The sequence below is a fragment of the Vulpes lagopus genome, chromosome 12, assembly GCF_018345385.1.
Source record: "Vulpes lagopus strain Blue_001 chromosome 12, ASM1834538v1, whole genome shotgun sequence".
NCBI classification, from domain to species: Eukaryota; Metazoa; Chordata; class Mammalia; order Carnivora; family Canidae; genus Vulpes; species Vulpes lagopus.
Window position 1 is genome coordinate 44,809,152 of NC_054835.1, and position 144,179 is coordinate 44,953,330.

A 144,179-nucleotide genomic window follows, 5' to 3' on the forward strand; every position below is an offset into this window, starting at 1 on the left:
ACAAGGGACCCAGGAGGAGTCTCACTCCTCACTCACCAATCCAATTGGTAAGAGAAAGACAACCACCCAACAAGGCTGCAGAACCAACAGTCAGCAAAACCGCCTACACCTCTCTCATTGCTGTCAGGCAAAGATCAGGTGAGTGCTGATCCAGGCATGAGAACTTGCAGAAATCCAGCCTTCCTGAAGGGAGACTCCAGCACACCATCAGAGAAAAAGAAAGAGAGAAAAGAAAAATATGAGTTTGGCCACAGTGGAGGCAGTAATTATCTCAAGGAGAGATATATTGGCCACCATGACCTCTCCCGCAAAGGAAAGGAAAGCAGTGAGTGAGTGCCTGGCTACCCACCCCAGCACATCAGGACCAGCTGGAAAACCCTATTCCTCTCCACCAGCATCCGGAGCATTAAGGTGGTTGCTCTCTGACTGGGAAAGAGGCAGAGAGACAAATTTCAACTGGCTTTAAAGAGATTGTGCTCAGCAGGAAGTCGACCCATGGGCCTTTGGGAGTACCACTCCTTGGGATCTCCCTGTAGTTGTCTAGCATCTCCAATGGCCAAGTGCTAAACCCACACCTCCCATTCTGCTGCTAGGTCACAAGTGCAACCTCTAGAGTGAGCTACAGTAGTAAGGACGCTCAGCAAACAAGCTATCAGAAGTCACAAGGAAGAAACCATAAACTTAAGCTATATCGCCACCTAGTGGAAAACAAGTTTTCAGTAGCCAACCTGGTGAATTCTAAGAACCAGAAAAAAATACAAAGGCTTAAAATTTGGCCTCAAAGGCAGTCTGACAGTATAAGGTAACATCTCACTGTGGTTCTGATTTACATTTCCCTGAGATATTACCTTATACCTGTCAGAATGGCTAGAATCAAAAAGACAAGAAATAACAAGTGTTGACAAGGACATGCAGAAAATGGAACCCTCATGCACTATTAGTGGGAATGTAAATGATGCAGCCATGGTGGAAAACGTATGGAAGTTCCTCAAAAAGTTAAAAGGAGAAATACCATATGATCCAGTAATTCCACCACTGGATATTTACCCAAAGAAATACAAACACTAATTTGAAAAGATATGTGTACCCCTGTTTATCGCAGCATTATTTACAATAACCCAGATATAGAAACAGCCCAAGTGTCCATCAATAGATGAATGGATAAAGATGTGATATACACACACACACACACACACACACACACAATGGAATATTACTCAGCTATTAAAAATGAGATCTTTCCATTTGTTTTTGTTTTTGTTTTTGTTTTTATTTATGATAGTCACAGAGAGAGAGAGAGGCAGAGACACAGGCAGAGGGAGAAGCAGGCTCCATGCACCGGGAGCCCGACGTGGGATTCGATCCCGGGTCTCCAGGATCGCACCCTGGGCCAAAGGCAAGCGCCAAACCGCTGCACCACCCAGGGATCCCCCAGATCTTTCCATTTGTTTGGGGTTTTTTTTATTTTTATTTATTTATCAATGAGAGACACAGAGAGAGGCAGAGACACAGGCAGAGGGAGAAGCAGGCTCCATGCAGGGAGCCCAACGTGGGACTCAATCCTGGGTCTCCAGGATCACACCCTGGGCTGAAGGCGGTGCAAAACCACTGAGCCACCCAGGCTACCCATATCTTTGCATTTGTAATAACATGGATGGGCCTAGAGGGTATTATGCTAAGTGAAATAAGTCAGACAGAGAAGCAAATACCATTTGATTTCACTCATATGTGAATCTAAAAAGAAAATATTAAACAAATAAACAAAAAGCAGAATCAGACCTATAAATACAGAGAATACATGGTTGCCAGAGGTGGGGAAAGTGGGAGATGGGCAAACTGGATGAGGAGGAGATAACTGGAGATGCAGGCATCCAGTTATGAAATGAACTGTAACTGGAGATACAGGCATCCAGTTATGAAGTGAATGAGTCATAAGTACAGCACAGAGAATTTAGTCAGTGGTATTGTAATAGTGTTGCATGGTGACAGATGGTAGCTACACTGTAGTGAGAATATCATAAAGTATAGAATTATTTGAATCACTATGTTATATACCAGAAACTAATGTAACATGTATCAACTATGCTCAAATTAAAAAATAAAAATAAGATAAATATTGGGAAAGTTAAAATTAAATTTAGCTACAAAATAAACAAGAAGAGTGAAGGAAGCATACCTTCACAAAGACAAAGGAAAAATTCATAATAACAGCACCATAGAATATAACACTCCATCTGAAAGCACTAGGCAAAAAGTTAAGTTACCTACTTAACTTCAAATGCAATAGAAGCGAGGCATCTGGGTGGCTCAGTGAGTTAAGCAGCCAGTTCTGGATTTCAGCTCAGGTCATGATGTCAGGGTCCTGGGACTGAGGCCCACATGGGGCTCTGTACTCAGTAGAGAGTATGCCAGAGAATTCTTTCTCCTTCTTCTTCTGCCCCGTCCCCTGCTCTCTCTCTCTCTCTCTCTGAAATAAATAGATAAACCTTTAAAAAAAATGCAAAAGCACCAACACATAACTACAAGGATTATTTAAAATCAAAGAAATATGACATCACCAAAAGAAAATTATAATTCTCCAACTGAGCTCAAAGGCATGGATATTAAGATCTAATGGATAAAGAATTCAAAATAATTGTTTTGAAGAAACTCAGTGAGCTACAAGAAAACTCAGAAAGAAAATTCAGGGACGCCTGGATGGCTCAGCAGTTGAGCGCCTGCCTTCAGCCCGGGGCGTGGTCCTGGAGTCCCAGGTTCGAGTCCCATGTCAGGCTCCTTGCATGGAGCCTGCTTCTCCCTCTGCCTGTGTCTCTGCCTCTCTCTCTCTCTCTCTGTGTCTCTCATGAATAAATAAATAAAATTTAAAAAAAAAAGAAAGATGGGATCCCTGGGTGGCGCAGTGGTTTAGTGCCTGCCTTTGCCCCAGAGCGCGATCCTGGAGACCCAGGATCGAGTCCCACGTCGGGCTCCCGGTGCATGGAGCCTGCTTCTCCCTCTGCCTATGTCTCTGCCTCTCTCTCTGTGTGTGTGTGACTATCATAAATAAATAAATAAAAATTTAAAAAATAAATAAATAAAAAAATAAAAAAAGAAAGAAAATTCAATGACATCAGGAATAAAATGTATGAACAAAATGAGTTCTTTACCAAAGAAATTGAAATTATGAAAAAGAACCAAACAGTAATTCTGGAGCTGAAAAATTCAGTGAGTGAGATGAAGAATGCAATTGAATGCATCAGTAGCAGGGCATACAAGATGCAAGAAAGAATACATTATCTAGAGAATAGAAATTTTGAAATAATACAGAAGAAAATAAATAAATTTTAAAAGCAGAGAAAGCCTATTTGAGCTACAGAATTCTAATCAAAAGACAAACATTAGAATAATCAGTCTCCGGAAGGAGGAAAAAAAAAGGGAAAAGGGGACAGAGAATTTATTTAATAGCTGAGGGTACTTAGGTAACTTGGTTGGTTAAATGTCACACTCTTGATTTGGTCTCTGGTCATGATCTCAGTCGTGAGATCAAGCCCTGAATCGGGTTCTGCCTGGAATCTGCTTAAGATTCTCTTCCTCGAGGGGGGAGGGGCAAGATGGCGGAAGAGTAGGGTCTCCAAGTCACCTGTCCTCAACAAATTACCTAGAAAACCTTCCAATCATCCTGAAAACCTACGAATTCGGCCTGAGATTTAAAGAGAGACCAGCTGGAATGCTCCAGTGAGAAGAGTTCGCGCTTCTATCAAGGTAGGAAGACGGGGAAAAAGAAATAAAGGAACAAAAGGCCTCCAAGGGGGAGGGGCCCGCGAGGAGCCGGGCTGAGGCCGGGGCGAGTGTCCCCAGGACAGGAGAGCCCCGTCCCGGAGGAGCAGGAGCTGCACCAACCTTCCCCGCGGAAAGGCCTCCCAGGGAATTGGAGCAGGATCCCCAGAAAGGCGGGGACGCCCTCGGGCTCCCTGGGCCAGTAACAGAGGAACTGCGCCCCGGGGAGATGCGCCGAGCTCCCTAAGGGCTGCAGCGCGCACGGCGGGACCGGGAGCAACTCGGAGGGGCTCGGGGGCGGCTCCGCGGAGGGGGCTGCGGGGCTCCGGGAGCAGCTCAGCGGCGGCGGCTCGGGCGGAGGAAGGAGCTCCGCGCGGAGGGGGCGGCGCAGCTCCGGGAACAGCTCGGAGGGGCTCGGGCGGCGGCTCCGCGGAGGGGGCTGCGGGGCGGGAGCGCGAATCGAACAGCGCAGGCCCCGGAGCACAGGGCGCCGGGACACAGCCCAGGATCCGGCCTCCCCCGGGACAGGCAGAGGCCGGGAGGGCCCAGGACAGCAAGGACGCTCCTGCCCGGAGCTGAGCAGATCAGCGGCCCCGCCCGGGAGCCCCCAGGCCCTGCAGACGGAGAGCCCCGGAGTTACTGCGGGAGCTGACTCCAGGGTCCCAGAGCTGCCGCCTCCCGCCACTGTGGCTTCCTCCCGGGGCCTCACGGGGTGAACAACCCCACTGAGCCCTGCACCAGGCAGGGGCAGAGCAGCTCCCGCAAGTGCTAACACCTGAGAATCAGCACAGCAGGCCCCTCCCCCAGAAGACCAGCGAGACGGACCAGGTCCAGGGGAAGTCAAGGGACTTAAAGTATACAGAATCGGAAGATACTCCCCCGTGTTTTTTTGTTGTTGTTGTTTTGTTTTGTGCTTTTTTTTTCTTTCTTCTTGATTTCTGATTGCTTCCCCCAACACACACACCCCTTTTTTTTTCCTTTTTTCTCCTTTCTTTTTCTTTCTCTTTTTCTTCTCTTTTCCCCCCTTTTTTTCTTCCTTCTCTTTTTTCTTTTTCTCTTTTCTTTCCTTCTCTCTCTTTTTCTCCTTTTCCCAATACAACTTGTTTTTGGCCACTCTGCACTGAGCAAAATGACTAGAAGGAAAACCTTACCTCAAAAAAAAGAATCAGAAACAGCCCTCTCTCCCACAGAGTTACAAAATATGGAATACAATTCAATGTCAGAAAGCCAATTTAGAAGCACTATTATACAGCTACTGGTGGCTCTAGGAAAAAACCATAAAGGACTCAAGAGACTTCATGACTGCAGAATTTAGATCCAATCAGGCAGAAATTAAAAATCAATTCAATGAGATGCAATCCAAGCTAGAAGTCCTAACGACAAGGCTTAACGAGGTGGAAGAACGAGTGAATGACATAGAAGACAAGTTGATGGCAAAGAGGGAAACTGAGGAAAAAAGAGACAGGCAATTAAAAGACCATGAGGATAGATTAAGGGAAATAAACAACAGCCTGAGGAAGAAAAACCTATGTTTAATTGGGGTTCCTGAGGGCGCCGAAATGGACAGAGGGCCAGAATATGTATTTGAACAAATCCTAGCTGAAAACTTTCCGAATCTGGGAAGGGAAACAGGCATTCAGATCCAGGAAATAGAGAGATCGCCCCCTAAAATCAACAAAAACCGTTCAACACCTTGACATTTAATAGTGAAGCTTGCAAATTCCAAAGATAAAGAGAAGATCCTTAAAGCAGCAAGAGAAAAAAAACCCTGACTTTTATGGGGAGGAATATTAGGGTAACAGCAGACCTCTCCACAGAGACCTGGCAGGCCAGAAAGGGCTGGCAGGATATATTCAGGGTCCTAAATGAAAAGAACATGCAACCAAGAATACTTTACCCAGCAAGGCTTTCATTCAAAATGGAAGGAGAGATAAAGAGCTTCCAAGACAGGCAGGAACTGAAAGAATATGTAACCTCCAAACCAGCTCTGCAAGAAATTTTAAAGGGGACTCTTAAAATTCCCCTTTAAGAAGAAGTTCAGTGGAACAATCCATAAAAACAAGGACTGAATAGATATGATGACACTAAACTCATATCTCTCAATAGTAATTCTGAACGTGAACGGGCTTAATGACCCCATCAGAAGGCGCAGGGTTTCAGACTGGATAAAAAAGCAGGACCCATCTATTTGCTGTCTACAAGAGACTCATTTTAGACAGAAGGACACCTACAACCTGAAAATAAAAGGTTGGAGAACCATTTACCATTCAAATGGTCCTCAAAAGAAAGCAGGGGTAGCCATCCTTCTATCAGATAAATTAAAATTTACCCCGAAGACTATAGTGAGAGATGAAGAGGGACACTATCTCATACTCAAAGGATCTATCCAACAAGAGGACTTAACAATCCTCAATATATATGCCCCGAATGTGGGAGCTGCCAAATATTTAAACCAATTAATAACCAAACTGAAGAAATACTTTGATAATAATACACTTATACTTGGTGACTTCAATCTAGCTCTCTCTATACTAGATAGGTCTTCTAAGCACAACATATCCAAAGAAACGAGAGCTTTAAATGATACACTGGACCAGATGGATTTCACAGATATCTACAGAACTTTACATCCAAACTCAACTGAATACACATTCTTCTCAAATGCACATGGAACTTTCTCCAGAATAGACCACATACTGGGTCACAAATCGGGTCTGAACTGATACCAAAAGATCGGGATAATCCCCTGTATATTCTCAGACCATAATGCCTTGAAATTAGAACTTAATCACAACAAGAAGTTTGGAAGGACCTCAAACAAGTGGAGGTTAAGGAGCATCCTGCTAAAAAATGAAAAGGTCAACCAGGAAATTAAGGAAGAATTAAAAAGATTCATGGAAACTAATGAGAATGAAGATACAACCATTCAAAATCTTTGGGATGCAGCAAAAGCAGTCCTGAGGGGGAAATCGCAATACAAGCATCCATTCAAAAACTGGAAAGAACTCAAATACAAAAGCTCACCTTACACATAAAGGAACTAGAGAAAAAGCAACAAATAGACCCCACCCCCAGCAGAAGAAGACAGTTAATTAAAATTCGAGCAGAACTAAATGATATCGAGACTAAAGAACTGTGGAACAGATCAACAGAACCAGGAGTTGGTTCTTTGAAAGAATTAATAAGATAGATAAACCATTAGCCAACCTTATTCAAAAGAGGAGAGAGAAGACTCAAATTAATAAAATCATGAATGAAAAAAAATAAAAAAATAAAAAAAATAAAATCATGAATGAGAAAGGAGAGATCACTACCAACACCAAGGAAATACAAACGATTTTAAAAACATATTATGAACAGCTATACGCCAATAAATTAGGCAATCTAGAAGAAATGGACGCATTCCTGGAAAGCCACAAACTACCAAAACTGGGGCAGGAAGAAATAGAAAACCTGAACAGGCCAATAACCAGTGAGGAAATTGAAGCAGTCATCAAAAACCTCCCAAGACACAAGAGTCCAGGGCCAGATGGCTTCCCAGGGGAATTCTATCAAACGTTTAAAGAAGAAATCATACCTATTCTACTAAAGCTGTTTGGAAAGATAGAAAGAGATGGAATACTTCCAAATTCGTTCTATGAGGCCAGCATCACCTTAATTCCGAAACCAGACAAAGACCCCACCAAAAAGGAGAATTACAGACCAATATCCCTGATGAACATGGATGCAAAAATTCTCAACAAGATACTAGCCAATAGGATCCAACAACACATTAAGAAAATTATTCACCATGACCAAGTAGGATTTATCCCCGGGACACAAGGCTGGTTCAACACTCGTAAAACCATCAATGTGATTCATCATATCAGCAAGAGAAAAACCAAGAACCATATGATCCTCTCATTAGATGCAGAGAAAGCATTTGACAAAATACAGCATCCATTCCTGATCAAAACCCTTCAGAGTGTTGGGATAGAGGGAACTTTCCTCGACATCTTAAAAGCCATTTACGAAAAGCCCACAGCAAATATCATTCTCAATGGGGAAGTACTGGGAGCCTTTCCCCTAAGTTCAGGAACAAGACAGGGATGTCCACTCTCACCACTGCTGTTCAACATAGTTCTGGAAGTCCTCGCCTCAGCAATCAGACAACAAAAAGACATTAAAGGCATTCAAATTGGCAAAGAAGAAGTCAAACTCTCCCTCTTCGCCGATGACATGATACTCTACATAGAAAACCCAAAAGCCTCCACCCCAAGATTGCTAGAACTCATACAGCAATTTGGTAGCGTGGCAGGATACAAAATCAATGCCCAGAAATCAATGGCATTTCTATACACTAACAATGAGACTGAAGAAAGAGAAATTAAGGAGTCAATCCCATTTACAATTGCACCCAAAAGCATAAGATACCTAGGAATAAACCTAACCAAAGAGGTAAAAGATCTATACCCTAAAAACTATAGAACGCTTCTGAAAGAAATTGAGGAAGACACAAAGAGATGGAAAAATATTCCATGCTCATGGATTGGCAGAATTAATATTGTAAAAATGTCAGTGTTACCCAGGGCAATTTACACGTTTAATGCTATCCCTATCAAAATACCATGGACTTTCTTCAGAGAGTTAGAACAAATTATTTTAAGATTTGTGTGGAATCAGAAAAGACCCCGAATAGCCAGGGGAATTTTAAAAAAGAAAACCATAGCTGGGGGCATCACAATGCCAGATTTCAGGTTGTACTACAAAGCTGTGGTCATCAAGACAGTGTGGTACTGGCACAAAAAAAGACACATAGATCAATGGAACAGAATAGAGAACCCAAAAGTGGACCCTGAACTTTATGGTCAACTAATATTCGATAAAGGAGGAAAGACTATCCATTGGAAGAAAGACAGTCTCTTCAATAAATGGTGTTGGGAAAATTGGACATCCACATGCAGAAGAATGAAACTGGACCACTCTCTTTCACCATACACAAAGATAAACTCAAAATGGATGAGAGATCTAAATGTGAGACAAGAGTCCATCAAAATCATAGAAGAGAACACAGGCAACACCCTTTTTGAACTCGGCCACAGTAACTTCTTGCAAGATACATCCACAAAGACAAAAGAAACAAAAGCAAAAATGAACTGTTGGGACTTCATCAAGATAAGAAGCTTTTGCACAGCAAAAGAAGCTTTTGCACAGTCAACAAAACTAAAAGACAACCTACAGAATGGGAGAAGATATTTGCAAATGACATATCAGATAAAGGGCTAGTTTCCAAAATCTATAAAGAACTTATTAAACTCAACACCAAAGAAACAAACAATCCAATCATGAAATGGGCAAAAAACATGAAGAGAAATCTCACAGAGGAAGACATGGACATGGCCGACATGCACATGAGAAAATGCTCTGCATCACTTGCCATCAGGGAAATACAAATCAAAACCACAATGAGATACCACCTCACACCGGTGAGAATAGGGAAAATTAACAAGGCAGGAACCCACAAATGTTGGAGAGGATGCGGAGAAAAGGGAACCCTCTTACACTGTTGGTGGGAATGTGAACTGGTGCAGCCACTCTGGAAAACTGTGTGGAGGTTCCTCAAAGAGTTAAAAATAGACCTGCCCTACGACCTAGCAATTGCACTGTTGGGGATTTACCCCAAAGATTCAGATGCAATGAAACGTCGGGACACCTGCACCCCGATGTTTCTATCAGCAATGGCCACAATAGCCAAACTGTGGAAGGAGCCTCGGTGTCCATCGAAAGATGAATGGATAAAGAAGATGTGGTTTATGTATACAATGGAATATGACTCAGCAATTAGAAACGACAAATACCCACCATTTGCTTCAACGTGGATGGAACTGGAGGGTATTATGCTGAGTGAAATAAGTCAATCGGAGAAGGACAAACAGTGTATGTTCTCATTCATTTGGGGAATATAAATAATAGTGAAAGGGAATATAAAGGAAGGGAAAAGAAATGTTGGGAAATATCAGGAAGGGAGACAGAACATAAAGACTCCTAACTCTGGGAAACGAACTAGGGGTGGTGGAAGGGGAGGAGGGCGGGTGTTGGAGGGGAATGGGTGACGGGCACTGAGGTGGACACTTGACGGGATGAGCACTGGGTGTTTTTCTGTATGTTGGTAAATTGAACACCAATAAAAATTAAAAAAAAAAAAAGATTCTCTTCCTCCTGGGGATCCTTGGGTGGCTCAGGGGTTGAGCACCTGCCTTTGGCCTCAGGCATGATCCTGGAGACCTGGGATCAAGTCTCCTGTCGGGCTCCCTGCATGGAGTCTGCTTCTCCCTCTGCCTGTGTCTCTGCCTCTCTCTCTCTCTCTCTCTCTCTCTCTCTCTCTTTTTCTCATAAATAAATAAATAAAATCTTTAAAAGAAAGTTTCTCTTCCTCCTCTCCTGCTGCCCCTCCCCCCAACTTGCACTGTTCTCGCTAAATAAATAAATAAATATTTTAAATCTTTAAAAAGAAAGGAAGGAAGGAAGAGCTGAGAACTTCCCAAACCTGGAGAAAGAGCTCGATGTAAAAGTCCACAAAGCTAATAGATCACCCTATTATCTCAATGGAAAAAGAGTTTCTCCAAGACACCTTATTTTGAAACTGTCAAAAATCAATAATATTAACTAGACTTAACTGTGATCACTGTGCAATATATACAAATATAAAATTATTATGTTGTAAACCTGAAACTACTATGTTATATGTCAATTATATCTCAATTTTAAAAATTAATGATAAAAAATCCTAAAGAAAAGAGGAAAAAGCAAATGTAACCTAGAAAGGAACCCCTACTATATACTATCAACAAATTTCTCAGCAGAAACTCCGCAGAGTTTAATCACAGATTCAAAGCATTGAAAGATAAAACTTGCCAGCCAAGAATACTTTATCCAGCAAAGTTATCCTTTACATATGAAAAAGGAATACAGGCTTTCCCAAACAAAAGCTGAGGGAGTTCACCAATAATAGACCTGTCTTGCAAGAAATACTTAAAGGGGTTATTAAGCTTAAATGAAAAGACACTAACCAGTAACATGAAAACATACAAAGGTATACAACATACTGGTAAAGGCGGAAAATATGTTCGACTTAGAAAACTTTAATTCTACAATAGGATGGTATGTTAATCACTCAACTATAGCATAAAGGTTAAAAGAAAAGTAGTAAAAATAACTAGAGCTACTATAAATTGTTAACAAATATGCATATTAAAAATAGGTAAATTGTGGCATCAGTGATGTGAAAGGGAGAAGTATAACGGTGAAGCCTTTGTAGGTGATTGAAGTAAGTTGCTATAAGCCTAGAGTGAACTATTTTATCTATAAGATATTTTCTGTAAACCTGTGGTGTCGTAACAAAGCAAAAATCTAAATTAAACTTAGATTAATTTAAAAGATAAAAAGAAGGGAATCAGAGGACAGCACCACCGAAACTTACCAATTTACAAAGGTAGGCAGAAACAGAGGTGAAAAGAAACAATGAATAAGCCAGAAAGCAATGAATAAGATGGCATTAGTAAGTCCTTGCATACCAATAATTACTCTAAATGTGAATGGATTGAAATCACCGATCAAAAGTAATTGGATGTTTAAAAACAAGATCCAGGGATCCCTGGGTGGCGCAGCGGTTTGGCACCTGCCTTTGGCCCAGGGCGCGATCCTGGAGACCCGGGATTGAATCCCACATCAGGCTCCCAGTGCATGGAGCCTGCTTCTCCCTCTGCCTGTGTCTCTGCCTCTCTCTCTCTCTCTCTGTATGACTATCATAAATAAATAATAAAAAAAAAAAATTTATAAAAAAAAGACTTCGTTTAAAAAAAAAATAAAAATAAAAATAAAAATAAAAACAAGATCCAACTATATGCTGCCTATAAGAGACTCACTTCAGCTTTAAAGAAACACATAGACTCAAAGTGAAGAGATGGAAAAAGGCATTTCATGTGAGTAGAAACCAAAAGAAAGTGGGGATAACTATGATTATATCAGACAAACTAGATTTTAAACCAAAAATGGTAATAAGAGACAAAGTCATTATATAATGATAAGGTGGTAAAATCATTAAGAATATATAATAGTCATAAATATATACAAGCTCACCATCAGAGTATCCAAATATAGTAAGTAAATACTAACAGATCTGAAGGGAGAAATAGACAATACAATAATAGTAGGGAACTTCAGTGCCCTGCTTTCAATAGTGAAATAAGTTCATTATCCAAAGACAATGGTATGAAACTAGAAATCAACATGAGGAAAACTGGAAAATCTACAAATATGTGGAAACTAAACAACATACTCTTGGTGAACCAATGGGTCAAAGAAATCAAAGGGAAATCAAAGAATACCTTGAAACAAATGAAAATGGAAATACAGCATACCAAAATCTATGGGATGCCTTAAAAGCAGTTCTGTTAGAGAAGTTTAAAGTGATGAATAGGGCAGGCCCCACTGGCTCAGCAGCTTAGCAACACCTTCAGCCCAGGGCCTGATCCTAGAGACCTAGGATTGAGTCCTGTGTCAGGCTCCCTGCATGGAGCCTCCTTCTCCCTCTGTCTGTGTCTCTGCCTCTGTGAGTATGTGTATGTCTCTCATGAATAAATAAATAAAATCTTTCCCAAAAAAAGTACTTAAAATTTTTTTTAAAAATAAAGTGATAAATATGTCAGAAAATTAGATCACAAATAAACTATCTTAGTTTATCCCTAAAGAAACTAGAAAAAAAAGAATAATTAAGCTTGAATTTAGCAGAAGGAAGAAATAACAAAAATCAGAGTGCAAAGAGTGGAAGTTTGACTTCTTTGCCAGCCTATATGCCTTTTATTTCTTTTTGTTGACTGATTGCTGAGACTAGGACTACCAGTACTATGTTGAACAACAGTGAAGAGAGTGGACGTCCCTATCATGTTCCTGACCTTAGGGGGAAAGCTCTGTTTTTCCCCATTGAGGATGATATTCGCTGTGGGTCTTTCACATATGGCCTTTATGATGTTGAAAAATGTTCCTTCTATCCCTACTTTCTTTAGGGTTTTTATCAAGAAAGGATGCTGTATTTTGTCAAATGCTTTTTCTGCATCTATTGAGAGGATCATATGGTTCTTATCCTTTCTTTTGTTAATGCAGTATATCACATTGATTCATTTGTGGATGTTGAACCACCTCTGCAGCCCAGGAGTAAATCCCACTTGGTCATGGTGAATAATCCTTTTAATGTACTGTTGGATCCAATTAGCTAGTATCTTGAGAATTTTTGCATTCATGTTCAAAAAGGGATATTGGTCTATTATCCTCCTTTTTAGTGGGGTGTTTGGTTTGGGATCAGGGTAATGCTGGCCTCATAGAATGAGTTTGGAAGTTTGCAGAAGAATGAAACTGGACCACTTTATTACACCATACACAAAAATAAACTCAAAGTGAGACAGTAATCCATCAAAATCCTAAAGGAGAACAAAGGCAACAATCTCTTTGACCTAATCCACAGCAGCTTCCTACTAGACATGTCTCCAAAGGCTAGGGAAACAAAAGCAAAAATGAACTATTGGGACTTCATCAAGATTAAATGCTTCTACCTAGCAAATGAAACAATAAACAAAAATAACAGCCAACCTATGGAATCAGAGAAGATATTTGCAAATAATATATCAGATAAAGGGCTAGTATCCAAAATCTATAAAGAACTTATCAAACTTGGGGATCCCTGGGTGGCTCAGCAGTTTAGCGCCCTGCCTTTGGCCCAGGGCATGGTCCTGGAGTCCCGAGATGGAGTCCCCCACAGGCTCCCTGCATGGGGCCGGCTTCTCACTCTGCCTGTCTCTCTCTCTCTCTCTCTCTCTCTCTCTCTCTCTGTCGTGAATAAATAAATAAAATCTTTTTTAAAAATTAAGATAAAAGTAAATGTAGAAAGAGCCACTTCTGACATAAAATATTCTGTGCTTACCATTTAAGTCTTAATTTGAGAGTAATGTTCTCTCTGGGATATTCCTGTTATGGATAAACATTTTTAAATGTTGGATCCAGCATCTACAGCAAGTCTAAAGCTAAAGATACGGAAAAGGTGATAAAACAGTTGTAGAAAGGAAAGAAGGGACACTTTAGAAAAAGAAAAAAGAAAAGAAAAGAAAAAATCTGTTTCAATATGTTGGAGTTCCACCAATAGTATATCTGATGCCAGAGAATGGATAGTTACCTTGAGAATCTTAGTCATTCCTTTGCTGCCTTCTTCGGATTATAACATAATAACTTATAAAATCTACAAATATCTAAATATTACTATCTTTCTCAATTTCCACTTCTTGGTAAACTAAATTAACTTTTATGTTACAGATCATATAAAAGTGTATAAAAATAGATTGATGGATGGAGTGAAGACATACAGAGGTGAGTGAGAAGCATGCTGGGAAAGAGAAAACATCTTCATTTCAGCTTTTGCATTTACTATTCTCAAATCTTATTTCTCAATTATTAGATAGCTAATTGTGTTACTCTTCTTTGTAATAAGCTAGCATTCTCAGTTGTATACAATCATATTTGGGAAAATTGCCTATGCTATTTGTCATTGTAGCAAATTTGAAGTCTTATTTATTGGTAAGAAATTTGTGTATTGGTTGTCTCTTTGGCTATAACTCATCTGTCTTGCCTGGTTTTCTCTTTCTTCTGGGTAAACTCACCCTAGAAACTGCTGTGGTTGTGTTTTCTGGAAAATTGATAGGGAGAACTTTTCCACTCCTAATCCTTAACTAATATTTTGATCATTCCAAGAGCTTTATGGTGACATTGCTTTTTACTTCCTGTTTCTGTTGGTCAATTTATATGACCAAACATTTTTTCCCTCTTTGGCATAAATACAAATTTATTTTATTCTTATGTCTTTCTTTCTTAAAGAGGAAAGGTTAATGTCAATAAACTAGATGATACTCTTGAAAACATGGGTTTCTCACTTGAAGAGGAAGAAATGGAGGAATTATGCAGTCACCTGTCAATTGATGGTGAGCATTTCAAATACACAGTGAAAGGAAGTTTTTATTTTTTTGTGGAAACCTCTCAAACATATTGATTTCATGGGAAAAACCAGAAGTTTATATAGATCCAATGCTAAAGAGTGGAGATATATTGTCTCAATATTAATCTTAGATAAAACATCAGTAATTGCTCATGTTGCTGCTTACAGAGTTCATATGCCAGAGAATATTAAAATGAGATGACAGTCAGTGCTGGGATCAAGTAAATATTAAAAAATAAAACAGAAAATTATATTTGAGGGGTGGAAGAGAAATTTATAAAGGAATTCAGAGGGCAACAAAAAGAAATGGGGTAGAAGAGTGCTGGAAACTATTAAATGCTATTTGTACTGTTGCAAAATATATATAACATATATCTAACAATTGCATTAAGTAAACTCATAGGTATCGAATTTTAAATTACACAGATATTACCCACTTCCTCAAGACTATGATCAAGTAGCCCATGAATCTTAATTTTAAATAAGCAATCCCCCCTACAGTTAGCTTGCTGAAATAGCTAACCTTTATGATATAAAGAAATACATATTTTAGTAAATTTATGTGAGATTAGTACTTTTTGGCATGATTATTAGCAACATCATCTGATCAAAGCACTCTATAAAACTCTTAGTGTCTTGAACATCTTAACATCATTAGCTTCTTGAAATGATTCTGTAGACTGATTAGTAGTTTGATAAGCACCTTAGAAGTGTTGGTTTACCTAAGCTTACCTAATATGATCTGATGAATGCTTGAAATCAAGACTTTCTGCTTGTCAAAAAAGTAATCTCCTATTTTTTTTCGAATTCTAACCCTTTTTCACAACTCTGTCTGTAATATATGAGCCAAGCAAGATTATATAAAACTCCTATTGGAATTGGAATATGGCCCCAGCTGAATGTCTCAAAATAAATATTATTGCTTCTGCTCAGTAAAGGTACCAAGAACTGAGTTTTAAATATATAACCAAAGAAACAAAGATACAGTAATAAACCAAAGAGATCCAAGGAACAGAGAGACAGTAAAAGCACTTTAAACAAATTTCTGCTCTAATGCAATGCTCTATTGTTTGATCTGAAGTTATTCATAAACCACTGGTTGCTTTGACATTAGCAATTGCTGCCACAGAAGCAGAGACTTTGTATTATTTGCTTTGTATTGCCAGCACTGAAAATAGGGCCTGGCATATAAGTAGGCATCCAGCAAATAGTTGATGAGTTAAAAATGAAAAAAATCAGCCTACATCTAGGTGTTGACTGAGATCCTCCATTTTGGGATGCTGACAAGAATTGGCACACCCTCAACTACTGTAGCTGCTGAAAACAAAGAAGGCAGCTTAGATAATCACAAAGGTTTGAGACAATAAGGAGCTCAGACTAAGCTGAACAATAAGGTTTATCTCCTACATGAGACCACTCTGTAAGACATTGATGAATGGATAAAGAAGATGTGGTATACATATATCGATCCCAGCACCTGGGGATATATATATATATTATATATATAACATATATATAATATATATATATCAAATAAATAAATAAATAAATTATTTTAAAAGAGTTTTCCAGACAAGCAGAAGCTGAAGGAGTCCATCACTACTAGAGTAGCCTTGCAAGAAATGCTAAAGAAACTTCTTCACAAAATAAAAAGAAACTTCTTTAAACTGAAACAAAAGGATGCTAATTAGTAATAAAAAAACATATGAAAATATAAATTTCACTAGTAAAGGAAAATATATACTTAATTTCAGAATATTCTAATATAATAGTAGGGTATAATTCACTAATCTAATGTAAACATTAAAAAAGTATTGAAAATTATAACTACATTAATTTGTTAGTGGACACACAGGTAAAAGATGTAAGTTGTAATAAAAACTTTATAAAAGAGTGGGAAAGTAAAAATGTATACCTTTGATATGCATTCTTGGTTAAGTTCTTATAAGCTTAAAATAGACTGTTATAAATATGTTTTGTGTAAGCCTCATGGTAACCACAAAGCAAAAACCTATAATGGATGCACAAAAGATAAAGAGAACAGAATCTAAGCATACCACTAAGAAAATAATCAAATTACAAATGAAGACCCCCGAGAGAAAAAAGGATCAAAGAAACTGTGAAACAGCTAGAAAGCAATTATTAACAAAATGGCAATAGGGCATAAACTCTTTACTAGAAGATGAGTAAGGTCAGAGGACCTAATGTAAAGCATGGTTGATAACACTATATTTATCATTGAAATTTGCTAAGAGTAGAAAATGTAAATATTCTCACACACACACCAAAAGACAAATTTGTGAGGTGATAGATGTGTTATCTAGATGGGGGATTCCTTTCATGTGTAGGTATATCAAATCACCATGATGGACACTTTAAATATATTACAATTTTATTGGCTGATTATACTTCAATAAAGCTAATATAAAAGACAAAAAATGAAAATAATTTCTCTTCTTCCATTCTGACGAACGAGGAACACACAAAAAAATTGAATAGATGTATCTACCATATTTAGTTTTTTTCTTTTTTCAACCTTATGCTTATATAGTGTGAAAATAATTAGAAAAAAAAGACTTTAGGCAACTAGTAAGTCCTTATACTTTATTCTACAGTTTAAGAATTTTATGTAGGGGACCTGTATTAGTTCACTCAGGCAGCCATAACAAAACACTGTAGTCTGTGTGACTCACACAACAGAAATATATTTTCTCACAGTTCTGGATACAGGGAAATCCAAGATCAAGATACCAGCTGATTCAGTTTCTGATGGGGATTCTCTTCCATGATTGCAGAGCCTGTCTTCTCACTGTGTCTTCTCATGACATGGAGATAGAAAAGATGGAGAAAACAGAGAGAGACACAGGGGGAGAAATACAGACAGAGAGAGAAAGAGGTATCTTACAATCCTGTCAGATTAGGGCCTCACCCTTATGACCTCACAACCTTAGTTACCTCTTAAAGACCTTATCTCCAAATAGTCATATCAGAAGTTAGGGCTTCAAAATATGAATTTGAGGGGACACAGTTCCATAGTAGGACTATATCTAAATTTTGTCTTATCTTGCAGAAGAGAGAAGAGTTAAACTGGATGAACTTCTGGATGAAGTACATGAACTTTTAGGTGAGTGAGAAGAAATGATGATGATGCATAATAAAAATAATCTCAATATTTAAGAAAATTTATATTTAAGTATTTTCTGTTATTCTATGCATGACACATTAATCCTGTCATTATATATCTTTCAACTGGTAATGTATATATAACTAAAGAAACAGCCTTATAAATTAAATGTTATTATTATAATCAATTGTTACCTCCATCTTATTCAAAAGGCCACAGTGTAATACCTAAATAATAACCCCTATCTTCTTTGGAGTTTTTCAGTGATATAATTTTATTTTCTACTGTTTGAATAACAAAATGCCAAGGCAAATTACACATACAGGTAATATAACCATCTGAACAAGCTCATAATTTAGGTAAAAATAAAACAATAGTGCAAATACTACATGCTGGCAGAATTATTTACACCAGTTAATTTAGTGGGATGTTAAAACACCAACTTTCTGCATGCTGTATTAGTTCCTTGTTCCCAACATTAAGGAACTCCTTTTTAACAGAAAGAAGTTCCATTTCTGAAAAAAAAAGTTCCATTTCTGAATCTCCTGTCTAATTTTATGTAATTAGCAACACTTAATATTTCCATTGCTTTTTATCATATACTTGAGAATGATACGACACAGAAATAGTTGATATGATGATGGTGATGATGATTTAAAGCTTCAAATTTGACTTTTTACTATTGTTTTCTTTTTTAAGGGGAAGAAATTAACTATGAAGACCTGGAAAATATTCTGAAAAACATAGGGTTAAGACTCAAACTGAAGGAGAACTCTGTGTTGATGAAAAGTTTGCCACTTGATGCTGAGTATTTAATTTACCAATGAGGTATTCGTCCACCCAGTAAAAGTTAATTGGTTGCCATTGTACTAGACATAATACTAGGCTCTGAGTTACAAAGATGCATGAGACAAAGTCCAGTTTCTAAAAACACTCAGTGTAGAGATGGACAGCACATACAAAATGAAAACAGAAACAAATGCTATCCACTATCTATACTGCTATAAAAGTGTAAAGAAGTTGTTGACCAACTATGCCTGGAGTTTCTAAGGCTTCACAGAGTGGTTATTACTTCAAATAGGCCTGAAAGGTTTGATGGTAAGAGGTGCCAAGAACTAAAAATAAAAGCATTGAAAAAGGCATAGACATACCTGACCATGGCAGGTATGCAGAACTATGTATAATTTCATGTTGATCTAATATAGAGTACACATTCACATTATGTGAAGATATACTTTATTAACTTGAATCAATCTGATCAATAATTTAGATATAATCTGTCTGTGAAATAGGATAATAACAATGCCCAGCTATGGTGATGGTGAAGATAAATAAAATGATAGGTATGGAAATCTGAGAAATTTATAAATTTTTTGAAATACAAAATAAAGATATTAGTTATTAGATTTTCTATTTCAAAAACCCAGTAATGTTTATTAAATAATTTCTATATTCAAGTCATTTTTCTAGATTCAGGAGCTATGAAGATATATGCCAGAATCTTACTATTCAAAATAACAATTTCTGCTTTTAAAAAGTTCATAATCTAGGGATCCCTGGGTGGTGCAGCGGTTTGGCACCTGCCTTTGGCCCAGGGCGCGATCCTGGAGACCCGGGATCGAGTCCCACATCGGGCTCCCGGTGCATGGAGCCTGCTTCTCCCTCTGCCTGTGTCTCTGCCTCTCTCTCTCTCACTGTGTGCCTATCATAAATAAATTAAAAAAAAAAAAAAAACGTTTAAAAAAATAAAATAAAATAAAAAATAAAAAGTTCATAATCTAGTTGAGTAGATAAGACAGAAATAGATATTTTAAGCTTCTGGATAAACAGCACTTTTTTCAATATATGCATTAGCTTTACTTCTTCCTAAAATACTAAAAAGGCGCAAAAGAAATTAAAAAGGCATAATCCACAAAGACTAAGAGAAGAGAACATTATAGCAGATAAGAGATATCAGTTAAATTTCAAAAAACAGAAAGTGGATGAAAGACCATAAAGATGAAAACTGAGCCTGAAAGGGGAAACAAACAGAAGGCCACTGCAAGGGCACTTGGTTGACTCAGTCAGTAGAGACTGTGACTTCTGATCTCAGGATTGTGAGTTCAAACTCCATGTTGGATGTAGAGATTACTTAAAAATAAAATATTTTTTAAAGGCAGCCATTTCACATCACAGAACCATAAATGGGGAGATCCCTGGGTGGCTCAGTGGTTTATCACCTGCCTTCAGCCCAGAGCGTGATCCTGGAGTCCCAGGATTGAGTCCCACATCAGGCTCCCTGCAAGGAGCCTGCATCTTCCTCTGCCTGTGTCTCTGCCTCTCTCTCTCTCTCTCTGTCTCTCATGAATAAATAAATAAAATCTTTTTAAAATATTTTAAAAACAAAACAAAAACAAAACTATAAATGGCTCAGGAAGTGGAGTCACCAATTACCTCCAAAGTCAGGAATATGAGTATGGTTGAAAGTAGAAGAACTGATAGAAAATCTTTTAAAAGAGCAATGTGAGGTAGCGGGGGGTGGGGGGCTCTCAATCAGTTGCGCATCTGCCTTTGGCTCAGGTCATGATCTCAAGGTCCTGGATCAGCCCTGCATCGGGCTCCCTGCTCAGTGGGGAGTCTGCTTCTCCCTCTGTCCTTTCCCTCTGCTTGTGATTTCTCTCACCCTCACTCTCTCTCTCTCTCAAAAAAAAAAAATTTAACTGTAACAATAGGCATAGATCATTATATAATGATAAAAGTCAGTTAATCAAGAGGATATAACAATTATAAACGCATATGCACCCAATATCAGAGCACCTAAATATAGTTAGCAACTACAACAGATCTGAAGGGAGAAGTAGAAAACATACAATAATAGTAGGGGACTTCAATATCCCACTTTGAACATTAAATATATCATCTAGACAAAAAAAAATCAATAAGGAAATAGTGGGCTTGAACTGTACCTTATACCAAATAGAACTAATAGACTTATACAGAACATTCTATCCAACATCAAGCAAAATACACATTCTTCTCAAATGCACAAACAACATTTCCCAGAAGAGGTTATACGTTAGGTGACAAAAAAAAAAAAAAAAAGTCTTAGCAAATTAAAGGTTAAAATCATAGTAAATGGAGCACCTGGGTAGCTCAGTGGTTGAACCTTTTGGTCAGGTCATGATCTTGGAGTCCTATGATCGAGTCCCACATTAGGCTCCCCACATGGAGACTGCTTTTCCCTCTGTCTATGTCTCTGCCTCTCTGTGTGTGTTTCTCATGAATAAATAAATAAAATCTTTTTTAAAAATCATACTATATTTTTTCACTGCAATGATATGAAACTAGAAATCAGGAAATCCCCTACTATTACTGTACATTTTTCTATTTAAGATTTACTCCCTTAGCAAATTTCAAGCATACAATGCAGTATTGTTAACTATAGTCACCATGCTGTGTATCTCCAGAATTTATTCCTTTTATAACTGGCATTTCTACCTTTGACCAACATGTTCTCATTACCACCTTGCTCCCTGGCTTGTGGTAATCCCCTGCTACTCTCTGCTTCTATCAGCTTGACTTTTTTAGAGTCCACATATAATTGAGATCATCTAATATTTGCCTTTCTGTTTTTGTCTTATTTTACTTAGCATAGTGTCCTCTAGGTTTATCTGTATTGTCAAAAATGACAGATTCATACATATTTATAGTGAAAATATCTTTTGTTCTATTGATCCTCTTACAGATCCTTCTGTCCCTTATGATACATATTTTGCCTTAAATCGTATTTTGTCAGGTATAGTACTGTTACCCCAGCTGCCTTTTGGTTCATATCCATGCTTTTGTTTTCAAACTTTTGTATCTTTTTGTTCTAAGTGTGTCACTTGTAGACAATATATTCTTTGATTTTGTCTTTTAATATCATCTGATAGCTTATATTTTGTAGTTGAGTTAAATGCATTTATAATTGTCATAATTATTGTTATATAGGACATAATTCTGCTATCATATTTCAGTTTCCGTTTATACTGTTCTTCTTTTGTTACTTTTTTTCTGCCTTTATATTTCCCTTTAGATTCATTCAGCAGGTTGAAAAATTACAGTGGTTGTCCTTAAGACCCATATTCATGGCCACTTTCCTTATTGACTTCTTAAATTTACCAATCTGTATCATCCCCCAGATAAGCCAAGGATTTTATTACACTCTCACATCCTATTTGTCACCCCTACCTTGCCTACTATCCCAACACATTGGTATTTATCTAGGATTTAAGTTTGGGTTACAATGGATAAGATGCCTTCTCTTCTTTTTCTTGATTTTTTTAAATCAATATACTTCACCAGATATTTGATCATTTTTTCTTTCCATACTTCTTGTAACATCCCCTAGATGTGTTTAACTTATTGAGTACTCTTTTTTTAAAAAGTATTCAGTATGGGTCTCTGTGTGATAAATCATAAACCTTGAATCCCTGAGAATTTTGATTATTATTTTGATTATGCCTTCATGCTTAAATAACAGTTTGTATTTAAGTTCAAGGCCCTTTTAATATTTCAGATAATTTTACTCCATTGCCTTTAAACATCTAGAATGATTGTTGAGAAATCTGATGTCAATCTGGTTTTTCTTCTTTTATAGATGTCCTCCTTTTCTCTCTGAAGAATTTTAGAAATTTTTTATTTGATATTGTTAAAATCACTATAATGTATATCTAGGTTAGGATTTTCCCTCTTTTATTTAGATTTATATGAGCTGTTTTAATATAAAGTCTTTCATGTTTCTTTAATCCTGGAAATTTTAAATGATAATTTTGTCCAGTAGTTTCTCTTCACAATTTTTTTTCTCTCTTTTGGAATGCCTATTACCCAGAGATTAACACTGCTGCCTCTATACTCATCACTTATAATTTTCCTTTTTCCACCTCTTTGGCCCTTTTCTGCTGCCCTCTGAGAGAATTCTTCAATTGGATCAGACTACCCACTAATTAATTTTTCAGCTGTTTCCATTGTATTCTTTCTCAATGAAAACATCTAAAAAAATATCCATTTTCTGTCATGTGAAAAGCATGTAGAAATATTACTACTAATACTCAAAGATGTCCTGTCATGTTCATCAGGTTGGTAAGCTCAGAAATCATCCATCTCTTCGCTGATGAATCCTACTATATCTATTGTTACCCTCAGGAGCATTAATATGTGCAATCTTATGCAAAAGAGTAGAAAATGAGAAATAGATGAAAAGAGAAATATAAGAAAAGTATAGCAAGGCACCAATAATCGTTTCAATCGCCAAATCAAAAAGTGGGTAGGTTTTCTTGAGAGCTTTCTCCCATTGGTCTAACTCTTAAGTTGGGATATAAACAGAAAAAAATGAATAAAATTATAAGAATTGTCCTTTCTGAAATTGCTAGATTTTGAATTATTACAACAGGTCCCCTTACCAGTTACTGAATTGTGTCCTATCTTACAGCTGCTGGAAAGCTGTATAAGCATAGGTTGCTGGATGGCATAAGGTCTCTCAAAGGTGAGTGAGCAATCAGGTAAAATTGAGACTCTGTAATATGTTTTGTATTTACATTTTAAAACCCACATTTATTTTTGATGATGACAAATTTGTCAATCTAACCTGTTTTTGTCTCATCATTTACTCCATTTAACATAACCACCTTAGAATGAATTATTTTTGTCTTTATTACTTCATTTCAATTTCTATTTTTGAGTAGAATTATAAAGGCAATGTTTTGGGACACCTTGGTGGCTCAGTGGTTGAGCATCTGCCTTCCGCTCAGGGCATGATCCCGGAGTCCTGGGATCAAGTCCTACACTGAGCTCCCTGTGGGGAGCCTGCTTCTCCCTCTGCCTATGTCTCTGCCTCTCTCTGTGTGTCTCTCATGAATAAATAAAATCTTTAAAAATAAAAAAAAAATAAAGGCAATGTTTTACCAAATTGCCTAATCCTTTAGTTTTCTCCTTATAAATGTCTCATGAGAGCATAGTCAAATCCTCTGAACAAAAATGAAGAGCAGATTCTTTTTTTTTTTAAAGATTTTATTTATTTATTCATGAGAGACAGAAAGAGAGAGAGAGAGAGAGAAAGGCAGAGGGAGAAGCAGGCTCTATGCAAGAAGCCTGACGTGGGACTCAGTCCTGGGTCTCCACGATCAGGCCCTGGGCTGAATGAAGGTGGCACTAAACCACTGAGCTACCTGGGCTGCCCTGAAGAGCAGATTCTGTTCTTGACTTCCATGATAGCTCTTTTCATTTAAACAAACTTAACTGTTCCTTTGATTGTCCTCCCTCTAATTAATTCACAGACATGCCCAGCATTTTTTACTTTATCATTATTGTTTGGTTTCCTCACTCCCATCCTTTTTTTCACTAAGGAGTGGAGCTTGATATTAATAACTTAGGACCCTTCGTGGAAAATATGGACTTTGACCTGAAAAAGAGGAATTTCATGACCTGCTCAGCAACCTGCCTGCTGATGGTAAGCTGCTCCTATAGTGAAACTTTGCATTCATTTATGAGAACTTCTGAGAGTATATTTAGAGCATGCAAAAACATTGAAAAACAGAAAGATAAGGAAGGACCAGTCCTCAAGAACTCATCAATCCTGCAGTGGACTTTACTGAGTGCCTAATATACATTGCTCTTAGGAGCATGAAAATGAAAATGACAGGTTCTCTGTCCTATAGGAGTTCACAGTCTAGTAAGGAAGCTTACATGCTGACAGGTCATCATAACACTATGTGGTTGTTCTATAATACTAAAAATGCATTTAGTAAGATCCTAAGGGATTGAAAGCTAAGTTGGCCAGGTAGAGAATTGGAGACAGACTTGTCAGAAGATATATAGAAATTCTCCAGTAAAATAAGACATTCTTTGGGAATTAAGGAGTATACTTGTCACGGTGAGCACTGCAAAATGTGTAGAATTGTTGAATCACTATATTGTACACCTGAAACTAATATAATACTGTATGTTAACTATACTGGAATTAAAAGTTTTTAAAAAGCTGAGACAACCCCTAGAAAACAATCACCCACAAGAAACTCCAGCAGGCTACATGTATGAAGTACATATCCATATGTATGTATACATGCCTATACTTGCCTATACTTTCCTATACTTGCAAGTGCTTACTTACATGGGGAACCTCAAGGATAGGGGGGAAAGGCATTCCAGATGAGGAAAGCAATGCATACAAAAGCATAAAATCATGCAAAATCATGAATGTTAAGAGAGCAGCAAGTATTTCTTTGTGACTAGGCTATAAACTTCATGTTACAAAGTAGCAGGAAACAAGGCTGGAAAGGTATCCTGGTGAGACCAAAAAGACCTTACACCAGGCTGTGGAGTTGAACCTTCATCATCTTGAGGTAGTTCACAGAATTCCTTTATAATTCTTTTAGTTAATGTAGAGTTGATGGTGATCTTATCACTCCTGATTTTGATCCGTGTCTTTTCTCTTTGTATTTGGTTACCCTAGCTAAAGGTTTGTCAATTTTGATCTTTTCAAAGAACCAATATCAATTTTCCCTAGTGATTTTCTGCTTTCCTTTTTATTGATTTCAGCTCTAATCTCTATTATTTCCTTCTTTCAGCTTACATTGGGTTTAGTTTGCTCTTCTTTTTCTCTATTCTTAAAATGAAAATCTAGGTTATTAATTGGTGATTTTTCTTCTTTTCTAATTTGGTGTTTATTTATAACTATAAGTTTCCTCAAAACACTCTAGTGCATTCCAAAAATGTTGATATGTTGTATTTTCATCTAATTAGAAATACTTTCTAATTTTCAATATGATTTCTTCTTTGATCCATGGTTACTTAGAAATGTGTTTTTTAACTTCCAAATATTTGTGAATTTCCCAAATTTCCATCTGCTGTTGATTTTTAATTAATTCCTCTCTAGTTAGAGAACATAGTTTCTATGATTTTAGTCCTTTTAAACTGAATGAGACTTGTTTTATGACCTAGTATATAGTCTATCCTGGAGAATGTTTCATGGTTGGTAATATTGTTCAAATCTCCTTTATCTTACTGATTTTTCTGTTTAGTTATTCTATCCTTTATTGAAAGTGGGATATTAAAGTCCCCAACTATTGTTCTTGAATTGCCTGTTTCCCTCCTGGATCTCAGACTTTAACCTACTGGCAGTGATATATCTAGAGTATTCCTCATTTAGAAATCAATACTGATGACAATGCAGGGGCATTATTGAAAGCAAAGGCTCAAATTTAGAAGATATCGCTATGCTCCAAAAAAAGATGATGAGGGCTTGAGCAAGAGAAGTACACTTAATAACAGATAAGAGGTTAATTTGGGATACATTTTAGAATTAAATGAATAGAATTTGATGACTGATCACATGCGAGTTAGGAAAAACAAGAAAATTTTTAAGAAAACAAAGACCCTTTGGTGGCTAAGTCATCAGTTATATTATCATCCAATTAAAGAATTTAGGGAGACATTCAGGTTACAATGTCAAGAGAATAGTTTTAGTTTTAGACAGGTTTACTTTAAGAGACCTACATTCATCTAGAAATATGGATGAATATGGTTGGAAATGAATACTCTAATAATTCAACTTTACTTAGGAAGTTAGCAACCCACAGATTCAACAAAGCTTAGCAACATATCAGAGGGCTAATGAGATTATTAGCAGACCAAAAGAAGCAGTGAAAAAAATCAATGAATGAAGGAAATATTTGATAAGAAAAGTTTGAAAGTAAGCAAATCATATAAGGAGGAAATGGTATTAAGAGAAAGACAGAAAAACATTTACCTAGAGTAGATTCAGAACTAAGTTCAGAACAAATTCGAGACGGAGAATAATTTTCGAAGTAATATACATTTATATCAATCACATCTAGCATATGTTATCATGACCTAATAGTGAGAGCAACAAGTACCGACTAGGAAAGTTTCCAAGATAACAGTTCTCATGGGAAAAACAGCAAAAACCTGCGATTAATCTCACCAATTCCTCTGATTATATGCCATTGTGGAAAAAATTTAGGAATTGGAATAAGATGCCAATTTAAACCTCAGTTCTGAAAATTCCTGACTGTGCAAGATTGGTCAAATTAACCCCTCTGAGTCTTAGTTTCCTTTTGTTAAAAATAAATTAATGGCTACCTTTCATAAACAGAAGTTCCTAGTGTAGAGCTTTTATACTAGTAATAATAACCAGTGTGCATTCATCTCAACACAATGCCACTTAATTATGCCTTTGCCCTGGCCAGAGAAAGTAAATTTTCCACAGGATAGTTATTTATTACTGGAAATATATAATTTCCCGATATTTTTGATCTGCCTGTGAAAGGATGTAGATATTTTTCTTATCACATTTTCCAGGTATCTTGAAAGTTTACTGAAATGCCACAACTGTGATTTTAGTGGTGAAAGGATAAGCCATCTCCCTGAATACTACTTTTCAGGTCAATAAGCCCACAGGAAATAGCATTAGAGACCTGCTTCAGACTATTATAAGTCTTCTGTGGGACTAATTGAAATACATGAAAATGGATGAGACATTTTCATGTGAGGCACTGACCACCTATCAGGCTGTTCCTTCTAAATACCCCCATTTAAAAGGAAAATACAAAATAAAGATTTAAAAAATAAAATTTTTTTAAAAATTGTTATTCAAGCCCAATTAGATTGATCAAAGCTTTTTCAAATATATATTGAGTGTGGATAGTAGAGGAAGACAGCTAAGTGTTGCCTGTCATTTGAGTATTGAAATAGGCATTATCAATGTTCCAAGTCAGATTTTCCTACTGTACTATTTGCCCCTTTTAAGATGCATATCAGCCTCATAATCAGTAAAATGTAGGTCTTCCAGATCTGAAAACAGAAAAGGCTACTCTTTAAATGTCAGTCCAGTGCTCTGCTATGTAGAGCTTATCTTAAAAGAATAAAAACTGAGGTTAGAAGTGTGAAATTAAGTATTTTTTTATAATCAGACCTTTATCTTTCCACATTTTCCATTTGATAAGAACATAGGATAAAATTCCAGAGCAAATAATTAAAATTTGCTGAATTTTGCGTTGTACTTCAATGTATGACTTTTATTATGTCTTCTTTTTTTTTTTTGACTTTTATGTCTTCTATTTCTCTCTATTACTGTTTCATGCATAAAATTCTGTCTTACAGATGAGAGGAAAATTGAAGTAAATGTGGTAATGGACGAAGGAAAACTTTTTACAGGTGGGTTAGATCTTTATTACCTCATTATTCAACATCTATATATCCCAAGTGTGGATCTACAAAAACCAACCTTCCAAGAGCTCATTTAGCTAGAGCAAGAAAAAAAACATGTAAATAAATGCAATAAAATGTTATCAGTGCTATGTTAAAAACTATACAAAGTAAAGAATGGCCACTTGCGCCTGAGGAAGAGAAATTGGGAAACGCTTTAATAGAATGGGCAACACATGAGGTGATCTTTAAACTATAAGTCAGGCTTACCAGGAAGAGTAGGATGGGCATACCTGATAGAGAAAAAAATAATAATAAAGGCACCAAAATGAGAAACCATATGATGCTTTAAGGAACTAGAAAAAATCTGGAGTAGCTAAAGCATAAATGCTATCAGGAGTTTGGCAAAGAATAAACTTAGAGAGTATGATGTAGGATGTGGTGGGCTGAGTAATGGCTCCCAAAGATATCCAGGTCCTAATCTCCAGAACTTGAGGAATGTTACCTTATATAGGCAAAGGGACCATGGTGATGTGACTAAGGATCTTGAGATGGGGAAGTTATCCTTGATTATACAGTTCGGCCCTAAATATAATCACAAGTATCCTTAGGAAAGCAAGGTGACTGTTGATAACAGAAAAAGTAGAGGGCAGTGCAACAGCAGAAGCAAGATGCTGCATTGCTGACTTTGAAGATGGAAGAAGGGGAGTAAGTTAAGGAGTGTAAGTGGTCTCTAGAAGTAGAACATGGAACCATCCCACCTAATACATTGACTTTAGCAGAGTGAAACTAATTTTGGGCTTCTAATCTCCAGAAGTATAAAAGAAACTGTATTGTTTTAGGCCACCATGTTTTTGGTAATTTGTTACAGTAATAGGAAACAAATATAAGAGACAAATCACAAATGGCCTTGAATATCTAGTAAAGGAGTATTAATTTCATCCTGCACAGAGTGGGGAGTCATTCTAGGATTTTAAGCAGGGGATCATGTGATTAAATTTACAAATTAGAAAATATTGCTCTAGCAGCAATTATATAAGGGATGGATGGAGGTGTGTGTACAAGAATAGAGTAAAGGAAAGTATCTAGAAAACATATTGTAACTGTCCAGGCAAAAGAAAATAAAGGGCAGAAGTAAATAATTCTCTATGAGACTTGAGAGGAAGGGACATATAGAAGAGATGTTACAGATATAGAACCTATAGAATTTGGTTACTGATCAGGTATAGAGATAGTGCAAAAGGATTGAATGAAGGATGATGCCTCAGTTTCTGAGCTGGGTAGTTGGATGGGTGACAGTGACATTGACCAAAATAAGGAATTCAGTAAAATAAATTTAGAAATAAAGATATAGTTTTCATTTTGTTCATATCGAGTTTGAGGTTCCCGTAAGACATCTAAGGGAGATTGAACCCAGGCAGTTAAATATGTAAGAATCTGAGGCCACCTTTTTTTCTGAGACAAGCAGACTTCAAGTCAGGAAGGATACAGATACAGAGAATCTACATACATATGGGAGTAAAATTCAGAGGACTTTACCTAAAAGCTTCAAGTTTCCCAATATAGTAGGAAACAATCATCTACTAAAAGAAAGGGCCCAGTGGTGGGGTAGAGGACTTTAAGGAAAGTGTTGATGATTTTGGATAACTCTGACAGAGAATAGGAACTAAAGTTGGTGAGGAATATATGACAGCCTTGCTGAGAAGTGCCAAGAGTCTAACCAAAGTCAGATATTATAAATAAGTAATGGCAACTTTTCACATGATTATGATATTCTTCAGTTGGACCAAAGTAGGAGATTATGAAAGCAGATGTGCTGAAAGAGTAAAAGCATAGAGACATTAAAAGTATAGTCAAGAGAGTGGTTAAGTAGTCTAGAGTGGATAACAGAGGAATGATGGAAATTATGAACTTGGAGAAAAGTGAGAGAGGAGGGAATGAAAGTCTCTATAGAAACACTATAATGGGTATGGTAGGAGTAAGGAAGTAAAAGATTAGTATGAGGTTCTGGCCAAAAAGTAATAAGTATGTTAGAATTTAAGATTTTAGAGGCAAAACATCTCCAGGTGATGACAAAGTTCAGGATATCCATGACGGCTAACTAGTACAGAATTTAGGAGACAATCACTGAGAATAAAGAGCTCAAGAAATTTGGAAGCCATATTGTGGAGTTAGCTATCCAGATAAAGACTGGAATTCCCTATAATGATGCCAGGAATTTGGGTGCAAGAAGTCTATAAGTAATAGGACAAGTTCCTGAAGTGACCAAAAAGTCAGTGACAATAAACAGAAAGCCAAATACCATAATTCTAACAAGAGAAGAGGTTTGAGTATGGCCAGAAAGCAGCAATCTGGATCTAGGAGATTGCAAGCCCTAAGGCAAATGAGATATAGAAAAAAGAGAAGTTTTCTCTCAGACGAGAGAAAAGGAAAAAGAAAAATCTATCAGGAACAGGCAGTGTTCAGTTGGGGAAGAAGAGTCTGTAAAGAGACTAAAGATATAGAGAAATTCATATTCAATGAAATAATGAGTCCAAGAAGGCACTTTGGGAAGAGTGAAAAAAAATCCTAACAATGGAAAGAAAAATCAAAGTGGTAAAACACAGAATAGATTTGAGAGGACATAAAATTTTGCAGACTTACATTTTGAAGAATGGGGATGATACAGATAAAAGGTGTGATTAGACTGATAATCTTGAAGCAAAGGGCCCATGTATGTCAAAACATGATCAAGTTGGTAGACTAGGAAATTGCTCTGTTTTGTCTGAAGAGTTATTCCCTTGGCTGGTTACAGGGGGATAGTAGAAGTTCCAATAGTCCAAGGTGTCACATAAGAGGTCTGAAGCAGTTAGGGGAAAACAACTCTTGTGTACACTTCCTACCAGGCACTTATGCAGAAGACTGGCTAACTCCCTAGATATTATCCTCCCAATGGAAGCACTGCAGTATGGTTCCAGAGGACTACAAGCAAGAGTTTTCTTTTTCTGGAATTGGAAATGATTAGAAGGTCCAAACTGTCTACCTAAATGGCATCTTCCCCCCCCCACACACACACACACATACACACGGGCTTTATTGAGATATAATTGATATATAACATTGTATAAGTTTAAGGTACACAATGAGATGATTTGATATACATATGTATTTCAGAATGTTTACCACAATATGGTTAACACATTCTTCACCTCACATAATTACCATTTTGTTGTTTTTGTTGCTAAACTGCATCTTCAAGCTAGAGGGAAGAGCCATCATGAAGGGAAGTTTCACATAACCATCTTACAAGTGGATTGGGAAATGGCTAAGGGGGGCAGAGCTAAGTGGTAATTACCACCCTTCTAGCCAGGAACTAAAACCAAGTCCATTACCAAACAAAACTTGTTAGCTTTGTGTGTTGTCCATTTTTAGGACAGTCTGGTATTCCCTTGTCTGTCTCCCTTTGGCACTTTACATTAAAGCCCTAAGAATAAAAATATCCATGTGCTAGTTTTTCTGGGACACTCAAAAGAAGGTAGCTTAGAAGACTACATCTAATTTCCCAGCAACACTTACTGGAAGTCCAAAAAGTATACTGGGCGATAGTAGCTGCCAAGAAGAGAAGAAACCAAGCCCACCAAATCCCTGAGGCATGACAGAGAGCCAGTCTGGGTTAAGAAAGTAGCCCCTGAGAAAAGCTCTGTGTGGTTCCATGTTATATAATTAAGAAGACTCTGCAAGGGACACGTGGGTGGCCCAGTGGTTGAGCATCTACCTTCGGCTCAAGGTCCGATCCCAGGGTTCTGGGATCAGGTCCCACATCAGGCTTCCTGTGAGGAGTCTGCTTCTCCTTCTTCCTATATCTCTGCCTCTCTTTCTGTGTGTTTCTCTTGAATAAATAAAATAAACCTTAAAAAAAGACTCTGCAAAACCAAGATTTTAATGTTTACACAAAATTATACTTCAATAGCATTGTTTTCCTTATTGATTATTCTCTCGCTCTACCTATATATATTTACATCTACTGACTCCTAGCCTAAATTTGATCGTCACTGTTTTAGCCAGAAAGCTCTAGGAATATGTCTTTGCTAGCATTCTTGTCAGCTTTACATCATTGTTTAATCAACAAATGCCATATCGGCATTTTTTTATAATATAGGATCATCATTCCTCAATTTTCAACCATTACCACCTTTTACTTTTTAAAGGTGAGAAGGTTGATATGAGTAACCTGAAAACCTTTCTAGGAAATATGGGGATAATGTTCACAGAAGATAAAGGCCTGAAACTACAGAATAAGCTTCCAGTTGATGGTAAGCACTAAAAATATCACAGTGGGAGGAAAAACAAATTACAGTGGCCTTCAAGGAAAGTTGAGTGTGTGAACTTTTGTAACTAATACTCTCTACTTAAGGAATGTTTCATCCCCCCAAGCCCCATCTCTAAAATGATTTCACCAAACTGAGAACTGTTTCCACCCTTAAGTTTTATTCCTGGAAGTGAAATAATATGAATTTTTAGAATAAAACACTTAAAAGTCTGTGTTTCTGAATTTATGCATGTTTTACTTAAATTCATTTAAATATCAACAGTACTGCCTGAAACTGAATTTTTCCCCTTCTTGCAGCCAAGGGAAAGGTGTATGTGAACAGATTGATGAAAGAGTTAAGGTTTCTTGAAGGTGAGTAAGAAGCATGATGCAAGGGCAAGTAAAACTGGTCATCAAGCTTTGCTTTTATTTTCAAAAACTCTTACTATTTTACAATTTTCAGATTATTAATCCCACCTACCCCAGCCGTTTAAGTCAGTGTTTATTCTTTATATACTTTAAGCACACTATAGTCACCAAAATGTTTTAAATATAGTAACCCAAAAGCAGTGGTTCCCAAATAAAATTGTACATCAGAATCATAAGGGGGAAAATACAGCATTCAAAACACTAGGCCCCTTTCTAGTCATATTGACCTTGAATTTCCAGAGATAGTATCTAGAAACATATGTCTTCAAAAAGTTTCCCAGAGGATTGTGATACAGTAAATCCATGGATTGCTGTCTATCTGGCTCAACAGATGGCTGGTTGAATGGGTGGATGGATGGATGGATGAATGGATGGATTTATAGTTAATCCATTGATTTAGCAAGTTTTGAATTCTGTGCAAACACACGTATAAAGGCTGATTTTTAGTCTTTGCCTTGACTTACAAATACCCTTAACTCCTTACTTTTTTCTCTTAGATATTTTCCTAAAAGTCCTAACAGAATCTCACAGATCAGGATTTAAGAATTTCTGACTTACATACCAAAACCACATTTACTGGGATAGTTTAACTGTTCTTTGCTCTTCATTGTATATGTAGTACTGATATCTAAGAATGACCTAGAATAACCCACTCTTTACATTACAAATATTTTTCATATCCCATCCCTTTCTCTCCTAAGAGGTGAAGGTATCTCCAAGTAAGGTAGACATTTTCTTGAAAAACATGGGAATTGATCTTAAGGAGAAAGAAATCAAGGAACTGAAGGATCGCCTACCAGTTGATGGTGAGAGTTTTGAGTGTCAATATATCCCTTAGCCAAACTTTGGACTTGAGGCTAGTCTCAGGCCTGGAATGACTGAAGATAGGATGTATATGAAAAGAAGAAAAACAAAGAGTGAGGAGGCCTTTATCATAGCTATCAAACTGGGCCCAATGGCTATCACTAGGGAAGGATCACCAAGAATCCTACCCCATATAGATGGCAAGTGTCACTCTTCACAGGAAATGCCAGGATCTAACAGAATACTAAAGATTTTAATCTTTGAGTCCCTATTGCTAATCCAGCATTAAATAGAAATGGCCAACACTACAGTCCTGACACATTCAAGGTACTGTTTTAAGCATTTTACATATATTGTCTTATTAGATCTTGCAAAAAACTCTACAAGTCAGGTTCTATTTTTACCCACATTTTACATATAAGGAAACTAAGGCACAGAGAAGTCAAGTAGTGTGCCTACTGGAATTTAATTATTTAGTAAACATTTATGGAGCATCAATCTTGTGCAGACCTTTAAACTAATGCTGAGATAATTGGAATACAAATGATTCTTGGTATCTCACCCTTAGGGGAATTTACAATCTTAGGATTATTATTACACATAAAACAAGAGTGTGAACACATTTGAGTAGTGATGGATTACCACCTTGACCAAGTCATAAGTGGAGAAAGAGCATGTCTCATAGGCAGCTTTAAGGTTCCAAACTAAATCTTGCCTATTAGAGCAATAACATCTTTTAAGTACTATCTTAACATTTCAATCCAGTCTTTCTCAAACTTGCAGGTTTTACAAACTACTAAAACTGTATCCATTGACTTCTAGTAACTTCAGATTTTGAGAAACAGACTAAAGGAACTAAAACTAAGTACATCAATTATGAAAAAGTCTTTCAACTAAGGATAGGTATTACAAAACAAAAGCTTTGTCATCATACTTAGGAACTTAACTGAATATATCAACATGATGATTATCATGTTGGCAACCTAAGACAGCCAGACAAGCATACAGCATTCTGTCCTTTAAGGGGATCACTTGATGCCAAAGTGATCATAAGCCCAGAGGTAAAATCAGCACTGACAAAATGGAAACATAATTTTTAAATAAAATCTTTTAACTCTTTGTTTTTCCTTCTCATTTATAATTTTAATGAAGAAGAATTTTCCTTCTCATTTATTCATTTTTTCCTTCTCATTTATTCATTTTTTCTTACCTCTTTCTTATAAGCACCAAATTTTAATATCTAGGTCAATTTTTGGGGGAAAGAAACACACGTCAAAGAACTTCCCTCCAGAATAAAACAATGATGCTCATTCCTCCAAACAACCGAATTTGAAGTCTACTGAAACAAAACAAAAAAGCACCCCCCTCCACACACACACACACAGAAAAGTAACAAAAATCACATTCTAGGAGTTCAGTGCATTTAGCAGCTTTCGCTGTGCTGTCTAATCATCCTTCAGCTGACTTTTTTTTAAATTGGAGTTCAATTTGCCAACATATATCATAACACCCAGTGCTCATCCCAACAAGTGCCCCCCTCAGTGCCTGTCACCCAGTCACCCCCACCCACCCCCGCCTACCTCCCTTTCCACCACCAGCTGACTTTCAAAAAAATTAACACCCTAACGCATCAAAATATACATTTTCCATTTGCTTTGTTTAAATTAAAAATAATAATTAAAAAAAAGAAAACTTGAAGGAATTCACAATCAATTGCCTGACTCATTTCTATGTCATGTATAGCCTATGAAGGTCAGGAAGGCTATTTGCAGCACACATGATTAGAAGAGATTGGTCTTCAAGGTTTAGCTTTCTTCCAAACAGTGTAAAATACCCACAATTCCAAGTATGAGGGAACCACAGATGATCTCCTTTGAGAATTCCACAGGACAATACAAGTGCCCAAGCTGTTCTTCATAGAGCAACAAGGCTTCTGTCAAATTCACACAGTTACCCTGTGTAAAATATTTCCCATCTTGTTTCAGTACTTTCATTAAGAGGTCAATAATCAGTCTGAGAAACCCCCATGTGGAATCTTCTTCTGGAGATGTGGAGATTGGAACAGCTGTCAAATCATTAATCACATAATCAAACTCTCTCCCTTCTTTGGCGTACCTCTTCAGTACTGGAATACAGTCTTCTATTAGAACCTGATAGCAGTCTCCTTTAAGATTGTTTAAGATGTCACCACATGTTTTCTGCATGTATTTCTTATATTCATCAATCACCATTTGGTCAATCTCTACCATAGTGACCATCTTTGGTTTCAGTTTGACTATTTCACATAATATGCCCCATCTCCACCCCTGAGAATCAGTACATCTTTGCCACTGTAGTCTTCTTTTCCACTGCCCATGATGGCCTGGGTATACGCCAAATCACTCTCCGCCAGATTAACATCCCCACTAAGGATGAGAATATATCCAAACTGCTTCGAGTATAGAATTTTAGTGTTCTGATAAGGTGAATCTTCATCATTCACTACTTCATCTATGTCATACTAACCAGGCGACCATGAGCAGTGGGCCAGTATCTGTCAATGGCCCCTCCTCAAAGTATGGGTGGTAATTGCTTCACCTGCCCAGTACTGTCCTGACTCAGTCTTTCATTCTTTCTTCTACTTTGTTCAAAAGACTGTTAACTTCTTGGCCTTGCAAATCGCCATCATAACTCTGAAGATCCAACAACACGAATCCATGTGGGTAAATTATCAAATTGGCAAAGCTGCCATTTTTGTTTATGTAGGTTGAAAGATAACCATGGTCTTGCCAGGTGTGCACCAACTCCGTCATCCCTTGCTCCTGGAAAACGAACTGGAGGCCTTTTAGAATGGTCTCGCCATCAGCTCTGGCACCGAGCTTGAAGTCGAGCATGCTGTGCCGTGCTGCAGCCATAGTGAGGCGAGGCCCTGGGCCATGCCTGGGGCAGGCGGCAGTGGGAGACGGAGAGGGGGCGGGGGGGGGGGGGGGGGGGCCAGGGGGGGGGTGTGGCACATTGGGATGCGGCGGGCAGGGAGTGGGGCGCGCAGGGTGGCCAGGCGAGGAGGAAATAAAATTTTTTAACTCTTAAGACATTTCAGACCCATGCCTGAAAAAGAGTAGCCTAATAAATAATAGATTGTCTTGAAGGAAAAGAGAGTGCTTTAAACCTTGCTAATGTGTTGTGCTGTATGGATTTTGATAGTGTAAAATACAGGAGCCATATTAATTTAAATTGATGACATGAAAAATAATAAACTTCTAGCAAAAATTTTTAAATGGTTGAATTTGGAGTTTCTATTTCACAATTTTTCTAAAAATCTTTTTGATGCTTTTTTGCCTTAAAGATAATGGGAATATTGACTTAAATGTGTTGATGGATGAAGTTAAAAATATTACAGGTGAGCAAGATGTTACAGTGATGATTATATTATGTGGTCTTAAGGTTTTATATGGAACTATATTTTTAACACAATAGTGTTTTATCCCTCCATTTATTCACTTAAGAACTGTTTGCTCAGCACTTACTACATGCCAAGCATTGTTCTAGACACTTAGGATTCATCAGCAAACACAGCAAAGATCATTGCTCCCCTGGAGCTTAAATATTAGCAGGGAAACAAGCAATAAACAATTGACATTATAAGTCATTATAAAATATGTTAGAAAGTGATAGATGCTATAGAAAACAATGAAAAGTAGACTGAAGGAGATTGGAAGGGCAAGGCATATTGGGGAAAGAGTCACTTGTGGCTTTAAACAGCTAATCAGGCCTCCTTAAGAAGGTGACATTTGAGCAAATACTTGAAGGAGGTTAGGGTTTTGTCCATGTAGAGACTTCTAGAAAAGGAATTTTAGGAAGAAGGGGCAGGGACTAAGACCCAAAGGCAAGAACAGGTCTGGACTATTCAAGGAACAGCAAGAAGACCAATGTAGCTGAAGCTGAATAAGGAAGGAAAAAAATAATAAGAGATGAGGAGAGGCAGGTGATGAAAGCAAGATTAGTCAGGACTCTGAAAGCTCTGCCAGGATTTAGGCTTTCTTCTGAGAGAAATGGAAAGCCACTGTAGGTTTTAGACCAGAGGCATGATATGATCTGATCTATGCTTTCATCAGCATCTTCCTGGATTCTGTGTGGAGAACAGACTCAAGGAGTGGGGGAGGAGTAGTGAGTAGAGCCCTAAAAGGGCTCTTAAAGTAATGTTAGAAATTATGGTGATTCATACCAGCGTAGAAATCAATGAAAATGATAAAAAGTGGCTGGATTCTGAATATATTTTAAAAGGAGTTATTGTGATGATGGATTTTAACTAGACTTCTTGTGGTGGTCATTTCATAATTTATTCCAATATCAAACCATTATGTTGTACACCTGAAACTAAAATAATGATATATGTCAATTATATCTCAATTAAAAAAAATAAAAAGAGTCAACAGGATTTCCTCATGGAAACTAGATAGAGGGAGAAGTCAGGGATGACTCTTAAGATTTTTGTCCTGAATAACTGACTGGACAGACTTGCCCTTGGAGTCTGGAGAAAGTTGCCAGAAATACAAGTTTAGTTGGAAAAAAACTAGGAGTTCAGTTTGAGACATTTTAAGATTCCTATTAGACTCCGAAATAGAGATATCAGGTAAAAGTTACCAGACAGTCACAAGTTCAAGAGATATCTTAGCTGAAAATATAGAATTGAAAGCCATAGGCATATAGATGGTATTTAAAGCCATGAGATTGAATGAATTCACCCAAGGAGTGAATATATATGGAGAAGGAAAGAGAACTAAAGAGTAATGCTAGAGCACTTCAACATTAAATGTTAAAGCAAAAGAAACCAAGAAGTGACCAGTAAAGTAGGTAGAAAACCAAGAGAATATGGTGTTCTGAAATCCAAATAAGTATATTAGGTCGGGTATCCCCAGACACAAACCCTGAGACAAGGATCATGTATACAGGTAGTTTACATGGGAGGTGAGCCCAGAAAACACAGGACTCTGAAAACTTCAGCAAACTTCAAACTTCAGCAAAGAGAAGTTTCAGGTAGTGAAGAGAGTTTAAGAGAAAATGGTAAGGTAAATATAAATCACAGGGGAGTAGAGAAGTGAAACGTGAATGAAGGCAGCAAATAAAATATGGGTTTATCAGGCAAGTTACCAAGAAGGTAACTGGAACTTGATTCCACTGGAGAATATCTGGGAAATTCTAGGTTACTTTTACACAAACCCCTCTCAGTCATTGGTTGAGAAATGCTCAAGGAGAAGGAGGCAATATTGCTCCACTGGCATTTCTAGCAGTAGAGCATAAGCAGAGTGAGCTCTGGCAACTGAAGAAATCCCTCAGACAAAGAGACACCAGCAATTGAAACTTGGACTAGCATGCATTAACTGGTAAGTGTTGAAGAGAAATGATCCAGGCATCTATAGCATCTGCTACAGGTATCAGCCAGGAAGACAAATCAACAGTCAAACAGATCAATAGGTCAAGTAAGATAAGACCTGAAAAGTGGCCATCGCATGTGGCCACGTTAGTGATCTCAATCACAAAATACCAAAAATATCATAAAATCAGTGATACCAAAAAGAGAAGTTTCAGGTAGTGAGGGTGGAAAGAAGCCTGACTGAAGAGAGTTTAAGAGAAAATGGTAAGGTAAATATAAATCAAAACCACCATGACATACCAACTCACATCAGTTAGAATGGCTAAAATGAACAACTAGGGAAACAACAAATGTTGGTGAAGATACAGAGAAAGGGGAACCCTCTTCGACTGTAAGTGGGAATGCAAACTGGTACAGCCACTCTGGAAAATACTATGGAGGTTCCTCAAAAATCTGAAAATAGAGCTACCCCACAATTGCACTACTAGGTATTTATCCAAAAGATATAAACATAGTGATTCAAAGGGGCATATGCACTCCAGTGTATATAACAGCAATATTGACAATAGCCAAAATAAGGAAAGAGCCCAAATGTCCATCAACAGATGTATGGAGATGATAGATAGATAGATAGATAGATAGATAGATAGATAGATAGATACACACACTAGAATATTACTCAGCCAACAAAAAGAATGAAATCTTGCCATTTGCAATGATGTGGGTGGAACTAGAGGGTATTATGCTAAACGAAATAAGTCAGTTGGAGAAAGACAAATACCATAGGATTTCTTTTGTTTTTTAAAGATTTTATTTATTCATGAGAGAGAGAGAGAGAGGCAGAGACATAGGCAGAGAGAGAAGCAGGTTCCTGTGGAGATCCTGATGCGGGATTCAATTCCAGGACCCTGGGATCACAACCAGAGCCAAAGACAGAGGCTCAACCACTGAGCCACCCAGGCGTCCCAATACCATATGATTTCACCAACAATGTAGAATTTAAGAAATAAAACAGATGAACATAGGGGAACGGAAGGAAAAATAAAATAAGATAAAAACAGAGAGGGAGACAAACCATAAGAGACTTTTAACTATAAGAAATAAACTGAGGGTGGCTGGAGGAGAGGTGCCTGGGGGTATGGGGTAACAGGGTGATGGGCATTAAGGAGGGCACTTGATGTAATGAGCACTAGGTGTTAAATGCAACTGATGAATCACTAAATTCTACCCTTGAAACCAATAATACAGTATATGTTAACTAAATTGAATTCAAGCTAAATTTAAAAAAAAAGAAAATGGGAAGACAGGATTTAGAAAAGGTGTAAATATCTGAGAAATTTTGCTGCAATGGGAGCAAAGAAGTGGAACAAAGAGGCAAGTAAGTTGAAAGTGGTGTCAAGAGAAGGCTTTTTTTTTTTAATTAAAGAGATAAAAGAATTTATGATCAAATGGAAGAGGAGGAAGTGGTGGTTTGAAAAGAAAAAAAAGTGATATAGTCAGCAAGAAGAGCAGGATAGATAATACACTAGCAAAGTGTAATGTGGTCATCCAGAAGAATTAAGGACTCACCTGAGGTTCATGATCCATTTAAAATGAGAACAGTCAGCACAGTTCACTTCAACTCTAATTCAGCTGCCTGGCTGCAGCACAGAGTAAGCACAAACTTGTATTTAAACAGGATTGAGCTTTTGCCAAGTGGATATATTGAAAGCAAGGGCAGAGCAATTTCAATCCAGTCTTTCAAAAAACTTAAATACACTTAGCACTTTCTTTGCTCACCATTGCTTTTTACTTCTGTTCTTTTTTGGGTTCAGTTTCATTCTTCCTGAAGTACATCCGTCTTAGTCATTTCAACAAGAGTTAGTCTTTGAAAATATCTTTATTTTACACTCAGCCTTGAGTCATGCATGCTTTGACTATGTCAAAGACTCCTAGATTATCATTCTACCTAGAACCCTGAAGTGTGCTGCTAGTATCTCTGAAAAGTGTAATGATACTGGTTCCACAAAGTTGAAACTGGATTCATCTATTGCTACAGGGAAGGAACTTCTGACAGCTTTTCAGACTCTCTCTCTCTCTCTCTCTCTCCCCCTCTCTCTCTCTTTCCCTCCCTCCCCTGTCCCACCACCCATACATTGGCAGAATTTAATATAGAACCAGCCAGTGAAAGAGAAATGTGATCTAGAGTCCCAGCCTCAGCATCCCAAAGCAGAGGTTAGAAGGGTAGGATTGGAGCTAAGAGATAATAATTAAACAGCTGAAATAGCCTACGCTTTGGGCTACTCAGCTATGCACCCTTCTACACATATTTGAACTCAACTTCCATATAACAACAAAATAACTCTGCATTTCCAAGTTGTAAGAGGCAACTGTCCTTTATACAAATGAAGAGGTCTTCATTCACTCCCCAGAATGCGGAGAAACAAAGTTCTAACAGTCTCTGAGAGAGAGTCACGCTATCTCTGGGCTATGTTAATTCTCAAATTTAGTTACAGTCCCATCTGAATATTTAACCTAAAGACCAACCTGTAAAGTCAACCTATAATAAATGTGTATTCAAATTTAAAAGGGGGAAAAAAGGGAGAAAGAAGAAAATATACACAATATATGTAGATGATGGACTGTTTTCTGGCCTCTCTTTTTGCTGCTAAAAGTCAGCTGTAAGTCTTCATTGTTTGTTTAGAGTTAATCTCTTTTTCTCTTGTAACTCTTAAGATTATCTCTATCTTTGAAATTCTCATTATCATGTGGCCAAGTGTGGACTTCTTTTCATTTTTCCTACTTGGAACTTATGATTCCTGAAACTGAACATTTATGCCTCTCATCAAGTTTTAGAATCTCTCAGACCTCATGTTTCACATATTGCCTCTCTTTTGGAAACTCCTAGTACATGTTTGTTGAACCTTCTCATTCTGCTCTTCATGTCTTTCTTTCCATATTTTCCCTATTTTTATGTTTTTGGCTTTTCTTAAACCTCTCTTCCAGTTTGCTGTCTCTACAACTGTGCAATAAGTATATTTTTATTTCTAAATATTGTTTTAGTTCTTTTCCAAATTGGCCCATTCTTTTCCCTGACTTCTTGTTCTTATGGTTTCTATGCTTTCTTTTCTCTTCGGTGGATTTTTAGATATGTGATTTCAAATATATCCCCAATCTGATATGCCCAGCTTACAGTGTAATCATGTAAATATAATTTTTTTTACATTTACATGAAAATTTTTACAGAGAACCAGGTTTTATTGTCATTTTTAAAACTAGTCCCATTATCCAGGTAAAAGAAGACGAGGAAGGGGAAGGGAAAAGGCACAGGGAGGCTTAGAGGAGGGGAAGGAGAAGAGGGAAAAGAGAGAAAATACAGATATTACATTAGTGATTGAATAGTTATTCATCAAACACATCTAAATCCCTGTTTTATTGATTATATATGAAATTGTCTTACATTGAGGATATCCTCTTAGGTTAAAAAAAATTCTGACTCCTGGGGCACCTGGGTGGCTCAGTGGTTGAGCATCTGCCTTTGGCTCAGGTCATGATCCCGGGGTCCTGGGATCAAGTCTCGCATCAGGCTCCCTCAAGGGAGCCTGCTTCTCCCTCTGCTTATGTCTCTGCCTCTCTGTGTGCATCTCTCATAAATAAATAAATAAATAAATAAATAAATAAATAAATAAATAAAATATTTTTAAAAAAGATTTTCTAACTCCCTTCTTGATTCTGAATAGCTAAACAAGGCTTCATTATGCCTAGCTCTTCCCCTGTACCTGAGAAGGATGTTTCATTTATGTATATGTATTTCTTACCAAAGGAGAGAAGATTCCTACTGAGGACCTGAAAAATGCTCTAAAAGACATGGGAATAGAGATTACAAACAAGGAACATAAAAAGCTTCTGAAAACTCTGCCAGTTTCTGGTAAGCATTGAAGTTCTACTTCACTGATACCTAAAAACTTACTCATTAAAAAAAAAAAAACTTACTCATTTGACAAATATTTATTGAAAATCTGTTCTGGGGATCCCTGGGTGGCGCAGCGGTTTGGCGCCTGCCTTTGGCCCAGGGCGCGATCCTGGAGACCCGGGATCGAATCCCACATCAGGCTCCCGGTGCATGGAGCCTGCTTCTCCCTCCGCCTGTGTCTCTGCCTCTCTCTCTCTCTCTGTGACTATCATAAATAAATAAAAAATTAAAAAAAAAAAAAAGAAAATCTGTTCTGTGCATGGCACTATCCTAAACTCTGGGAGAACAGGGACCATGTTTGCAATGACCATGTATCCTCATGGAAGGTTTCTTTTAAGGTTTCATATTAGAAATTTTACTATTTGGTGGCTCAGTCAGTTAAGCGGCTGACTCTTGGTTTCAGCTCAAGTCATGACCTCGGGCCCTGGGACTGAGCCCTAAGTCAGGCTCCACACTCAGCAGGGAGTCAGCTTGAGGGTTCTCTCTCTCCCTCCCCCTCTGCCCATCCTCCCACTCATGTGCTCTCTCTTGCTTTCTCTGTCTCTCTAAAATAAGTAAATAAATCTCTTTTTTTAAAAAAAAAAAGAAAGAATTCTACTGTTTGAAACATTTTATGTCAATTAAAAACATTTTTTTAAAAGGCTCAATCCTAGCATTTAAAAAAATTCTGTTCTTATTATTTAAAGAACTGGGACCTCTTCAGTCAGAGGTCCTATCATAAGACAAACGTATTCTTTTGTTCCTTTTGGGGAAATCTAAGGTCTAAGCCTGAAGAAGATGAAAGGGCAGGAAAGCTGAACAAAGAAAAGGTGAAGTCAAACTGGGGAAGAGAAAATGAGAAAGAAAAAGCTGTGTGTATTCAGCAAACTAGCTACGAACAATAGCCTTGTATACTTTGCATTTCATTGAAAATGAATTGTGATAAATTTCTAAATTTTCCCTTTCTGAAAGTAAAGACTTTAATTTCTATAATCATCAAAAACTCAGTAATGTTTTATCTTATAGCTGATAAAAAGGTGTTTGAGAAAGAATTACTGGAGGGTGTGAAATCTTTCAAAGGTAAGTGAGGAAAAGGATAAGGACAATAAAATCAAATTGTCGTAACTATTTTTTCTGATAAACATTTTACTCAACAAATATCCAAGTCTCTACTGTGTGTTAGGTACTTGAGAAAAATCTGGAATATATAAAGTAGCATACAGGAAAAAAAATGCAATTACCCATAATCCCAGGTAATAGTACCTTTTTTATTATAGCTCTCTCTATTCTTTTCTTCTGTGTATATGTATGTATAGATAATTAAACTCCTACTGTATATTTTATGTAACCTACACTTAATCCTAAAATTTGAGTGTAAGAATTCCACCATGTCAATAACTTCTTTAGAGGGAATCCCTGGGTGGCTCAGCAGTTTAGCGCCTGCCTTTGGCCCAGGGCATGATCCTGGAGTCCCGGGATTGAGTCCCACATCAGGCTCCCTGCATGGAGCCTGCTTCTCCCTCTGCCTGTGTCTCTGCCTCTCTCTCTCTGTGTCTTTCATAAATAAATAAATAAAATCTTAAAAAAAAAGAAGAAACTGATTTTTTAAAAAAAACTTCTTTATAAACACCATTTTTTAAAAAGTTTTTTTTTTAATTTATTCATGAGAGACACAGAGAGAGAGGCAGAGACACAGGCAGAGGGAGAAGCAGGCTCCATGCAGGAAGCCTGATGTAGGACTCGATCCCAGGACCCCGGGGCCTGAGCCAAAGGCAGACGCTCAACCTCTGAGCCACTCAGGCGTCCCAATACAAACACTATTTTTAATGACTCTATCATCAGGTTGTATTTATGATTAATCATTCCTTTCTTTTAAACACTTAGGTAGTCTCCAGTGTTTTGCTCTTATATATCTGTGATCTTTGTCCAACTTTAAGCCATTTTCTTTGCATAGATTCTTCTGGTAGATCCTGTAAATCTTACCATGTTTAAGGCTGTGATATATACAAATGGATAAAAATACTGGTTCCCATTATGCCCTGGCCACAATAAGTTATTTTCACATTTTTTGATCCTTGCCAATTTGAAAAATGAAAAATGGAATCTAATTAATGTTTAGATTTTTTGTTATCAATGAAGTTAAAAACTGCTTTTATATCATTGTCTTTCAGTCTTTTATTATTCGTTCCTGCCTTTTGCCCATTATCCTATTAGAATATGAGCTTTTTCCTATTAATTTGAGTGTCCTCTTTATAAATTAAAGATATTAGCACAATTGTCATAGCTACAGAAAATATTTTCACAGTTGGTTATTTGTACTTATACTTTATTATGTTGTATTTTTTACAACAATTTATTGAAATGTATTTTACATACCATGCAATTCACCCATTTAAAGTGTATAATTTGGGGCAGCCTGGGTGGCTCAGTGGTTTAGTGTCACCTTCGGCTCGGGGCATGATCCTGGAGACCCAGGATCGAGTCCCACGTCGGGCTCCCTGCATGGAGCCTGCTTCTCCCTCTGCCTGTGACTCTGCCTCTCTCTATGAATCTCTCTGTGTCTCTCATGGATAAATGAATAAAAATCTTTAAAAATAAATAAAGTGTATAATTCAGTGGTTTTTAGTATATTAACAATTGCATGACCATCAGCACTATCAATTTAGAACATTTTCATCACCCTAAAAAGATACTATATCCATTAGCCATCACTCCTCATTCCCCACAGCCCTCCCAGACTAAAAAACCACAAATCTACTCTCTGTCCATTATATTGTATTTTGATATACATTTTTAATTTTTGTGTATTTAATTATGTCAGTCATTCCTTCTATGATTTCTTCTTTTTCATATTTAGAAAGTCCCTCACTATCTAGATAGCATATAAAACTTATGTATATTTTATCTTTGATTTCCTAAGATTTTACTTTCTTCATTTATTATTTAACTCATCTGAAATTGACTCTGTAAGTCCTCCTATTTTATAGTGATTTGATCAAAACTACACCAGTAGTTTTCAGTCATTTTGCCTCATTAACTCGAATTTTTCTTTACGTATATATTCTGAAGGCAATTTGTTGTTACTGTAGGGAGTTTCAAATCTTACTTTTTGGCCAGAATAACATGATATGGTTGTGTCTTTGCCTAATTTACCAGTAGCCAAACTTGTTCTTTACTTTATTTCTCTCTTGTATAAACTTCTCTCAAAAGTTTAGTTATGGTATCATGTGCTCTTCCTGACTCCCACACAACTTAATGTGAAGAGCTTCTTTTGCTTTCATTTCTAGATAAGGTTGATGGCCTGCGTTTTTCATTTTGTGACATCCTTATCTACTTTTTCTTTCCTGATTCTAGGTAGGAAATGTTCTACAAAATACTGGGTTCAGACTTGAGAAAACGAAATCCAGGACCTGCAGAGTCACCTACTACCAGTTATTGGTGAGCATTTTAAGATTCCTTGGTCTGGGGCACCTGGTTGGCATAGTCAATAGAACATGAAACTCTTAATCTCAGAGACATGAGTTCAAGCCCCATGTTTGTTGTGGAGCCAGATAGATAGATACATACATACATACATACATACATACATACATACCTTTATCCTGTAGATAATGACTAGTCTACCTCTCTCCAGCAGAGAGAGAAAAAACAGGGGCAGAGAGGCTGCTGCCAAGGTCCAGATGATAAGGGTCTTTATTAAGGAACTGCACTGGTGATAGAAGGGGAGGGCTGATGGGACGTGGTAGGTTAAAGGGAGAGGGACACTAGAAGTGTGAAGCAGAAGTTCATAGCTTATATGATTGGCATAAACACACACACACACAGGCAGGGTGGAGGAGAAACAGAAAAAGGAGCAAAATGAAAATGAATGAATGAATGAGCAAAAAGTTTAGAATAGAGGTGCCTGGGTGACTCAGTCAGTTAAGCGTCTTAACTCTTGGTTTCAGCTCAGGTCTTGATCTCAGGGTTCTGTGATCAAGCTCCAAAACAGACTCCTTGCTCAGCAGGAAGACTGCTTCTTTCTCTCCCTCTGACCCTCCCTCCCCTGCTCAAGCTCTTGCTTTCTCTCATTTTCTCTCTCTCAAATGAATAAATTTCTTAAATTTTTTTTAAATCACATTTGTTAATATCACCACCAATCCAGTCAAAAAAGTGTTTAAGTATTAGGAACCTATCAAGTCATAGGGTGGATATAAGATCTTCTAAATTTAAATTTTCATTTGAAAACTCAGACTCTACCATTAAATATCTACTGTCAGTTGTTTTTTTACAATAACAGGCTCACTTTGTTCATTTTCAGGAAGATGCTTCACAAATACCAAATACTCTGAACACCTAGATTTTGTCCATTTTTGCAAATGAAAATAATGTTTATGAAAAAAGCAGCTACTTTGCTTGAAACTCAATCACACAAGTTCTTTTTCTCAAGAAATCATTGTATTTTAGTATGTGACTGATGTGCTTTATACAAACTTTTCAGTTCATTATACAGAATATTTAAAAATGTGTTCTCAAGGGTTAGGATGTAATAAAATAAATACCTTTTGCTATATTATCAGGAACATTCTTTTTTTAAAAGATTTTATTTATTTATTCATGAGAGATGGGGGTGGGGGCAGAGAGAGAAGCAGGCTCCATACAGAGAGCCTGGTGCAAGACTTGATCCCGGGACTCCAGGATCATGCCCTGGACGGAAGGCAGGCACTAAACCACTGAGCCACCCAGAGATCCCCTATCAGGAACATTTTTTTATATATATAAATTTATACTTTATTGGTGTTCAATTTGCCAAAATATAGAATGACACCCAGTGCTCATCCCATCAAGTGCCCCCATCACCCAGTCACCCCCACTCCCTGCCCACCTCCTCTTCCCCCCTCCCCCCAGTTCATTTCCCAGAGTTAGGAGTCTCCCATGTTCTGTCTCCCTTTCTGATATTTCCGACTCATTTTTTCTATCAGGAATATTCTTAAGTGAAACTGACATTCTTTTACTACAAGCATGTACAGTGAAGAACACAATGACTGCAAGTACATTTGTTGCCATGGCCTTGATTTATGCACAGATGCCAGCAGTTTCACCCACCACTGCTTTTGCATCATCAGTGCAAATGTCAAAAGTATAAGAGACAAAGGATATTGGGCGACTCCAGAGGTCCCTGGATCACATTTTGAGAACTGTGGCTCTAACCATCTCAGCCTTCTACTCAGTGCAAGAGAACTAGGCCTGAAAGAAGGAAAACTAACATTTGGGATGGACCTGACTTCAAACAAACAAAACATTCCATTCATCATAACATTCTAAAGATTTTTAATAGCTCGTAAAGTAAAAAAAGAAGTTATATTAATTGAATGGATATATACTTAAAGCTCAGACTTTTTGTTATATGTTTCTGTGGATTGAAAATATAATAAAAATTTTAGAATAAAACATGGACAATTATTGGGGTTTCATACACCAAATCTCTATTTAGGAATTTTATATAGGGGCACCTGGCTGGCTTAGTCAGTAGAGCCTGTGACTCTTGATCTTGGGGTTATGAGTTCAAGCCCCATGTTGGTTGTAGAGATTACTTAAAATTGTCTTTAATCTTCAAAAAAAAATTTTATTTAATTGTTCAAGTCTAGTTATCTTCAACTGAATCTAAATTCTGAATTTTCCTACAGAAAATGAAAAAGTTGATTTGGATGTGTTGATGGAAGCAGCTAGTGCTTTTACAGGTGAGTGAGAACTTGTATACAACATCATAAAATTGAGATCTTGATGCCTTGTAGAGAATTACCTTTTTAAAGCAGTAGTTTACCCCCTCTAGCCATCAATAGTAAGTTTGCTTTGCTCTTTTATCTATTTTCTTATTTATTGATGATTTTGTCTTATTGACAATAATTTAAATCATTAGAGATTTAGGAGAAGCATGGGCACTCTCAAATATTTTGGCCAGTAACGTGTCCATTTCTCTAGTGTTTAAAGAATCAAAAGGTAGGTGAACATAGTGAATCTCTATGTGAAGTTTTTGCATCAGGGGTTATGAGCACTATGAACAGTACAGTTAAGCCCCATAATTCAAGTCATAAAGCAGTAACAGAGGTATTACTTGCCAGCATAATTATGTCTATTCTGTATACCATCATAAGTCATTGGGCAGTTACACTCCATGCTATACTGACCCAGATACGGAATAGGAGTGTTATCTTCTTATTTTGATTAAAAATTTTTTCAGGGGAACCCTGGGTGGCGCAGCGGTTTGGTGCCTGCCTTTGGCCCAGGGCGCGATCCCGGAGATCTGGGATCAAGTCCCACGTCGGGCTCCCGGTGCATGGAGCCTGCTTCTCCCTCTGCCTGTGTCTCTGCCTCTCTCTCTCTGTGTGTGTGACTATTATAAATAAATAAAAATTTTAAAAAAAAATTTTTTTTCAGGTATTGAATTTTACAATAACTCATGTATTTCAACTTCATCCTGCAGTTAGAAATAATGCTGTACTGGATTATGTTTTTCATAATTTAGAATAATTGTATTTTTTAATATTGTCACCTGAAATGATTCCCATCTATTCAAAGGAGAAAAGGTTGAAGCCAGTGACTTAAAAAATGTGCTGGGAAACATGGGAATTGAGATTACTGAAGAAGAACAGTTGATGCTGTCAAAAACTGTGCCAATCTCTAGTGAGTATTTAATATGCCATCATGGTGCTCAGGGAAATGGGGCACTGTGGGCTTCTGGGTGAGAATTGTCTAATGCCCTAAGAAACCTCCGAAGGAAAATGCAATCCAGACATAATAAACCCCATTCTTGTCCCTTGTGTTTTAGTTTGGAAGTGAGAAATTTACAGGTGAGAAATTCCTGTCTTTTTCATTCAGTCAATGGACATCTTGCTATATATTATACATATTATGAATGCTACACAGCTAAATTCTTCTTTAGTCCCTTGAGTGTACTCCATATTCTCAGTCCTTCCCCTGAGAGCCCTCCCATCTCCCCATAATCCAGCAACTAAAAAATAAACATCTGAGAGCAGGGAACCTCCAGGACCATATGCCTAAGCTGTCAGTATTTGATTCTGATTGGTCAATGATCCAACCGGTCAGTCCCTCAAAAATTCTACCTCCTGGGCACCTGCATATACTCGCCCCCAGAGACCCTACCAGGCCAGCCTGTGCTTCACCTGGGCGTCCTGCCCAGTCTCAAGGACCTCCATGTAGACATCCCTCCACTCTCCAGCTTGTATCCCCCAAGCAAGAGCAAGCCTGATCACCCACATCAGGGTGAGTGCTAGCACCCCTTATGGCAGAAGCAGCAGCCCAAGCAACAAATGCTCAATGCCCATCTATATTCTCCTCACATATACCGAAGGCTGTGGCCACTCCCTATGTCTAGCATTCCCCCAGATTGCTCTCAAGGGGCCAATTATGAGAATTGGAGCATAGTTAGGATATCAGCTCTGAGCGAACAGGGTAGAGATGCCGAAAGAAGCAGATGGACTATAATGGAGATGACCACGTACATATGCCAGGCGCTGAGTATTCAGTCAATGCTTCAGACACTCCTTCCACAGGAAAGGGCACTCTGAGACAGCACCTATGGAGATGGACTGGGCTGGCAAATGTCCCTTGTTCTCTGTCCCTGTTGAATTCCATTTATGAAAAGAGTTTGCTGAGAGAACAAAATTTAAATATTGTTTTATACTACTGTTTGGGTTGATAACTATTTTTAATAAAATCCCTTTATAGGCTCTACCATCCAAGCTAAACATACATTTATAAGAATACCTTATGGGCCTAGAGCAGAGGCAAGAAAAAGAGAAAGACAAAGAGGTCAAAGTACAGTTAAAGAAGGGAAAAATTAGAAGCACATATGTGGGTGTATTTGTGGCCTGCATCAGCTACTGCCGTGTGTTCCAACTAGGAAATAGATTGACCACATTGTGGGCATTCCTTTTATTATTATTTGACGGTGAAACAATAAATTTCTAGGGAATTATATAAAATGTCTTACAAAATTATAGAGTTCCTTATCCTTTTTTTCTCTTGACTTGAATTTTACCCTATTGCACAGGAGATGGAAAGGTGTATAAGAAGAGATTACTGAATACTGTGAAGCCTCTCAAAAGTAAGAATCATGAGAACAGCAGCTAAAATGTATTATGCTTTGCATTTGCTTTTTTTAAATTTCCAATTAGAATAATGCTATTCCATTATTCCACTGGTTTACTGACACTGAACTTGAACTTTATAACCTACCACTCTTCTGTAGGTATAACTACATTAGAGGAAGTTATTCTTAGTAATATGCAGCAAGTTCAAGATTCTGATTTCATTTACGTTGGTTATCTTTATCAATTCATCAGACTTATCACTCTTCTTTTTCATCCATGACTATTTCAATTAAAAGTTATAGCACAATGTTGAGGGCGCATTTTCTCTTCTCAGCTCAAACACTGACTATCTGGGTTCAGTTAAATGGCCATTATTTCACTCTGCAGTTACAGCAGATGCATACTCAAGACTAGCATCTTCCACTTCTTGTACTAACTTGTATTATTTACATCCTCTTTTTTCCTAAGGAAAACATGTCAGTGTCAAGAACCTGAACGCTATTGTAAAGAACATGGGGATTCAGCTTGAGAAAGAGGACTACCAGGATTTACTGACCCAGCTGCCCATTGATGGTAAGTATTTCAGATACCACCATACCTCAGGGCAAATCTTAGGGCTTCTATATGAGGGCTTCTGAAAGTCAAGCTATTTTTTTAATCTCTTTGAAAAAATTTATGAAATATTTCAAACATCTATCAAAACAGAAAACAAACAGTACAATGAACACTTCTGTAGCCACTGGCTAGAGTTAACAAATATTACCATTTTGCCATATTTCTTTCATATATCTTCCTTCCTTTCTTTCCCTCCTTGAACACTTTTTTTAATAAGACAAAGTTTCATTACTAATCAAATAAGACCAATTTAGTTGGATAAAAATGTCACACAGAGGCCAAGTAGAATTCATTAGAAAGAATTTGCTAAGGGGTAAGTCCCGGGCTAAAAGTCCCTGAATTAGAGAGCTCTTAGATTCAAACGCAGAGCCAGTGGCTCTGCCAATTAAAACTTGATGAAAGGGGCACCTGAGTGGAGTAGACCTAGGTGTCTGTTCATGTCATGATCTGGGGTTCTGGAATTGAGCTTTGCCTCAGGCTCCCTGCTTAGCGAGAGGAGTAGGCTTCTCCTTCTGCCCCTCCCCCTGCTCATGTTCTCTATCTCTATCTCTCTCTGTGTCTCTGTGTGTGTGTGTGTGTGTGTGTGTGTTTCTCTGTCTCTCTCAAGTAAATAAATAAAATCTTTTTAAAAACTTGATGAAAAACAACTTGTTAAGAGAGTCAGACAGCACATCTTTCAGCACAGCCAGCACAGGCCAAACCAAAATAGTTCTTCCCTAATTCAGGGTTTGTATCCTCAACCAATGGGAAGCTGGCAAATGCAGCTAAGGCAGGCCACTGTCAGCAGCAAACACCATTGCTGCCCCTCCCTGTAGCTGGCCTTACCATAGAAAATAGTTTTAGCCTACCCTATAGTTTAAAACTTCACTTTCCCTGGGTGATTATTCATTAGGTTGTCTGGTGCCTCTTCTTATCATGTAAAAATCACTATGAATTATTTTTCAGTTGTGACATTGTCCCCACATATTAGCCAGGGACCCTTAACATGCTTCATACCAGGAAAGGTGTTGTTACCGATGAGTATTTTGAGACCCTTGATTTAAAAAATTTTAAAAAGGGGACGTCTAGGTGGCTCAGCGGTTGAGTGTCTGCTTTCAGCCCAGAGCGTGATCCTGGAGCCCCAGGATGAAGTCCCACATCGGGCTCCCTGCATGGAGCTTGCTTCTCTCTGCCTGTGTCCCTGCTTCTCTCTCTCTCTGTCTCTCTTATGAATGAATAAATAAATAAAATATTTTAATGAATTAATTAATTAAAATAAAAAATTTTTAAAGAACAACAATTTTTTCTATTCCAAAAGCGACTACTGTAACCCTGGAATTTATTCATTCATTTAGCTAGCACAACTCTATATCCAAGATACTGAGCTGACAGTTTATACTTGGTTGTACAAAGAAAATTAAGGCATGATCTCTGCTCTCAAATAGTTTAATGTCGTGAGGGGTGGAGGTGAGGAACATAAAATTTAGAGAGTAAGATGATAGCATCCTGTTAAGGTTTAAGGGTCAGCTGCTATGTAAATAAATGATGTCTAGGTTTCAAATTCCATCTTGTCTATTGAAATATACCTCCTTATTGGGTCTGAAGAAACGGAGATCCTATTAGGAGGGACTACAGGTGATCCTTGAACAACACAGGTTTGACTGTGTGGATCCACTTCCATGCAGACCTTTTTTTTAAATAAATATAGTACAGTGGTATAAATGTCTTTTCCTTATGATTTCCTTAGTAACATTTTCTTTTCTCTAGCTTGCTTCATTGTAGGAATACAGTTTAGAATACATATGACATACAGAATATGTGTTAATTGATTGTTTATGTTATCTGTGAGGCTTCAGGTCAACAGTAGGCTCTTAGTAAAGTATTTGAGCAGTCGAAGGTAACACATGGATTTTGAACTCTGTAGGGGGGTTGGCACCTGTAATCCCCACATTGTTCCAGGGTCAACTATACTATTAAACCTGCTTAACCTCTGTGTTAAGGGTCATTTGATACTTTGTACAAAGTGGTATTCATTAAAGGGATGTTCACTTAAACTTTTTAATCTTTTTCTTTCTTCTTATTTTGAATTAAAAAGAGTAACTAAAGGGATCCCTGGGTGGCGCAGCGGTTTGGCGCCTGCCTTTGGCCCAGGGCGCGATCCTGGAGACCCGGGATCGAATCCCACGTCGGGCTCCCGGTGCATGGAGCCTGCTTCTCCCTCTGCCTGTGTCTCTGCCTCTCTCTATCTCTCTGTGACTATCATAAATAAATAAAAATTAAAAAAAAATTTAAAAAAAAAAAAGAGTAACTAAAGAAAACTATGAAAAACAGCTGAATTTGAACACTTTGTATTACAACTTAAATTTTTCATATCATTTTTCCAAGTCTGTGTGCCCAAATTGTCTTTTCTTAGAGAATAAAATGGTTGAGTTGAATGTTGTGATGGATGACACAAAAGCTTTTACAGGTAAGAAGTTGTGGGAAAAGGGAATTCATTATTAACTAAGATGTTAATGCTTTTTTAATATCTTATTTTATTTAAATTCAATTAGTTAACATATGGTTAATGTTAATTATAATGTATCATTAGTTTCAGATGTAGAATTCGGTTCTCATCAGTCATACAACGCCCAGTGCTGATTATATCATATACCCTCCTTAATGTCCATCAACCAGTTACTCCAATTCCCCACTCCTGCGCCTCCAGTGACCATCAGTGTGTTTCCTATGATTAAGAGTCTCATGGTTTTTCTCCCTCTCTGATTTCGTTTTATTTTTCCTTCCTTTCCCCAATGGTCCTTTGTTTTGTTTCTTAAATTCCACATGTGAGTGAAACCATATGATATTTGCCTTTCTCTGACTGACTTATTTTGTTCAGATAATACCCTCTAGTTCCATCCACGTTGTAAATGGTAAGATTTCATGCTTTTTGATGACTGAGTAATATTACATTGTATATATACCACATCTTCTTTATCCATACATCTTTTTTGTTTTGTTTTGTTTTTTATTATTTTTTTGGAGTTCAATTTGCCAACATATAGCATAACACCCAGTGCTCATCCCGTCAAGTGGCCCCCTCAGTGCCTGTCACTCAGTCACCCCAACCCCCCGCCCACCTCCCTTTCCACATCCCTTGTTTGTTTCCCAGAGTTAGGAGTCTCTCATGTTCTATCACCCTCACTCTTCATACATCTATCGATGGACATCTGGGCTCTTTCCACCGTTTAGCTATTGTAAACATTGCTCCTATAAACATTGGGGTGCAAGTGCCCCTTCAAATCACAATGTTTGTATCCTTTAGATAAATACCTAGTAGTGCAATTACTGGTCATAGGGTAGCTCTATTTTTAACTTTTTGAGGAACCTCATACTGTTTTCCAGAGTGGCTGCACCAGCTTGCATTCCTACCAATGCTGTAAAAGGGTTTCCCTTTCTCCTCATCCTGACATTTGTTGTTTCCTGACTTGTTAATTTTAGCCATTCTGACTGGTGTGAGGTGGTGTTTCATTGTGGTTTTGATTTGTATTTTCCTAATGCCAAATAACCTTGAGCATTTTTTCATGTATCTGTTGGCCGTTTGTATGTCTTCTTTAATGCTTTATAGAAAAAATATGTTTTTTAAAATATTTTATTTATTTATTCATGAGAGACACAGAGAGAGAGGCAGAGACACAGGCAGAGGGAGAAGCAGGCTCCGTTCAGAGAGCCTGATGTGGGACTTGATCCCGGGACTCCAGGATCATGCCGTGGGCCGAAGGCAGGCACTAAACCGCTGAGCACCCAGGGATCCCCAAAAAAGATATTTTTAAATAGTAGTTTTCTCTTCAGGCTATTATTGGCATGCTAAATTGACCCTCTACAGATTTACTGGTTAAATGTTTGTTTGATAACCTTACTGTTTGATTTGGTATTTTTCCTGTATAGACCTATATTATGTAGAGTTTGGGCCAATGTTTTCTGCTTCGCTATTGTTTAAACAATCAAACTATACCCTGAACACTGTTCAATCTCAAGATAAAGCCAGGAAATATGGTCACTATATCAGAAAACCCCATAATCCAGGAAATATAATGGCATTTGACTTAAACCTGGGATTATATATGCTTTTGCTTGAGTTAAAAGTATAAATTCTATTTCTGACATAATCTGTACACCCACATGTACTCTGAATCTACATAGGTTAACAAGTTTCACTGTCAATTTGCTCTCCTAATTAAGCTTATACCACATAGGTAATCTTTTTCATAATTTGAAATCCTTCCTAAGGGATCCCTGGGTGGCGCAGCGGTTTGGCGCCTGCCTTTGGCCCAGGGCGCGATCCTGGAGACCCGGGATCGAATCCCACGTCAGGCTCCCGGTTCATGGAGCCTGCTTCTCCCTCTGCCTGTGTCTCTGCCTCTCTCTCTCTCTCTCTCTCTCTGTGACTATCATAAATAAATAAAAAAAAAATAAAAATAAAAAAAAAATGAAATCCTTCCTAAAAAAATTTTTTTTTAAGATTTTGTTTATTTATTTATAGAGACACAGAGAGAGAATGAGAGGCAGAGGGAGAAGCAGGCTCCATGCAGAGAGCCCGCCGCAGGACTCGATCCAGGGTCTCGAGGATCACGCCCCAGGCTGCAGGGGGCGCCAAACCACTGCGCCACGGGGGCTGCCCCTAAAATTCTTACATGTTAACAATTTCCATCTTTCCAAAGGAGAGATAGTTAATGTCAATGATCTGAACAATGTGCTGAGGAAAATGGGGCTAGTACTCACTGATAAGGAAAAGCAGCAGCTGCTGAAAACTTTCCCCATTCATAGTGAGTATTTAGCACATCTTTGAAACCAGGATTGATGGGCATGTGTGTGTGTGTGTGAAAACTGCTAAAATTATATGTATATGTCCAATAAAACTCATTTAGAAAACACAGTTACACATAAGAAATCCTATTCTTGTCACTCCCTTTTGAACATTGAAATTGGTAACATCTTTCACTGGTTTCCATCATCAAGGTTAAATTATCCTGTCCCCCTGGAGTACTGTGCCACCTTAGTCATGACCCAAGGGAAAGAGGAAAGGCAGGGGAGTAAGAGTAGGAAGAAAAGAGAGTAGAAAAGAAATAGGGAGATAAAGACTGTTTTTAATTCAACCAATAGGTAGATTTATATCCATGAAGGTTTTATCTTTGGTTTCATTCCTACTTGAGAGTAAAATAAAATAAAATCCCAAACAATTCTGAAGGGGTTTTTTCCCTCTGAAATTATGGATGTCATATTGTCCTTGTGCTGTCTTTGTTAACCTTCCCTTCACTTAATCTCTATTCTTAATTGTGTCTTGTCTTACAGCCAATGGAAAAGTATATAAAAATAGATTGCTAAAAGGTGTGAAGGCCATCAATGGTGAGAAACATAATGAAAGAGCTAATAAAAATAAAATCCTTATGTTTACCATTTGCTTTTAAATGCTCCAACTTTGTTTCTTCCCATTTAACATATGAAGATACTAACATTTAGTTGAGTTAAATTGTCAGCAATTTAGTTCCAGAACAAGGAGGAGGCCTCAGCACAAAGAAATACTATATACTATAGATGAGGCATGTATGCTTTGATTCACCAGGGAAAAGGAAAAGGATTTTTTATTTCCCGTGTAGATACTGCCAAATGACCTTTCCAAGTTGGTATCTAGCAATGGTAACTCTCACTTGAAATGTGTCAGGGAGTCCCTTCCCTCAGGGAAAAGGAAAAGGATTTTTTATTTCCCGTGTAGATACTGCCAAATGACTTTTCCAAGATGGTATCTAGCAATGGTAACTCTCACTTGAAATGTGTCAGGGAGTCCCTTCCCTCAGGGAAAAGGAAAAGGATTTTTTATTTCCCGTGTAGATACTGCCAAATGACTTTTCCAAGATGGTATCTAGCAATGGTAACTCTCACTTGAAATGTGTCAGGGAGTCCCTTCCCTCATATCCAAGTAGATGTCTTCAATTTTGCTAATTTTTGCCTGTCTAATGAGCGAAAATAATACTGTATTTTACTTGTATTTTCATGGTTATTGATAAGGTTAGACATCTTTTCATATGTTACTGGCCATTTATATTCCTCTTATGAATTATCTATTTGTATATTTGCCTGTTTTTCTATTCTCAGTATGTTTTTTTATATATATATCAATGTGTGAGGGCTTTTTTTCTACCTTTGATGATGATCTTTATATAAATAAATAGATGAAATGCAACTAGAGTATGTTACAAGAAATAGCACTGGACTCACTGTCCACTACTCCTATTCTTATTCTTGGCAACTTCAATATCTTCCATATAGATCAGAGTTTTTGACTTTACCATGCAATAGACCCCTTTGACAGTATGATGAATGGATCACTTCCTAGTATAATACTTTTAAATGCATAAAACAAAATATGTAAGATTACAAAGAAACTATATTAAAATACAATTTATCAAAACATTGAAGATATCAATTATTAGTACTTACTGACACATTTAACAAGTTCTAGTAGTAGATCTAATAATTATTAGAATTTTTAAATAGTGATGAGCATAAGCAACATACTACCATATACCAATATACCAATATATTTGCAACAACTACCATATAATATGAAAATGTCAGTGATCTGTATTAGTAACAAAGTCATAGGTTTTGCTACTCCATGGTTTATTGCCTGCACTAATAATTGAAGAAAATGCTAGATTTAAGTTAGTGACTAGTGGAAATAAAGATGTACAGTTGACCCTCAGATGGTATGGGAATTAGGGGCACCAGTCCCCTTTGCAGTCAGAAATCAGCATATTACTTTGACTCCCCAAAAACTTAAAACTACTAATAGCTTACTGTTGACCGAAAACCTTACCAGTTACATAAGTAAACCAACACATATTTTGTTATATGTATTATATATTGTATTCTTACAATAAACTAGAGAAAAGAAAATGTTATTAAGAAAATCATAAGAAAAAATACATTTACAATACTGTACAGTATTTACCAAAAAAGTCCACATAAAAGTGACCCCCTGCAGTGCAAACCCATGTCATTCAAGGGTCAACTATATTTTTTCCCAAACTCAAAGATTCCTTGAATTCTATCATTAAACGGTCCATAACCCCAGGTTAAGAAATCCTGATTAAATCCTAATTAACTCCTGATATAAGTCACTCATCCAACACCCTGACCACCTATTCCTTGACCTCTCTAATTTCAGTCATCTTTTACTCCCATCCCCTTAATTGCTCCTCACATGGTGATGGCCTAGAGCTTATCCTCACCTAATACTTCATCAACCCCAAAATCTCTATTTCATATACCCACTTTCTGACCTTTATCCTTCCAGTTTATTTACTATGCAGACATTTCTGCCATAACACAATGTAGGAATGCCTGAAAAACCTCCCTTTCTATAAAACTTAAATTACCCACTAAAGTAATGGAGTTTATGGGGAAAATTGGAGAAGTCCATTCAAAATGTGTGCCATTTGTAACCAGAACACTAACAAAAGCAACAATACTGTGTGAGGAAGCTTAGCCCAGGTAAATAGCTCAGAGTAACTGGAGACTATTTAAAAAAATAGATATGCAGATCCACAAGGAAAGAGTTGAAAAGCTGGCTTGCAGCTCTGAAATAGTATAGATGAAAGCAGAACTCTGAGCCAATGAACCTGGTTCCCCTTCCTATATTACAGGCACTTATTTTAAAATTTTATTAAAATAGAACTGAAAAGGCCCCTGCTGTATCCAAACCAGAATTTTTTCTTTTCCTTCTGACATTTGTAATTCTAATTCTTTCACTTAGGAAAAAATGTGTGTGAACCAACACACCCTCCACATTGCTGTGACATTATTCCATTCAGCAGTTGAAATCTTAAACTGATGCTGTTGAACAGGTGTGGTAGCAGAACAGAATGCAAAACTTCAATTCGAGCTATTCACCAGCCACCTGTAATCTCAGCTCGCTTTGTAGGCTGGCCCTTCCACTTGTGCCCTAGATCTCCTTTCCACCTGCCTTCTCAAAGACTTAGGTCCTGCAGCTTTCCCCCTTTCTCTCTTGCATCATCAATTTCTCCCTCTATAGATTCCACTGACATGCAGATAATGCTTTCCTATTTCCCTTGTCCCCTGCCAGTTACCACTCCATCTCTTGGTTCCTCTTCACAGCAGAACCTTTCAAAAAGTTGTCTGGTGACTGATTGTAGCTACACTTGTGGTGAGCACAGCATAATGTATAAACTTGTCAAATCAGATGTTGTACACCTGAAACTAATGTAACATTGTGTTAAGTATGCTTCAAAAAAGAAGGAAGGAAGGAAGGAAGGAAGGAAGGAAGGAAGGAAGGAAGGAAGGAAGGAAGGAAGGAAGAAGAAGAAAGAAAGAAAGAAAGAAAGAAAGAAAGAAAGAAAGAAAGAAAGAAAGAAAGAAAGAAAGAAAGAAAGAAAGAAAGAAAAGAAAAAGAAAGAAAGAAAGAAAAGAAAAAAGAAAGAAAGAAAAGAAAGAAACCCAAACTTGTGGTTACTCTTTGTCTCCACTTCCTCACTGCTCCCATTCACCCTTTAGTGCTCCTTTCCTACCTTGGAATTGAACCAGCTCTCAATCATCAATGACCTCTATCTCTTGCCAAGGTTCATGGTCAAGTCTCTGTTCTTATTTTACTTGATATCTCAGCAGCATTTGACATAGTGACTAACCCCTCTTTATTGAAACATTTTTTTTCTCCAGACTTTTGAAGCCCCATACTCACCTGGTTTTTTCCTTTCCTCACAGAGAGCTGCTTCTCAGTTTCTTTTTCAGTCTCTGACTTTTTCCCCTGCAAGATCTGTAAATAATGACCTGTCTAGGACAAGACTCTTGGCTATGATTTTTTACCTGTATCTTCTTCCTAGGGGCTTGCATCCAGTCTCACTGGATCAGATACCTCCTTTAAGCTGATAAAAGCAAATTTATATCTCCAGTTCAACCTCCCTAAGTCAGGAATGGTATCTCAAACTAGCTATTTGAGTATCTCCACTTGGATGTCCAAAAGTCATCACAAATTTAATGGAATAGTAATTAATTCCCCTAAAAAGCCCTAAGCCCTCCTCATCTCAGTAATGGCATCCCATCTACCCTGCTGAGTGAGAAGGGGGGCGGGGTTAGGGGGAGATGAGGGGAAATGAATAGTTTTCTTCCTTGATTTCTCCTTTCCCTTATATCCCACATTTATTTTTTTAAAGATTTTATTAATTTATTCATGAGAGACACAGAGAGAGAGAGACAGACAGACAGACAGACAGACAGAGGGAGAAGCAGGCTCCATGCAGGGATCCTGATGTGGGACTCGATCCCGAGACTCCAGGATCACGCCCCAGCTGAAGGCAGGTGCTAAACTGCTGAACCACCCAGGGGTCCCTATATCCCACATTTAAATCTAGGTTCTACCTGAAAAATATGTCCTAAATCCATTTATCACCACCTATACTGCTGCAACCATAGCCCAAGACACGAGCATCCTTTTCCTGGGACACTCAGATCATCTCCTCTCTAATCCCCATTCCTCCAGTTTCCATATCCTGCATACAGTAGCCAGAGTGATCTTCTGAAAGCTGAAATCAGATCAAATTACTCCCCTTCTTCAGGGCCTCCAATGAATTCCACTACAACTAGAACAAAAATCACAACTTTATCATCAGGCCAACAATGCCCTTCACAATTTGGCCCGTGTCACACCAGCCTTTTCTCTGCCTCTCAATCATATCAAATTCTTCCCTGTCTTAGGGCTGTCACATGTACTGTTTTTCTAATTAGAATGCTCCTCCCCTAATTCTTTATATAACTATCCTCTTCCCAATCATTCAGGCCTCAACCCAAATAGATCCTCCTCAGAGAGGCCTTCCCTGACTTCCCTGTCTAAAGCAATCCTAACGTTACATTTTATTATATAACTCTATGTTATTTTTATAACATCTTAACAGTTTCTGAAATGATCTTTTTTGTTTTACATGTTGTCTGTTTCCCTCTGCTAGATGTATACTCCTTGACATCAAGAATTCTGCCAGCTGGTTTACTTTTGTATCCCCAAAGATTAGCAAAGTGCCTGACATATAGAAGCTACCCCCTATATGTTTGTTGATTAACTGATTACAATAAAAAAATACTCGAGGTCAGGTTCATTTGTTGTGTCTCCCTATACTGACCTCTAACCAATCACTGCTTAATTTAATCTTAACTCTGGTGGTCTCTAAAGCAAAGGGAAAAAAAAGAGATACAAGAATGATTCATTAGAAATTGAAAACTTGGGCAGCCCTGGTGGCCCAGCGATTTAGCGCCTGCCTGATCCTGCAGACCCGGGATGGAGTCCCACGTCGGGCTCCCTGCACGGATCCTGCTTCTCCCTCTGCCTGTGTCTCTGCCTCTCTCTCTCTCTCTGTGTGTCTCTCATGAATAAATAAATAAAATCTTAAAAAAAAAAAAAAAGAAATTGAAAACTTTCTTTATTTCTAAGATAACACTATTATCTCTGAGTCTGTAAAGTTCTAAGGAAAATTTGGGGGGAAAATGCTGAATTCTTCTAGCCTTCATAGTTTCAGAATTTATGCATCATAAATTTTGTGGGTCTCAGTAAGACCAGCTTATCTGATTCTTAAGCTTATCCTATCTGCCTTACAGGTGATAGAACAATTGGACTGAATCACTTGATGGATGCTATCAGTTACATCAAGGGTAAGTTGCAAGCTATGATGAAAGGATATTATAAGTAACACCTTAATGTTTTGCAGTTGGTAGGGAAAAATATTTCCCCTTCATATATGTTTAAATTCTTGCATATATATTCCATTTTTATGGATGTTTCTGAACTTGGGTAAACAGTAATTACTGTATGTTTATGTAACAATGCCCATATTCTCTGAAATTTTCCCCAAAGAGTTTTTCAACATAGTAATAGGTATCAAGAGCCAAAGAACTATTCTTTTTCCCCCACAAACCCCACTCACAGGAATTTATCCTCTGAAAATAATTAAGCTGAATAAAAGAAAAAAATCTTGGCCTAAAGCCCTTCAGAGAAATTTGAAACAGCCTAAATATCTAACAGTATGGGAATCACTACAGACACCATGGCCTGTTAGGCTAGTGGGATATTTGTGTTGAAATGTTAACCATAAAGATTATGTGGCAACTTGGTAATACGTTAATGATATCATATTAGGTTGGAAAAGCAAAATACAGAATTGTGTATATATTAAATTTCCACACAGTGAAAGTATAGCCTTATTGTCAAAGGCCAGAAGTAAAATATGAAAAACTACAAATGGTTTTTGTGGTAGGGTAGTAGAATTATATTTTTACCCTTTATTAATCTTTAATGTTGTTGCATTATTTTTATAATGAATGAGAAAAAAATTACTTCTGTGTTGAGATGAATAAAATTCTTGGAATGCATAGTGATCAGAGAAGCAAACTCCAAGCAAATATTTTTAAATAAAAATAAAATTTTAAAAAATGGTCTAGAGAAACTGAATTTTCAAGTAGGGTAGGAGGAAGGGTAAAAAGAAAACCAAATCCCTGTATGTAGTTTAACTTGCTATGGATTTTGCAATACCTCACCTGTCAATTCCTAACCTTGTAATGTACTTTCTTTTTTGTAGCCACCAGAATTAAAGACACAGGAATTTTTTCTTTTACAATTCATTCATTCATTTTAAAGAGAGAGAGAGAGCACAAGCGGAAGGAGAAGGGAGAGAGAGAGAGAATTTCCAGCAGGCTCCAGGTGCAGACTTTGTGCTGAACACAGATTCTGTCTCAGGACCCTAAGATCAAACCAAGAGTTGGATGCTTAACCAACTGCACCACAAGGGGCCCTGACACAGAACTTTTTCCGAACCTCCTGTTGATTTGGGGTATATATGTGGGCGATCATATATATATAAGTACAGATAACATTTTTCATCTTTTATAGATAGTTCTATAATATTTCCACTATTTGTTTCTTAATTTTTCTAAGGAGAGGTGATTGATATCCATGACTTAGAAAACTTTTTAGCAAGTGAAGGAATCAAGCTCACAGAAAAAGACATGAAGGAGCTGATGCCTCATTTGACAGTTAATGGCAAGTGTTTTAAAAATTCTCTTCTCTTCCCAGAAGTGTCTTTGTTATCCTGTATATATCATCCTCAGAAATGATCTTTGTCTTTTTATCACCTCAACAATGCTTCTCAAACTTGAACATGCATATGAATCACCTGGGCATTTGTTAAAATGCAGATTATGATTTGGGTCTAGGTTGGAGCCTGAAAAATTCTGCATTTCTAACAAGTTCTCAATGATGCCAATGCTACTGGTCCATGGACCACACTTTGCCTATAAAGGTCCTCAAAGATGAAGAAATGATACGTTAAGATTGTGCCCAGCCTTTCATTTTTTTAAGTCACAAGTACAAGCAATATGTTAAGGTATGATTCCAGTCCAAAAATAAGAATGAAAAATATTAGAGTAATTGAAATTTAAAAATAAAAATGAGTATTAAAGAAAGATATACAAGAGGAACCCAGGGAAGTTAAGGATTAATTGATTTCATTTATGTTTGCTCTTTTGTTTGCTTATTGCAATTTGTATTATTGAATCTGGCTACATGCTTATCTGCTGGCTCTTCTGTTCTATAGCTACTTTATTTTTTTTTTCTATAGCTACTTTAGATGAGTCTTTTTCTTTTCTATTTTCTTTGCTGTTCTAATTTTTTTTTTTTTTAAGGTGATCTGGGAGCATTTGCGGAGTAGCATTTCTTACTATCATGCTTCAGTGATGTTTCTGTGCATCTCTGACCTTCAGTGTAAAAGATTGTATATTGACTTCTTCAACCAACAAATATTTATTGATTACTGAATATGTCCAGGCATTATACTATGCACAGGAATATAAGAGTGAAGCAGGGAGTACAGACTTGGTTTCTCTGCTAAACCTAACTGAAAGTAGGAAGTAAAACACTGAACCAGTATGTTTCTCAAATCTTGGTTTTAAAGCAATAAATTTGAACTTACTCATTGCAAACATCACTTTCTGTTCTCTCCAGCTTCTATATCTTCTTATTCACCTAGACTTTCTTCCTCCCCTCTCTCCAATGGAGGAGAAGAGGCTCCTTTCAACACCTCCAAATCCATCGTTCTTGACCTGATCATTTCCTAGTTCTTCAAAAATTATTTTCTAAATTGAGATATTATTGACATATAACATTATATTTCAAGTGTACAACATGATGGTTCAGTTATTTTTATTTTAAAAGAATCGTTTCTTCAATAATTCCTTTCCAACACATTCAATTTCATCTTTCTTTCTACTCTATGAAGAGGCCACATAGTCCACCACTGCTTTTTTTTTTTTAAGTTGTTATTTATTTATTCATAAGAGACACAGAGAGAGAGGCAGAGTCATAGGCAGAGGGAGAAGCAGGCTTCCCTCAGGGAACCTGATGCAAGACTCAATCCCAGGACACCGGGATCACGCCCTGAGCCAAAGGCAGACACTCAACCACTGAGCCACCCAGGTGCCCCCTCCCACCACTGCTTTTAAAAACTAACCTTCAACTGGTTCTTCTGCCTTATAATCATAATCACTCATCCCTCATTCCTTTCTCAGCTCCCTTTTATAGGAGCCACTTCTGCTCCCTCTGTTCACATTCTCTCTGAATCCTTGCAATTGGCTTCTCTGCTCACATAGCCCTTGACTCAACTGAAATAGCCCTCAGAATCCGAAATTACTAATGATTTTCTTTGCCAGCTTCACATATTCTAGCTTCCAAATGTGGGAACAACTGAGGGTTTATTTCTCAGTCTTCTCAGTTTTAATTCCTTCCCACCCTTGATTATATCACTTCCTGAGGTGGCTTCATTATCAACTCTCCATGGCAGCAGATCTCAATTCATAGTGCAGGGACACTCTCTCTTTTGAGAGGTCCATGAGATTGAAACTATTTTTAAAATAACAGTAAAGGGCAGCCTAGGTGGCTCAGCGGTTTAGCGCCACTTCAGCCCAGGGCGTGATCCTGGAGACCTGGGATCAAGTCCCATGTCAGGCTCCCTGCATGGAGCCTGCTTCTCCCTCTGCCTGTGTCTCTGTGCCTCTGTCTCTCTCTCTCTCTCTCTCTCTCTCTCTGTATTCTCATGAATAAATAAAATCTTTAAAAAATAAAAATAAATAAAATAAAATAACAGTAAGACATTATTTGCCTTTGCCATTCTCATTCATTCACAAATGTACAATAGATTTTCTAATAAGCTACATGACATATCCACACATGATATCTGAAAAAGCTATTAAAATATTTCTTTTCTGGGTGCCTGAGTGGTTCAGTTGGTTGAGCAGCAAGCTCTTGATTTCCACTCAGGTCATAATCTCAGAGTCGTGAGATCAAGTCCCACATCCAGCTCACACGCACATACAGCCTGCTTAAGAGTCTCTCTCTCTCTCTCTCTTTCTCCCTCTGCCCCTCCCTTTGCCTCACACTCTCTGCCTTTCAATCAAAAATAATAATAATAATAAAATATTTTTTTCTGACTACATAACTCTGAGGCCAGATTTTCTTCAACAGAAGAAATATATCATAGCAAAATAAATGCAGAAACAGATTGAGAATCCCAGCTGTCTTCTATTAAGCCAGACATTAAAGAGATTTGCAAAAATGTAAAACAATGCTATTTTAGTTTAGGCTGCTATAACAAAAATACCATAGGCCGGGTGGCTTATAAACAACAGAAATGTATTTCTCACAGTTCTGGGACCAGAAGTCCTGAGATCAGGGTGCCAGCAAGGTTGAGTTCTGGTGAGAGCCCTCTTCTGGGCTTCAGATTGTCACCTTCTTATGGTATCCTCACATGGCAGAGAGAACAGAGCAGCAGGCTTTCTCCTGACTAATCCATTCATAAGGGTCTGTCTTCACAATCTCATCCTATCCTAATCACTTCCCCAAAGCCCCGCCTCCTAATACCTTCACACTGGAGATAGGATTTTAATATCTGAATCTGGAGAGACACACATTCAGTCAGTAATACTACCTTTCCCACTAAATTTTAATGCCTTAATTTTCTCATTTCCAACTGACACATATTTTTCATTAAAAAGTATGTTAACATGTACTGGATTTATTATTGCTATTTTATTTTATTTTATTTTTTTATTGCTATTTTAAAACCTTTTTGGGGAACGCCTGGGTGGCTCAATGATTGAGCATCTGCCTTTGGTCCAGGGCATGATCCCAGAGTCCTGGGATTAAATCCCACATTGGGCTCCCTACAAGGAGCCTGCTGCTCCCTCTGCCTGTGTCTCTGCCTCTCTCTCTGTGCTTCTCATGAATAAATAAATAAATAATCTTTAAAAAGAAATAAATAAAACCTTTTTTAAATTTCTCAGTTTTAATATCTAATATGGTAATTATAACCCACGTAATAGCTATAACACACAAACCTTTTGGAGGTCCTCAAAAATTTTTAAGAATGTAAAGAAGTCCTGAGACTAACATGTTTGTTCTCTGATTATTCTTTCTCACCACAGTTTTCAGTTGCCTGCTAAATCTTTTTTTTTTTTTTTCTTTTTTAAATGTCAGCTGAGTCTGGAAAAGATACTGCCAGATCCAAGTCCTGTAATATCCCTTCTCCACATGTAACCTTTGGAGTGTCATACCTTGAAACACAGAAAAGAGGAACTGTATTGAAAAAGTAGAGAGATTTGTCTCGCTAAGATTTATCCTTTCTTCCAATACACTCACCTGAGGGAAAAATGAATCTAATTCCCAAGCAAACCAGTGTCTCTAGTTCTTCTAACTCATGGGAGAAGTTCCAGCCTGCCATGGCATTTTAATAATTTCACAACTTTTATCAGTTTTTATGAGTTTTTTTATTTAAATTCAATTAAATTAACATATAGTATATTATTAGTTTCAGAGGTAGAGTTTAGTGATTCATCAGCTCATATAACACCCAGTGCTCATTACATCACATGCTTTCCTTAATGCCTGTTACCCAGTTAACCTTTCGCCCACCCCCCTCCCCTCCAGCAACCCTCAGTTTGTTTCCTCTAGTTAAGAGTGTCTTATGGTTTTGCTCCTTCTCTGATTTAATCTTATTTCATTTTTCCCTCCCTTCCCCTATGATCCTCAGTTTTGTTTCTTAAATTGCACACATGAGTGAAATCATATGATAATTATCTTTTTCTGACTTATTTTGCTTAGCATAATACCCTCTAGTTCCATCCACATTGGATGCAGAGAAGAGGAACCCTCTTGCACTGTTGGTGGGAATGCAAGCTGGTACAGCCACTCTGGAAAACAGTATGGAGGTTCCTCAAAAAGTTAAAAATAGAGCTACCCTATGACTCAGCAATTGCACTACTGAGTATTTACCCAAAAGATATAAACATAGTGATCCAAAGGGGCACCTGCACCCCAACGTTTACAGTAGCCATGTCCACAATAGCCAAAATATGGAAAGAGCCCAGATGTCTATCAATAGATGATCAGATAAAGAAGATATGGTATATATACACATGGAATATTAATTACTCACTTTTTATGTGACTTCTCTGTGTCTGATTCAAATGCTTTACAGGAAATGGGAAAGTTAGAGTACATTCAATAATAGAGGGCCTGAAGAAGTTTAAACGTGAGTGGAAATTCATGATTCACTTTATAAAAATGGATAATCTGGTGCTATGAGTTTATTTTTATATGTGTTTTCTCAGTTAAAAAAGTAATACATATTCATTATAGGAAATTTCTATGTTCAAAAAGTGAAAGAATGAAAAAAAAAGTGAAAGAATGGAAAAGGAAAATTTTAGTAATTTCTAATCCTCTCAATGATAATCTATAACTTTTCTCACCCTTAATTTTTCCCCTTATACATACAAAATTTTTGAACAAATTTGTGCTTTAAAGTCCTGCTTTCAAAGTACATTTCCATTTTCTTATTAATACTTGAAACTTACCTATTGATAGGTACATCTGATGACCCCAAATTCCTTTTTGGATGCCTGTGAAATTTAACACATAACCTCAGTACTTTCTGTTTGCAGGCCTCTTAACATATTTATTTCTAAAATAAGTTTCCCAATGCCAAATACCACCGTCTGTACTTACTTAGAAAAGAATGAATGGGAGGTTTGAAAATGATGCTGTGAAACTCGTCAGGAGAGGCAAGTTAAAACTTGTCTTCTGCCCTCTTGCTCCTAACACAACCTCAATCCGTACTTCAGTCTCCAGTCATTTTGATTTGCTCTCTATACCAGCATTTTTCAATGAGAATGATTTTTTTTAATTGATGTATCTCTGAAAGCCTGCTTGTGTTTCAAAAAGAAGAACTTAAGAATAATTTAAGGTGTTTTATGTAAGTATCTACAAAATGAATCTTAATAAGAGAAGATAAATTTAAATTCTGGGCACCCACACTTAAATTTCCAAATGAGTCCTGTTGTCTGTTGTATTTTATTATTTGCAAAAGAAAAAAAGATGTCTTTGAATAGGTCCCATTCTATCCCATATATTGCTGCTTCTGACGCTGGTGCCAGAAAACTTTCAAAAATGTCTGCTTAGTAGCTTTTAACCCCAGCATTTAAAATCATGATGATAAATTTAGAGATATTAGAAGCAATCCTCTGTGATCCTGTATAAGATCAGTGTTCATCTGGGCAGCCCAGGTGGCTCAGCGGTTTAGTGCCACCTTCGGTCCAGGGCCTGACCCTGGAGACCCCGGATTGAGTCCCACGTCGGGCTCCCTACATGGAGCCTGCTTTTCCCTCTGCCTGTGTCTCTGCCTTTCTCTCTCTCTCTCTCTCTCTCTCTCTCTCTCATGAAAAAATAAATAATTTTTAAAAATCAGTGTTCATCAATAAGCATTTATTGAGTACCTAATCACTGTGAAAAAGAAAGTTCAGCAATAAAAAAGAGACAAGCTAAGTTCCTGCTCTCAGCAAGACTGTTTTTGAGTAGATAGTATATGCTCAATAAATGCTTGCGGATTTGACTAATAGAAGTTCTAGTCTCCTGCTTTCAGATAATGGAAGATGCACTAACCCAAGCAGCTTTATCAAGGTCATTCTCATAGTAACCCTCCCAATCTGGGCCACTCAAAAGAAGTAGTTATATAACGCTATATAAAACCCCAGGGGACCTAAGTGAGTCACCCAAATCAGAATCCATCGTTAAAAACCTTTTACAAAACAGAAAGAATACAACTTGCCAGTCCTGTCTGCTTGCTTTTCCATCCTTCTTTTTTATCCTCTTCCATTTCTTCTTTCTACCTGTTTTTCTTCTCTTTTCCCTGTCTCTATTAATAGACTATTTTTCTCTCACTCCTGCTGCCACTTGTTTCCCTAGTACTGTTGCCTTTTTCTCTTGTGTTTCCAGTCTCTATTAAACATACATGTTTCACATGCCTACCCTGCTCTCCAAGCACTTGCTTTTTTCACTACGTAACCCCATTCCACTTGTTGCCACCAAAAGTATCTTATTCTGTGAGGTCCACTGTGCATTAAAGAATATGTAGACATTGAAAAGTATGTTTCATAATTTTAGAAACTTCCAACAGTAGTGTCTATTACACAAATTCACCAGATACTACTTAAAGTCCACTTATTAACTTTTCTTATGGATATAGGTATTAAGGGAACAGATTTATTTCTGAATACAGTATTAACATTTTTTGTACATTCAAACACATGCTACCTATGATTTAATTTTTCACTCTCAAATTTCTGATGACTAGACTCATTTTTTAGAGAGTGGCATTTTTTTTTACACTTATGTATCTTTTTCTCTCCAATTTCCATTTCACCATTTCTATTTTTCTAAGGAATAAAAGTAAATTTCAGCTAAGTGTAATAATATGAATATGACACTTCTATGTGAACATCAAGACCTGTCAATAATTCATGTCATTTGATGTTAAACATTCAAATTTCACCTCTGGCCTGCAGTGGTATAGGTTGTAGGGTTCTATATGAGATTTTCTAAAACCATACTTACTAGGTCTATAGGGGAAAACTCTAATATACATTTAGAAAAAACCTACTGTGTAAAATCTGCCTCTTGTCAGAAACAGTAATCTTCCATGTCACATTGCTAACCAGAGTGGTACCACATGCAATATTCTAGGATGGCATAGGATCCCACCAGCAAACTAATATCTAGGCAGGGAGAAGAACCAAGCAATAGAGAAAAAGAGAAGAATGAGAGGGAAGGGAGGGAATAAAGGTGTTTGGTAGGTTTTTCTTAATCCTACGAATAATGTATTTTGTATTAGTATTAATCTTTCCCTTTGCATAAAGAAAATAAACCTATTTTATCTGTACTGCCTTCTACATGATATATTACCCTGTATAGCCTTCACAGTCTAAAGGTACTACCAAAACTTTTCCATGTTTCCATAGCATAACGTGCAACTGAGCTTTCTTGACATTAAAATATATATTATTGACTTTACCTGAACAAACTAAACCAAACTTAGGGAATTGAACTATTATACCCAGCACTTTTCTCCTGAGTTAATCTCCTTGTGTATATAAAATGAAACTACACAACATTTTGAGGGAAAAAAAGAAAAGAACCAGTAATATTAAAGTACTTGTTTGGTTGTTGTTCTGGCCATGGGATGAGGTAGAGCAAGGAGGGGAGATTTTATAGTCAATATTATAACATATATTGCATGCACACATTTCACAGGAGAATTCACTAGAAAGAAATCTCTATACCATTAAAAGGCATATAATTAGTCAACAGTTCATAACCAAAGCACTAAGGAAAATGAAATGGATAGTAGGTCATTCTCCTCAAGTCAACAAGTTTTCAAAGTCACTTCACTTCCTTTCATCCTAAATGATGATAAATGAATAGTCTTAGGGCAGTCCCTGTGGCGCAGCAGTTTAGCGCCGCCTGCAGCCTGGGGTGTGATCCTGGAGCTCCCTGCATGGAGCCTGCTTCTCCCTCTGCCTCTCTCTCTCTCTCTGTGTCTCTATGAATAAATAAATAAAAATCTTTAAAAAAAAATGAATAGTCTTACCTTCAATGTTGACTCTATAATGCTTTTTCAAAAACAATTTTTTGGAGTTTGATACATTAAGGCACCAAAAATGGCTGTATAAATTAAGAGGTTTATCACTAACCAGAGATGAAAGAGTGCACTTGTCATGATGAGCACCAGTGTTGTATGGAAGTGTTGAATCACTGAAACTGAATATACAACTGAAACTAATATTGTACTGAATGGTAACTAACTGGAATTTAAATTAAAATTATTTTTTAAAAAAAAGAGGTATGTCATATATAACTGACATTTTCTTCACTTTCCCACTCATCAGAAGAAAAGTTAAAAGAAAAATTATAATGTCCTCCTATACTACTTTTCAAAACTTTAGAAATGCATATAATTTTGACTCTTAATCTTGTCTTTAAGCAAAAGGGATGGTGCCACCACATAAGTTGGTGAAAACTGGACATGATACTGAAGGTGAGTATCAGACCTAATGTGAAAGCATCGTCATGATGGGATTTAATACTCCAGCTATTTTTCTGAGTTCCTTTTGCTTTTATAGTCCACACCACACTGCATCACATGTGATTTATCAGATATTTTCCATTGTTTTCTAATGGATTTGTTTGTGATTAATTTTTTTTTAAGATTTCATTTATTTGAGAGGGCAGAACAGGAGAGAGAAAGAGCCACGTGAGCGACAGTGGGATGGGAGAGCACAGAGGGAGAGGGAGAAGCAGGCTCCCCATAGCAGGGAGCCCAATGTGGAGCTTAATCCCAGGACCCTGGGATCATGACCTGAGCAGAAGGCAGAGATTAATTTACTGAGACACCCAGGAGCCCCCATGATGAATTTCTTTTCATCTCTAGTTACTTTGTATCTTATTTGGTACAATTTATAGTGCAACTACACAGAGCAAATGATCCTAACTCTGCTACTAAAGAGATTAATTCAATTCACTGTGCTTTAGTGGTCTTATCAATAAAATGAAAAATGTGAATTAGATTAATGATGTTAGTTCTGTTCTTTTTCAGCTGCAAAATTCTAACTTTTGTGGTTGAAAAGACATCAAGAAAGTGAAACAACAACCCACAAAACACGAGAAGTATTTGTAAATTATGTATCTGATAAGGGTCTGATATCCAAATCAAAACATAACAATTTAAGACACTTGTAACTCAACAATAAAAAGACAAATAACCTAACTTTTTAAATGGGCAAAAGATCTAAAATCATATAAAAATGACTGATAATCACATGAAAAGATGTTCAACGTCATTAGTAGTTAAAGAAATGCAAATCAGGGCAGCGCGCGGGGGCCCCCCCCCGTGGCGCAGCGGTTTGGCGCAGCGGTTTGGCGCCGCCTGCAGCCTAGGGTGTGATCCTGGAAACCCAGGATCGAGTCCTGCATCGGGCTCCCTGCATGGAGCCTGCTTCTCCCTCTGCCTCTCTCTCTCTCTCACTGTCTCTATGAATAATAAATAAAATCTTTAAAAAAAAAAAAGAAATGCAAATCAAAACTTCAAGCTACCACTTCACACCCACTTGGATGTCTACCAAAAAAAAAAAAAAAAGACAATAACAAATGTTAATGGGGGCATGGAGAAATTGAGAGTCCTCATATATTGCCAGTGGGAGTGTAAAATGGTGCAGCTGCTGTGGAAAACAATTTGGTAGTCCCCAAAATGTGAAATATAGTTACAATATTACCCAGCAATTCCACTCCATGGGATATACCCAAGAAAAATGAAAACATATGTCCACACAAGAATTCTTACAAGAATGTTCATAGATAGAAACAAGACCTGTAATAGTTAAAAAGTGAAGAAAATCCAAATTGTCTTCAACTGATAAGTGGATACACAAAACGTGGCCTATCGATAAAAATGGAATATTGTTCAGCCATAAAAAGAAATAAGGGGATCCCTGGGTGGCTCAGCAGTTTGGGCCTGCCTTCAGCCCAGGACGTGATCCTGGAGTCCCAGGATCGAGTCCTGTGTCAGGCTCCCTGCATGAAGCCTGCTTCTCCCTCTGCCTGTGTCTCTGCCTCTCTCTCTCTCTCTCTCTCTGTCTCTCATGAATAAATAAATAAAATCTTTAAAAAAATTAAAAAATAGGAATCCCTGGGTGGCGCAGCGGTTTGGCGCCTGCCTTTGGCCCAGGGCGTGATCCTGGAGACCCGGGATCGAATCCCACATCGGGCTCCCTGCATGAAGCCTGCTTCTCCCTCTGCCTGTGTCTCTGCCTCTCTCTCTCTCTCTCTCTCTCTCTCTCTCTCTCTGACTCTCATAAATACAAAAATAAAAAAATATAAAAAAATAAAAAAATAAAAAGAAGTATAGATACATGCCAATGCTGACGAACCTTAAAAACATTATGCCAAGTGAAAGAAGCCAGACATAAAGGCCACATATTATATTGTTCTGTTTATATTAAATATCAAGAATAGGCAAATTGATAGGAATAGAAGATAGATTGCCTACAGGCAACCATATGGGGAGTAGCTGCTAGTGGTACAGGGCTTCTTTCTACATGATGGAAGTATTCTAGAAGTAGATGGTGGTGATGGTTATACAACTTTGTGAATATACTAAAAACCACTAAACTCACCCTTTTAAAAGAGTGAGTTTTATGGTATGTGAATTATGTTTAATTGTCTTTAAAGTATAGGACTGACCAAAAAAAAAAAAAAAAAACCACAAGAATGCCAAATCTGTACCTGTTTACTTGTCAATCTCTATAAATGGAAAAAATAAATAGGCTGACCCCAAATATAAATCTTAGTCCCAAAGCACCTTCCATATACCCAGTGTATCTATCTGTGGAACCCCACTTATGTCCTGGAACTATCAGCCCCACAGATATCACACCAATCTACCAGTTCTAAACTACCTAGGATATGCCCACAAGTAAATTAAATGAAATTGCTCTTCATCCCATGTGGTTCTGGTTAGATAACTATTGGTGCACCTAAATTATAATACATGCCTATTCCCTGGGATATTTTAATTTCTTATGTATACCACCCTATTAATTTTGATGACTTCTGTCACCAATATTCACTCACAGATCATGGAAACCTGAATTTGGGTGAACTGGTCCCACTTCCCTGTCAGCTACTTTTGCCATCTTTTATATCGTTATTCTTTGTTCCTAGCAGATACTAGGTATCTGCTGAAGGAATGAATGGATGCCTGTATCCATTCATTTAAACAATCAGTTAGTGTCTGCCATGTGCCAAGCATTATTCTACATGCCTAGGACAAAAATCCCTACCCTCACAGAACTCACACTCCAGTGAAGAGATATATCTAACAACAACAACAAAAAAAATAATAATAGTATGACAGAGACTACAAAGCATAAAATAAAGCAAGGATACTTTTCCAAAGAAGATATCCTGATGACATGAAAAAATACTCAACATCACTCATCATCAGGGAAATACAAATCAAAACCACAATGAGAGACTACCTCATACCCATCAGAATGGCTAAATTAACAACACAAGAAACAGGTGTTGGCAAGGATGCAGATAAAGGGGAACCCTCTTGTGCTGCTGCTTGGAATGCAAACTGGTGCAGCCACTCTGGAAAACGTATGGAGGTCCCTCAAAAAGTTAAAATTATAACAACCCTACGATCCAGTAATTGCACTACTAGGTATTTACCCAAAGGATACAAAAATACAGATTCGAAAGGGTACATGCACCTCAATGTTTATAGCAGCATTATCAACAATAGCCAAACTATGGAGATAACCCAAGTGTCTGTCAACTGATGAATAGGTAAAGAAGATGTGGTGTAGGGAATCCCTGGGTGGCGCAGCGGTTTAGCGCCTGCCTTTGGCCCAGGGCGCGATCCTGGAGACCCGGGATCGAATCCCACGTCGGGCTCCCGGTGCATGGAGCCTGCTTCTCCCTCTACCTGTGTCTCTGCTTCTCTCTCTCTCTCTCTGTGTGTGACTATCATAAATAAAAAAAAAAAATTAAAAAAAAAAAAAGAAGATGTGGTGTATATATACAATGGAATATTACTCAGCCATCAAAAAAAATGAAATCTTACCATTTGCAACGATGTGGATGGAGCTAGAGTGTATTAGCTAGGTGAAATAAATCAGAGAAAGACAAACACTATATGATCTCATTCATATGTGGAATTTAAGCAAGAAAACAGATGAACATATGGGAAGGGAGGAAAAAAGGAGAGAGAAGCCATAAGAGACTTTTTTTAAGATTTTGTTTATTTATTCTTAGAGTGCCGGCAGGGGGAGGAGCTGAAGGGATAGGAGAGAGAGGGGAAAGAACCTCAAGCAGACTCCATGCTGAGCACAAAGCCGGATGTGGGGCTCCATCTCACCACCCTGAGACCATGACCCAAGCCAGAACCAAGAGTTGGATACTAGATAAACTGAGCCACCCAGATGCCCCAAGATTCTTGACAATAGAGAACAACCTGAGGGTTGATGGAGGAAGGTAGGTGAGTAAAATGGGTGATGGGTATTAAGGAGAGCACTTATGATGAGCACTGGGTGTTGTATGTAAGTATGTATCACTGAATTCTACTCCAGAAACCAATATTGCACACTATGTTAACTACCTAAAATATAAATTTTAAAAATGAAAAAATAAATAAAACAAGGAAGGGGGGAATAGGGAACTCTGGGAGCAGGGGAAGATAATCAAGAAAGGCCTTGCTGATAAAGGACATTTAAGCAGAAATATAAAAAGGTAGGGAGTGAGCCATGAATAATCTGAGGCAAGAGCACTCCATGTAGAGGGCAAAGCAAGTGTAAATGCCTTTTTATAAGAGCATGTTTGCAGTATTTGAGAAAAGGCAAACTGGCCATTCTGGCTAGAACAGAGTGAACAAGGGCAATGGGGGACATAAGATCATAGAACTAGGAGACAGGTCTATCATATTTAGTCACATAGTCTATGCAATGCACAATTGCAGGGTTGTGCAATAAGGTATCCCAATAAGGGTGTAGTGCAGGTGCAACCAGTAAAGATCATATAAGTCTTGAAGGCTATTGTAAAGGTTGGATTTTTACCAAGTGACATAGGAAATTACTGGAGAATTTGAGCAGAGACATGATGTGATGTGACTTAAGTTTTGAAAGGATTATCCTGGCTTCTATGTTTAGGATAAACTTGACAGGTAGTGGACAAGGCAAGAGCAGAAGCAGGGAGACCTGAACAGCAGGTAGAGGTGGAGAAAGTAATTTGGTTACATTTATATTTTGAAGATGGAATCAACAATATTTCCTGCTAGATATATTCCCTGATGTATCCCAGGGCCTAGAACAAAATAGGCACTAATAAAATATTTACAGAATAAATTGATTGGATTAGATGTCAAATGCAAGAGAAGAGGATTGAGCATATTCCATATTAATCTTTATTAAGATTTTAATAAAATCTTTAAGAAAAAAGAATGAAATTGCTATTTCCTAACATGAAGAGATGAATGAATAGGTGACTGGATACATGGTGTTATATTTGTTGAGTTAGTAAATTCATTCAAATCCATATGGATACAAATATTATGAAAAGAAGAGCTATTAAAAATCAGAGCATTTAGTGGTTTTCAGAACATGGGTTAAGCAATTTAATATTAAAACTTGCTATAGGGATCCCTGGGTGGCGCAGCGGTTTGGCGCCTGCCTTTGGCCCAGGGCACGATCCTGGAGACTCGGGATCGAATCCCACGTCGGGCTCCCGGTGCATGGAGCCTGCTTCTCCCTCTGCCTGTGTCACTGCCTCTCTCTCTCACTGTGTGCCTATCATAAATAAATAAAATAAAAAATTTAAAAAAACAAATCTCCTAAAACTTGCTATAAAGTTGATGTGAAATTTTCTCATATTTGGGGGGGGGGGGGCATTTAAAGATTTTATTTATTTATTCATGAGGGACACAGAGAGAGAGGCGGAGACACAGGCAGAGGGAGAAGCAGGCCCCATGCAGGGAGCCTGATGTGGGACTCGATTCCAGGACTCCAGGATCATACCCTGGGCTGAAGGTAGGCACTAAACTGCTGAGCCACCTAGGGATCCCCGAAATTTTCTGATATTTTGGATTAATTCTCAAGAATAAACCAAACAGGAGGAATATATTTTATGTTTTCCCCTTATTGCCTTATAAGTATTATTCTTATAATCCCCACACACCCTTGCACCGCATGCCTTGTTTGAATGGTATGGGGGCCAAGGTTTATTGCTGCTCCAAAAAAACCCATCCATGTATTTGTACATAAATTTTTAAATTATAAGTATTGGTCTGAATGAGTGATAACTAAAGTCATATTGTGTAAAGGGGAGTAAGACTTTTAATTTCTGCAAATATTTCCATTATCATTAATCTAGACTAGTCAGGAGGGAGCAAGAGAGGAATTGGGGCTCATCAGGATTAGGCCATCCCAGAGGATTTTGCCTATCCAGGCTACCAGAGTTGAGGGTAGGAAATAATATTTCCTTCATGCTGACATACCCTGATGATTTCTAGATCATAAAGATTAAGACAAGCCAAAGGGGAGGGAGTAATGATGAAGCACAATATCTCTGTCCAAAAAGGAAAGAACACCTTGCCTTTACCGAGTCATTCATTGAACACCTCCTATGATTCTGTCATAGAACACTGAGCTTCTGACCTCAAGGTGCTTACAGTCAGTGAAAGCAAAACAGCCAGGGAGAAAAAAAGAGAAACTCTGCCTGTAAAGAAATTGGCCTACTGGGGCAGTATCTCTAACAGAGAGGTAGCTACTTTTTTATTATTCTGAAAAGTCCAGTTCCCATCAATCTGGTAAATGATAGAACTTGTAAAATGTTCGTCTCTTTAAGGCTCATATATCTTTATCTGTACAAGATGGATCAGATATTATATATTAGGTTTTCAGAACTTACAAATTATAAATCACACTGAGACACAACATTTTGTCATGCAGTTTTTCTGCTTTAGCAAACAGTACTACATAGGAAGAAGCCTAATACCAGATATCCTGCCCCATCTAATATTCACTTCCTTTTTATTACTTATAAGATCAGAAGAGAATATGAGCCTAAATAACTATTAGAGTAATATGGTTGAATTAATTCCCATATAAAACAGCTATATTCATTCAACATTCCTACTCAAATATCTTTAGGATTCCCCAGTGCTAATAAAGTGCAGACTGCCTTAGCTTAACAATGAAGATGTGTATATGTCTAAAAAAAAAAAACAAAAAAACAAAAAAAAAAACAGATTAAATGAATGACATGCATGGTATAAGAAACTAGAAAAATTAATAGGGACTATGGCAATCAGGAATCTTAATGATTTTAGCTAAAAGGTTGACACTTGTTCTGCTCTAGACAATTACTGCTATGCCAGAATGTGAGCCATTTTCTGATCTTTGGGTTTTTCATGCAAAGTCCTAAACTGATAACTCTTAATTTATCCATGTTTTCATTTGTGAAATTTAAATCTTTTAAATGTTCTGTAAGGCAAATGAAACTTGTGTGAGATTCAGATTCACAATCTCTGCTTCTGTTTACCACCCAATCCAACATACCTAATCTTTTTTGCTTCCACTATCTCACTTCATGTAATGCTATCCTCTAATGTAGCTGAACTGTTCCTCATCTCCTAATCTTTATGATTATTCTACATGCTTTTGCTCTTTTTTCACTCTAAATTGCTCTTCCGGGATCCCTGGGTGGCGCAGCGGTTTGGCGCCTGCCTTTGGCCCAGGGCGCGATCCTGGAGACCCAGGATCGAATCAATCCGTCAGGCTTCCGGTGCATGGAGCCTGCTTCTCCCTCTGCCTGTGTCTCTGCCTCTCTCTCTCTCTCTATCATAAATAAAAAAATTTAAAAAAAATTTAAAAAAATAAATTGCTCTTCCCTCAGTGCTACATGTTAAAAATTCTGCTTCTCCATACATATAAGACCCAAAGCAGTAAACTCTTAGAAGAAAACGTAGGAGAAAAGCTTCATGACAGTGGGTCTGGGAATGAGCCCTTGGATATGACACCAAAAGTAAAAAATTTTAAATTGGACTGCATAAAAATCTAAAACTACTGTGCATCAAAGAACACAATCAACAGAGTGAAAAGGCATCCTACAGAATGGAAGACAGTATTTGCAAATATTTCAAATAATAAGGGATAAATATCTAAAATATGTAAAGAACTCCTACAACTCAACAATAACAACAGAAAAAAAAGGCGGACAAAAGAACTGAAGAGACAGTTTTCCACAGAAGATATACAAATAGCCATTAAGTATATGAAAAGATACTCAGGGTGTCTGGGTGGCTCAGTCAGTTGAGCCGTCAGCTCTTTTTTTTTTTTTTTTTTTTTAAGATTTTATTTTATTTATTCATGAGAAACACAGAGAGAGAGGCAGAGACACAGGTAGAGGGAGAAGCAGGCTCTATGCAGGGAGCCAGATGTGGGACTGGATCCTGGGTCTCCAGGATCACGCCCTACGCCTAAGGCCGCACTAAACCGCTGAGCCACCTGGGTTTCCTGAGCCATCAGCTCTTGATTTTAACTCAGGTCATGATCTCAGGGTCTTGGGATTGAGCCCCATGTCAGGCTTCATACTCAGCAGGAAGTCTGCTTGAGGATTCTCTCTCTCTTCCTGCCCCTCTGCCCCATCCCTGCTCATATGCTTGCTCTCTCAATAAAATAAAAAAATTAAAAAAAAGATTCTTAACATTACTAATCACTAGGGAAATATAATTTAAAACCACAGTGAGATATATCACCTCACACCCATCAGGGTGGCTACTGTCAAAAAAAAAAAACAGAAAATGATCTAGAAAAATTAAAACCCTTGTGCACTTAGTGGAAGTGTAAAATGGTGGCAACTATGGAAAACAATATTTCTTTAAAAAACTGAAAATGGAATTACCATGTGATCCAGCAATTTACTTCTTGGTATATATCCAAAAGATTGAAAGCAAGGTCTCAGAGAGACATTTGTACACCAATGTGTCATAGCAACTTTATTCATAGTAGCCCAAAGGTGAAAGCAATCCAAGTGTCCATTGGCAGATAAATGGATAAATAAAATGTGGTACATATAATTAAATATAATTCAGGCTTAAAAAAGAAGGAAATTCTACAACATGGATGAACCTTGAGGACATTATGCTAAGTGAAATAAGCCAGTCACAAAAAGACAAATACTGTGTGATTCCACTTAGATTTTTAAAGTCAAATTCATAGAAAATAGAATAGGATTAAGGGGAAGGGTAAATGGAATGCTATTATTTAATAATTTTAGAAGCTCATTTTTGCAAGATAAAAAAGTTCTGGAACTTGGTTGCACAACAGTGTGAATATACTTAACAATACTAAACTGTATGCTTGAAATGGTTAAGGTAGTAGATTTTATGGTTTTTTACCACAATTTAAAATAATAATATTAATATTAATATACTTCTCAACAATCCCATCCAATAGGAACTGCCAGTATTTCCATTTTAATCCTGGTAGGCTCTAACAAAGTAGGTCCTTATTAAATACTTGTTTAATTAATTTATTAATTAAACCATCCCTTTCTTTCCCTTTGCATCACAAAGCAGAATAGGAGGCAATGTACTAAGTTCAGAAACACTAGGGAAATGTCAAATTATGCTCACAATAGGGATGTTTGGGTGGCTCAGCAGTTGAGAATCTGCCTTCCACTCAAGGTGTGATCCTGGGTCCCGGGATGGAGTCCCACATTGGGCTCCTTGAGAGGAGCCTGCTTCTCCCTCTGACTATGTTTCTGCCTCTCTCTCTGTGTCTCTCATGAATAAATAAATAAGGTCTTTAAAAAAATTATTCTCATAATAAATAAACTCTGAGAGCAGAGATAGGAAGCCTATAAAACTGCAGCTACTAAGTGAGGCCTGAAACAATTTTGAGGACTCAAGCTAAACCTTGGGTGTCAAAGGTATCTATCTGTGCTTGGTCATGAGGAAGATTAAAGACATGCCCAATTCCTGTGCTAAATGATTTATAATGCCATGAGACATTTAAGACCTTGAATATTAAAGTTTCTAATTTTCGAAATATTTTAGAATTTTTTTAGAAATATTTTTCTGTTAAAGTTTCTAAAGTTTCTAATTATACAGTAATAATTTTAATTACTTTTTAAAATTACTCCTTCCAATAATATTATAGTCTTCAACCCTATGAGAGTTTTTGTTTTGTCCTTCCTAAGCTTAAGCAATGAATGAAATGGTTCTTAATCACCATTCAATCAAGGCATTTAGGTAAAAATTTTCATTTGAACAACTTCAGCTCACTAATGTTTAACATGGAATACAAAATTAAAAAAAAAAAAAAACTTCCCCTTCCCTGAAATCCCCACAATGTCAAAATGTTCTCATTCTGCAAATCACACCCACACATACCCCAGGGGTGCTAAGTAAACCACAGTGAAAACATGGTTGCTCTAAAGCTGGAAGGGGCTTGTAGGTCATTGTCACCTGGGCCTGAGCCTGAGAAGTGAATGAGGTCACAGTTGAATGATGGAACAAACCCCCTTATTGGATTCTTGATCTGATTGAAGCCCAGAGGTGGAAGGTAGCATGGCTTTAAAGTAGGCAAATATCTGGATTTTGTAGGAGTCTACGCTGAGTCTTTTTTTTTTTTAATCTATCATCTCTATGAGAGATTGAAGGTAGTTTTTTAAAGTAATGATTATTTTGCACTATGAGGATGATTTCACAGCACCTTTCAAGTGCCTAAATTATTGAGCCTCTCCGGAGTTCCCAGCTCTGTGGTAGGTTTCTAGATTTTGAATACATGTAATGGAGTTGTTTAGAAATGACTGGCTTTCCAGGCTCTGAGATGAAGACTTGGGAAAATGGACCAAACTGTAACTAAACATTCAAAGACTTTTCTTTGTGGCTTCCTAGTAGTTATCTATTATTCCTAAATCAGCAATCCAGTGTTCTTGCCAGTGAACCACCTAATACAGTCTATACTTTGGAAATTCCAATTGGAGAGGTAAAACCAACAATAAAAGGGGGAAGCCCTACCAACCCAGCTTCTGATCTATAGGCCCTGATGCCCAAACTCTGCCTAAGTGGAAAGGCAGGACGAGGGAGGCTCTAGTGGTTAAAAGTCCATTTGGGAGGTTTGAGAGTGGCAAAACAGCATTGTATCCCACCTCCACTCCTACATTTAAGAGAGACCAATGCACTCATAAGAATTGACAGGGCAGGGACAGACCTCCCAGAAGGAAATCCTGGGAAAATCTTACTACCAGGCAGGTATCCAAGATATAAACAATTAGGTAAATATTTTAGAAATGCTGTCACATTTTATTCTCTGTCAATTATGACATGAAATTGTCTACTGATTTCAAAAATAAATTTTGTTTTTACTTAAAGTTACTTAAATAACTTTTCCACACACTTCCAGGATGCTTTATCTATGTCACACGGTACCATTTACTTTTATACATGATCAGAGTGACACTATTTGAAGGGGGAGACAACAGTAAGATATTTTGCTTAGAGATCTCAGGACAGTGAAGGGGTCCTTACACATGGCCTTCCAACTTTGCACATACCTCTAACTTGAATTTGCACATATTACTGTTCCTCAAGGCCCTGGACTTCAAACTCTAGGTCTTGAGCTAGAATAGTTGCTAAAGAAAATAGAGGAATTCGGGCAGCCCAGGTGGCTCAGCAGTTTAGCGCCACCTTCAGCCCAGGGTGTGATCCTGGAGACCTGGGATTGAGTCCCACGTCAGGCTCCCTGCATGGAGCCTGCTTCTCCCTCTGCCTGTGTCTCTGCCTCTCTCTCTCTCTCTCTCCCCTCTGTGTTTCTCACGAATAAATAAATAAAATCTTTAAAAAAAGGAAAAGAGAGGAATTCATCTGTGATTTGATCCTATTTGTATCTTCTGAATTCCAGACAGAGTTACTGGCCCCATGGCAGTTTCTGACATTAAATCAAAACTTAAGCTGAATCCTCTAACAAAAATACCCAGCTTCCATGGCAAGAGGTAAGTAATGAATGTCTTCAGGTGATAAATAGATTAAGGTAAAGAATTTTTTTTTAAGATTTTACTTATTTAGAGAGCACGAGCAGGGAGAGGGGCAGAGGGAAAGAGAATCTCAAGCCAACTCTGTGCCAAGCACAGAGCCTGAGTTGGGGCTTGATCTCATGAACCTGAGATCAAGACCTGTACTGAAACCAAGAGTCAGACACCCAACCAACTAAGCTAGCTACCCAGGTGCCCCAAATAGATTAAGGTGAAGAACTATTAAGGTGATAAAAAATTTTTAAATACCCACAAGGCTATGGGGAAACAAACTAGAAGGCTCTTCAAGTACCCAAAGATAAATTTATTTATAAAACTAAGCATATGAAAAAAAAAACTAAGCATATGAATTGAAGATAAAGTTTTTTTTTTAAGATTTTATTATTCATTCATGGGAGACACAGAGAGAGAGGCAGAGACACAGGCAGAGAGAGAAGCAGGCTCCCTGCAGGGAGCCCAATGTGGGACTCAATCCCAGGACTTCAGGGACTCCAATCCCATGCCCTGGGCGGAAGGCAGGTGCTCAACTGCTGAGCCACCCAGGTATCCCAAAGATAAAGATTCTTTATGAAAAGAAAAAAATATATGTCCTTTTAGATTGGAGAAACAAAAAGTTCTCTTTCCTGTTCCCCTCAAATGAGAGGGAATTTTTGCATAAGAGGACAGACTACCCTAGAGGGTTTAAGAAGTTGTCAGTAATACATTAAGATATTTTGAGTGCCAGTTTAACAGAGAATAAAGTTAGAGGATCAGAAAGAAGACCTAATCCCTTAAGCAAGTCAGTCCAGAGAAAGGCTCTGTAGCTCAACCATGGCCAGAAAAATGAAATCTGGGTAAATTGGCTATGACTAACCTTACGTTAAAAATGGGAAAGGAGATATGTCTGTGACATTAAAAATAGCTTTTTTCAGGGCAGCCTGGGTGGCTTAGCGGTTTAGCGCCGCCTTCAGCCCAGGGCATGATCCTGGAGACCCAGGATCGAATCCCATGTCAGGCTCCCTGCATGCAGCCTGCTTCTCCCTCTGCCTGTGTCTCTGCCTCTCTCTGTGTCTCTCATGAATAAATAAATAAAATCTTTAAAAAAAATAAAAATAGCTTTTTTTCTTAGTCTGATAATTACAAATTCCAGTAAACTGTAGCCACGAATGACCAAAAGAAAGAGCTTGGTCTATATTTTATCACAGCATAAGAAAAAAAGCCTCTCTTCTCTCTCAAACCATCCACTTTCTGTGCCATTTTGAGTGTATTTCTCCTACTGTCCTTGACTATGCCACTGCTACAGAAGTAGATTACCGACCTTTTTAGAGGGACATGAGTAAGACAACCTTAAAGCTGCCAGATCCCTTGATCTCATTGTTCCCTTACCCTGAATTACAAGCTGTCTCTTGAACTAGTGACATCCTCGTCACGGAAAGTAGTCAAGCACAGACTCGACAATACCACACATAGAGGGAATTCCTCCATGAGATGAGAGGCTAGATTGGGCTCATTCCAAATCTAAGGTACTTCAAATCTTTGAAACATTATAAAATAAAAAGACTTCCCCATGCATGAGCCAAGGTATTTTTGAAATTCTGCGAAGAGTATCCTTTTTAAAATATATATATATTTTTTATTTATTCATAAGAGACACAGAGAGAGAGAGATGCAAGGACATAGGCAGAGGGAGAAGCAGGCTCCATGAAGGGAGCCTGATGTGGGACTCGATCCTGGGACTCCAGGATCATGCGCTGGGCCGAAGGCAGGCACTAAACTGCTGAGCCACTCAGGCATCCCAAGAGTATCCTTTTTTTTATGTAACTAATAAAAACACACTGCCTGGCCTTCTACTTTCCTCTTGCTTCTTGAGAAATCCGTATTTCTCCATCTACTGCATCTTTTATATCATGCAAAAGAAATTCATTTCTATTTAGAAACACAACAAATATAAAATGCCGTATCCGAGTAAGGGCCAACTTAAGTTTTCAGATAATAGACAGAAATATCAGAAGAAGAAATCAGTGTTATTAAAGCAGAGAAAATTAAAGGTAAAATTCCACACCTAAAAAGTTAGAAATGGTACATTTTGAGACCTTATCACTTCCTTTTTTCCCAGGTGCCTCTTTAAAAATGAGTTGATGGGGGCACCTGGGTGCCTCAGTGATTGAGCATCTGCCTTTGGCTCAGGTTGTGATCCCAAAGACGGGGGATAAAGTCCCACATGGGGCTTCCCTCAAGGAGACTGCTTCTCCCCCTACCTATGTCTCTGCCTCTCTCTGTATCTCTCATGAATAAATAAATAAAACTTAAAAAAAAAGAAAGAAAAAATTAGTTGAACCTACTGGAGACTGTAGAGGATACTAAATTCATAAACCATAACTTTTTAAATTTACCCATGTTTAGTATTTCTTCCCCTTTTACTTTTTTAACTGCTTCCTGTAAAAATAAAAACAGAAGATTCCATATTAAAACTTTAAGCTTAGAAAAAAAATTTAAAAATAAAACTTTTAGCTTAGGATCAAAGCTAAATGTATTTTAAGTAAAATTAATTTATAAAATCATGATTATTTAAATCTACTTTTAAATGACTGTATTATAAGCAAACCCAGTTTTAGGTAATATATTTTTATGTTCCTAAATTAATAACCTCCTGCAGATCTATACAAACTATCTGCGAATATTAATATGTTTTCTCTCTTTCCAGATTTTATTTTTCTGAGAAAATGAAAAGTCACCCAAGGTTCCAAACTTTTAGAAGCACTCTCTGCATCAGATGATAGATAGAAAGTTAGAAAGGTAGATGATAGATAGATAGATAGATAGATAGATAGTTGATACACATAGAGATAATGTATAGCTATACTACCTCTATTTTATATGCTGGTAAAAATACAATTTGGCAGTTAAAGTCATAAAATAACTACAGTTACAAAGCTTTCAGTATAAAGATATTCACCATAAGATTATTTATACCATTTAAAAATTTAAAACATGGGGATCCCTGGGTGGCTCAGCAGTTTGGTGCCTGCCTTTGGCCCAGGGCGCGATCCTGGGGTCCCGGGATGGAGTCCCGCATCGGGCTCCCAGCATGGAGCCTGCTTCTCCTTCCTCCTGTGTCTGTCTGTCTCTCTCTACCTCTCTCTCTCTCTCTCTCTCTCTCTCTCTATGTCTATCATATATAAATAAATAAATAAATCTTAAAAAAAAATAAAATAAAATAAAAATTTAAAACAACTTATATTTCTAGCAATAGGAATAGTATAGGGCTTATATCCTTGCCTTTGGAGTCAGATAAACCTGAATTTGAATCCCAGGACTTTCACCTATTATCTGCGCAATTTGGGACAAGTTATTTAATCCCTCTGAGCCTCAGTTTCCACTTTTGTAAAATGAAGAAAATCAGATTTTTTAAGGGTATAAGGGCAACACAGGGATAGGGCAGATATGGACCTCAGCAGCCAGCATTTTTTCACTGCCTGTCCTGTAACTATTGGCGAGTGACAGTAACAGGTCCCTTAGGAGGTACACTGTGATGCTTACAGTCATCCCAGTCAACAAAAACTGATAAATGGAACTAATATTTGCTGGTTTCATATATGTATTAAATCTTTTCATGTCTTTTGTCAGGTATAAAGATTTACCAGGATCTCTCCCCTGCCAATTACAACACAAAGAAAAGAGGCTGAATACTTCACAAATTCAAGGTAATGAAAATTAGCCCTCAAATGAAAGCATAAACAATGACCCCTTGATAAATCTGATCATTTTTTCTCTAAGAGAGATCTGTGATTTCAAGAGTTTTCTGTAGTACTCTGCTATTTGAGAGCAAAAGTTCTAATTCAGTGCCTAATTTGTGGAAAGGAAGGGGGATTACTTTTAAACAAACATCTTCCTTGGATTTGGACAGTCCTAGATAAATATTTTTATTCAATTAAGAACTTGTGGGTATACAAAAGAAAAAATGCAAAGTCAAATGGAAATCAAGTAATGGGGCAGTATAAATAGCTATACTGTCTATAGTTTATTAATCCAAACAGCAAATATTTATTTAAAGCCCATAGTATACTAAGCATAGGAAACATAACAAGTAACAAATCAGACATGGTCACTGTCACTGCCCTGATAGGAATTATTTCAGGGAACCCGGACCATTAAACCATGAATTTTAGACTGAAACATTTAAATCACAATATGACACAAGTTATGAGGAAGTATAAAGTATTTGGGGAGCATGAAAGATAGTCTCCTGACTTAGTATTGGTCAGATAAGAGAGGAGTCCTAGAGAAGGCTGGATAGTGAGTAGGAAGCAAATAGTGCAAGGGAAGTATTCTGGACAGAAAGAGTGGAATCTGCAAAGGCCCAAAGGAAAGGGAAGGCATGACTCCCTAGAAAAAAGAAAAGAAAGAAAATAAATAAATAAAGTTAATCATGGCTGTTTTTGGTTCTGAGAAGGCTAATGCTTTACTCCTCCAAGCTTGGAACCAATTGAAAACAAAACAGAAATCAAAGAATCACGTTTATTGCTGGGAAAGCTGGCTTAAAAACAAGAGATTGTCAAAATCAGAATTGCATTTTTCATTGTAAAACTGAGCTAAATACCTTGATAATAACTTCTAAAACTTTAAGGTTTCTATTGTGCATTAATATACATTGGTGCTTGTTTTAAGGTTCCCAATATCTATTTTTTTAAGATTTTATTTATTTTATTTGAGAGAGAGAGAGCATGTAAGCAGGGGAAGGGACAGAGGGAGAGAATTTCAAGCAGACTCCACAGTCCATGCTAAGGCAGGGCTCAATCCCATGACCTGAACCAAAGAGATCTTAACCTGAGATCATTACCTGAACCAACCAAGAGTTGGACACACAACCAACTGATTCCCCAGGTGTCCCCCAAGGATCTATTTTAATCAGGTATTTTCAGACATACAGACACAGATGTGACTGTTAAAGAGGAAGAAGTGTTTTATATTCATAGATCCCTAGAGGTAAGAGACACAGCACACCATGAAGGGCTGTACAGGGGCAGCACCAGAGTCACTCAGGAGGCAAGGAGTGGGTAAGAGTGGGCAAGAGCCTTCCTTACATGTGGTTTCTGCAGGAAGGAACAGGTTCTAAACATCATCTATATGCTGACAATTCTCAAATGTGTATGTCCAACCAGAGCCTCTCTCCCCAGCTCCAGGCTCATTTCTGACTGCCTCCTCAACATTTCCAATTGTATGTCTAGTAGACACCTCAAAATCAACATGTCCAAAACTGAACTCCTGATGTGTTCCTCATACTCTCTTTTCTATTGTAGCTAAATATATATAACATAAAAATTACAATTTTAACCATTTTCAAGTGTATATGTACAGGTCAACACATTAAATATATTTGTATGTTCTATAGCAATCACCACATCCACCTCCAGACATTTTCATCTTCCCAAACTGAACCTCCACACCCACTAAGCAATAACTCCCTATTCTTCCTTCACCTCAGCCTTTTACTCTTAAAATATGCTCTACCCGGGATCCCTGGGTGGCGCAGCGGTTTGGCGCCCGCCTTTGGCCCAGGGCGCGATCCTGGAGACCCGGGATCGAATCCCACATCAGGCTCCCAGTGCATGGAGCCTGCTTCTCCCTCTGCCTGTGTCTCTGCCTCTCTCTCTCTCTCTCTCTGTATGACTATCATAAATAAATAAATAAAAATTAAAAAAAAAAAAATATGCTCTACCCATAGCCTTCCCCATCTCCTTTGACTGTTCTGGAAAAAGTTTTGGAGACATCCTTGACTCTTCTGTCTCAGCCTACTGATCAGTCCACCAGGAAACCTCATTGGCTCTCCCTTTATTTTTTTTTTTAATTATTGGAGGCTTCTTTTTTTTTAAGATTTTATTTATTCATGAGAGACATACACAGAGAGAGAGGCAGAGACACAGGCAGAAGCAGGTTCCATGCAGGAAGCCCGACGTGGGACCCAATCCCACCCCGTCTCCAGGATCATACCCTGGGCTGAAGGCGGCGCTAAACTGCTGAGCCCCCCAAGCTACCCTGGCTCTCCCTTTAAAATATATCTAGAAGCAGCCAATTTGTACCACCTCTGCTACAACCCTGATCTGAGATACATTGTTGTTCACCCACAACAGCCCCCTGATGCTCCATACTTCTACCCAAACGTAATGACACCTAGAGTGATCTTGCTAAAACATAAGTCAGGGAGCGGTAAGGGGAGGACTGACCTGCGGGACTTTGAAAATGGTGTTTTGACTACAAACTCTAACACAAAACACAAAGGAACTATACATAAACAACGTACTCTAGACAGTACAGTTGTTTCTCATAGGGGTATAGCTTAAAAATTCTACAATTGTTATACTTGTATACTAGGATGGAATAACTCAGGAAATGGACGGTGGACGGTGGGAGCCAGGTTTCTCACTGTTGGAGTGGGAAGGTGTGAAGTTACAGAGAAACTGGGTGAGAAGGCTAAAGTGAACCAGCAGTACTGGGTTAGGTTTGAGACATCAGTGTGAACCCCTGTGAACTCATGTTTAGCTTCACAGGAATACACACAGGTAAATCAAGAAATAAATATGTGTATATATGTGTATCAGCATTCATACACATATTTCCTAGCTCTGTCTGCTGAAAGGACTTAAGCACTAACACCCCCACAGCAACAAGCATACCCACCACCCAGTACTTTAAATGCCCTTTTCCTATAAAAGAAGCAGAGTTGCTTGGATAAATGGTTGATTCTAGGGCCTGGGTAGGGAATATACAAGACAAACCTGCAACATCTTACAATGACAAAGTAAGGAAGTTCTCAAAAAACAAAAGGATGGGATCCCTGGGTGGCTCAGCGGTTTAGTGCCTGCCTTTGGCCCCGGGCGTGATCCTGGAGTCCTGGGATCCGGTCCCGTGTCGGGTTCCCTGCATGGAGCCTGCTTCTCCCTCTCTCTCTCTGCCTGTGTCTCTGCCTCTCTCTCTCTCTCTCTCTCTCTCTCTGTCTCTCATGAATAAATAAAATCTTAAAAAAAAAAAAGGACACAGGAGCTTTTCAAAGGGATGCAGAAGCCAACCTCAAAGGGGGTTCACAGTGGTTAAGACTGGAGCAATTTGGGCAACAAAAATAAAATAGTATTGGATTATAACTAAAAGTATAAAATATAAATACCTGCAAGTCCCTACTGACAGAATGGAGACTGAATTTTTTAATGGAAAAGAGATAAATCTCTCTTACAAAAGAATTCCAGGGGATCCCTGGGTGGCTCAGCGGTTCAGCACCTGCCTTTGGCCCAGGGCATGATCCTGGAGTCCCAGGATCGAGTCCCACGTCGGGCTTCTGGCATGGATCCTGCTCCTCCCTCTGCCTGTGTCTCTGCCCTCTCTCTCTCTCTCTCTCTCTCTCATAAATAAATAAATAAATAAAATCTTAAAAAAAAAAAAAGAATTCCAAATAATGAATGTAGATATTACCTCCTCCAGGAGGTAGAACTTAGATCTCCTGTCCCCAACTCTCGGTCCCTTGAGTCTGGACTTCCTTTAGTGACTTACTCCAAAGAGTAAAATATGAAAAGGAGGGAAGTAACTTTATAGTGGAAGACCCCAACAGACACTCCCTCAGCCAAGGAATTAAGATAAATATCAGTGATAAGTCATATTGATAATACATAACCTTAATATAATGATGAGAATGGCACTTCACTTTGGTCTTCTTTCTAAAAATCCCTCATCTCAAGCAAACCATGAGAAAAACATTAGAAAACCTTAATATAATGATGAGAATGGCACTTCACTTTGGTCTTCTTTCTAAAAATCCCTCATCTCAAGCAAACCATGAGAAAAACATTAGAAAACTTAGGGACTTCCACAAAATACCTGAACAATATTCCTCAAAACTGTTAATAAGGTCTTCCAAAACAAGGAAAGCCTGAGAAGCTGTTACAGAAAAGAGGCTAAAAAGATAAAACAACTAAATGTACTATGATCCTGGAAAAGAAAAATGGCCTTAGGGAAAAACTAAATAAATCTGATTAATATCTAAAGTTTAGTTAATAGCACTAAACCACTGTTGGCTTCTTAGATGTGATAAATTGAATCAGAGTACTCTAAGATGCTAACATTAGGGGAAACTGGGTGAGGGATCTACAGGAATTCTCTGGGCTATCTTTGCAATTATATATAAAACCAATCCAAAAGTAAAATTTGCAACTATATCTAAAACCAACCTAAAATAAAATAAAAAATAAATAAAATTGTAAAAACGTTACTGTGCATGCACACACACAAACACACACACACATTATCTTTCTGACCTCTCCAACTCCTCTCCTGTTGCTCACTCTGCTCCAGCCACACTAGCCTTTTGCTGTCCCTGGAACATATCAGGCCCATTCCCCTTTGTGCCTTTGCTCTTGCTCTTCCCTCTGTCTGGTCCTCTCTTCTCCCAGATATCCACTCCCTCACCCCCATCAAGTCTTTGCTCAGATCTCACCTATTTAATACAAGCAACTTACCCCTCAACTCCTGGAACCGCCAAGCCCCTCGACCTGCATTATTTTTTCTTTTTTCCAGAGCACTTAACATCTTCTAACCTTCTTTTTTTTTTAAGATTTTATTTATTTTTTCATGAGAGACACAGAGAGAGAGAGAGGCAGAGCCATAGGCAAAGGAAGAAACAGGCTCCATGCAGGGAACCCGATGTGGGACTCGATCCCAGGACTCCAGGATCACACCCTGAGCCAAGGGCAGATGCTCAACCACTGAGCCACCCAGGCGTCACCATCTTCTAACCTTCTAACGTGCTATCCAACTTACCTAGTCATTTCATTTATAGAAGGGCAGAGATCTCTGTTTAGGGCACTAATGTACCCTAAGCACCTGAAGCAGCACCTGGCACATGCCTACTGACATGATAGAAATACTGGGAGAAATTAGAAACAAGTTAGAGATGACTCCAGCCCTAGAGAAGCCTTCCTTCAACCAAGGGAGAAAAATGTTACCTACTCACACAGTTTTAAGGCAGGTATCATTATATCTCCACAAGATGAATCACTCTCATACATACAGATGCTAACACTTGAATGTGATATGAAATAAGTTTTATTCTGGTGCCATTTGAGATATACTTTATTCTGGGTTAATTTCTTCATTCACTAATTTTAGAAAATACATGTCTAACTTTGGTTCCATTTAATGCCCTGAGTATGTCTTTGAAAAAAACCTTTGAATCTATTCAACACATTCACATACATATAATTTGGGTCCATTTTGGTGCATCCATTTTCTGTTGCTGCCACAACAAATTGCTACAAACTTAGCAACTTAAAACAACACAAATTCATTATCTCACAGTTCTGTGGGCCAGAAGTCCAGCTCGGCTAGTTCCCCTTTTCTGGGTCTTGCAAGGTCAGAATGAAGGAGCTGGCCAGCCTGATTTCTTATCAAGAGGCTCTGAAGGAAAATCTGCTTTCAAGCTTATTCAGGTTCTTGGCGGAACCTAGTTCCTTGTAGTTCTAGGGCTGAAGTGCCACTTCCTTACTGGCTATCAGCCAAGAGACTCTCTCACTCCTTAAGGCTCTGGCTCTCTGTGTGTCACATCACTGTGCCCCTTCCATCTTCAAGCCAGCAACAGAGTCAAGTCCTTCTCACATCTCTCTTGCTTCTAGCTGCCTAAGGGACCCTGTGATTAGATTGGGCCCACTCAGTAATCCAGGATGACTTATCTTAATTATATCTGCAAAGTCCATTTTGTCCTATAAGTAATACATTCACAGGTTCCAAGAATTAAGGTGTGGACAGCTTTCAAAGGCCATTTTAGCAATATATTTGGTTTTCCACCAAGTAGTTTATTCTAGTTCAAATCTCTTGGAAGGATGCTGTCCTTTATATGAGATATCTATTAAGGGGTGCCTGGGTGGCTCAGTTGTTTAAGTGTCTGCCTTTGGCTGAGGTCATGATCCTCAGAGTCCTGGGATAGAGCCCTATATGGAGCTCCCTGCTCATTGGGGAGCCTGTTCTCCCTCTCCCTCTGGCCCTTCCCCCTGCTAACGCACACACATGCACACTCTCTTTCAAATAAATAAATAAAATCTTTTTTAAAAAATGTCTGTTAAGTACGCATTTTTCTCTCAATACTTTTCCAGAACATGATCTCCAGTCAACCATATAGTCTGTCCTAGTTACTAGAATATGTACTTATTCTTGAATAACTGCCTAACTTAATTACATTTCCTCAGCCTTCCAAGATGCCTACAACTTCTTTAACAAGGATAAAACTGGCTGTATTGATTTACATGGAATGATGTGCACTTTAGCTAAGTTGGGAATGAATCTAACCAAGCATGATGTCTATAATGAATTAAGATGTGCTGATATTGATCGTGAGTATTTGACTTATGATTATTTTTCTCATAAAAGGTTTTTATAAATATATTTTTTCTTTCATAAGAAATCTCATTTATTATCAAAGGTACATATATGTGTTTCCCTTTGAGGGTATCAGTAAGGTATATGTACAAGTCACAAAATCAAAGTAATGCAGAAAAAATCAAATTAATGCTACAAAATGGACTATTCTTTGAAAAAATCCTGTGTGGAAACTAAAAGTGACTGTCACATTCAATATTAAATTCAGATTACCTGTCATGACATACATTTCCAAGGGTGCCTTGAAATAACAGATACAAAGGCATTGAGAATTTCAAAACTGACATGTTACCAAGAAAATCTAAGCCCTTTGTTTCCGTTTGAATCATATAGTACAAATTTTCCTTCGATCCTTAGATGCCACCTAAATTGAATTTTTAACGCTACAGCATTTTTGTTTATATTCTTATTTTTTTAAAGATTTTATTTATTTACTCATGAGACACAGAGAGAGAGAGAGAGAGAGAGAGAGAGGCCGAGGGAGAAGCAGGCCCCATGCAGGGAACCCGACGTGGGACTTGATCCCGGGACTCCAGGATCACACCCTGGGCTGAAGGCAGGCACCAAACTGCTGAGCCACCCAGGGATCCCTTGTTTATATTTTTAAAGCTTTGAGATACTTCCTTTGAATATACTGACTAGTGATTACAGCCCAAGCTGATATGTTGTATGGAATATATATTCAGTGCATTATCTCCTTTCACCTCTCCCCACCCAACTACCAGTGCCTCATTAAATTAGCATAAGTTCCACCTATGAATCAATGTCACCAGTTAATTAAGGTGTCACTGGTTTCTACTAACTCTGCCCAATTTTCCTGTTCTTGCATCAAAACACACACACATGCCTCTAATAGCACTAGCCTTTACATTAGAGGAGAGTGGGTACAATTTTGGGGTGTTATAATAATAGAAACATCAGGGGATCCCTGGGTGGCTCAGCGGTTTAGTGCCTGCCTTCGGCCCGGGGTATGATCCTGAAGTCCCAGGATCGAGTCCTGCATCAGGCTCCCTGCATGGAGCCTGCTTCTCCCTGTGCCTATATCTCTGCCTCTCTCTCTGTGTGTCTCTCATGAATAAATAAATAAAATCTTTTTTAAAAAATAATAGAAATAATCAGAGGTGGGTATGGAGTGGGAAAGCAGGAATGGATTCCTTGAAAAAATGGCAAGTCTCTAGGAAAGGAGTGAGTAGATAGGACTGCAGGGCTGAAACCCCCTAGTTTGACGTTTATACTCCCACCATTGCTTCTGGTGGCTGTGGGTCATTCAAATTCTGGTGCTAAAACCACTTCAAGACCAATTCTCCCCTGAGAAAGTCTCCAGCTTTTTTTTTTTAAGATTTTATTTATTCATTCATTCATGAGAGACACGGAGAGAGAGACAGAGATATAGGCAGAGGGAGAAGCAGGCTCCCTGCAGGGAGCCCTATGCAGAACTCGATCCCAGGACCCCAGGATCACTCCCTGAGCCAAAGGCAGACAGATGCTCAACCACTGGCATGACCTGGATGACCCAGGCATCCTGCAAGTCTCCAGCTTTAACATGCTGTCTGATTTTAACTATTGAATAGTCCAAGGTGTTTTTATTTTTTCTTTAATATATAATTTGATTACTGAAATGCATCTTATGTCCTTGTTCTGAGCCTTAGATTTCTGTTGCAGGAGATGGGAAGGTGAATTTCTCAGACTTTATAAAGGTGCTAACTGATAAGAACCTCTTCCTTAAAGCTGTGGGTAAGTAGAGATATTACTGAACAGATGGTGGTTGGGTGGCTGCAATTCACTGCATAGTAACCATTATTCATTTAGGCCTCAGATCAGGAGACAAGTGAGGAAGGCATATTCTGGGATGAGATTTACTGTCTTACTGCTTCTCCAAAACAATATTTGCTAAGCAAATTGATACAAGTTTAGAATTCTAACTTAAATGTGTCAAGTCCTTCTGCAGGAGACACTGCTTTTTGGCCTCCAATGCGGAACACTTAGAATAGTGTAGAAAAATTCAGTCACCTTTTATAATATTCTTTACCAAATGCATGTGCCACTTTGGGAGGTACTCTCTTTACAAATGAATTTTTTTTTTTTAGAAAAAGAAAAATGCTCTTTCTCATGCAAATTTGGGGTATAGACCATTCACTATTCCAAAAATATCCTCCTTACCCTGATGAAGTCCGCCCTCAGTACAAGGACTGGAGAGTCAGCTGGAGGTTAAAGAGCATATTCTCACACAAGGTCATAAATGAGGTGGAGGTGTCCTTAACATACTGTTATTAGTCCTCTGAGGATTTGTTTATGAGTTTAACAGTCTGCATGGGAAAACTAACTACAATTTGTGTCATGTTTTCTAGGGTAAATATATTCCAAATTCCAAATACTGTATATGGTTTTGAAAATACATTCATTCATAGGCAGTGAACTGTCCTTAAAAGAGGCAGAAGCTACTGCTTCAAGTACTACTGTAATAATGAGGGTTTGCCTGCAAGCCTGAGATATGTTTATCAGCAATTCCTTTACCCAGAAGAACAAGACAATAGTCCTTAATGCATAGGTCGTGTTTATGTTAAATGTATTAACTTATAAGTCAATATTTATTTAGAAGTCATGGAACTAACGTATTTTTTAATGATTAATCAGTCTATTCAGTAATCAAAATTACCTTTCTACCAAATGAAATGGATTTTGAATGTTTTTCTATAATTTTCTAGTACCTGGATTAGTATTAATATTGTAAATAAAATAAAAAGACTGTAAAAGGCTTATTACTTCTTTGGATAGATATTTTTTCAGAAGGCATTTTGAATTTTTTCCCCTTCATAGTTCCAGAAAAGGAAAAATGTTTAGACTTAGCTGGCAACCCAGGGATCCTGTTGTTTGAAATCCTATCAAAGCTTGTAGAGACTTCAGCTTTACCAAGAAAGGCTATAATGGAAATAGTAAGGTAAGTGGCAAAGAAGGATAAAATCAGCCTTCATAGAAGCACTTATGAAGATATTTACAAAGCAGTCACATCTGATTAACATCCTAGTCCACAGGGTATGCTCCAAAACAAAGGAGAAGGGGTCTGTGGCAATGCTCACATGCCACATGAGACCTGTTCCTTCATCCCCACTCTACTAACTCCAAAATCACTAGATAGACCTCAGACCATCTCAGGGCCTACTGAGGGCATAAGATGGCCAAAAAAGTTCAGACTCTCCTACCCTAGGCTACAGAATCCAAGAAGAGTAAGACTTTTCCAGGGATGACTTTGGGTGGCCTTGGAAATCTAGTTTGGAAGATGTTTCCATTCATGCTGGAACTACCAGGGGCTCCCAAGAGATCTTTTGTTTTTTGTTGTTTTTTTTTTTAATTTTTATTTATTTATTTATGATAGTCATACAGAGACAGAGAGAGAGAGAGGCAGAGACACAGGCAGAGGGAGAAGCAGGCTCCATGCACTGGGAGCCTGATGTGGGATTCGATCCCGGGTCTCCAGGATCGCGCCCTGGGCCAAAGGCGGGCGCCAAACCGCTGCGCCACCCAGGGATCCCCCAAGAGATCTTTTGACTCTGGGATAATGTAGAGCGATTCCAGACCTCCCAAAGTAGCCTTTGGACTGTAGCTGAGCCAGAACTGGACTTGCAAATAGAGGATGAGGAAACATTCTCACACCCAAATGTGCTTTATTCCAGTAAATACTACTAAAGATAAATTTCCTCAATCTATTTTCATCATTGTATTATAGATATTTAATATTGCTGTTAGCAGTCCTTTTAGCTCATACTCTTTCAAAGCATCCTGCTTTCCCTCTTAGACTTAAAAATACAGAATGTTTTCAGAATCTTCAATGGGTAATCTCTCTATGCTATCCTATATCTGTCAGATATAGACTCAAAGGGTACATAAAATTCTACTCTTTATTCCAGTTCAAAGGCATTTATTAAATGCCTGCTATTGGTACACAAATTAGGCACATTGCTTAACTTCTCAGCCTTGGTTTCCTCACCTATAAAATGGAAACAATAATAATACCTACCTTACAATAATAAAAATAAAAATACCTACTTTATAGGACAGTTGTGGGGATATGTGATAATGCAGGTGAAGTGGCTCAATAAATATTCCTAGAGCTCAATAAATATTATTATTTTGTGGAAGTAGCTAGAATAGTCATATAACATATATATTATTTATTTTAATCCTCACCTCCTTAATGGATACTATTATCCTCATTTTACAAATGAAAAACCTGAAGTACAGGTAGTTAAGTAACTTGCCCAAGGAGCAATGGCACCTGGATTTTAGCACAGTCTAATTCTAGAACCCATGCTCTTATCCATTCCCCTAGACTGCCTTTCACACCCAGTAGTGCTCAGGAAATCTTAGCTAGTGTTTTTATTATGACAAGGATTTTGGCTGTTACTTATCATAAACCTGGTTTCTAAGGAAATCAAGTGTTTAATACATAGCATTTGCATGTAAGGAACTTAAAATATAAATTGAGAGAAAAGCCATAAGTATGTAGATAACTAAATATGCAGAAGTGAAGTGACACAAAATATATCACATAATTAATTGTCAAATGAGGGGCAAAGAATCATTCATTCCTGAGAAAGCTGATCTTGAGTTGGTTAATCCTAGATTTTTATAGGTATGCCCATAGTTGATTATAGCATTTATTGAGCATAGCATGCTGAGTGTGCACTTTACATACATTAGCTTTTTTGTGGATTACTGTCTCCTCCCCACCTCCATGACTTGCCCACTCCACCATCTATTCTCAGCACACCCTCTGCCTACCTGATGTTTTGACATGTACAGCACCAAATGATCCTTTTAAAACATTATCAGATCATGTTGTTTCTCTGCACAAAACCTTCAAAACTCTCCATTCCCCTCAGAGTACAAGCCTCACACTTTACATGACTTACTGGCCCTCTAGGTGATCTGCACTCACCTCTGAACTCTTTGACTTCATCTCCTGCTACTCTGTTCAACCCATGCTGGCCTCCTTGCTGTTCCTCAAATAGACCAGACATGCTCCCACCTCCAGGCTTTTGCACTTGCTGCTCCCCCTATCTGGAATGCTCTTTGCCCAGATATCCACATGAGTCACTATCTCCCCACCTCCAGGTCTTTGTTCAAATACTGTCATATAGTAGGGACTTCTCTGTCCCCCCATCTAAAATTCAGCCCTCCTACCACTCCCTGTCTCCCTTTCTCTTTTTTTCCCCACACTATCACCTTCTAGTATAGTATATAATTTACTTACTTATTTTGTTATGTATTTTCTCATGCTGCTCTCCATGAGAACAGGGATTATTTTTGTCTGTTTTATTCACTGTTATATCCTTAGTGTCTAGAAAAAATTATTTACACTCAATAGCCTTCTGTTGAATGACCTCATTTAATCACTACTTCAACCATGTGAGGTAGGCTCCAACACCCGTTTGACAGGCAAGGAGAACATGGTGTAGAGAAGATCAGGCTGTATACCTAGCCCAGATCCCTCTCTAGGGTTCCATCTGCTTACTGGGCAGTTCCATAGGTACCTCAAACTCAAAATGTCAAAACCTAATTAATCTCCCTCACCCAACCCCACTTCTACTAGTTCTTCCACTTGGCTTCCAAATGTCAGTGAGTGACTCCACTGTCTCACTGTGTTTATCCAATTGCCAAAGACCCAGCATCCTCCTCAGCTGCTGCTGCTGCTCTGTCAATCCCCACATCCAACCAATCATGAAATCCTATTTGACCTCCTAAACCTACCTCTTAACTGTGCACTTCTCTCTATCCCCATGGTGGGGAGGGGGTGAGGAAAAAAAGCAAAGGACTGAGGACAGAACCATGAGCAATTCCCATACTTATGGAATGGAAAGAAAAAGAGAAGTCAGCAAACGAAATATGAGTCAAAACATTAGTCATCATGAAGGGAACCATGACAGTGTGAAGTCAAAGAAGCCAGAGCCACAGAGAAATCCAAACCAGGATAGACCTTCCCCCAGTATTAAATGCTAAAGTGAGGCCAGATGAAGTCAGAACTAAATGGGTAGAGTTAGATCTGACAGTTAAGATGGTAGTTAAGAAATCATAAGGGAGGGGCACCTGGGTGGGCTCAATTAGCTAAGTGTCTCCCTTCAGCTCAGGTCATGACCCCAGGGTCCTGGGATAGAGCCTCAGGTTGGGCTCCCTACTCATCGGGGAATCTGCTTATCCCTCTCCCTTTGCCCCTCCCCCTGCTTGTTCTCTCTCTCTCTCTCTTTCTCTCTCTCTCTCTCTCAGTAAAATCTTCAAGAAAATAAACTTAAAAAAAAAAGAATTTTAGAGGGCAGTTAGGGAAAACACTGGACAAGAGATATCAACATAATTTGGGAAACTGAAAAGGAAATGGATGACTGTTTACCCGCTGGTGAGCTCAGAACAAGTTGACACCTGAACACCTGCTGTGGAGAAGGTCAAGAAGCCAGTTCTCATCATAGAACACCTGACAGGCTCAGGAACTGAGGCACCAACAACCTCTGAAAGTAGGGAGCAGGAGAATCCTGAAACAGAAAGACTGGTTTTTATTATGACAAGGATTTTGGCTGTTACTTATCATAAACCTGGTTTATGTTTATGAAAGTAACATGAGAAGCAGGTTGACCCTTAGATTCTTTTCCCTAACCCCACACAACCAAGGGACTGCCTTGACAATTACCTTTCTGAAGAAGATGTACCAGAAGTATTGTTTGGACTCAGGGATATCAGACATAACTAAGTATGAAGGTATCAGAGTGGAAACCCAGAATTATGTGAAAGTCCACTTATTGAATGATGAGGCCCCCCCACACACCAGTCACCTTCCCCTTCCCTAGGTCCCAATGTACTGACAGCTAGATTCATACCACTCAATTAAAATATCAGACAATCCCTCACCAGGGTAACTGACTAGCCAAGAGAGCAAAAGCCATGGATAATCACAATTAAAAGGCCTCTTAAGGGCATCTGGGTGGCTCAGTCCATTAAGCTTCTGCCTTCTGCTCAGGTCATGATCTTGGGAATCTCAGGATCAAGTTTCTGCATCAGGCTCCCCACTCAATGGAGAGTCTGCTTCTCCCTCTGCCCCTCACCCCGCTCAAGCTCTCTTGGTCTCACTCAGTCTCTCTCAAATAAATAAAATCTTTTTTTTAATCTCTTTAATTGGGCTCCACCCAATTAGCTGACAGTGAAGTTCCCACTCAATACGACCCACCATACCAAAAAGCTTCTAATTGGTCTTAAAGAATGTTTACTCTCACTTTTAAATATGAATAGGCATCCAGGAACCAAAAGGGATTTCAGGAAAATCTGTGTTATTAAAGAAAGATCGCAAAAGGAAATAAGGGAAGAAGAAGGGGAGGAAGCCACTAGTTATAAATACAACATGGTATGTAACCGGTGAGCAAAGATTAGTATGTCAGGAAAGGGGAGAATATAGACTGCAGCAGTGTTCTCAAATTCTAGCACACATCAGATCATCTGGAGTGATTGTTTCAACATTGCTGGATCCTAGGGTTTCTGATTCAATAAATCTATGTGAGGATCAAGAATTTGTATTTTGAGGGGTCAGTTTCTTATTTTGGCTCAGTTGGTTAAGCTGCTGCCTTTGGCTCAGGTCATGATTTCAGGGTCCTGGGATGGAGCTCCATGTCGGGCTCCCTATTTAGCAGGAAGTCTGCTTCTCCTCCCTCTGCCATTCACTCGCCATGCTTGTCCTCTCTGTCTAATAAATAAATAAAATCTTAAAAAAAAAAAATTTGCACTTCTGGCAAGTCTCCAGTGCTGCCGATGCTGCTGGCCTGCAAACCACACTCAGACCTGTAGAGTATGCAGAGGATACTTGGAGGGAAAGGAAAGGTGAACCTTGAAGGACCTGGTAGGAATTAAATTACACTAAGTGTTAATATGTTTTCAGAGAAGAGTGAAAGCACTGGGGATGGTTGGTTTCAAGGACAGGGAAGGAATTATCTGATTATAAGCCAACGCTAGGAATTCCTGGGTGGCTCAGTAGATTAGACATCCAACTCTTGATTTTGGCTCAGATCATGATCTCAGAGTCATGGGATGGAGGCTTGTGTTGGGCTCTGCTCCCAGCAGAGAGTCTGCTTGGATTCTCCCTCTCCCGCTGTTCCTCCCCTACTCGTGCTTCCTCTCTCTTGCTCTCTCAAATAATCTTTTTTTTTAATAAATAAATAATCCAGGCTTCAATCAGAATGCTATTGGCACATCTACCAAACCACTGCTGCAGCTCCAAAGTTTAGAATGAGTTCTTTCCCTCTTTCTGAGAAGAAAAGAGAAAAAAAAGTTGCCTGTCATCATCTCAGATCCCATTGCTATAAAAGAAAAACCTGTCTACATAATGATGAGAAACCAAGGTGTTATATTTTGTCCTCTGGGACATTAAGAAGTGATGCTCCTCTGCCCAGCATGCTGAGAAGTGTGAGGTCTTCCACATTTGTACTGAAGCCCCACTACACCAAGTCAGTAAGAAACAAGTCCTTCCCTCTCAGCAGCCAGATCTCTACCACAGCTGCAAGGGAAATCCACCATTCTAGCTACAAGAAGGAATCTGATCTACCATTAATATTTAAGGCATGCATGTCTGTACATCAGATGTTATGTTTGGGGATGTTTGTGCTATGAATGAGAGTCCTTTAGCATACATAGCCTGATGTAATTTTAGAATTTATAACATAAATGCATACCAGTAGATCTACTAGATCTGTTTATACACATGTTCATACACATACACACACACACAACTGCAAAGAAATGTAATCAGTAGTGATTTACCAAATAGTAAGATTACAGGTGATATTTTCTTTTTTATACTTTTATTTTTCAAACTCTATGCAATAGGATTTCTTTTAACTAAAAGTTGCATTTTAAACTCAACATAGGGCAGCCCCGGTGGCGCAGCGGTTTAGCGCCGCCTGCAGCCCAGGGCATGATCCTGGAGACCCTGGATCGAGTCCCACGTCGGGCTTCCTGCATGGAGCCTGCTTCTCCCTCTGCCTGTGTCTCTGCCTCTCTCTCTCTCTCTGCATCTCTATGAATAAATATATAAAATCTTAAAAAAAATTAAAAAAAATAAACTCAACATAAAGTAATATAATCATAGGTATGTTTAATATTTACATTCAAGCTGGTACCACTTAAGGTTTTGTCAAGATCACAATCAATAGATATTTTTCTAGACAGGACTAAGGAGTTTGGGGCAGAGGAAGGAAACTAAAGCCCAGAGACTAGAAATATAAACTAGCCAAATAGCCTGTGCAAAGTATTAATAGATAATCTATAAATGTCACAGAAATAAGCATTCAATAATATTGAACAAATATACAAATTAACTTTAAAATAAATGTATTCATCATGCAACTTGCAACTGGACTTTTTTTTTCTTTTTGTCTAACAGACACTTTTTCAGTAGGACTATACAGCACTTTTTATTCTTTTATGGATTAATTTTTTTTTTAGCTATTTCCAAAGAAAATTCCAGGAAACCACATCAGGAATGTCGTGGAGCCCCTACACTACGGATTATGGAAAAAGGAGATTTAAACTAGATATATGCACACCTCCAAGTTCAAGCACAGCTGCCTTTGCAAATGCTGCCCGGATTGCAATAATGAGAGAAAAGGATTTACTTAAATTTCTTGAAGAGCTCAAGAGTAAGAACCATTTGTCCTCTCCCATTGTTGTAAAGGACTTATCTGTACATTACTAGTCAGAAATAAATAGTAGAGGCCAAGTGCTATAAAAGCAGAACCACAGTCTATTCTGAGTGACAGATATCATTTGAAAACAAATCTACATCCTCACCTGAGTCCTCCTGATACAAGTGAAGCCTAGAGTCTGGATGAAGCCTAGATTCTGTGGATGGGGAGGGAGGTCAAAAGAGTGAAAAAAGGGGTCATGGCCACTGAGAAGACTAGGCACAGAGCAAAACAGGCACTGCATGCATGTCTTTTATGTAAATTTATTCCTACACTGTTCATAATACCATTTTTGTTTTTATTTTTTAAGGGTGCAATCCTCCTTCAGGTAGCCCATATTCAAAAATACCCGTCTTTCCATTGTTTCCTAATGTGGACGGGGTGGTGATGGGAAAGCCATTCAAAGACATACAGAAATTAGAAATGCTAAGGAAAAGAGAGCCGCTGAACTTCTTTGAGAACTATTTTTTCCATAAAAGGGATTGGAAAACACAGGTAAGATGCTGGTTATGTCACATTACTTAATTTAAATACTTAGGTTTTCAAGTCCTAATTTAACAGAAGAACATCTTTTTTGAGATTTTCGGTTTTCATTTATTTTTTTTTAATTTTTTGTATTGGAGTTCAATTTGCCAACATATAGCATAACACCTGGTGCTCCTCCCTCCAAGTGCCCCCCTCATTGCCCATCACCCAGTCACCCCAACCCATTTTTAATGACATTTTCAGTCATTATATTTCAAGATTTCTATTTATTCACGAGAGACACATAGAGAGAGGCAGAGACATAGGCAAAGACACAGGCAGATGAGGCAGGCTCTCTGCAAGGAGCCTGATGTGGGACTCAATCCCAGGACCCCAGATCACAACCTGAGCTGAAGGCAGACACTCAACCACTGAGCCACCAAGGTGCCCCTTAGTCATTATATTTCAAACCAGATTCCATAGCTGTGCTCCTAAATTTAAGCCCAGGTATAAATATTTCATTTAATTTCAACAAATAGTTAAGCTTACTGAAAACTACCTTACACTTGGGGATAGAGGTGAGGAGTATAAGAATAACAATAAAAAGCTCCTTAAATCCTACCTATGCCTGCTCTCCCTTCAACTTAGTGGCCAGAAGCTGCATTTTGGGCTCCCTCAACTGGCTCTAGATCCTGGTTGGGCCAGACACCATGGGATGAGAGGACCAGATCCTCAACTGAGTGGAATGATGCTGTGACGGAGGCACCACCCTGCCCTTGGACTAGAACTCTACTTATAGTCCAGCTACATCTTCTGGCCTCCTTCAAGCTCTGAGTTTTATTCTGTCAGGCCACCATGCCTTGGTTTCTAGAAATTCTCTGAGGAAACTCTGGCCTTACTCCTGGTTTATGACAGGCCTCCCAGCCTGCAAAACATCAAGATTTGACTGGAGACCAGCCCACCCTGTGAGGCATCTCCGGGTTCCAGAAGTCCACGTGGTGTTCACATCACAATAGAACCTCTTAGAAGAAAAATAAATAAATAAATAAATAAATAAATAAATAAATAAATAATAAATTTAAAAAAAAAAAAAACCTCTTAGAAGGCCTTCCAGGCATAGGGTTTAAGAGTCTCCAAGGCTGGAATGAGGGGGTAATGGGGAGTTGCTAATCAGAAGGCATACAATCTCAGTTATGCAAGATGAATAATTCTAGAGATATGCTGTACAACATTGTGCCTGTAATTAACAAAATGTACACCAAAAAAATGTGTTAAGAGCATAGATCTCATGTTAAGTATTCTTACCACAGTAAAATAAAAAATTTTTAAAGATTCTAGAAGAAAACAACAGGTGTTGGCAAGGATATAGAGAAAAGGGAAAGCTCATACACACACCCACACACACACACACACACACATATACATAATGGAATATTGCTCAGTCATAAAAAAGAATGAAATCTTGCCATTTGGGGGCAGCCCGGGTGGCTCAGCGGTTTGGCGCTGCCTTCAGTCCAGGTTGTGATCCTGGAGACCCAGGATCAAGTCCCATGTCGGGCTTCCTGCATGAAGCCTGCCTCTCCCTCTGCCTGTGTCTCTATGTTTCTTATGAATAAATAAATAAAATCTTAAAAAAAAAAAAAAAGAAATCTTGCCTTTATGCAACAATGTGGATGGAGCTAGAATGTATTATGCTAAGGAAAAGAAGTCAGTCAGAGAAAGACAAATACCATATGATTTCACTTATATGTGGAATTTAAGAAACAAAGGGGAAAAAAATAAGAGAGAAGAAACAGACTCTTAACTATAAAGAACAAACAGATGGTAACCAGAAGGGGATGGGTAGGAGGATACGTTAAATAGGTGATGGGGATTAAGGAGGGCACTTGTGATGAGCACCAGGTGTTAAATCACTATATTGAACACATGAAACTGATATTACTGTATGTTAACTAACCAGAATTTGAATAAAAACTTTTAAAAAAATAAAGACTCTTGGAACGCCTGGGTGGTGCAGCAGTTGGGCTACCTTCAGTTCAGGTCATGATCCCAGAATCTGGGATCAAGTTCCACGTCGGGCTCTCTGTGGCAAGCCTGCTTCTCCTTCTGCCTGTGTCTCTGCCTCTCTCTCTCTCTCTCTCTCTCTGTATGTGTGTGTCTCATGAATAAATAAATAAATCTTTAAAAAAAATAAAAAATACAATAGAGGAGTATCACAGTAGCAGACTTGATCTTTATCTCTCCAGATGAACTCATCATATCCACAGGCAGATATTATGGACAAGTTGGACATTAGGGAAACTTTATTCCCCTTTAAATTTATTTCCCGGGGGGATCCCTGGGTGGCGCAGCGGTTTGGCGCCTGCCTTTGGCCCAGGGCGCGATCCTGGAGACCGGGATCGAATCCCACGTCAGGCTCCCGGTGCATGGAGCCTGCTTTTCCCTCTGCCTATGTCTCTGCCTCTCTCTCTCTCTCTCTCTGTATGACTACATTTTAAAAAAAAATTAAATTTATTTCCCGGGATCCCTGGGTGGCACAGCGGTTTAACGCCTGCCTTTGGCCCAGGGCGCGATCCTGGAGACCCAGGATCGAATCCCACATCGGGCTCCTGGTGCATGGAGCCTGCTTCTCCCTCTGCCTATGTCTCTGCCTCTCTCTCTCTGTGACTATCATAAATTAAAAAAAAAAAAAAGATATAAATTTATTTCCCAACACTAAGCTCTCCACCTGTGATCCTTATCTGTTTACTGTCAATCTCTTCAGAATATAAGGGTCATTTAGGCAAGTACTTTCTTTCACGATCCCTATCACCTAGAAGATTGTCTCTAATCATATCAGCAGAGAAAGTGTCAATAGCTTCCTAAATGGTCCCCTTTTATCTTTGTCCTCTGCAGTCTATTCTCAACACTGCAACCAAAGTGGCTCCACTAAAATCAACTCAAAACTTTCCAAAGGCTTTTCATATCATTCAGAGTAAAAGCCAAAATCTTTACTATAACTCACAGAATCCTACACAATCTAAGCCTGAGACTTCCAATAATGGTAGCCACAGTGGCTATTTAAATTTAAAGAATTGGGCAGCCCTGGTGGCTCAGCGGTTTGGTGCTGCCTTCAGCCCAGGGCCTGATCCTGGGGACCTGGGATCGAGTCCCATGTGGGCTCACTGCATGGAGCCTGCTTCTCCCTCTGCCTCTCTCTCTCTCTCTCAGAAATAAATAAAATATTTTTTAAATGTTTTAAAAAAATAAATTTAAAGAATCACCTGGGTGGCCCAGGAGGTTAAGCGTCTCCTGATTTTGGCTCAGGTCATGATCTGAGAGTCCTGGGATGGAGCCCTGCAACTCGGCTGTCCGCTCAGCAAGAGGTCTGCTCGCTCTCCATCTGCCCTCCCCACCCTACACTCTCTCTTTTTCTCTCTCTCTCAGTAAATAAATCTTTTTTAAAAAAGAGAAAGAGGGGGATCCCTGGGTGGCGCAGCGGTTTGGCGCCTGCCTTTGGCCCAGGGCGCGATCCTGGAGACCCGGGATCGAGTCCCACGTCGGGCTCCCGGTGCATGGAGCCTGCTTCTCCCTCTGCCTGTGTCTCTGCCTCTCTCTCTATCTCTCTGTGACTATCATAAATAAATAAAAAAATAAAAAAATAAAAAAAAATTAAAAAAAAAAAGAGAAAGAGGGGCAGCCCTGGTGGCGCAGCAGTTTAGCGCCACCTGCAGCCCGGGGTGTGATCCTGGAGACCTGGGATCGAGTCCCAATGTCAGGCTTCCTGCGTGGAGCCTGCTTCTTCTTCCTCTGCCTCTCTCTCTCTCTGAATGAATAAATAAATAAGTCTTTTTAAAAAATAATAAAAAAGGAGAAAGAAAAAAGAAGAATTACTGGTTTGGGGAGTACTAATCAACAAGAATTAAAATACCATACACCACAGTGACAAGGGAGATGAGGAGGGTTGTACTCAGAATTAAAGTTTTCCAAGATCATTTTATTGTTTGAGTAGAGACTTAGGATATTGGCCAAATCTATATTTCATTAAAGTTATAATAAGTGTTTAAAATGTGAGGATAATCAGTAAAATGAATCATGAATAATTTAATGAATAATTTTTTTTAAATTTATTTATGATAGTCACACAGAGAGAGATAGAGAGGCAGAGACATAGGCAGAAGGAGAAGCAGGCTCCATGCACCGGGAGCCCAATGTGGGATTCGATCCCGGGTCTCCAGGATCGCGCCCTGGGCCAAAGGCAGGCGCCAAACCGCTGCGCCACCCAGGGATCCCTTAATGAATAATTATTAAAACGAGTAACTCAAATAGAAGGGGGAAAGAACAAGAAAAAAAGGGAAAACATGGAATAATAGAAAGTACAAAAAAAATAGGCAGAAAAATCCAAATATATAAGCAATCACAATAAAAGATAAAATATACTAGTTTTTAAAAAAGTATTAAAAAGGGAAAAACAAACAATGGATCATCTTTCAAAGTCTAAAAGGATACTAAGACTGATTTTTAACAATTTTCAGGCATATATTCTTTAAAGGAGACATACCTAAAATATAACACAGAAAGTTTGAAAGTAAAAGGACAGAAAAAGATACATCAGGCAAATACAAATCAAAGTGAGCCAGTATCAATCTATTAATATGGGGAAGGTAAAATTTAAGGAAAACATAACTAAAGATAAAGATGATATTTAATTTTTTAACTCATCAGGAAGATATATAACTATCCTGATCGTGTATGCATCTAGCAAATTGACAGATAAGGTGACAGTTAACAGAATTGTAAGGATTAGACTTTTTAAAGGCATTATGCATGCTAAAAAAGTGAATAGGTAAATCCATAGTCACAATGGGAGATATTTATTATGCATCTCCAGAAACATAAAGCAAACATAAGAAACACAAAATCTTTTATTTAAAAAATTAAAAATTAAAAAAGGAAATCAACTGATTTTACAAAAAAAAAAATGTTATCTGTTTAAGGAAAAGAGATATGGAACATTGCAGAATCAGAATCTAGGAAAAGTTGTTTCAGGACAGGGGGAGCTTGAATACATTAGTAGCCGGGAAGAAGGGCCCTGAGAATGATTCTCCTTTAAAAATATATATATTGGGAAGCCTGGGTGGCTCAGTGGTTGAGCATCTGCCTTTGGCCCAGGGCGTGATCCTGGAGTACCAGGATCGAGTCCCACGTCAGGCTCCCTGCATGGAGCCTGTTTCTCTCTCTGCCTGCCCCCCTCTCTCTCTGTGTTTCATGAGTAAATAAATAAGAATCTTAAAAAATATATATTAAAAAAATATATATATATATTTATTTATTCATGAGAGACACACACACACAGAAAGAGAGAGAGAGAGAGAGAGAGAGAGAGAGAGAGGAAGAGGGAGAAGCAGGCTCTGTGCAGGGAGCCTGATGTGGAACTCGGTCCCGGGACCCCAGGATAACAGCCTGAGCCGAAGGCAGACACTTAACAGCTGAGCCACCCAGGCTTCCCGAGCCGTGATTCTCAATCCTGGCTGCACAACAGAACTACCAAGGAGAACCTTGAACAACCCTGTGTTCAGGCCACAACCCTATCCAATTAGAGCTGGGGATGGGGCTTAGGCTTCAGTATTTTTAGAAGTTCCAACATGCAGCCAAAGCTGGCAACCACTGCCCAAGGAAGAGAAACTGAAGATGGAAGAGGGGGCAGGACTAGCTACGGAATTTGTGGAGCCAGGGGCAAAATGGGAATTTAGGGCCCCTTCTCCAAAAATTACTAAGAATTTAAAGACAGCAACAGCAGAGCAATAAACCAAATTCAGGGATCTTCTAAGCACATAGTCCTATGGGATTGCACAGGTCACACACCCATGAAGCCAGCCATGGAACAAGGAAAATCTAAGGGAAATGGTCCAGGAGGGGAATTAATAAAGATACAGGGGCCTTGGAAATCAGGAAAAACTCTTACATATAAGAGGCAAGGGCAGAGGGGTACCTGGGTGGCTCAGTTGGCTAAACATCTGCCTTCAGCTCAGGTATGATCCCCTGGGTCCTGGAATCAAGTGCTATGTTGGACTCTCTGCTCAGTGGGGAATCTGCTTCTCTCTCTCCCTTTGCTTCTCCCACTCCCCAAGCTTGCACACTTCCTCTGTGTCTCTCTCTCAAATAAATAAGATCTTTTAAAAAGAAGAAGCAACAGGGCAGCAGGGCAACCTGGGTGGCTCAGTGGTTTAGCGCCTGCCTTCCCCTCAGGGCGTAATCCTGGAGTCCTGGGATCAAGTCCCACATCAGGCTCCCTGCATGGAGCCTGCTCCTCCTGCCTGTGTCTCTGCCTCTCTCTCTCTGTCTCTCAAGAATAAATAAATAAAATCTTAAAAAAAAAAAAAAAGAAGAAGAAGAAGAAGAAGAACAAGCAACAGCAAAGAGGAAAAATCAGGCAACACAATGGAGAAATCCTAAGGTGCAAAAAAGAGTTAAAAGAATTAATGTTATCTAGTCCTGGTGAGATGATCATTAGCTGAGGGAGTGTGCAGATCTGGTTTTCTTTTTCTTTTCTTTTTTTTTTTTTTTTTTTCAGATCTGGTTTTCCAGCAGCCACTAGGATGACAGCTATGAATGTCTATAAGAGGGTTAAGAGCATTCAATGAAGAAAAGTAATGTCAATCAGTCCCAAGGGCCTGGATGAGACTGGGTACTACACGTTTTCAAAGAAAGCAATCTGGGGCACCTGGCTGGCTCAGTTAGTAGAGCATACAACTCTTAATCTCGGGGTTGTGAGTTCAAGCCCCACACTGGGTGTAGAGATTACTTAAAAATAAAATCTTTGAGAAAATAAAGAAGAAAGAAGGAAAGAAAGAAAGAAAAGAAAGAAAAAGAAAGAAAGAAGAAAGGAAGAAAGTTTCTACTAGCATTGTTCAGCAGCCCAGGAACAGGGAAAACAGCCAGTTCCCCAGTTGAAGTTTGGAAAGTAATAGAGGTTGTACTCTGTGGAGGGCACCTTCTTTATTTTTCAGTGCTTTGTGATGGCTTGGAAAATTTGGCCAGGACAGAGTTGGTTCCCTTCCACCCTCCGTATCTATCCCACACATAAACCATCTTCTGGTCTACATTTCTGAGTAAGTTTCATTATGAAAGAGAATTTGCTAAATGCTCATTTATACACAGCGCTATACCAGGAGCCCACAAAATATGGACAGGTGGCTTAGCAATAACCTTATAAATCAATACAAACCCCTTCCTAATATGATGTGTTTCGTTTATTATGTCTTTGTTGTATAATTCAACCCAAAATATATCATTAATCTTCTTTTTTTAATGCATAAAGGCAGAAAATATAAAGCCTATCGACCCAGTCTCAGGCTATCCAAGTGACATCCTGGCTATTGACCAAATATTCAAGAAGAAGCAGAATTGGACGGTGATGGATGCAACTGCTATTAAACAGCATGTGAGTGTTCACTGTTGCATCCCTTCCCAGAATGTGTTGACAAGAATATTTTCCACTTCAATACTACAACCATACATCCCAAAGATTTTTTTTCCAGCTCTACGTCTTTAAAATAAGACAAGATCATTTCTCATTATAATGATGCTTCTTGCTCTATGATCCAGTGGATTCAAATGTTAGCTGTTATAATTCATCCTGCTAATCACCCATGGAACCATACCTAGCATTGTTTCTGGGACATTTGTTTGTGTCTTGCTGGAAATAGCAACTAGTTAAAGCAGTAAACCAGCAGTTATAGTGAGCAGGTGTACTAAGGGAATCATGATTGAGTGCTATTTCTTATAGCAGCTAAAAGAAGAGTTTAAGTGCACTTCCTAGGTGCCAGGCATTAGCACTCTACAAGTACTCTACAGGCACTAATTCATTTACTTATCACAACAATCCTTCCAGATGTTATCATTGTCACTTTATAGATCTGTGTAGAGAGATTGACTTGTCTAAAGGCAGAAGTAATAGAGGAAGTAATAGAGCCAGAATTATAAATATGAGGAGCTTGGCTCCTTGAATCCACACTCTTAACCATAACTCTACGCTGCCTGTCTACTTTTGTGTCCTGACATATTAGCAACTTTTGTACTCCACAGAGACAGACTAGGGTGTTAGTATTTCATGGCACCTCCCTTCTACATTTGACACTAACGATCAAACTCTCCTCGACATTTTCTGCTTCCTTGGCTTTTTTTTTTAAGATTTTATTTATTTATTCATAGAGATGCAGAGAGAGAGAGGCAGAGACACAGGCAGAGGGAGAAGCAGGCTCCATGCAGAGAGCCTGATGTGGGACTCGATCCAGGGTCTCCAGGATCACGCCCTGGGCTGCAGGCAGCACTAAACTGCTGCGCCACCGGGGGTGCCCTTCCTTGGCCTTTATAATACTGCATCTTGCAACTCTGTGTCCCTCCCTCTTCCTTTTCTTACTTGAATGTTCATCCCTTAAGTCTTGGTATTTCCTTGTTTTCTAGTCCCATCCTACTGCTCTTCCTGTTATATACATTCATCCATTCATTTGTTTAGTAGATATTTATACACTATTAACAAAGTTCTAAGGCAGCCTGGGTGGCTTAGCAGTTTAGTGCCGCCTTCAGCCCAGGGGGTGATGCTGGAGACCCAGGATCGAGTTCCGCGTCGGGCTCCCTGCATGGAGCCTGCTTCTCCCTCTGCCTCTGTCTGTGCCTCTGTGTGTGTGTGTGTGTGTGTGTGTGTGTCTCATGAATAAATAAATAAAAATCTTAAAAAAAAAAAAAAGTTCTAGGAGCAGGGAATACCACAGCAGGGGGGAGGGGGGCATAGTTCCTCCACTCCATGAGCTTGGAGTGAAGGTGGAAGATAAGAGAAGGAAATATACAGTGGTGATATATGAGGATCAATGAAACTACAGGTAGTCAATACTGCATGCCACAAAAAGACAAAGGAGTGGGCCCAACCTCTGTCTCATCATGGTGCATATTAAGTGAAGGAAAAGCTAGGGCAAGTATTCTTCAGATGATCTCAGTCTACCCTCAGTGTTTCAGCTGCCACCTATATACTGATAAGGTATAAGTTAAGTTTGTCACTAACCTAGACTTCTCTCCAGTACCTTTGACTCATCTCAATGTCTGATGAACATTTTGACCTGTCTTAGCATATCAAACTCTATACATGTCCAATTCAAACGCATCATCTTGCATCAAACTGGCTCTTCATTGGGGATTCTGTATCTCAGGGGTTGATATCACCATCTACCCTGTCACTGAAACTAGAAGGCCAGGAGTCATCCTTAATTTATATTTTGTCCTCGCTCCTCATATCCATTATGACCAAATGTGGCGATTCTTGTTCTACTGAAGATTTTTCAAATCTCTCCCCTTCATCCTCTCCCTACTGCCTTAACTGAGGCCCTCATTAGGTCTTGCCTGGACGATACCCTCCAACCTCCTATCCCTCCCTCACAGCTGCTCGCCTCACCCATTCTCCACACAGCTGCTGATCTAATGTGAAGCTCTAGCTACATCCCTGTCCTCCTTGCAGATGAATGTTTCCCTCTCCATAGTGGCAGGATTTTCAACTATATATTCTGCTCCACACACTGAGATTTGTCTTGCTTCCATCAGCAACAGTGGCTTACTACTACTACTTACACTCAGTGATTTTCACTTAGAAAAGGGCTCTCAGCCTCACTGAGATAAGTCTAAGGGCCATGACAGCAGACAACACTTTGCCCACCTTATCTTCATCATTCCCTCCCTCTCACTTTCAAAACTTGATATTTTAGCAAAACCGTGCTTGTGCCTCCTACCAACTCCAGAGGCTTATCAGCTTTGACCCTTTATTTATGCTGTCTCCTTTCCCTGGAAGGGACCCCCTCAATCTGGTCAAATCCTTAAGGAACTATTCAGCATCTTCTCCCTCCCTGCCCTAGGTTGGATTGAATGCCATCCTTGGCACTCCTTTTAGAACCAGAGACTATTTCCATCCCACATTTCCTCCTTGGTTTAGTATATTGTGTTTTTAATATTGTCATAAATGTGTTATCTCATTATTCCCAAAGTGGACATTTTGATTGCCCACCAACTCCTAATTCACATGTCTTCAAGAGGTTCCACCCAATGTATAACCTCTCTGATTTTCAACTAGCCTGGAAATGTAAGTCTTGAGATATCTAGAATTGTGGTTCATAAGTCAAAGATATGTTACAGTAACTACTGCAAACGTCTGTTCTCTCACTGCAGGTGAAGAGGGCTACAGATACCTATAACTTGGGAATTGCCCTTGAACACCGGAAAAACATGCTAAACCTCTGGCGGAAGATCCGAGGGGATCTGATTGGAATAGACACTAAAAATGAGTCCTTTTATGACACCTTTTCTACCTATACGTGGTCCTGGAATGTTTGCCAAGAATTACTTTCACCGAAGGACTTAAGGTTATATGATGCATACATGAATAGGAATACCTACCACAACTTTGTATTCTCTTCATCCTCAGATATCAGTGAATGTGATACAGAGACAGGAAGAAAAAGAAAACAGAAAGGTTTCAAAGGGTCTCAACAATGAAATTTCTACATTTTCTAAACAGCTCACTGCAAACTACTTTTTCATAGATCTCAAAACTATGGTTTCTTGCTTTTGTCTAGTACATTCTTAGCACCTGGAAATGTTGACATCTTTTGAATTCTGACCAGTAAAAAAGTTTAAGTCATAATGTGGTTTCCGTTTCCTTTTAATTTTTTTTACATTTTTTAAATTTAAATTCAATTTGCCAACATTTAGTATAACACCCAGTGCTCATCCCATCAAGTGCCCACCTTAGTGCCTATCACCCAGTTACCCTATTCCCCTTCCCACCTCCCCTTCCACAACCCTTTGTTTCCCAGAGTTAGGAGTTTCTCGTGGTTTGTCTCCCTCTCTAATTTTCCCCACTAGGTTCCCTTCCTTTGCCTTATAATCCCTTTCACTATTTCTTATATTCCTCATATGAGTGAAACCATATGATGATTGTCCTTCTCCATTTGACTCACTTCATTCATTCCATTTTGTGTGTGTGTGTGTGTATATATATATATATATATATATATATATATATATATGTTACATCTACTTTATTCATCTGTTGAAGGACATTGTGACTCCTTCCACAGTTTGGCTTTTGTGGACATTGCTGCTATGAACTGAGGGTTGCAGGCATCCTGGCATTTCACTATATCAGTATCTTTGGGGTAAATCCCCAGCAGTGCAATTTTGGGGTCATAGGGTAGCTCTATTTTTAAATTCTTGAGGAACTTCCACACAGCTTTCCAGAGTGGCTGTACCAGTTCCCATTCCCACCAACAGTGCAAGGGGGTCCCCCTTTCTCCACATCTCTCTCCAACATTTGTTGTTTCCTGTCTTGTTAATTTTCCCCCATTCTCACTGGTGTGAAGTGGTATCTCACTGTGGTTTTGATTTGTATTTCCCTGATGGCAAGTGATGCGCAGCATTTTCTCATGTGCTTTTTGGCCATGTGTATGTCTTCTTTGGAGGAATTTCTGTTCAGGTCTTCTGCCCATTTCATGATTGGATTGTTTGTTTCTTTGCTGTTGAGTTTAATAAGTTCTTTATAGATCTTGGATACTAACATCGGGGTGCAGGTGTCCTGAAATGATATGTCATTTGCAAATATCTTCTCCCATTCTGTAGGTTGTCTTTTAGTTTTGTTGACAGTTTCTTTTGCTGTGAAGAAGCTTTTTATGTTGATTAAGGTCCCAATAGTTCATTTTTGCTTTTGTTTCCCTTGCCTTCATAGACGTGTCTTGCAAGAAGTTGCTATAGCCAAGTTCAAAAAGGTTGTTGCCCGAGTTTTCCTCTAGGACTTTGATGGATTCTTGTCTCACATTTATATCTTTCATATATTTTGAGTTTATCTTTGTGTATGGTGTAAGAGAATGGTGTAGTTTCATTCTTCTGTGTGTGGCTGTCCAATTTTCCCAGTACCATTTATTGAAAAGACTATCCTTTTTCCAGTGGATATTCTTTCCTGCTTTGTTGAATATTAGTTGACCATAGAGTTGAGTGCCCATTTCTGGGTTCTCTATTCTGTTCCATTGATCTATGTATCTTTTTTTGTGCCAGTACCATACTGTCTTGATGATCACAGCTTTGTGATACAGCTTGAAATCCGGCATTGTGATGCCCCCAGCATTGGTTTTCTTTTTCAATATTCCTCTGACTATTCAGCCTCACTGAGATAAGTTTAAGGGCCATGACAGCAAACAACACTTTGCCCACCTTACCTTCATCATTCTCTCCCTCTCACTTTCAACACTTGACATTTTAGCAAAACCATGCTTGTGCCTCCTACCAACTCTAGAAAGACTCCATTCGGGGGTCTTTTCTTATTCCATACAAATATTAAGATTATTTGTTCCAACTCTATGAAGAAAGTCCATGGTATTTCGATAGGGATTGCACCGAACTTGTAAATTGCCCTGGATAGCATAGACATTTTCACAGTATTTATTCTTCCAATCCATGAGCATGGAATGTTTTTCCACCTCTTTATGTCTTCCTCATTTTATTTCAGAAGTGTTCTGTAGTTTTTAGGGTATAGATCCTTTACCTCTTTGTTAGGTTTATTCTTAAGTTTTGGGTGCAATTGTAAATGGGATTGGTTCCTTAATTTCTCTTTCTTCAGTCTCATTGTTAGCATATAGAAATGCCACTGATTTCTGTGCATTGATTTTGTATTATGCCACATTGCTGAATTGCTGTATGAGTTCTAGAAATCTTGGGGTGGAGTCTTTTGGGTGTTCTATATACAGTATCTTGTTATCTGCAAAGAGGGAGAGTTTGACTTCTTTGCCAATTTGAATGCCTTTTATTTCTTTTTATTGTCTGATTGCTGAGGCTAGGACTTCTAGTACTATGTTGAATAACAATGATGAGAGTGGACATCCCTGTCGTGTTTCCTGATCTTAGGGGAAGGCCTCTCAGTTTTTCCCCACTGAGAATGATATTCACTGTGGACTTTTCATAAATGGCTTTTTAAGATATTGAGGAATGTTCCTTCTATCCCTACACTTTGAAAGGTTTTAATCAGGAATGGATGCTGTATTTTCCAGAAATGGATGCTTTCTCTGTATATACTGAGAGGATCATATGGTTGTTTTTTTTGTCTTATTGATGTGATCTATCACGTTGATTATTTTGGTTTCCTTTTCCTAATTCTTAACTAGTATATAGAGGTCATGCGGTTATCTCCCCAGCGAACAGCTGCGCTCTGCTGCCTCCACCTGGCTCAAAAGTGCCTGGGCAGAAGAAAAGCCAAATGCCGGCACTTATCTCAATACAGAGCCACTCCTATGAGCCCCTAATGGCTCCCCTAGTAATAAGCATCTGAGTTTATGTGACCATAAATCACATTAGGTTTTTGATTATTTGTAAAAGAGGCCAGAGGCAGCAAATGACATGATCTTTCAGTTCCAGGGAATAATATCACCATCTCCCAGGGACTCTTTTTTTTTTTTTAATAAATTTATTTTTTATTGGTGTTCCATTTGCCAACATAGAGAATAACACCCAGTGCTCATCCCGTCAAGTGCCCACCTCAGTGCCCACCATCCAGTCACCCCCACCCCCTGCCCACCTCCCCTTCCACCACCCCTAGTTCGTTTCCCAGAGTTAGGAGTCTTCCATGTTCTGTCTCCCTTTCTGATATTTCCCACTTATTTTTGCTCCTTTCCCCTTTATTCCCTTTCACTATTATTTATATTCCCCAAATGAATGACCATATAATGTTTGTCCTTCTCCGATTGACTTATTTCACTCAGCATAATACCTTCCAGTTCCATCCACGTCAAAGCAAATGGTGGGTATTTGTCGTTTCTAATGGCTGAGTAATATTCCATTGTATATATACACCACATCTTCTTTATCCATTCATCTTTCGATGGACACTGAGGCTCCTTCCACAGTTTGGCTATTGTGGACATTGCTGCTAGAAACATCGGGGTGCAGGTGTCCTGGCATTTCATTGCATCTTATCTTTGGGGTAAATCCCCAGCAGTGCAATTGCTGGGTCATAGGGCAGATCTCTTTTTAACTCTTTGAGGAACCTCACACAGTTTTCCAGAGTGGCTGCACCAGTTCATATTCCCACCAACAGTGCAAGAGGGTTCCCTTTTCTCCGCATCCTCTCCAACATTTGTGGTTTCCTGCCTTGTTAATTTTCCCCATTCTCACTGGTTTAAGGTGGTATCTCATTGTGGTTTTGATTTGTATTTCCCTGATTCTCCCAGGGACTCTTGATTAAATTTGGGTGCTCCTATGGCTCCTTAGTCACACGTCATCAGGCTCATCTCTTGGATCCCTCTTAAAAATAGTTGATCTCATCCATTACACTTGTTGCTGTTGTTCTTTAGTGCATTTAATAAAGATGTGCATGTATAACTATTACAAGTTTGGGAGGTGTACTTTTTTATTGTGGAAAAAATATGCATACAATTTACTATTTTAATACTGTTAAGGTGTATATCATCCATTACATTTTTTTTCCTGTTAGAAAAAGGAAAAGACATGTCCCATATTGATGGAGAAGTGGCTTATAATATGAAATCATACCATGCCAGAAAAAAACAATGAAGATCGTGAAGGCTCCTAAAACTATTTAATGAATTGGGCTTGAAGCAAATTTATGTTACCTTGAATATTCAAAACTATCTAAAACTATTTACTATTCTTTACAATATTATGATGTTGAGAAACAGAACCTTGGGGCACCTGGGTGGCTCAGTAGGATAAGTGTCTGCCTTCAGCTCAGGTCACAATCCCGGGGTCCTGGGACTGAGCCTGGTGTCAGGCTCCCTGATTGGCGAGGAGTCTGCTTTTCCCTCTCCCTCTGCCCCTTGGCCTGCTCATGCTCTCTCTCACTCGCTCTGTCTCAAATAAATAAAATATTTTTTTAAAAAAGAATCTTATAGATAAGTGACCATGTTCCTACCTCAAAAACAAGTTTTATGGTTTGACAGATTTTTTTTTTGATATGGTTATGACTGTAATGGCAATCTAAGAGCTGTAATTTCGATGCCAAAATATTCAAATTCCTGGAATATTTTCTTGAATCAATAGGACAACAGGACAGAATATTTTTCTGTCCTGGAAATTCTAAAATGTACAGCAATATGGTCTATCAATCTGTCCCACACTGTGGTTGACAGTAGAAACTGGCATCTTGCAGATGGAATACAGTTTAGCAACAGGTATTCAGCCATTCGTTCGACAATTATTTATTGAGTTGCATACTGCATGCTGGCCCCTATTCTAGGACCTGGATATATAACAATGAATGAACAGATAAAATGCCCTGACCTTACAGCTGAGTAATGCAGCTAATTATAACCACTGACTCAGTACTTCCACTTCTAGAAATTATTTCTAAAGAAGCAATCGTGAATATACAAATCATTTAGTTAGGGAATCCCGGGTGGCTCAGCGGTTTAGTGCCGCCTTCAGCCCAGGGCCTGATCCTGGAGATCCGGGATGGAGTCCCACGTCGGGCTCCCTGCATGGAGCCTGCTTCCCTCTCTGCCACTCTCTCTCTCTCTCCGTGTGTCTCATTAATAAATAAAATCTTTAAAAAAATGATTTAGTTATAAAGATGTTTATAATGTTGGATTTATAAAAGTAAGAAACTTAAAGTAGCTTAAATGGCCAGTAAATCATGATACAGCTCTATTAAACAATACCAGGGTCATTAAAACAATGTTAGAAAAGAACATTCCAAAAAAAAAAAGAGAGAGGGCAGCCCCGGTGGCACAGCGGTTTAGCGCTGCCTGCAGCCCGGGGTGTGATCCTGGAGACCTGGGATCGAGTCCCACGTTGGGCTTCCTGCATGGAGCCAGCTTCTCCCTCTGCCTGTGTCTCTGCCTCTCTCTCTGTCTCTCTGTCTCTCTCTGTCTCTGAATAAATAAATTTAAAAAGAGAGAGAACATTCAAGCAAAAGAATGATATTCACAAGGTATTATCAAGTTATAAAACAGACTACAACTGCTCAGAGCCATGAGAAAACTTTATGGGGTTGTTCTAGAACCTAATTATGGTGGTAGTTGCACAAGTATAGATTTTTTAATGAAAATCTGTCAAACTGTACACTTAAAATGGATGAAATTAGTTGTATGTAAACTATACCTCAATGAAGCTGTGAAAAAAGAAGGCAGAAAGCAGTTCTAAAACTATTTTAACTTAAAAGTGACTTCTATAAATAAATTAGAAAAAAAAAAAAAGAGTGGAAGGATACAAGCCAAAGAGTTTAATGGGTTAAATTAAGGATGGAATGGGGTAGTTTCTTTTTTTTCTTTTGTCTAAATGTTCTACAATAAACATGTATTTATTTTGCAATAAGAAAAGAACCACAAAAAAAAAAAAAGAAAAGAAAAGAACCACAAAGTCTGTTTAAAGTTGTTAAACCAGCTTACTCAATTATCTAGGGCTGCTACATGTTCTGTGAAACTTTAAGGAGAACAAATTAGGACACCCCTCCCCACCTTTCAGTTCCAGAACACATGCTTACACAGACCAGTATTTCCACTGATTGGAACTCAAAGGAAAGCATGAAATAATTAACTACCCATGTCCCAGGTTGACGCCCAAGGCCATAATTCAGTCTGAGTGTTCTTAACCTTTCCAGGCTTTGAACCCATGCCACCCAGCTAGAAGAGCTCCTGCAGCTCACCAGCAGAGGGACCCCATAGGTCCCCTGAGAAGTATTGCTGAAGATACAGTTCAGTATATAGTCTGATACAAAAAGGACTCAACAGCCATGTCTTCCAAATTTCTTCAGAAAAATGCTTTTGGGTGTTTCAAATTTCAGAGAAAAATAAGTTTTACAGGTCAACCAACCAATTCTATAAAAGTTAGGTTTAGGATACTTTTACCACATTTTGTCAAAAGGGCCCAAGTTGTTTGACATTTTAAATGACTGATTATTGGAACTAATATAGTAAGTGACTTCAAGTGAAAACAGAGTGAATGCTATGTGAGGAAATATGCAGTGGGGCTATTAACTGGGAGCATTAACAGCTTTTGGTGTAAGAAGAAAAAAGCATGTAGAAGAGACAAGATGCCAAGAATAAATATAAAGCAACCACTATATCAAACAATTGGCCTTGAGAAAAAAAAATCCTTGTACTTGCTTTTTGGAAAGGAGGTTTTGTTCAAATGTTTCAGAAGACCATGAGCATGGCAGAAGTGCTTTCAAATAAAGTACAAGTTCTTTACTATCTTATCTTCTCGACTCACTCCCATATTTTTCTTTGTGATTAGGGAGGGTTTAGGGCTTGTTCGTATTTCTTTTCTGAGAAAGATTACAGAATCGCGCAGAGCTCCCTTCTGCCTGTGGAAAGAATCTGCAATGAAAATAAATGATCACTGGTTACCAGTGTGCCGGCTAGTACTGTTCCACTTAAAAAAACTAACCCTTTCCTTAACTTCTTTCAAATGGTAGTCGTTACTCCCCTGGAACTCTTCAATTAACCTTATACCGACAGGGTACTTTCTTCTAGATTCTTTTGAGAATCCATCTATAGTAATTATCGAAATAGAAATGGAAGGCTGAAAACGTATTAATCTAACAAACTATTTGCGTTATATTACAGTGCAGATTGTGTGAACAAGCTCGGGTATGGGTAATTCCAAAAAGTAAGTGGTTACAGATTATGAGCTTATAGGGGCGCCATGTGGCTCAGTGGGTTAAGCATCTGCCTTCCGCTCAGGTCATGATCTCAGGGTCTACTTCTCCCTCTCCCTCGTTCTCTCTCTCTAATAAGTAAATAATCTTAAAAAACAAAATTAAGGGATCCCTGGGTGGCGCAGCGGTTTGGCGCCTGCCTTTGGCCCAGGGCCCGATCCTGGAGACCCGGGATCGAATCCCACGTCGGGCTCCCGGTGCATGGAGCCTGCTTCTCCCTCCGCCTGTGTCTCTGCCTCTCTCTCTCTCTCTCTGTGACTATCATAAATAAATTAAAAAAAAAAAAATTTAAAAAAAAAAAAAAAACAGAAACAAGGGATGCCTGGGTGCTGGCTCAGTGGTTGTGCGTTAGGTTCAAGTCCCAGGATCGTCCCACGTCGGGCCTCCTGCATGGAGCCTGCTTCTCCCTCTGCCTATGTCTCTGCCTCTCTCTCTGTGTCTCTCATGAATAAATAAAATCTTTAAAAAATATATATCTTTAAAAAATTATGTAAATTAACCGCAGGTTCTCAGAATTCATTCTATAGCCTTCCCCAACAGAAACATCTTTTTTTTTTTTTCCAGAGCTTTCCACACTATAAAAAGCTGACTATAAAAGCTGGAAAACTCCCCTATTTCGTCAGCCAGCTTGCAATCTTGCTCAAATTCTTCTGCCATCAGGTCTACCATGAGACTACGCATCCTTAATTCTCAAAGTGATTCAAGACGCTTCCTGTCTTAAAACTTGAGGGATGGGGACGCCTGGGTGGCTCAGCGGTTTAGCGCCGCCTTCAGCCCAGGGCGTGATCCTGGAGTCCCGGGGTCGAGTCCCACGTCGGGCTCCTGGTAGGGAGCCTGCTTCTCCATCTGCCTGTGTCTCTGCCTCTCTCCCTGTCTTTCGTGAATAAATAAATAAAATCTTAAAAAAAAAAAAAAAAAAACTTGAGAGAAACTAGCGAACCTGTTGGAGGGCCCAAGCACAGAAAGGTGCCTCAAGCCTAATGTCTCCCACTTTCCTGACGGCCTGCACCGTCACCAGCACCTTTTCGGAGTGGAGGAAAAACCCGGCTCTGACCAATTCCGCGGCCACGTGCCGGGTCCCCAGAGCGCGCTGCCCCGCCCCAGAGGCGGAGCTTGAGCTCCAACCCCGGCGGGGCCCTTCAGAGCCGCCCCGCCCCGCCTCGCTTTGCTCTTTTCCCGCCCAGACCCCGCGACTTCCGGAAGGGGCGTGGACTCGCAGGAAGTTCTCGCGTTACCGAAAGGGAGGCCCATCCGGCTCCGGTGTCATGGCCGACCCTTATCGTGAATGCGCGCTGGCTGCGGTCGGCGAGAAGAGGCAGCAGTTTGGGAGCAGATTTCTGAGCGATCCGGCGCGCGTCTTCCACCATAATGCCTGGTAACCGCCCTGCCCCTCCCGGCCGGTGGCTCGCCCTCTGTCCCGCCGCCCCGTGCGCTCTGAGAAGCCCCTGACCGCCGGCCACGAGTCCCGCTGCCCTGCTCGAGGCGCTCTCCTTCCACGGGAGAGGCCCTGTGGGGCCAGCGACTCATCCCGCTCGCAGCTGGAACGTGAGGCCCCTAAGCTGCTCGTTTGATTTTCCCAGGGACAATGTGGAGTGGTCGGAAGAGCAGGCCGCCGCGGCGGAGAGGAAAGTCCGGGAGAACAGTACCCAGCGGGTGTGCCAGGAGAAGCAAGGTGCGCGCGCCCAGGTGTGGACCCTCAGTGGTAGCAGCAGCCAGCGTGCCAGTGGACGCGCTCTCCCCTAGAGGCCAGAGACCGAGACCGCCAAGAGCCTTTATTACCGGACTGATACCGAACTCGGGGGTGGGATGGGAGGGACAGGGGATGGGTAAGGATGGCAAAGGGCTTCACCCAAAATCTTATTAGGGCAAAGAGGGACTTTAGATTTTGGCTTTATTCGAGAGGGAGGAACTGTATCCTGATGTATTTTCTAGCGGAGATACATTTTTAGTTAGGTCGACTAGACCCATATTAATAGGACTGGCCTGTGGCAGCCGTGTGGTCACGTGATCGACTTAGAGGCTGTGCTTCCCCTGATTACACTCCGGCTAAAGAAATGTCACTGAAGCTAGATTCTAGCGACCAGATTCTAAACATCGTTGGGGGAGGGAGCTAACTATGGTGAATTATATGTCTTTTTCTTGGATGATGGCTATGAGGATTTAGGGCTTCGTCCAAGGAAAGCTGGGTGAAGAGGAGTGTATGTAGGTAAGCCTCGCCAAAGTCAGAGAGACCCCTTTCTGGAGAGGTGGATGATTTCACTGCAAAACATCTCAAAGTACTAAAACTAGGACTGGCAGGTCCTGTGTCCTAAAAGACCATTCAAAGCAGGACTAGAAATTGGGAGAGTGGTATCCCACAGTTCACGGTAACAATTAGAAGATTCCAGTTACAAAATATTCACCTGACATAGTTTGACAGGAACTAGTTCAAGGCAAATTAGAGCTGAAAGGGATTTTGAAAATCATGTAGTCCAATATCCTCTTTTTACAGTTAAAGAAACTTGGACCACAGGACATTAAGTGCCTTACCCAGAGGTAAGCAGTTAGTTAGTAGTAGGAGTGGTGGAACTAAAATCCAATTTGTTAGATTTTTGTTCTCTTCTACTACACTAATCAAAGCCCTGTATTGGCAAAGAGCAGAAAACTGAAGTCTGGGACTGCCGGCTGCCTTGATGGCCTTAAACTACGATGGAAGCAGTCTACCCTTAAGTCTCTCCTGTTGTCTCTCATCAGAACTCTTCTCACCTGAAGACATTTTTCCTTCTTGTCTCTGTTTTCTCCTTTCCTTTTAGCCTTATTTCTGTTTTTAGGATCTTTTAGTAGTATTAAATTCATTCCTTAGCTCTACTTTCGATAAGACCCACAGGCAGAGGAGTGTATATAAAACAAAAAAGCTGCATGTATCATAATCATTGAGTTCACATGGGGAATGACTGAAGAACCTGGTACGTTTCGCCTGTAAAAGAAAAGGTTTAGCGGTGAAAATAACTGCATAACCGCCCTTAAATCAAAAGAGTTGTTCTGTATGGCCCTAAGAAAGTAGGACTTTTTGACCAGGAGACAGACTTTCTGCTTAATGTTAGAATTTTTTTTCTCTCTCTCTTTTTTTTCTTTTTTTTTTTTTTTCCTTAATGTTAGAATTCTCTAATAGCTAAGAGCCACCCAAAAACGTGGGTGGAGAATTGGTACTAAGTTCCCTGGTAAAAGTTCCTCCTAAGAAGGGCAAGATACAGAGGGAATTTATGTAGGGTAGGTGGTAGAACTCAGAGATTTCCAGTTCTGAGGTTATGGCTCAACTTGAGGATACTTTTAGTATAAAATGACATTCAGTGAAGCAGGATGACGTTTGACATGAGGGACACATAAATATTGGGAGATGGTTTTTTAAATTCTTTCTTTAATATTTACAGTTGATTATGAGGTCAATGCCCACAAATATTGGAATGAATTCTACAAAATCCACGAAAATGGATTTTTCAAAGATAGACATTGGCTTTTCACTGAATTCCCAGAGTTGGCACCCAGCCAAAACCAAAATCACTTGAATGATTTGCTCCCAGAGAACAAGAGGAGTAAAGTACCTGAATGTAGAAGCAATGAGGATGGACCTGGCTTACAAATAGAAGAACAACACAAGTGTTCTTCAAATAGCCTTGGACATAAAATGCAGATGCCTCCTGTGGAAGAAAATGTAACTCAGAAACTCAGTCACCTGGAAATCTGTGTGGATGAGTTCCCTGGGTCCTCAGCTACCTACAGAATACTTGAGGTAACTCCCCTTTTTTGTCCTGATAGTGGGGTTAATGAGGCTGTTGTATTGTACATGTGGATGGTGCAGAGAGGCTGACCACAAAAGTGATTGTGTCTGAAGAAGCTGACTAGACTTGACTCATATTGGCTTGGAAACCCCTCGATTTTTGAACGAATGACATGTCTTAAATTCAAACCAGATATCTGGTGGGTGTGGCAAACAAAGATATTACCTGAGGTGTTACCTGGAAACATCCTGTTGTATCTGAACATTGTAGAATTGTGCTGTACCTGCCACCTGAAGAGAGTCCCGAGTCAAAAGACAGATTCTTTTACCTCTCTTGTAATATAGGATGGAGGGGAGGGGTTAGTTGGGTTGGTGCCTGCTTCTCAGGCATGGAGGAGTTCATGTCTTCCTAGTTTGGATGGTGTTGCTGAGGTAAAGCTAGACCTGGAAACGTTGTCTGGGTGGGTACTGTGATGCAGATTTACAAGTGGTGACTGCACTCGACTGGAAGCTCGCCTTGGGGTTGAGTACTCTAGCCTGAGCTTGTTATAGCCCCGTCCCCTCCCCAAGCAGAAGAGGACCTCTGCCTCGTAGTTATGAGAATTACATACATTGAGATAATGATGTAATATCGCTAAAAATAGTGTCTGGCATGTAGTAAGCCCTTAGTAAATGGTCACTGTCTTTTTTGGGGGGTTGGGGTTTTTTTTGTTTTTATTATTTTTTTTTTAATTTTTTTAATTTTTATTTATTTATGATAGTCACACAGAGAGAGAGAGAGAGGCAGAGACACAGGCAGAGGGAGAAGCAGGCTCCATGCACCGGGAGCCCAACGTGGGATTCGATCCCGGGTCTCCAGGATCGCGCCCTGGGCCAAAGGCAGGCGCTAAACCGCTGCGCCACCCAGGCATCCCTTTTTTTTGTTTTTAAAGATTTATTTTGGAGAGAGTTTATGAGAGCAGGAGGAGGAGCAGAGGGAAGGGGAGATAATCTCTAGCCAACTCTGCACTCAGCGCAGAGCCAACTGCCCCAAATAGTCACTGTTCTTAGTAGCACCCGGTTGAGGATAATGTAATCCATGGTTCCTTTTTTTTTTTTTTTTTTTTTTTTTTTTTTTTTTTTAAGATTTTATTTATTTATTCATTAGAGAGAGAGAGAGGCAGAGACACAGGCAGAGGGAGAAGCAGGCTCCATGCAGGGAGCCTGACATGGGACTCGATCCTGGGTCTCCAGGATCGTGCCCTGGGCTGAAGGTGGTGCTAAACCACCGAGCCACCCGGGCTGCCCCCATGGTTCCTTTTTCATGAATTTTTTCACTTAGCCTATGAAACACATTTTTCCAATAATAAAGTGCAGTTCAGGATCCCTGGGTGGCTCAGTGGTTTAGCCCCTGCCTTTGGCCCAGGGCGTGATCCTGGAGACCCGGGATCGAGTCCCGCATCGGGCTCCTGTCATGGAGCCTGCTTCTCCCTCTGCTTGTGTCTCTGCCTCTCTCTCTATGTCTATCATGAATAAATAAATAAAATAAAATCTTTAAAAAGTATAAAGTGCAGTTCAGTAAGAAAATGTTTCATCTGTCCTCTCTTCTCTGCACTGGGAGTAGCTCTTTCTGTCACACCCCCTCGTCACTAAAATGGACACATATGCAAAGTTCTTCTCCACCTCTTTCTTGGTCAGAAGCACTTCTCAGCTGTTGAGCTGATCACTGTCTGCAGTGGTGCTAAAACCACCAGAGACACTGATAGATGAGAGCCTCAGCTTGGCAGCCCCATGTCCCCTGACCTCACTTATTAATAGTCACAGCTTTGGAACCCAGGCCATTTCAAGGGACATCGACACAGCAGCCAAGTTCATTGGGGCTGGGGCTGGAACTGGGACTGTTTGGGAGCCTCATCTTTGGTTATGCCAGGAATCCCTCGCTGAAGCAACAGCTCTTCTACATCATTCTGGGCTTTGCCCTGTAGGAGGCCATGGGGTTGTTTTTCCTGATGGGGGCCCTTCTCATCCTCTTTGCCATGTGAAGGAACCATCTCCAACTCCTGTAGGTCTTTCTATGTCCCATCTGCCCTGGATGCTCCTTTCCCTATACCTCCCCAGGCAGCCTGGAGAAAGTGGTTGGCTTGGGGTTTGACAAAGGGAAGACAAAGAAATACTGTATTAATAAAAAAAAAAAAAAAAAAAAAGGGACGCCTGGGTGGCTCAGCATTTGGGCATCTGTCTTTGGCTTGGTGTGATCCCACTATCCCAGGATCAAGTCCCACATCGGGCTCCCTGCATGGGGCTTCCTCCTCCCTCTGCCTGTGTTTCTGCATCTCTCATGAATAAATAAATAAAATCTTAAAAAAAAAAATTATCGTTAGGACTATTTGCTAAAACTCAAAAAGTAAAAGGAATTCATGCCCCTTTTTTTCCACAGCAGCTCCTTTGTGCTGCTGAGAGCCCATGCTCTTGTCTTTTATGGCTCCCCCCACTTTAGACTTCCTGAGATCAAAGTCAGGGTATGTCATGTGTACTGTTTAGCTCTGGTCTCTGCACTTTCCCTGCTAATACAATGAAACAAGATTATCTACTGTTGATTATTTATCTAGCTCTAGGGAATTAATTCTTTGGAACGTCCTGTAACTAAAAGTTCATTTTTGTCTGCAGGTTGGTTGTGGTGTGGGAAACACAGTCTTTCCGATTTTACAAACTAACAAGTAAGTGTGTTGTAAAGTTAAACTGTAGGACAGCAAAGAGGAGAAAGGGTGTGTGGTTTCTCAAAACTGCAGCAAACTGTTAATAGTGGTTATTGGGAATGCTGGGGATAGGAGATGATTTCTGTTATCCGCTAATGATTTGATTGAATTTGATTTCTCAGTTACCTTTGTCATCAGGAAAACTAATGAGCTTCAAAACCTATTCCACTTTAATATGTGGTCCCTTTGATATTTTAATTCTGCTACACAGGAGAGAGAACAGACATAATTCAGTTTGTAGTCTTAATTGTGCTGCTGTTTTTTCCGTTCATTTCAGTGACCCGGGACTCTTTGTTTACTGTTGTGATTTTTCTTCCACGGCTGTGGAACTGGTCCAGGTAAGTGCAATGGCTCCTATCTGTAATTTTCACTGATTAACGGGGAAATGGTTTCCTAAAATTCAAGGTTTTTAGCACTTTTTTTTAAAATTTCTTATTCTTATGTGGTCTGAAAGTAAAAGATTTCCTGAAACAGCTGGGAGTAGAGGAAAGAACCAAACATGAACATGGAACCTGTTACTGACCAGCTATGGAACTTTGGTTAGGTCTCCTGACCTTTCCAAACTTAGATTTTATGGATTAAAATGAGACTTTTTTTTTCTAGTCAGGGTTCTTTGAGTTACAAGTCACAGAAACATCTACACAAACTCAACCAATGAAAGAGACAGTCATAGAACCCAAAGGCATAAAGTGTAGCCAGGGCTGTCACTCTGCCCTGAAAAGGTGGCAGATACCAAGGCAAGTTGGCTAAGCTGATAAGATGTTGCCACCCTCTCTTCTTCCTATCACAATACCTCCCTCAAGCTCATGGTTTCCTATCTCTCATAGCCCAGAGCCCATTTGTCCTTTGTCTACAGACCAGCTTTCTGTAATAAGTTTTTCATGTGACCTCTAACATGGCTTGCCCCCTTACAAGTCCACCTGTTCAGACATTCTCAGAACCTCACCAGAATTACTTATTGTCCTTCCAAAGTCCCCAGAGTCTGATTGACCCAATCTAAAACTTGCTCTGTTTTAATTAGCTGTGGTCAGTGAGCAACAAAGTCATTTTTGGGGAAGAGAGATACGGAAAGAGAAATTACCCTAAAATGTGTCTAATCATGTCTAATGCTTATAGCACAGGGGCTCTGGAATTGGTAGTTCCCTGTCTTTCTGGAGTGAATTACTTTTATAGATCTAGACCAGGTGAATACTGAGGCTTATTTTTAATTAATTATATTTTTTTCTTTAGTTAATTTTTTTTTTTGTTTTTTTAAGGATTTTATTTATTTGAGAGAGCATACACTAGTGGGGTGAAGGCTAGAGGGAGAAGCAGTCTCCCCTCTGAGCAGGAAGTCCAATGCAGGGCTCAATCCCAGGACCCCGAGGTTGTGACCTGAGCCGAAGGCAGACACTTAACTGACTGAGCCACCCAGGCACCCGAGGAGTTGTTTTATTTTTTATTTTGTTTTAAAGATTTTATTTATTCATGAGAGACACGGAGAGAGGGAGGCAGAGACACAGGCAGAGGGAGAAGCAGGCTCCATGCAGGAAGCCTGACGCAGGACTTGATCCCAGGTCTCCAGGATCAGGGCCTGGGCTGAAGGTGGCGCTAAACCGCTGAGCCACCTGGGCTGCCTTCCCCACCCACCCCAATCCCAGGAGTTGTTTTAAATCATGCTTTAGGGCAGCCCAGGTGGCTCAGTTTAGCAGTTTAGCACCACTAAACAGTGGTCTCAGTGGTCTACCCACTAAGCCAGCCAGGTGCCCCAAAAACATTACATTTTATTTATTTATTTATTTATCTATCTATCTATCTATCTATTTATTTATTTATTTATTTTAGAAGAGAATATCTTCTTTTTTTTTTTTTTTTAAGATTTTATTTATTTATTCATGAGAGAGAACGGCAGAGACACAGGCAGAGGGAGAAGCAGTCTCCATGCAGGGAGCCTGATGTGGGACTCGATCCCGGGACTCCAGGATCACGCCCTGGGCCAAAGGCAGGCACTAAACCGCTGAGCCACCCGGAGATCCCAAACATTACATTTTAAAAGTACCAGTTGGGGCACCTGGCTAGCCCAGTGGGTAGGGCATGTGACTCTTGAACTCAGGGTCATAAGTTTGAGCCCCATGTTGGGTGCAGAGATAATATAATCTTTTTAAAAATAAATGTCATAAAAATACCAGTTAGATTCCACAGGCTCCTCCCTGGAATTGTTCAACATTCTGGGCCTTTGACTAAGAATACATGCCTTCATGATTAGAATGATAACTCTCAGCGGGCAGTAGCAGCAGTTACACTTAACACAAGATAAGCTTTCCCTAAGGCTGTGTGAACATTTTCTTTTGTGTGTGTGTGAACATTTTCTAACCTATGTGACTTTCAACTGTCTGCAGACAAATTCAGCATATGATCCTTGTCGGTGCTTTGCCTTTGTTCACGATCTATGTGATGAAGATAAGAGTTACCCAGTGCCCAGGGATAGCCTTGATATCATCATCCTTATATTTGTTCTTTCAGCGGTTGTTCCAGACAAGTAAGTTTTAGGTCCTTTAACCAATAGTGTAACAAAAACAAAGCTGGGATCGGGGACCTTGATCCCAGAGTTGGACCCTAAGTGAGCAGGGTGATCTGATAGGCAGGAGGAAGCCACTCTATCAGAATGATGGCAGTATCTCGGCCCTTTTCCTAAATCTGTGTGCCTCTAAACCTCTGCCAGTTGATTGCAGCGGGTGGGTTAGCTTTTCGATGCTGTGGTTGAACATCCGCCAGGAACGGGAGCACTGTCTCTAGTGGGTGTGGGGGCGTCCCCTGCTGATAATCTCAGCATGCTGTTTTAGAACAGTGGGTGCACAGCTGTTTGGTACCATCCCCTCATTGGTTTTTTTTATTTTAAGCTATTTCTAAGTAATCTCTTCACCCAACATGAGGCTCAAACTTACAGTCCCGAGATCAAGAGCCACACACTCAATCAACTAAGCCAGTTACTTGGCTTTTTAAATGCTTTCAGTAAATCAGGCTTATTAACAACACAGAATTTACAGTGATGCTTAACTCAGATGTTCCTTTACGTTTAAGCTCTTCAGAAAACTGCAGTACTGGGGAATTCCATAAAATCAAGTTTAGGTGAAAGGAAAGTCCTTTGCTGAACCCTGCAAGATACTGTTAAAAGTTGCTTAGATGTGGGCAGCCAGCTGTCCTAATGAGATACTGTCCTCAGGAAGCAGTGTCAGCTAGAGACCTAGGGGAATGATTGATTGTCTCTGTCCCACATTTCCTTGAGGAGAGCACTGAGTCATCTGACCTGACGGTATTATGAGTGTGTGTGTATAAAGGCAGGTGCAGGCCAGCCCAAAAGGCCGGGCATGGTTCTAAACTTTCAGAACTGCAGAAATCTCGGGGTGCCCAGCTGTCTCAGTTGGTAGAGCATGCGACTCTAGATCTCAGGGTCATGAGTTCAAGCCCCATGTTTGGAGGATAGAGATTGATTGATTGATAAAATATCAGTAGAAGTTTAAACCCTACAAACTTAAAAACTGATGTGACTGAAACAAATCATTAAATTAAACTCTTTATTCTGTATTTAAGCAGATTTTGTAGCACTTATACTTCTGAGGTTAGTACAGCTAAAACCTGCACTTTTGTGTGCAGAGTGCAGTCAGAATGTAAAGCGCTCTGCCCGTGGCACTCATTTGCATACTGACTCACCATGTAAATTGTAAGTTCTTAAAGTTTCGTCTTCACTTAACAAATGGAAAGATACAGTCTCTGCCTTCAAAGCGCTCAGGCCTGGGGGGCAGGCGGATGAGTCAGCTAACTAGCTAGTCTGCACCGCAAGTTTTCAGGGCTGTGCTCCGGGAGCCCTGGGAGCAGAGGGCAGGGATGGCTTCCCCGTGAGATAATCCCGAAAGGAATACGAAGTGAGCCAGATGCAGAGTAAGTGGCGCACTCTAACAGAAGCAGGTTATCCTCAGGCCTCTTCATCCTGAAGGGAGTGGGTCAAAGCCACAGTCATGAGCAGACAGCAGAAGACACATGAGAAGCTTGGGTGTGTGCTCCCACTCTCACTGAAGCAGGAGCAGAGGAGCTAAGATTTCAGGGTTCGTGTGTCAGGGTTAAGAAGTCCACTGGCTTTTACAGACATGCTTCAAGGAAAAGGAATCCTGTCCTTAAAGGAGACCTGATCTTCATTCCTTGTTGTCCCGCAGGATGCAGAAGGCTATCAACAGGCTGAGCAGACTTCTGAAACCGGGAGGGTTGATGCTTCTGCGAGATTATGGCCGCTATGACATGGCTCAGCTTCGGTTTAAAAAAGGTATTTTGGTGCACCTGGGTGGCTCAGTCATTCATCTTCAGCTCAGGTCATGATTCCAGAGTACTGGGATTGAGCCCCACGTCAGGCTCCCTGCTCAGCAGAGGGCTTGCTTCTCTCTCTCCCTCTGCCCCTCCCCTGCTTGCACACACACTCTGTCAAATGAATGAATGAATGAATGTATGAAATGAAATAAAATAAATTTTTTAAATGAATAATTATGGCATTTTGCTACTATAAGCAAAACAAGAAGTTTTGCCATCCTGTTAGACTTATGAATCAGTGAAATCGAATAAAAATTCTTGAATTAATAGCTCCATATATAAGGCCACTTAATACATGACAGGGTGGTATGTTTTTGAAGATTTGTATAATTAGATATTGGGGAGATCTTTTAACCAAGACAACTACTTTTAGAATAGCTACTTGTAGAAAAAGATTTGATTACATGAATAATTTTAAATGTGGCATGCCAAAAGGTGTCTTTAAAAAATTGAAAGAGGGCAGCCCAGGTGGCTCAGTGGTTTAGTGCTGCCTTCAGCCCAGGGCCTGATCCTGAAGACCTGGGATGGAGTCCCACGTTGGGATCCCTGCATGGAGCCTGCTTCTCCCTCTGCCTGTGTCTCTGTCTCTGCCCCTCTCCCTCCCTCCCTCCCTCCCTCCCTCCCTCCCTCTCTCTCTCTCTTTCTTTTTCTCTTGTGAATAAATAAATAAAATCTTTTTAAAAATAAAATAAGAAAAAAATTGAAAGATGGGACACCTGAGTGGCTCAGTGGTGGAACGTCTGCTTTTGGCTCAGGACGTGATCCAGAGTCCTGGAACTGAGTTGTGCATCGAGTTCTCTGCTAGAGCCTGCTTCTCCTCCCTCTTCCTACATTTCTGCCTCTCTCTGTGTGTCTCTCATGAATAAATAAGTAAATTCTTATATAAATAAGAATTTAATAATAAATAAATAAATAAAATAAAATAAATAAATAAATAATAAATAGCCAGGGACCATAGTGGTCCTAATAATAAATAAATAATAAATAAATAAATAAATAAATAAATAAATAAAATAATTGAAAAACAAATTTTGGTGCCTGGAACAGATAAAGACTTAATTATTATCTGTGTTCTTCAAGGCCCTGTTGGCAAATTGATAAGCAGATCAATAACCCACCCAAAAAAAACGGGAAAGGGAAATTTTAGAGTTGATTCACTGAAGGGCAAATCCAAATGGCCAAAAACAAACTTCAAGGTAACAAAGCCTACAGTGAGATAATCACTTCTTAAAACTACTGCTGGCCAGTTCAAAGAAGGAGATATACTTCTCCATTACTGGTAGAAATAACAAGTTGTTAGTGGTGTTTGGGGCTTGGGGTTTTTTATTTTAAGCACACTGGTGTTCTCTACCCAGTCTTTTAACTCTTTTGGGAGTTACTCAAGACCTAGCATGTACTATGTGTGTTGCCAAAATTTTGGGAACAAAACGAATGCCTCTGGAGAGGGTAACACTGCCTGCCGCTTGAGGTAGACCCCATACCAGTAGTCTTGGAGGGGTTTCCATTCTGCATTCCCGATGAGAAAATCAGTGTGCAGATGTGTATTTTAAACTTGATTGCACATATAAGAGTAGCTGAGGAGAACTAAGCAAAGCAAGTAAGATACTGACATTCCAAAGGTGTAGAAGGATTACATACTGGGTTGGTGAATTGGCATTATGTCAGAGGGCTTGGCAGCTAAAGGGAGAGTGTCCATGATAGAAACAGCAGATGTGTTGTATTGTGAATGTGCGTGGACACGTGCAGAGACATGGGACATGGTCATGGCGGCTATCTCAGGTTTCCTTTCCGTAAGTCACTATGGTCCCTGGCTTTTAGTTATTTATTTTTGTTTTACAAAGAGTACATGGTGTTTATTTAATGAGGGAGGGGAAAGAACACTGTTGTCAACCTGAAACTGCTCTCGAACAGAAGGCTGAGAATGTGTGATCTAAGTCTGAAATTGGATCACGCCACCCCTCTCCAAAGCGCCGTTCCTTTGTAGGAGGGAAATGATAGAGTCCTACAAAGCGCCCACAGTAACCAAGACAGGAGTCTGTTCTCTAAGAAATCGGTATCATGATGCACATTTGATTGGCAGTGAAATTCAAAGAAGTGCTTTCAAGTTTGATTTTTATCACATTGCTCCACAGGTCAGTGTCTGTCTGAAAATTTCTATGTGAGAGGTGATGGTACTAGAGTTTACTTCTTCACACAAGGTAGGAAGACGTTCCTCTTTACATATGTCGGTGGTCCCCAAAACCCCAGCTGCAGTGCTGCTCTGTGTCCTCGACATACAGCTGTTGAGCCCCTCCTACCTTTTGCAGCCTTTTCCTGCCCTTGGTGGCCCAGGGCCCATTGTCCAAGCAGGCTCCACTTCAGTCTCCACCTTGCCCTTCTGCTGTGTGCTCTTTCTCCATGTCACTTTGTCCAGAACATGGGGAGCCTACCCCATTTTGCAAGATTTTGATGCAGTTGGCTTCACCCTGAGGCTGGGTTCTCCCGGGGTCCAGGTGTAACCCTGAATTGCTCTCCACAGTTTGCCCTGGTCATGTGTTCAGTGTCGTCCCTGGGCCCTTTATTGTGTCACATACTTTCTTAAGCTTTCAGTTAGCGTGGTGGAACCTCTCCCCTATAAAAGTGACTGTGAAGTTAACATTTTTGTAGATTTTTGCATGTCATCTTCAGGTGCCCATAAAGCCCTTCTGGCAAATACCCCCCCGTCAGCTGACTTATTAGGCTCTCTCTCTGGACACCAAGCTGCCCTTCCCAGATAGTTTGGCTTCTTCTGTGTAAATACGAATTTGCTATTACCAAGCTGCTACTGTGCTTATAAACAAACAGCCCGGCTAAAGCCACTTAAAATAGATAAATACTGTCTCACAGTGGCCCTTTCAACATAGGAAGTGGTAGGCAATGTTTTTTCTTCAGCAGAAAATATATAAACATCTCTTTCCCAAACCAGATGAGCTGGATACACTTTTCACTAATGCTGGACTGGAAAAGGTTCAGAACCTGGTGGATCGCCGATTGCAAGTGAACCGAGGGAAACAACTGACAATGTACCGCGTTTGGATTCAGTGCAAATACCGCAAGCCTCTCCTGTCCGGCACTGGCTAAGAAGCACCTGCTCCTGCCATGATAGGAGTTCTTGGGAGTTTTTTAAAAAGAACATTCACGAATGGTGTCTTGTTGATGTTGGGAAGTTCAAGGATTCAGACTTGAGCATTGAACCTAGAACAGGTTGCTTGTTATCAAGTTTCTAATAATTGTCCTTCATATTTGTGAAGTCCTTTTATATATACTTTCCTCAAGGTTGTTGGGCTGCTTTGGTTTTGGGGGTTTTTTTGTGGGCTCTGTGCCCGGCATGGAGTCCACTGCCAAGCTTGAAGTCACAACCTTGAGATCAAGAGTTGGATGCTTAACCAACTGAGCTACCCAGGCACCTCCTCCTCCTTAAGTTTCTTTCTTACTTTGAGATCTCAAAGAATCTTTCTTGGCATTTTGTAATTAATTATAACAAACTTTCCTAAGAATCATGAATTTAAAGGCATCAAGAATTTATTATATATGAACATAATAAAGAAGTATTATGTATGATAAAGTGTCATTTGACTGGGAGTTACATTAAATTATTTCAGAGTTCACATACCTAAGCGAGGCAGTTGATACATTCAAGGGTAAATAAAAGTGTTGTTCAGCGAGAGACACATGAAGAACAATCATCTTTCTTTGGATATTTTCCTGACTCAAAAATACTACTTTAGGGTGGCCCAGGTGGCTCAGCGGTTTAGCACTGCCTTCAGCCCAGGGCCTGATCCTGGAGTCCTGGGAAAGATCTTGATTTTTGCAAAATTGTCTCCACCACCCCCCCTTTTTTTTTTGTGCCCTTAAATGTTTGATACAAAAGGAACTGAGAGAATTTTATTTTAGCCACATGACCGAATGAATGATAGAAGTGAGCATTGGCAGTATTACTTTCTCTATGTTCTGCTTTTTTTTAATTACGACTTTTACCTGAGCTGAAATCAAGAGTTGGATATTTAACCAAATGTGCCACCCAGGTGCCCCTAAAAAATTTCAAATTAAAGAAAAGTACCAATTACCAAGACTGTTGCAGGAATAGTCCTTTTCTTTTCGGAGTGATTTTTTTTTTTTTTAAGATTTTATTTATTTATTCATGAGAGACACAGAGAGAGAGGCAGAGACACAGGCAGAGGGAGAAGCAGGCTCCATACAGGAAGCCGGACGTGGGACTCGATCCCGGGCCTCCAGGCTCACACCCTGGACTGAAGGCGGTGCTACACCGCTGAGCCACCCAGGCTGCCCTTTCTGAGTAATTTTTAAGAGTGGGTTGTAAGGTTATGTCCCAACACTCCCACATATTTTAGTGTATAATTCCTATAACTGAATATGTTCTGTATCACCAAATAAATCCATCAGGAGTAAAAACCTGAAAACGCTACCACCCGCAGATTTTCCCAACATCCCCAATATCTTCTACCACCAGAGAAAAGTTGCACTTAGTCATGTCTCAATCTCCTGCTCTCTGGAACAATCCAGGCTTATTTTAATGACCTTGACATTTGAAGATTCCAGGCTATTTTGCAGGCTGTCCCTCAATTTGGGTTCCTTGATGCTTTCTCATGATTTGGTTCAGGTTACACATTTCTGGCAGGAACATCAAGTGGAGCTTTGCCCCTCCTGTTACATCCTATCAGGATAATGTTTTGAATTCCTGATAATGTTAACCTTGATCACTTACCTGAAGTGGTATCTGCTGGGTTTCTCCACTGAAAAGTTACTAATAAGCATCTTGTGGGATTGTGCTTTGAAATCGGGTAAAAAACCCATTCCTCATCAAACTCCAGCCCCTAATTCGGTATCTGTGATGCAGTTTCTTGGCTGAACTACTGCTATGATGGTAGCCTGAGGGGGTTTCCTAATCCCTCCATTCTTTCTATATTATTGGTTGGCATTCTATAGGGAAAGCTTTCTTTTTTCTATTCATTTATGTAACGTGGACTCAGACTTCTGTTTTATTAAATGATCATTGTATATACTATCATTATTTTGATGCTCATATTACTCCAGATTTGGCCAGTGGGGGCCTCTTCAAATGCTTCTGTGACCTCGTGACTCCCCATTATTCTTTGAGCATTTTAAGCACAGGTTGTTTAGGCTCATACATTTTTTCTTGCCCCAGTCAATCTGCCATATCCCCCAAGGAGTTCTGGTGTCTTTTAGTGCAGAAAGGTATTTAGAAACCAAGCTAAGTGTGCTTATTGGCTTTGGAGTGTTCTATTCCCAACCCCCATCAGTGGATGGAGCCTTCAGGTATTTGCATATATGTACATACATACATGCATACTTGCAACTGTATTTCGATACTTAAACATAGATCTTGAAAACCATTCAGATTAATGCCTTCAGTTCCAACCCAACACCACAAGATTTCTTCTGGTTGTTATTCTAGTTTTTCTCTGTACTTGTAATCTCTTTCCAACAATCCCAAACTCCCATGACCTTCAATACATTAGGTCAGTGCCCGCATATATAACATTCTCCTTTGCTACCACTCCCATGTGGATGGCCTCCTCACCTCTTGGGCTCTAACACCTTGCTCCAAGTCACTACCACCACAGCTCCCTGCCTCCCACAGACACCCTCCTCACCCTGCCTGGGGTCCAACAACCTACCACCACCACCACCATCCCTTTGCCCTTGCACTAACATCCACCTTGCTGAGCTTTATTAGTGAGGTGTGGGGTTTTTTATTTTTATTTATTTGAGAGAAAGAGTGAGGGAGAGCTTGAGCAGGGAGGAGCGACAGTGGGAGAAGCAGACTCCTCACTGAGCAGGGAGCAATGTGGAACTCCATCCCAGGACCCCAGGATCATGACCGAGCCAAAGGCAGACACCCAACCAACTGAGCCACCAGGCACCCCTATTAGTTTTAAAGAGTGGGAGGAAAGGAGATTCCCATTTCTTCCATTACACTGAATATATTTAAAGCTAAAAAAAGTCACTGGAAGGGTATGTCATGAGGCATTCAAAGTAACAGGAAGAGCATCTTTGAAGCACCTAGCTTAGGCTTTGGGCTTTAGGTATAAAAAATGAGCCTCTTCCTGCCTGCTGCTCTGCTTTCTTCTCTGACATCTACTAAGCTCTCTTCCCTTGCTCTTTGACTTTTTATCTGTCATGCTGCCTTAAACTCCATTAGGGACTTGACATAATCTTTTAGCCTTGGAATCTCTAATAATGGTCAGAGGACAATTAAACATGGTGAAGGTAGGGCAGTCCGGGGGGCTCAGCGGTTTAGCGCTGCCTTCAGCCCAGGATGTGATCCTGGAGACCCGGGATCGAGTCCTAGGTCGGGTTCCCTGCATGGGGCCTGCTTCTCCCTCTGCCTGTGTGTCTCTGCCTCTCTCTCTCTGTATCTCTCATGAATAAATAATTAAAATCTTTAAAAATAAACATGGTGAAGGTAGATTAAAATATGATTTTGGTGTGCCACTCAAAAACAGTCTAGACTATGGCTCTGACTCCCAACAGCATCTCTGGTATTTTTTTAATCAACACACAATGTTGCATTAGTTTCAGGTATACAACATAGTGATTCAACAGTTCTATGTTATGCTATATTCAGTGGAGCTGCAGTCTCACCATACAACACTATTATAGTACCATTGACTACATTCCCACCACAGTGCCTTTCATCCCCATAACTTATCCATTCCATACCTGGAAGCCTGTGCCTCCCCCTCCCCCTCACTTAGTTTGTCCTTCCCCCCTACCCTTCTTCCCCTCTGGCAACCACCAGTTTGTACTTTGTATTTTCAGGTCTGATCTCTTGATATTCTTGGTGCAAGAAAAGTGCTGTGTTGGCGGGGAAGGTAACTCCACGTGTGAAGCTACTCAGGAAGTTATGTGGTTTAGATTCAAGTCTAATGGACAAGTTTCTCAAACTGCTCTGCCAATAGTAGTCATTTGGCTGAGGAGATAAATTCGATGTTGCTTGAAAAATGAATAATAGTTTAACTTGAGAGAGGTGCACTGGACCTGCTGGTGTAAAACCACAGTCGTGAAGGTGGTATGCAGAGTCAGGATGTAACCTGGGAGAGTGTGGATTTGTGCCCCAAGAACTCATTCATTATCAGAGATTCATCGTCCCATTTGTGTTCTTCATCTTGAGCCTGGCCTCTGCTAATTATGTCAAATTTATGCTTTGCCTTGCTTTCATGTAAGTTTGCACTCTCTTGGGCTCTGGTTGGCAAATAGGGTCTTAGAAACTTAAGAGGAAAAGGAAAAGCTGATGTATTAGGACATCCTACTTTCCTCCAATTGATTCCTATCTTTGCCTAAAGATGTCACTTTAGTAATAGTGGGGAGCTGTATCAGTGGCTTAAAAGATGAGCTCAGGACAAACAGCTTCTTTCACTCTGCTCACAAAGGTCTGTTCTCTGGTTTGTGGCTTCAGCTGCTATTTTTGGAGCCCAACTGCATCGATGCGTGGCAGGCTGTTTTATATGCTGCTTAATTTGGTGTGCAGGTTGATTTGGGAACCTGGGTTAGCAAGTAGAAGCAGCACTGGCTGTTAAGTTTCACAGGTAAAAACACTGAAATGGTGCGTCACAGCCACCCTGCTCTATTTCTGTGAATTTCTAGGTCCAAGATTGGACATCATCTCACCTGCCATCAGTGGAACACAGTGCATGATCAAGTTACAGAGCAAACAGCCATAGTCAAATTCCATGCTTGATGGGGGTGGGAGGTTGAGGAGTGGGAATCCTGAAACATGGTGGCCAGTAGACTCACCAAAGGCTCAAGCATGGCATCTTCACCCCAACATGAGCCCCAAATTGCATTCAGTCCTTCATTCCCCACTTTCCTGAGTTTGGATCTCTTCACTAAAACTTAAAATATCCAAAAAAATAATAATAAAAATAAAACTTAAAATATCCTGGGGCGCCAGTCAAAGTCCAACTCTTGATTTTGGCTCAGGTCATGATCTCAAGGTCATAAGATGGAGCCTCACATCAGGTTCACATGATGGGTGGGCATGAAGCCTGCTTAGGAGTCTCTCTTTCCAAATAATAATAAAAATAAAATAACTTACATTCTTAAATTTATTTTGAAAGGAAACTTTAAATCACTACTAAAAATATAAAACAAGTATCACTTGACATTAACAGAAGGTATTTTTAAATATTTTTTATTGATGGGACACCTGGGTGGCTTAGCAGTTTGGGCGTCTGCCTTTGGCTCAGGGTGTGATCCTGGAGTCCTGGGATTGAGTCCCACATTGGGCTCCCTGCATGGAGCCTACTTCTCCCTCTGCCTGTGTCTCTGCCTCTCTCTCTCTCTCTCTCTCTCTCTCTCTCTCTCTGTGTGTGTGTGTGTGTGTGTCTCACAAATAAATAGATAAAATCATTAAAAAAATAAATAAGATTATTTATTGATTTTAGAGAAAGAGAGTGTGCATGCAAGTTAGGGGAGGAGCAGAGGGAGAGAGAATCCTCAGACTCCTCACCAAACGGAGAGCCCTTCTCGGGGCGATCCCAGGACCCTGAAATCATGACCTGAGCTGAAATCAAGAGTCGGCCACTTGGGGCACCCAGATGGCTCAGTGGTTGAGCATCTGCCTTAGCTCAGGGCATGATCCTGGAGACCTGGGATCGAGTCCCACATCAGGCTCCTACATGGAGCCTGCTTCTCCCTCTGCCTGTGTCTGTGTCTCTCATGAATAAATAAATAAAATCTTAAAAAAAAATCAGCCACTTAAATGACTGAGCCACCCAAGGGCACCAACATAAGGTATCTTTAAAAATAAATACAATGATGGGTGCCTGGGTGGCACAGTGGGTTAAGCATCTGACTTTTGGTTTTGGCTCAGGTCTTGACCTCAGGGTCTTGAGATCCAGCTCCATGTCGGGCTCCACACTCAGCACAGAGTCTGCTTAGATTCTCTCCTGTTCTCCTTCTGCCTCTCCCCACCGTGTGCTCTCTCTCTCTCTCTCTCTCTCTCTCTCTCTCTCTCTCTCTAGGAAGTAAATAAATAAATACGATGAAAACAAAACAGTCTTAGAAGTTCTAGCTGGATCCCACTGCTGCCCAAAGGCTCTGGACCCTATGCCTAGGAACAGTACCGCTAACACAGCAGAGTCACAGCTCTGTTGGAGCTCACATCTGGACTCTGAGACTCCAAGTAAGCCCATGATATATGACTCAGGTGGGCATATGCCAGAGAGAATTGAGCAGGGCAGGCAGAGGTAGAGGCGGGGAGCAGAGGAAAGAGCCCACTGAGATGTGGCCTCCTGGAGGAGGTGACATCCCTGCATGTCTGAGTGAAGAGCCTTCTAGGCAGAAGAACAGGCATTGTGCAGGCAGGGACGTAGACTCCCACACTCTCCACCCCCAGCCGGGAGTGCTGCATGGCTCACTCTTGTCATAAATGCATCTGCCTTTAGCACATTTTAATGAGACTGTTACTCAAATGCACTGTGTACTAAGAAATGAGTAAGTATGATTGTCTCCTACTGACCCTCACATCCAGGGTCTAGATTCTTCGAGGGACAATTAAGATTATGAAGCCAGCCCAACTCACAATGATCTGGCACATAAAGCAGGATTATTGATCTGTGATCTCAAACATAACTGAAAGGCAAGGGGATCCCCCCAGGAAAGGAAGCTACTTGAGAAACTGAAGATCAGAAGTTGATTGTTAAGAACACACCAGAGCCCAGCAGTCAGGTGGCCTGGGGGTTTCTGACAAGCTGCGGCTGAACCAAGGTCCCCCACCTGCACCCATGAGGTTGCTGCTGAGCAGATCTGTAGTAACATGAACTGGCGTTTGTTTAGACCTTAATACTCTTGAAAAAGCTTTTCATATAATTTAATCCTCACAGCACCCCTGTGAGATAGAAGTATAATTATCTCCATTTTACAGATGAGGAAATCTGATGTTCAGGGAGGATAAATGGTTTACCAAGGTCAGACAACTAGTGTTAATTTTAAGGTAATTCGCTTAAGATTAAGGAGGGGTATTTTGATATAAATGGTATTTGACGCAAGGTATGGGTCCAAACATTCTTGGCTCCAGCCAACTGTGCCTTCTGGAAAATGCTCCACCGGCTCAGAGGTGTTGCCTGCCATGGGCTGGAGGGAAAAGAAGGGGCACTGGCCCCATCTCTACCCACCACCCTCCCAAACCTCCCAGGAAAAAAGCTGCAACTCTCAGATGTGTGAATAATTATGGATTCTCCATGAAATCAGCTACATAAATTGTGCTGGTTTTACAACATTGTATAATTTGCAACATTTTCATCAAAGTTAGAAAAATGTAATCCACCAGGCTTACCCTGCACCCTGGGCCTATGAGGCCCAGCCTCCCCTGAGGAGAAAGGAAGACCTGCTCCTCATCTTCTCAGAAGGGCTCCTCCCAGCCCAGGCCGGGCCTCGGGCTGTGTCCTGTTCTGTCTCTGAGGCCAGGCACTCTGGAGGGCCAGGTAGGCTCAGTGCTCTGCTATTGCCATCTGGAAATTTTTTTAAAGATTTTATTTATTTATTCATAAGAGACACAGGGAGAGGCAGAGACACAGGCAGAGGGAGAAGCAGGCTCCCTGCTGAGCAGAGAGCCTGCCATGGGGATCAATCCCAGGACCCTGAGATCATGACCTGAGCTGAAGGCAGACACATAACTGACTGAGCCACCCAGGTGTCCCAACCTTTAAACCATTCTGACTGGGCCTCCTCTCTTGGAGAGCTGGGCAGCCTTGCTCCCTTGGTGGCTCTTGCTCCCTACTCTGTCCTAGGGATGGTCTGAGAAAAACCTAGGGGGCCCCTTCCATCCACAGGCCCAGGACTTCCATCCCCAGATCCACTACTCAGCTGGGTTAGATGACAGAATTTGACTTTCCTCACTTCAGTGCCTGACATGCTCTAGGGACCCAGTTCGTGGGTGACAGTCTATGTACTCACTCACCTCAGAAGTATTTACTGAGCACCTACTATGTACCAGACATCATTATAGGTACTGAGGATACAATTTTGATCAAAGTAGACAAAACCTCTGACCCCAAAGAGCTCATATCATAGTATAGAGGCAGGAGGTGGCTAATAAAAAATGAAGGACAATGCTGTATGTCATGAGGAAGGTAAGGCCACATACTGTGTATGACTGAGGTGGGGAGAGGGCTTGGGGTCGGGGGGATTGACACTGGCCAAGGGCAACAGTGGAGGACTCTCACAAGTTGGGAACATTCAAGTTGAAACCTGAATGAGGAGAAGCCATAAGTCATGAGAAGGTGGGGTACATGCAGGACCCTGAAGGCGGGAGCAGCACATCCTGAGGGGGCCGGGTATGGTGTATCTGGAAAGCCTACCTGACAGGAGAATGGAAGGGGGCTTGGAAAGGCAGGAAGAGCCCAAGGCAGGCAGGAGGTCCTGCCCTGGGCAAGAAGACCCAACCCAGGGCAGCCAAGGATCAGCTGATAGGTGGGAAGGGAAACGTAAGTCCAGTGAATACCACTC

The 144,179-nt window shown here is 39.4% G+C and overlaps 2 protein-coding genes and 2 pseudogenes across 2 annotated transcripts; 3 read left to right on the plus strand and 1 right to left on the minus strand.

The window, feature by feature from the left end:
* Positions 1-35,242: 35,242 nt before the first annotated feature.
* On the minus strand, positions 35,243-36,494 carry LOC121473855 (annotated as a pseudogene).
* Positions 36,495-40,300: 3,806 nt separating this feature from the next.
* On the plus strand, positions 40,301-114,673 carry EFCAB3 (EF-hand calcium binding domain 3). Its single transcript, XM_041726842.1, has 23 exons — positions 40,301-40,331; positions 42,756-42,860; positions 43,911-43,964; positions 48,551-48,604; positions 49,443-49,547; positions 50,019-50,147; positions 50,938-50,991; positions 51,446-51,550; positions 53,985-54,038; positions 56,272-56,376; positions 56,903-56,956; positions 62,213-62,266; positions 63,546-63,650; positions 71,974-72,027; positions 83,453-83,543; positions 87,189-87,265; positions 93,788-93,931; positions 95,640-95,711; positions 96,795-96,915; positions 103,452-103,645; positions 104,001-104,185; positions 111,456-111,578; positions 114,347-114,673. Exons 1-23 carry the CDS (start codon positions 40,301-40,303, stop codon positions 114,671-114,673), a joined length of 2,397 nt encoding a protein of 798 aa, XP_041582776.1.
* Positions 114,674-123,072: 8,399 nt separating this feature from the next.
* On the plus strand, positions 123,073-136,692 carry METTL2A (methyltransferase 2A, methylcytidine). Its single transcript, XM_041727074.1, has 9 exons — positions 123,073-123,213; positions 123,419-123,510; positions 125,249-125,607; positions 128,242-128,291; positions 128,608-128,668; positions 130,709-130,848; positions 132,521-132,627; positions 134,801-134,866; positions 135,613-136,692. The coding sequence occupies exons 1-9, from the start codon at positions 123,104-123,106 to the stop codon at positions 135,765-135,767; spliced, it is 1,140 nt and encodes a 379-aa protein (XP_041583008.1). The 5' UTR covers positions 123,073-123,103; the 3' UTR covers positions 135,768-136,692.
* Positions 126,794-127,874, plus strand: LOC121474176 (annotated as a pseudogene).
* Positions 136,693-144,179: the final 7,487 nt, after the last annotated feature.

What these genes read in the sequence shown, in the direction of transcription:
- EFCAB3 (XM_041726842.1), top strand. Translation starts at nt 40,301, where the DNA reads ATGGGAGCAAAGAAGTGGAACAAAGAGGCAA. An exon ending in TACTGTGAAGCCTCTCAAAA is followed by an intron (nt 50,992 to 51,445) that starts GTAAGAATCATG and finishes TTTTTTCCTAAG; the next exon opens with GAAAACATGTCAGTGTCAAG. An exon ending in CCCAGCTTCCATGGCAAGAG is followed by an intron (nt 83,544 to 87,188) that starts GTAAGTAATGAA and finishes GTCTTTTGTCAG; the next exon opens with GTATAAAGATTTACCAGGAT.
- METTL2A (XM_041727074.1), top strand. Translation starts at nt 123,104, where the DNA reads ATGGCCGACCCTTATCGTGAATGCGCGCTGGCTGCGGTCGGCGAGAAG. An exon ending in GGTGTGCCAGGAGAAGCAAG is followed by an intron (nt 123,511 to 125,248) that starts GTGCGCGCGCCC and finishes TAATATTTACAG; the next exon opens with TTGATTATGAGGTCAATGCC. An exon ending in CGGCTGTGGAACTGGTCCAG is followed by an intron (nt 128,669 to 130,708) that starts GTAAGTGCAATG and finishes AACTGTCTGCAG; the next exon opens with ACAAATTCAGCATATGATCC.